At 41.1% G+C, this 144179-nt stretch overlaps 2 protein-coding genes across 5 annotated transcripts in view; one reads left to right on the top strand and one right to left on the bottom strand.

The window, feature by feature from the left end:
• Positions 1–936: 936 nt before the first annotated feature.
• col11a1a (collagen, type XI, alpha 1a) lies at positions 937–99327 on the bottom strand. Its single transcript, XM_030079751.1, has 67 exons — positions 99155–99327; positions 92691–92852; positions 91786–91999; positions 88415–88577; positions 75835–75960; positions 73329–73421; positions 72169–72267; positions 69685–69969; positions 68124–68189; positions 67958–67999; positions 67769–67831; positions 64059–64133; positions 63404–63487; positions 61813–61869; positions 60337–60390; positions 60170–60223; positions 59393–59446; positions 59179–59232; positions 57700–57753; positions 57131–57175; positions 56854–56907; positions 56717–56761; positions 55526–55579; positions 54425–54469; positions 53600–53653; positions 52486–52530; positions 51564–51617; positions 51356–51400; positions 49026–49079; positions 48790–48897; positions 48384–48437; positions 45928–45981; positions 44740–44784; positions 44575–44628; positions 43975–44019; positions 41778–41831; positions 41056–41109; positions 37263–37316; positions 36239–36346; positions 33666–33755; positions 31781–31834; positions 27178–27285; positions 26930–27037; positions 26300–26353; positions 25910–25963; positions 25578–25685; positions 21774–21827; positions 21606–21659; positions 21341–21394; positions 19805–19858; positions 17989–18096; positions 17527–17580; positions 17302–17355; positions 16182–16235; positions 12669–12722; positions 10609–10716; positions 10266–10319; positions 9776–9829; positions 8783–8890; positions 7545–7598; positions 7407–7442; positions 7235–7288; positions 5350–5596; positions 4737–4849; positions 4216–4284; positions 2299–2532; positions 937–1480 (listed from the first exon to the last, which is right to left on the bottom strand). Exons 1-67 carry the CDS (start codon positions 99267–99269, stop codon positions 1334–1336), a joined length of 5433 nt encoding a protein of 1810 aa, XP_029935611.1. The 5' UTR covers positions 99270–99327; the 3' UTR covers positions 937–1333.
• A 27171-nt stretch (positions 99328–126498) lies between these two features.
• Positions 126499–144179, top strand: part of rnpc3 (RNA-binding region (RNP1, RRM) containing 3) — an 18646-nt gene continuing 965 nt past the window's right edge. For 3 of the 4 annotated variants that reach the window (XM_030079492.1, XM_030079491.1, XM_030079490.1), the window contains exons 1-14: positions 126499–126590; positions 128216–128375; positions 128529–128576; positions 128677–128786; positions 129510–129599; positions 132065–132176; positions 132885–132953; positions 133169–133308; positions 133735–133860; positions 134243–134394; positions 139234–139419; positions 140307–140401; positions 140648–140706; positions 141466–141598. In XM_030079492.1, coding sequence (XP_029935352.1) covers positions 128220–128375; positions 128529–128576; positions 128677–128786; positions 129510–129599; positions 132065–132176; positions 132885–132953; positions 133169–133308; positions 133735–133860; positions 134243–134394; positions 139234–139419; positions 140307–140401; positions 140648–140706; positions 141466–141598 — 1476 coding nt within the window. In that variant the 5' untranslated portion in view covers positions 126499–126590; positions 128216–128219. The remainder of the gene's footprint in view (positions 126591–128215; positions 128376–128528; positions 128577–128676; positions 128787–129509; positions 129600–132064; positions 132177–132884; positions 132954–133168; positions 133309–133734; positions 133861–134242; positions 134395–139233; positions 139420–140306; positions 140402–140647; positions 140707–141465; positions 141599–144179) is intronic. The other variant, XM_030079493.1, reaches the window with a different exon arrangement.

Here is a 144179-nt window from a genome sequence, read left to right on the forward strand (position 1 = left end):
AGAGAGATGGAATTGCACCAGCCCAGTATATCAAAGTCTTAGACCAATAATATATCCTTGATTTGGAGCAATTGACATTTACAGGTGATCTACTCCATACACAAACCATTGAGACATTCAGTTAACTCTTGTTTAGAATCCAGTTTTAATATTTAAATGAACCATAAAAAGCACATTAAAACATTTTCTCATTTTAGTTACAAAAAAAAAAATGGGTCACCTAAAAGGGCTTCTCATTGCATTCACAGAAGGATTTGAACAGTGGATGTCTAACAGGTAACGTATTTCTCTCTTAAAAAATTCCCCACCCAAAATATATAAACTTAATTGCTTAACCAAGGTATATACAGGGCATAACATCCTCGCATCTTAATGGTTATCAAGAAAGTTTGAGGTATACAACCAAAAAAAACAAAACAAAAAAAAAAAACTGTCAGAAAACAAAACAAAAACAAAAAACAGAATTAAATAATAGAAGAATGAATGCCATGATTGTTTAATACTAGCACAGGATCACAACACTAGTGGGAGATGTTGCTGTATACGTGCTGGTGTGATAACTTCCAGTTGCTTCACCTACGGGTGCAAGGGCAAAACAGCAAATAACCTGGAGCTTTGGATTGTCAATATATACAAAGGGCATACAGTCTAATTTGGAAATAGGGAGTTGTTTGAATGCTCACTTTATTTGCTTCATGACAGGTACACAGTATTGACTGAAAAAATAAAAAACACACCAGAATTATAAATTTATTTGTTTTTTTCGATGTCTTTAACTTACACTGTATATTTGGAACCGACATTGAAATGCAAAGAGCCAGAAGCAAATTCTGATACACATGCAAGTTTTGAAAGTGGATTCAGAAATAACAGTATTGTACAAAATAATAATTACAGTTTTTATTACTATCAAAATACACCTTCTCTCTTAGCACCTCTTTATACGTTTTTGTGTTTTGAACAAGCACCATTGTAGTCGTTTTCATACAGCACCTGGAGAATCCAGAGAAGAGGAGTATGTCCCTCGCCCGTCCCCCTCTTGGTAACCTCCGATTCACCCTCCTCCTCTGCCACGCCTTCGAATGTCCTTCACCTTTGCTCCGTAACGTGGTTAAGTCATGTGGTTCTAGCCCTACAAGGGCAACAAGTATTTTCCTGGATTACACATACATACATGGCAAGACATGTTTGCTACACCATCTCTTATTCAAAACTTGCATGTGGCATAGAAAAGGGTGGGGGGGGGCTAGAAATGGGGTTTGGTGGTTCCCAAAATGTCTTGACTTGACTTTCTTTGCTGACCCCATCAAGTTCTTTTTTTTTTCATTTTTATTTAGCCAAGGAAGCAGACGGGCCCAACTTCGAACCCAAACTTCTGGTTGGGGTCCCCAAAGTCAGTCAACATGACATCGATGATCGGAACCTGATCGATTTTGGGAGTATTAATCTCCATCACAGTCTTTCCGTAGCCCTTCCTCGTCTGCAAACAGAGACACAAACACACAGACAGGGAGAGAGAAAACAAAAAGTTAATCCCAGAAAAATAAAAAGGAAAATGTGACCTGGTTGTGTCATTTCAGCCGCAATAACTTAGCGTTGTATATTTTAGCCTTCCAACTGACAAACACAAAACCTTCCTAATCTTTCACGCTGTAAGAAACATGATCAACGAGTCATCAGAGGTCAATTCATTTCCTGAGCAATGAGGGGAACTTGGGTGATGTGTGGATGTGGTTAGTGAGAAATTACACTGCCAACACCCAATCAGATTTCAGTGCTTCATAATTTCTGTACTGATGTGATTTTGGTTGATGAGCAGCAGTTCCACATGGCAAATGCAAAATAGTGAGAAATTGATCAAAGTCTTCCCAAAATCATATATATATATACAGTACAGGCCAAAAGTTTGGACACACCTTCTCATTCAATGCGTTTTCTTTATTTTTATGACTATTTACATTGTAGATTCTAAATGAAGGAATCAAAACTATGAATGAACTGTATATATACTGTACTATACTGTATATACTGTATATATACTGTACTGTATATATATATATATGACCACACACACACACACACACACACACACACACACATATGTAACTGGGAAGCTTGCTGTGTCCAGACTTTTCACTGGAACACATTTACATTGGGACTTTGAGATAGTGACATGGAACTTTCTAGCATCTGAGTACAATGGAACGCAGTAAAATGTACAGTCAGTGCACTCACACTGAACTAAAGCCATCTACTCCCTGCTCACTTTGGATAAGCAGTGTGGGACACAGCTCTTACCGCACAGCCGTCTGAGAGGGCCTTGATGTAGGGGTTGTTGTCATAGGACATCTCCTCATCGTTGGCGCCCAGGAAACGCAGCGCCTTGTCGTAGCTATCACTGTTGGCGTCATGCCACGCCACTGACTGGTGACAGCTGTAGGTGAAGTTTTGCCTGGCCGAGGCTGTCAGTAGTCTGAGGAAGGTCATCTGTACCATGTTTATTGAGTTGCCCTCTGAGTCAACATAGGACAGCTGTTCAGGAGGCAGACAGACAAAAGGTCAGAGGTCACAAGTAATTGCAGTTTTCACTTAAAAGTTGGAGAGGCATTCAGTTAGCCCTAGCTGATGTGAGTCAGCCGTGCCAGACTCTGACAAGGTGGCAGCTTTCAGGTGATGTTCCATGTGCTCTGGCCTGCATAGCTTGCACACAAAATTTCTAAAGGTTCATTTCTACACTTTTCTGTTCTGTGACATACTGTCTCAGTCTGATCCTTTTCACCAGTCTGATCCTTTCCCATTAGATGGCTAACTAACAAAGGCAGAAATCAACACTGTTCTGGTTAACTGCTCTGGCTCTCCTCAAAATATCATTCACAGTTTAGGCTTCAAGACAAAACTTAAAGAGTTTGCTGTGGGTTTAATATGTCACAATGACCAACATTTGGAAACTAATCTACCTTATCAGACCATTCATTTGTAGCATTAGTGGTTGGACCCAGATCCACACCACAACAGTCTATTTATTTACTCATTTCTTTCCTTGTCTTGTTGAATGCCTATATATCTCCTCCATGGCGATAGATTTCTGATGAGATTCTGAAGCCTTTATTTCATACTGTTGGGATGTTGAATTGGAAGCTGTTAGAAATACAATCAGCTGCTGGAACACCAATATGGCCGTTCAAGAACATGTTAACATCACCTGAAAACCCTTTATTTAATGTTGTAATTTTGCAAATTATTATATTATTATTATTATATATTGGCTCACAAAGTTAGGACTGGGAGGCTCCTTCATAGATTCACCAGTGTGTTGTCAAATGCAGCACATCTTTTTATTCTAACAGGACCGTCATCTTTTGAACATTATACTAAATACTGATTCGAGTCAAGGTTAATCATATCCATTGTTTTCAGTTTGCACTGTCACTCATTTGACAGAGCAGATAATTAGGCAGTTAGTCAGAGTTATGCTGCTTGTCATCACAGTGTAAGAGGAGAGCGAGTCGTGCAGTGCACTGTCCATTTGAACACATCTTCAGATACAGTGACAAAGACATCTGTCATTGGGCAAGTTCACCTGAGTCGCTTCCTTCCAAAGACTCTTAGCTGTGATCGATGAAATCTAGTGACTCGAGCAATGACTGTCTGTCCACATGGATTCAAACCAGCTAACACTCAGCTCTGAACCAAGAAATGCACTTTTGCCACAAGAAATACATGATGCCATGGACTTTCCTGTTAGCTATGTTTTCAATCCTATTGACTCAACAGGGCATCCGCTGTTCATTTCTGACTATAGGCAATCATACAGCTAGCTGAAGTTCACCTTGACAAGAGCTGCTGTTGAAACATATAAGGCTAGCTATTTGAATACTGACATTTAGAGATATTTTGCCTTTGGAACTTCTATTATGTTTTATTAAGTTTTTTTCTATATATGAAAAAGAGAAAAAAGTGAGTAATGCTTTGAAAATTGGTGAAATGAGGCAGTAGCTCCAAACGCCTTAGATTCTTTTTTTTTTTTTTTTTTCTTCCAGCACTGGATCTTATTCATGATAAAAGCTCCTCCCTTGTACTTGTGTATGAGCTACAGAAAGCATGCAGGAGAAACAAGATAAAGAAATTCTTTTAGTTTAGTACTATCTGAAGAAGTTTCTGTTTTGTGCAGAGACTTAGAGGACAGGGATAAAAGCAGAAAGAAAGAACACTTACTATTTTACCACGCTTAAATTCACTGAACCATGACCCAGGGACTTCTTTGGGCCATGAAGATATTCTGACCTATGGAGAATGAAACCAGGCAGAGCACATTAAAAGAGAACTTTATCATGGGCATCAGACAGTATATTTTGTTAGGAATCACAAAGAGGGTATAAAAAAGCTTGTTGTAAAAAGCTCTGCCCGAAGGATAACATCAAAGTTTATCATCTGGGAACATATTTAACTATGTTTTTGCTCTTTGAAATACCTCTTTTCTCTAACTGCATGGATTCAAATAATTTCGAAATCCCTCTCAGCGATGTTTGTGCTGTATGTACCAAGGTGAATGTCAAATCCATACAATCTTACCCCCAAACCAAATAAAATGGTTTCTTCTGACGACTTCAAAGAATTAGTGGTGTAATATTTGTTCATGTGTGAGGATTCAACATGATAGTTTAATATTTGATCTGAATCGATGATTAGAAATGAGTGGTGGTAAATTTTGTGGGTAGAAATCAGAAGTCACTCACTCCATTGGACTTCTTATCTGGGTAGATGCAGGTTTCACCCCCGGCAGTGAAGTTACAGTAGACTTTGAAGGAATCCCCGGAGCAGCCTTGGTTTGGATCAATCCAGTATTCGCCTGAGGAGAACCAAGCACACTCAAACATCCTGTTCTAGTGATTTCTGCAGTAAAAAGGCTTGAAACTCCATTTGAGAATCAAGCACGCTGAATTTCATAATCCTCCATGAAATTATGTTTAAACAGTTATGTACCATTCATTTTGAGGTCTTAATCACAACTGAGTCGGATCTTACTGTTATGTCTTAACATCTTACACCAAGCAACATTTCTCTGAACAAATTCAGCAAAAAATTGTTCCTCAACGGAGCAAAATGGCTAATAGTAATACCAATTTATACTGCAAAACAATGGTCCGTAACTGACTCTAGAATTTCATGAATATATCCCAAATGGGAACCAGACAGGGATGTCAGCTTTCCCCATTTCTCTTTGCTTCATTGAACAATTAGATGCTTCAATCAGACAGAGTAACTACACTGTGATATTTCATACAGCCACCATACATCACAAAAACACAAAATGACTTGCATGTCAAACACTTCATTTATTGAACTCACCATCAGGGAACTCTGGGTGGCAGAGCTGCAGGTCTTTGCACGTTCTGGCTGGGTTGTTTTGTGTGCCCATGGGGTATTTCATACGCTCAATGTCCTGTTTGAGGTTGTTGAGTGAACCAAAGATGTCCTCCATGCCCTCGCCATAGTCCATGATAGTGCCTGCTGCGTCCGACTGCATGCCACTGGAACGCTTGGTCTTCTTGGGAGACTGGATAGGCAGGGGCTGGATCACCTCACCTGGTGGGCCCTGTAGGGTGTCACAGGAAAATGGTTAGGTGGTAGAGTGGAAGACTTCACAACTTTAAACAGAGCATGCATTGACACCCAGTACATTTGGAGTGGTTTCTTCAAATTCTGTCATGTCCATTAGTGTTCTTCATTTGGTCATGTGAGAAAAATGTTGTTCAGATTGTAACCCAAAAAACAGCAGAGAGATGACATTAAAACATGTCTCAATCCTCTTCCAAGAGAACTATGATGTGCTTTTGTTAGGAGTGAAACACTGTGAACCACTGAGAGCAGTGGTTCACAGACTTTTTGGGCTCTAGTTTCCCGGCGCAGCGCAGGGTGGCGCAGTGAGACGAACCCCCCGCAGAGCTAGTTTCGAGCAGCGCAACCCGAGGCTTGCACAGTTTGGTAGTTTGGCAGACCGAGGTGCGCTGAGATGGGAGTGGTGCTGCAGCAGGGGGAGGTGTCGACAGATTCAGCTTGGCGCAGTGACAATTTCCTGCCAAAAGGCTTTGCCGAGGTGCGCTCAAAACTCGCCATCTGAAACCACGTCTACTTTCAGCGCAGGCAGAGCGCAGCCGGCGTAGTGGAAGTTTGGCTGACCGGCGGCAGGGCGCACACGTCACCACAACCTCACAATCAGCACAAACGGTGCCAATCTCCTTAGATCTGACATCAGTTGTCAGTTGTGACGGGACAGTCGATATGGAGATAAATTTATGTGGTAGAGTGTTTTCTGTCAGTATTTATTGCATTGTTAATGTGCCTGATATTCTGGAAACCTGCCTGTGAGGTTTTGGTGACGTGTGCGCCCTGCGCGCCGGTCAGCCAAACTTCCACTACACCAGCTCCTCTCCGCCTGAGGCAGTAGACCTCCATGTCAATTGTGTAAATGTTCATTACGCCTTCACGCAGCACGTTTTAAAGGCGAGGACAGGGGCTCATTTGATTGGTTTAAAGTGAATCGGCTGTGTCAAACCCACTCAACACCTTCTCTCCTCCCTTCCGCCAGTAGGAGGGGCGGCAGAGTACTTGCGCCACCACGCACAGCGTGCCAAACTTGCAAAATCCACTTGGCCACACCTAGTTGGCGAAGTGCAGCTGCGCTGCGCCCCCACCTCGCCCGGTCTGCGAAACTAGAGCCCTTTGTCTCATGGCCCCTTAAAAACAAACCAGTGCCTACTAGTGACCCCCTGTCACACGCTGCATATGCAGTAGTTAACAGTCCACCTAAAGAATGACCACCTGTTCAGGTTGTTTCATTGACTTAATTAATTAATGCTTTGGAAAATCGTAGCATAACAAAATGAACTGAGGACCAACCACAGTCTAGACTGATCCTCCTATTCAGCTGATTCTTTGTACATTCGTAACTGGAGGAGGGAAATTATGGCAAAGAGCTTGGACAAGTCCACCATGTTTAGCTAAAATCACTGAAATCTGATTTGTTCAGACATCCCCAAAATCTCTAACCTGGTAAGCTGGCTACCAAATCTCTGTTTGTTTGTTTAAACTTTTGTTTAAATGTCCTGGTTCACTTGCAACTGGGCAGAGTGAACCTGAACACACTAAATAGTACACAATAGAAAATTAAATGGTACACAAAGAGAGGTTGACCCTGTGGTTTGAGAATAGTAGTTACAAGTGAAGTACTCACAGGTGGACCAGGAGGACCAACCAAACCAGTGTCTCCTTTCTGACCAGCAGGACCCTGAGAGAAACATAGATGGAGGCATGTTATCCAAAATGCATTTAACATATAATTTACAGTTAAAAGACATTACTGCAATAGCAGCAATATTCTGGTGAAAGTCATCTGCCACACTTACACTTGAACCCTTTGCTCCCTTGGGACCTTGAGAACCCTGGATATGACAGGACAGAGGCAAAGCGATTTAGTGAAGCCATTCCATCTTCATTGCTGAAACTAAATCAATGTAAGTAAAGACAATCAGAGAAAGTCTTACGGGCAGACCAGGGGGACCTGGGGGACCAATAGGACCGGAAGCTCCTCTGATACCCTGTGAAAAGATGAGATGAGATGAAAGCAGAAGTCAGCTAGATATTAAAAGAGACATCAGAGACAGAAGTATCATTGTGAGATTTGAATAATGTCAGTCGAACAATGTGCAGAAAAAGCTTGAAAAAGATTTCAACCTGCAGGAATATTCAGTATGCAAGACACGGTGATGCTTTCTTTATGAGAGGAACAGATGCATAATGGTAGTGAGCTTTCAGATGGAATAATGGGGGGATTTTTTAAAAATTCATTGCGATATCAAACACAAGATGATAAAAAGCTGTAGCACATGATTCAACTGAATGAAAAAACCCTTCATTTTGGCCATGTAGCACAAGAGAAGCCTAGAAGCCAAAACACTGAACTTGTAGGGGAGGGGGGACATTTCTTTGAACCCAGCAATTCACAATCTCACAGCCCAATTTTGGTGCAAAATAGAACCCAACAAAATGAGGCCAATTTCCAGGCCCTAAAATAGAAATGGTAAACTGATTGAAGACATTTTTGAGACTTTGTGCTCTGACAAAAGAGGACATTACAATTTCATTAGGCTTAATCTGCAGATGGTTAATCTATCCCCGTTGCCTTAAATCACCGAGCTGGCCGGGCTGGAGGCCACAGCAGGACAAAACTCCATATTCACTCAATCCTGCAATGTTTATTTAAAAATGGATGAAGCCTTCATCGGGACAGAGTCACAACCTTCTTTGAGCACTACTTAATGCTTCATGTTTTTAGCTGTTAAGTGGAGGCTCAGTGGTTGAGAGAAATATTTTTATTCGAAGGCTTATCTAGGTTAAAAAAGACACCATTATCAGTGTTTTCCAGAGTGTGGGGTATACTTCCATCACAGCAGGCATTTATCAGATAAACTTTAAATTGACTTGGCTGGGAAAGTGACCAATTTGATTGAGCAAGCCTTTGCATCAAAAGCTGGAAACGCAGGTGTATTCGTCCACTAGAAATGGGGATATAGTGAGTGAGAAGACCACTGTTATGTATCACAGAATTTTTGCTGCATTCTGTGCTGCTACAGTAACATTATCTACTTGTCTTAGTCAGCAGGTGGTGGCGGCAGCAACACCCATGGCCAAAGTAGAAGGGCAAATGGGCTTAAAAAATGGCAAAGGGTGGAGGGCAAATGGCCTACAGACAAGCATGGGAATGGGATCATCAATCACTTACGCTGTCGCCCTTGCTACCAGGAGAACCCTGGGGTCCGGGCAAACCTCGGTCTCCCTTCTCTCCTTGCTCACCGGGGGGTCCAATCAGACCAATCAAACCTGGGTGACCCTTTAGGACAAAAACAAATGCACACGCGCACACACACACACACACACACACACACACACAAATGCACATAAAGAGCAAGAAAGTGTAAGAGCAATGTGTTTCTTTGTATACCCACAAACTTAAAAGCCTCTGCACACATACAATAAAGAAAAAAGGCACAACTGCTTTCTTCCACACCAACTGAAGTGCACAAAGGGAGCTATGAATGCTGAATTGACATTAAAATACCAAAAAAAGAAAAATGCAAGCATTATGATTGAAATGTCTTTGCTGCCATGTACAAAAGGACCTCTCTGGAAATGCAAAAGCAACTAAGGCCAATTCACAACACAAGGACAATGACTTTGAAATAGGCGAGCTCTAACTGGGCCCCATTGATTTGATAGCATTAAAAAAACGACCATGCCACACGCCGCCTCCTTTGTGTGTTTTAAGACTGTTCTCTCTCTCTCTCTCTTGCCAACTTGACGCTGTATGGCTGGCAATTTAGATAGAGTAGCGCGCCGTCTGGATGTCTTTTGCATTTTGATTTCACAAGCAAATTTGACAGTGGCGCCAATGAAAAGCATGAGATTAGATACATTAAAGTGAAGTTCAACAGCACATTCAGCTCTGTTCCAGGTTTTCCACTCAAATTATACCAGCCCTAGTTGGTAAACCTAATGCTCTCACCTAAATGGTAACATAGGCCTAACATTGCTTTGTAATTGTAATGTAGCGTTGCTTTTGATCAGTGGGATGAGGGATAAAGGGAGCCTCGGTTGTAGTCTGAGTCACAATCACAGCCATAAGCTTTTTCCAATTTTAAGCTATCTTTTGGCCTATTTGGGACCTGGGAAATCAAATCAGTCTAAGGTTGGCCACAGAAAATAGGGTTATGCTCACCTTTTCACCCTTAGACCCAGGGTCACCTTTCAATCCAGGGAGACCAGGAGGACCCTAAATATCAACAGGGGAGAGCAGAGGGTATAAATCAATTCATCGGAGAAAAGATAAAAAAGAAGGAGAAATAGGAGGAGAGCTAGAAAATTAAAAAGGAAAAACGAGCGAGACAGAAAACTTGAAAAGAAATGGGGAATGAGATAGAACGGGAAAGAAGCAAGATAGGGGCAGAGACAAGACAGCTAGGAAATAGAGAAAAGGAAAAAAAGAGGGAGGGCTGAAGACGTGCCAAAATGAAAAGGAAGGAGAGGAGAGGCAAGAGAAACCATCAAATGAAGAGAGAAAATGGGAAAGAGAAAGTGGTGGAGTGTGGGAGGGCTGAAAAGCATCAAAGTATCATAGATATAACAAGAGTGAGAGAGAGAGAGAGAGAGAGAGAGAGAGAGAGAGAGAGAGAGAGAGAGAGAGAGAGAGAGATAATATGCATACTAACCATAGGACCAGGTGGACCATCCTGTCCTGGGGATCCGGGAAGTCCTTGCTCACCCTGAGAAAAGTCATCCATTCATAGTAAGCATTATAGCCTGCTGTTTTTTTTCTACACTGATATTGATTTTCTGTGCTCAGCATGATGATTAATAGCCCAAACCGGGCAAAAAAGTGGGTTGGAATAAACAAGCAAAAATAAAGTACAATCCAAATGAGAGTATTGATTATTCCAAGAGCTCGTCATGCCATGGTGGTACTTGTAGCATACGTGTTTCTGTGTTTGTATGTGCATGCATGCTAATGTGAGAGCGATGGAGATCAATATCATTGTTTCATCTCAGACTTACCACAGGGCCAGGGATTCCTCGCAGACCCTCTGGCCCAGGCTTTCCTGCTGGTCCCTGGGGTCCAACCGGTCCAGTTTTACCTGGTGGTCCCTCAGCACCGGCCTCACCCTGCACAAGTGTCATGAAGACCAAACTCAGTTTGACTAATGCATGGGCTATGTACAAGATAAATAGCGGTTTTGTAAAGTAGGTTCTTTTTTTCAAAAAATGCAACACAAAAAATGCACAAAAAAGCAAAAGCAAATGGTAACATAGAGGTTTACAAGGGTATTTTTCATCATAGATACAGTATATCACACGTTTGTTATTGGACAGATATGCAAATTATGTAGTCAAATTCATGTGTTGTAATGCATTTGTATAAACAACTATTCTCTGTTACTTGCATAAATAGCCAGTCTTATTCAAGGACAGGTAACTGAGGGAAGGGAAAATGTACAAGAGATCGTGGGGGCGGTGGTGGGAAATACAGCATTCACAGATTTCACAATACCTGTGCTATGTAGGTTATAATGACAGTATAAAATAAAAATAAAGAAATAAAAAATCCTAATGTGCAGTCTGCAAGTCCACAGAGAACACATAGAACTATTTCTCCATGTTTTATTTTTTAGGTGTCAGGTTTTCCTCCCAGCCTGTGTATTAAAGTGTATTTTAAATCAGAATTCAACTATGGGCTACTTTCAGTTTTAAATTATGCTGAGACAGTATGCAGTGTGTAGACTGGGTAATTGGGAACAAGTAAACAAGAGTCAAAGCTATCAAACCAACCAAAATGAACCTGCTGCAGCTTGGAGGCTTCAAAATAGGCACGGGCGACACTACATCCTGCTACGTCTTCATTTGAAGCTCAGGAGAAAAAATTGTACAGACCAGAGGACTAGAGCCGAGTGCATCATGACTTCTCAGAGAAATACATCAATATGCAAGACATGGCCCTTGAAAATATGATTAAAAGTGTGAGCTGCAAGGTGTTTGCAGGTTACCAGCTTACTATATAACACTACTTTTATTAATTTAATGTGATGACAGTGTCCTGAAATGGGGAGAGGCATGCAGAAAAAAGAGCCTTCTCAGCCCTCAGAGGATGGAGGAAAACAATTTGCAGCAGATAGTTTGCCATTCTGTCATATCATATCCAAAGTAACAGGGGTCAAAATGTCAAAAAAAAAAAAAGTTGCAGTGTAATGGCTATTTCAAGCTACCTACAAGTAGTGCATTGCGTTACTGTGGTGTAGAGCAATTTATTATTCTGTTTATCTTACAGCTCACTACACTACGAAGCTGAAATAATACTCCTTATGGCAATTAAGTTTCAAAATCAATTGTGCATGGGATTAAAAGGCCAAAACTAAATTTGAATATTAAATCCAATGCCTTACGGGGTTTCAAACATTTTTACGAACATTGCATTAATTTTTAATGTGGTCTCTCATTAATGGTGTCCACTTTTCAATGCAAATAAAAATACTGGGAGTAGGCATTTAGTGACAGTAACTGTGATACTACAATGAAAGTTATTTGTTATTTTGTTCTACAAGGAAAGGCCATCTAATTGTGGAATTAGCATGACAATAATTATCATTTTGATTGGAGTAGCCAAGAAAAGTTGTAAATCTTATTGTAGGTAATCAGGTTTCTACATGCCAGTTGACGATATTTTATTCCAGGAATAAAATTTAGGCCCTGACGTAAGCAGGTGATAAAATGAAACAAGGAGGAGTTGTCAGGGGGTTCAGATTTTTCTCAGGGAGACCAATCTGGGCTCAGATTTACAATAAAGTTGGAGAAGTATGATCACGGCTTGTTGAATACCACAGGGCTAGACATAAATAGCACTGACTAAATCCTCTGGTGGCTCCTGAAATTAAGTCGCAGAACAACAGTAGAAGCCACGGCACTCAGTTTGCGTGCGTAAAGTTCCCTCTGCTGTACGGTGGAAATGACTCCTGTGTTTTGTGCTTTTAATTCAAGAGTGGAACGGGGTGAAACATGGTGAGGGGGGACTGCCGAGGGACTGGGATGGCCCAACTGTGCCAAAGATGAATTGATTTCGTTACCTTAGCGCCCTTCTCTCCTTGCCTGCCCTCTGCACCGGCGGCCCCTGGAGGTCCCTGGGGAGAATGACAGGACACAGCATTTAGCATTTCACTGACGCTGCCACACATACATTGGTACATTGATGTGCATGTGTGTGAATGTGCAAAGAAAAAACATAAAGGCATGGATGTTTGTGTGCATTTGCTGCAAGAGTGTGTCATGAATGTGCTTGCAACAATTCAGTTACAATTTGTAAAAGTGACAGGCATAATGTGGACAGCGGACAGACAGAAAAACACAACTAAATGTGCAGTCCTGGCCTCGCACAATGTTTCAGAGGCTATTGAGGAATACTGAGGAGGAGAGAATGCATAATTCATGTATAAATCCATTTACACATGTCTGAGTCTGCTTGTATTTGTATGTCTGATCCACAATCTAGCATCTCTAATACTGTATAAATGTTTTATTCTTAATCAAAGAACTATAACCATCACCAAAACGGAGTGGTTTGGCAAGCTGTCTTCGCATCTTCATGATATTACTGGACTTTACTAATGATTTTGAATGTTTGGGCCATTTACTGCAATTTCCCCACATTTTACATGGCAACAAACCATTTTATAAATCATGTGGGGGTACTGAAGATTTCACAACATATAATCAAACCCCCTCAATTTTTAGATATGAATTTTTGGCTGAAGAGCCCAACTTATAATGTTCTGCTTCTGCAGCTAACAAAGTCGTCAACATTCATAAACCACAGAACTGATAATTGGCTGTGGAAAGCAAATGTTTCCTTGGGGACTATCTTCCGGCACAGAGACCATTTCACTCCGTCCAGTTCAAGTCACAACAGATCACTTCTGCTGCTTTTAGGAAAATGAATGTGGAGTACTTTGTTACTTACTTATTATTTATTTGAAGTCTCTGAAAAGTTCATTTTCATGTCATAGAGGGATGAATGGAAACCAATGGCTGGACAAAAGGTGTACATTTTGTAGATATTGTGCTTAACATGCAAAATCACTGGTATGGTCTTTTTCTAGAAACTTTGGAATCTTAATTTATTTAGGTTCCAGTTTTACAAAGTAATACAATGGGCAGCAACTGTATAAAGGTCATGGATACAATCATCACTGTATCAACATCTATTCAATGTCAAAGTGTTTGCTGGGATGTCTTGACTGACAAACACTCTGCGAGTGCTGCTCTGCTCTGATAATCACCTGTCCTTGAACGTCCACTACCTCAACTGTGTCAAGATCTGTTTGACTGACTCAGACGTGCCTTAGCCTGGTCACCCATACATATAAACCTGCAGCCATGTAATGATACACACACAGAACACACACCGCCCTCTCCAATCACGCCAAAGGTTTGGCAGGTCATCTTTTCTCCCTGGTCAGAATCACAAGCTCAAAGCTGCTACTTTCAACTCCACCTCCAGTGCACCCCTTCAAAACCACTCCCCGTCGAAATTTGCTCTGATGTGGCCGACTGCAGTCTGAGTGCTATCGACTGAGAGCCCATAATGCGCACTTCTCCTCTTGTCTTTGAGCTTTCATCTTCTCCTGATGTGTACCTCTTACTGGCGGTGAAGAGGAAGGTTCTTGATGAGCAAAAAGAGCCATTTCTGCTGCAGGACAATATTACTGGAGTCAATGTGTAAGTATGATCCCCCTATCAAGGTTGCCAGAGCACCTTTCTTTTGGCTGTACGTCATTAGGGGTATTTGTTTTTGTTTGTTACTATTATTCCTTACTTGATAAAAATCATTGCCAGTTGCTGGGAAAAGGATAAAAGAGTATCCTGCAGCAAAATCAGAATATAATTAGAGCCAGATGAGATTTATAAGGTATTTTCAAGAATCAATGTTGAACAAACCTCTCATTAAGACATGAGCATTTAAGATTTAAATAAAGCATTAAATGCTAAATTGACTTGGTCAGAACCAGAGGGTTGTTTCATGTAGCTACAGTATAGACAAAATGCTGAGGGGGCAAAAACGCAGGGTAGATGCAAAACAACTCTAGCCATAGAATTAGGTATTCAGGGAAGCAGCCTGAGTTGCAGGGATCATCTTGGGTCCCATTTTTTGTAAGCGATTAAAGACCTGTGTGTGATAAAATAGCCTTTTTCCTCACCGTAATCCCTAGGCCATTTAAGTACTGCATATGCTGATACCATGCTAAATACTCAGAATGTAAATTTCATTGGGCATGTTAGGGAAGCAATCGGCCGTGATTTAAAAATGCATGACATGTTTTTCCCGTTGGACTGAGCCGTGCAATAATTCTTTGAAATGCAGCCAGTCACTTGAGACTGTGACTTTTCTTTGAAATACAGGAGAATAGCGGCTCATTTTCATGTGGACTCTGAGCTTGCCGTCATATTGGAAATATGTTAATGTTCCGCCTGGAACGTGCACATTCAAACATCAGCCCACAAGCTCTGACATCTCACTCAGATATCTCAATCCCATGGCCACATGAAGGAAATCTCTCATTTAAACAGCAAATACAGTGAGCGGGTCAAAAAAGATCATCATGGATCATCAACTTTTAATGTAGTAAAATCAACTTTATTTTACCTTACTTCAAACGTTGACTCAGAAACCTCAAAAGTTCTTTGTTAGCAAATGACAGCCTCTTAAATTCAGTAGACATCAATGGGTGCACTAATGAAAGCACCTTTAGGGGTGGAGGAAGAGTCAGGGTCCAGGTTGGGACTCCTGCCCTGAAAATAACAGCACCCTTCCCCTCTCTTTCCTCTCTTGCCCTCTAACAACTTTGCCATGTCCATTTTATGCCTTTGTTTTGCTGCAGCTGTCAGTCAAGCAGCCATGGATCAATAATGTGTCAGAATCGCTATATCTCTCTCACTCTCTTCCCACCGCCACAAGCAGGTAAATGAGTTTGGAGCCTGCAGCTTCTTTTTTCCCAGCTCCCCCTTTTTTTGGTAAGCTTTTTCAATTTCTTGCTGAGAAAAAAATAATAAATGATTTTCACATCCTGACGTTCATTCCTCAATAGGCTCTGAGGCAGCTTTTCTTCACATTTGCAGACAGCTCGATGCCTTGACCCCTTAAACCTCCCACTTTGTTTCCCCCACTCTACTTTTAATGAAAATGAATCTCTCTTGCCTCACTGCCAAGATTGAGTTGTTGAGTAGGAGTTGCTGTAGCGAGCTGTGATTCTGGCCTGTTGGCTAAGGAGCCAGAGCACTACACCAACAGATACACACTCCCTTCATCTGTGTTAAAACAGGGGTAACAGGTTTTTCATAGGTGTGTAGGCTATGGTTGTAACAATGGCAAAAACCTTGGAAATACCAACAAAGAGGCATATTGATTCAAATAGGCATGAGTGAAATAATGTGATGTTTTCTCATTTTTAGGAAAAATAAAAGTGATGAATATGAACTGAAAGCGACCCTGTGCCACTTGAATCAGTAACTCCTCTGCTCCATGTTTAATTATACATACAAAATAAATCAAAATTTAACATCAGCATTGGTGATTTTAGACTTACTCTCTTGCCAGGTGGTCCAGGTGGGCCAGCTTCTCCTGATGGGCCTGGTGGTCCCTGAAAACAAGTAAAGCAATAGGTAGATTTATTCATACACTGTCATATTTTCTATTAACAAATGTCTTATTGTTGATATTAATTCTGACAAGTATCATCACTGAGCATAATTAACATTCAGATAAAATTTAAAAAGAAGATAATCCTCAAAAGTTAGACAAGTCGGATGTAGCGGTGCCATGTGTGAAATAACATGTATGCTCCCTGAGACAGTTTCATCCAATTATCTCGGAGTTAATTGCGGGCAATCACACCCATTTTTCACCATTTGCATAGGCAAATATTTGGCAATACTGAACAGAGAAAGAAGGGAATGTTATTTGGAGTGCAAAGGAATTTACAGAGTTACTCATCTGTTTAGCTGATTGAGTGCATTAAAAAAAAAAAAAACTCAAATACGTATCACGGAATGAGATATATGCTTTTCTCCTTTGCGTCAAACTTCACTGAGTCATCACAGAAACTTCATTATGTTTTAATACAACTTCTAACCACACTTGTCTATAGAGAGAGACAGAGAGAGAGAGCCTCCGACCAAAGCAATCAGTGTACACAAACAAAAATAAACTCCTCAAATATATTACATTCACAAAATAAATAGAAGATTTTCTCTGTTTTTCTTTGGTGCCGATAGAAACTAATTTACATTCATATATGTTGATAAGCATTGTAATTCATAGCACTACACACAGGGCCGGCACAGCGTTGTTTGCCTTTTATTTCTAATCATACTTTATGAATTTGCAAAGCGGATAAGTCCATTCCCCCTACATCCCAGTGTATGAGGTAAATATCATGATTTAATATGTCGCAGTGTAAACTACTTACTAGACAGAAGCTTTTACTGCGGGCATAACATGAGGTGGGCAATAACACATAACCTTTGAAATTTCAGAGGTAGTTTGAAGAAGGGCTATTCATGCAGGTTCACAAACTCGCTGATTGGTCAAGTCAATTACTCCACAGCATGCACTTATAAAATAACTCCTATGCAAGTTGTGCACATAATGCGCTGTCGTGCTGCCCCTCTACTCAGTCCAAACACTGTGATTTGAACACAACTCACCGGCTGACCCGCTTCACCATCCTCTCCCTTCTCTCCTGGTCCTCCATCAGTGCCCTGTGTAGGAGAAATATATATGTTAAATTATGTATACACTTAAAAACATACCTATAATACTGTATAGCAGATGGAGCAACATGATTTGCTTTGCCAAGACAGTACAAATTGGATGTTTCTGCACATGCTGGCCTATTGGGTTGTTATGTTGCTCAGAAATCCCATACTTACGGCAACACCTGGCTCTCCTGGGGGGCCTGGGTCTCCAGGGAATCCGACAGGTCCCTTTTAGAGGGAAAAGAAAAATGCATCAGTGTAGTGAAAAAAAGCCCTGAAGAGCTGGTGTTGAGATATAATCTCCTTGGATACAGGTATTATGAATATGGTTAGTAATTTAGATGGTGATTTAGTCCTAGTGTGCTTGGTTGTAACCGTTGAAAGCAATTTGGTGGGCTTAATGATGATGTTACAAATCCATCAGCGCAGCACTCACTGCATTCCATTACCATATTGGCATAAAATATAATCTCCCTCAATAAAAAGCCTTTTTAGCTCTTAAATATGTTCTGGGATAAAATTGCCTGCCTCTGGGCTGGTCGGGGACATTTCTTTTTAAAGCGGTGCTTTTCAGCCTGTGTGACTGAGTGCCGGAAAACACTCTTTGCAGAATTTGGACGTATTTGGCAGACTTACAGGGTTGCCCTTGGGACCGTCGTCTCCAGGGGGTCCTTTGGCACCGGCGGGTCCAGCAGCTCCAGGGGGGCCAGCTTCTCCCTTCTCTCCTCTCTCGCCTTTAGGTCCCTGTGGAGGGAGGCTATTCAATACATCGGTACCACAGGGGGCAGTGTTTTTTTTTTTTCAAGAGTCAACACTGATGCGAATGGGGGCACACACACATACACTGCCGCGCGGTCAGAGTCTGCTGAGAGAAATTGCATCCAGAGTTGCTCTCTGTGTGTGTAATGGGGGACAACAACTCTTCACGATCAAAGTAGAAGATGGGAAATAAGACAAGCCTCGACAGTCCTGACACAAAGGGACGGCTTTATCTCGACGCTGTTATGTATAGCTGTTTCAAACATTAATATATCACTGTAAAATATGTGTTTGTGGTGTAAACAAATAAGTTGATGTTGGAGACAACTGGTAGCCTCCATCACATCAGCTGTGTTTTTAGCAGTAGAATTTCTCAAAATGGAGACCGGTTCTTTAAAGCCTCTTGCTTCCTGCTTTTCTGGCTTTACCGAGGAGGACAAACACGTTGCTGTCTCCAGTAGTTTACTCACATACTACATGATACACCTTTGAAAGTGTGACATTTAAGTGTTCATTTCAAAGGCCTGGGTTGAAAACAAGATGGAAACCAAACAAAAACCTCTGCTGACAAAAACTATGATGAAATATTGGGACATATGGGACAATTAAGGACGGATAAGACACATAGACATGTATCTATGTAATATGTCTTTGAAAGATATTACAGAGAAAAAAGTTGGTTTTGCCAACTAAAACTAAAAAAAAAAAAAAAAAATCAAATGACTAAAATGTGACTTAAAACTTATATGCATTTTGGTCAAAAGATGCTAACCAAAACAAAATAAAAAATGGTTGTCAAAATTAATACTGCATGGAACAAGCAGTGCTCCTCTGCCACTCCCACTGGAGACGGGCTGTCTTTTCAACCTCCAATAATGACAAACAGGGCAGCAGAGCTAATACAGCCATCAATGACGTGTGATGGGTGAAAGCTTTTTAAAAAATAATAGCTCATCAAATGATCATAAATCTCTGTCTGGTGGTGACACAAGCCAGAATATGGATATGGTAAATTAATATGCATTCAGTCAATATCAAAATCAGTAGCTGTGTCCATGTTTGAAGTTCAGAATAAGAGAAACTCATACTTTGATTGCTTGAAAAGAATGTAAATGCAAATCATTACAGAAGATAGAAGAGATCCTTGCCACTGCCACAGAGTAGCTACCAAAACCAGGGCCAATCACAGCTAAAAGCCTTGCTCAGACAAGTGGGTGGCCGGTGTTTTGAAGCTAACTGGCTTCACGGTGGCTGTAGTCATTTAGGACAGAAACAGCAGGCATATCCTACCGGTAATTATGTCTTAAGAGTCTGGGAAGAGACTCAATTTGGCAGGCCATGTGGACACGGGGTGCTAGGCAGGAGAGCCAGCTGAGACGGACTACCAGCCCCAACGTGAGGGACAATTAGATTCAATTTGATGAATACACAATGTCACTCTGCTGAAACAAATGTTCTTGTCAGAGGAAACTGTGCCTTGTACATTATATTTGCCTTAACTATTAGGCTACTTTCTCCCTAAGACTGGCCACACAGACACTTACATCACATAACATACTGTAAATTCATGCTGACAGGGCAACACATGTTTTTTGTTGAAAGGCGAGGGTCCACACACACACACACACACACACACACACACACACACACACACACACACACTCTTACACAGACAAGTAGAAGTTTTACTTACCCCAGTTCCAGGCTCTCCAGGTGGTCCTGGGTTTCCAGCCTCACCTTGCTCACCCTGTGAATAGAGAAATGTCAGTTTTGGTCAGATGAACCTTCATCATCAAATATGGAGTTTCTCATTTGAAAAAAGTGACACTTTAATAGAATTCAAAGTTTAGCCAAATGCATTTGATCCAAAAACCAGGCCTACATCCACACTGAAGGTGATGGAGCTTGTTTTGAATGCTGCGTGCAAAGGGAATTGTTTTTGTGAAGCCGGCTGTTGTTTTTGGTGCAATCACAACAGAAAAGTGGGTGTTGAGAGTCTGGTTCAGCAAGACGAACCAAGACAACTTCAACCAGGTTAATGTTTCAGATGAAGCTCAGGGTTATGTGTTTGAACCTGAACATACAGAGGATTTTCTGTAGCAAAGCAAGAGGCATGAGGGGAATAATTAGCAGCTGTTTTCCCCAGGCTCCAAACAATAAGTCTCTAGTCTCCACCGGATAAATTGGAGCTAACCTTTACACTAAACTAAGTCAATCAAATTGTCTCTGTTTGGGAATCACTAACCCATCTAACTAGCGTGTTAACTGAGCTGGCAGGTTAACTGTAGCAGCTGTTTCACTTTGCTCGGCAGACGTGGGGTGTGCTGTGACCAGATCACCTGGTGAGGCCAAAGTGCGCTGCCTGGTAAACTCCTTACAACAACCGTGAAGTGAAATTCTGGTTATCTAAATATTTCAAAATAATATTGTCTATGAACAGGGAATTCAGTTTCTCCTCAAAACTCTTAAAACAATGATTCCTTACACTTATTTTGAGTTTACTGTAACTATAGACATGATAAAATGTGCTTAAGGGTTATAGAGACAAAAGGAATATTTTTGTGCAGGTAAGCTGAGTCTTTGGCTGACTAAATTATAACACTGGATTATGCTTATTTTAAAAACACTGAATGGTGAATTTCAGGTAATTATTTTTCTTTTCCAAATGGATAATTAACACTTGTGAAATTATTTTTAGAAATACATTTTTTAATTAATCCATTTCGCTTATATGTCACTAAATTTAACGGTTCAACAAGAACAAATAAAAATAATGGCTTATAACAACAAAAGTCCTACAGATGATATACTCAGCAAGTTGCTAAAACTCTACTCTGTGGAGACATTATGGTCTATCATTGTAATTGACTGATGTTATTACCAAAGGTATAAAGAGCTACTGTATTCTGAGCTCTCCCTCATAGCGTTGCTAGCTGTCTCTGTTTCATATTCCAGAGTCATTTCAGCAGCCGGGGTACAGCATTAAGTATTTATAGGGCAGCCGTCTGCCAAATGGCAGTAAAATGGCCGAATCTTGTTGGAAGCGTTGTAAAATAGACATTAATAGTGTCAAAGCACTAACTCAGACAAAACGTCTGGGCGTATGAAATGAATGCACTCCTGGTGATAACAGAGAGAGGGGGAATGGGGGTCAGCCGGTTGTATTTTATCCTCACAGCCAACAACGCTCCAGCTACATCACCCTGAAGTGCCACATTTGGACTCTTACCTTCTCACCCACAGATCCAATGCCACCCACACCACCTGGAGGACCTTGAGGACCCTGTAGCAGAAAATACAGAAGAGGTGAGTCATTTCTGTGATCCTATTCAGGGTAGGTAAGTTGAAGGAGGTGAGCTGAAGACGTTGAGGATGCATTTAGCATTATTTCAGTCTTAAATGGGCTATGAGATTTAATGGGGATTTAACCTATGGGATTTCATCTATACAAGGTAAGTTCTATTTTTAAATCAAAATCAACAGACAGTACTTACATCAGCTCCACTCGGACCCTGAGGACCTCTGGGACCAGGGGGACCAGGAGGGCCCTGTGAAAAAAAGAAAACAGAAAATGACAGTCAGTAATGAAACGAAGATCCTGTGCTCTTTACATTTATTAAACTATTAAAAGACAGCTATGAAAAGGTAAGTATGTCTCATACCATGGGGCCAACGTCACCGTTCTCTCCCTTCTCGCCTGGAGGTCCAGGAAGACCCTAAATGTGAGACAAAGTTGTAAACAATCACATTATTGCTGAAGAATAAAACTGTGTTACAAGCTCAAGGTGCTGTTGCATGAAAAAGCAGTGGTGTTCTTCATTGATTTAAACACGATTTAACTGTTTCTGCTGTAAACTGCAACAGCTGTACCTACTTGAGCCCTAATTGGACAGCGAACACGCTTGCTGACTGTTGAATACATTGTGGCAGTGCAATAAAATATTAAATATATCTGTGCTTCAGAACATGCACAAACTATTCACCGCAGTAAGTGCTGTGTAGTAGTAGAGTGAACTGTTTAATGAAAAAAAGCCTCAAATGCCTCAAAGGGCAGAGCACATTATTTTATGTGCCACAGACCTTCACAAAAACCAGGAAAAAGGAAAAGTGAGTCTTGTGCGGTCGGATAGAAGAGAGTGGTGGCACAGTCACTAGCAGTTCTTGACAAATGACAGAAAGAGTGACATGAATCATTTGAAGAAAATATTCCGGAAGATTTTTTGAAACTTGTCACTGAAGTTGCACAGAGTGACTCAACTCAGTATTGCACAACAGACTTGAATGTTTATTTCTGTTACTATCATTGTTTTGTATTCATCAATAGCTTTTGTTTGCTTTGATTACAGTACATTGACAAGTGGTGAGGACAGCAAATTAAGAATTTCTCGGTATGAGTAACTTGTTTCCCCGTGCATACTGAAATCAAGCCTTTGAGTCTTTGAAAATGAAAGTCTTGAGGAGGTGAGAGAAGCAGTAGGGCAGCTGCACTAACACCCTGACCGGCCCCTTCCAGCTAAACTGCCTAAAGCAGACCAGTAAGAGCAGTCAAGATGTTGGCGTGATATCAGACATCTCCACACCATGGACTGCCTCCAAGGCCACGCTCTAATCCTATCAAAGCTAGTGCAAATCCATTTGGATGAGTTTCCTACATGCTCCTTTGACCTCTTACAGCTCACTCTGACTGCTAGCCCACCTTTTCCCTGTGATTTCCTTGTAACATTGTTGATTATTGCATACAGTATAAGCTAAGTCATCCTCTAAATGCCTAAGATCAGTACTCGAGTTGAAGGGGGATGAGGATGTATGACATCCCCCCTGAAATAAAAAAGGTCAAAATCACCCCCCCTGTAAAACTGCCATCCTCACTTTTCATCAAGTGAAAAAAATTGACCATCCCCCCTGATTTTTTTTTACAACTCGACTACTGCCTAAGATGTAAATGCATTGTTGATTAAACAGTGAGTGACTGTTGCAGACTCAAGTGAGGCTTGAGATTACTTTGTTTTGCAGTCCAGTCCTCAGCTCCAGGTTGATAGAGAGCTATTGCTTGCAGGTTAAAAAGACAACAACAATGGTGCTGCTGGCATGCAATTACTAATCGCAGAGACAAAAACAATCTATCTCCATAAAAAAGGGAAGCAAACTCTCTACATTTTTTTCGTGTTACAGCACAAGAGCAAAAGAGAAAAGCAATGTGTTTTGTTGTTGCCCATTCTCTTGTGATGTCTTACTGGAATGGCAAAAAAGTATAGTGAAGTTTACTTTCCTTTTGTAGTCAGTAAGTTGTTCATCTTTGCTTAAATGTGCAGACATAGATCCCAGCTTATCCCATGAATGTTAAATGAGCAGCGCGGTCAGGACCTCATATGCACGTTTGATCCCTGACATTTCTACCGTTAATTGCCATGGTTAAATTGCTGTACCCGGCTTTGCCTAGTGTGTGTGTGTATTCTTGACTCAAAGGCAGTTTGTTATCAGGGTAAGGTGTAGGATGGCGAGGGTGGAGATCAAAGAATTCATTCCTCTTGCTATTTACTTGTGCTCACACCAACCTATCTTCCTCAAATATCCACTCACCCCATGGGGGAAGCAGACCCTTTGCAGACTGGCTGTGTGTGTGTGTGTGTGTGTGTGTGTGTGTGTGTTTGTATGCGTGTGTGCACGAGGAGCTGTGTCTATTTCAAGTGTATATGCTAGTGATTGTGCTCCTGCTCCTGTCTCTGAGCATTTCTGCATGTGCTTAAATGTGTATGCAGTTGCATGCTGATTCCTACCCATGCTGAGAAATCTCATCAGTGCAGAAGTCTCCTCTGGTCTGAGATCGTTAGCTGCACCACTAATTATGCAGCATGGCAACTGTGCTTGATGAGAAACTGACTGTTGGAACAGGTCAGTCCACGCAATTAATGGAATCGCAATAGGAAGTGAATTACTCCCAATTAAAAGTCCATTGAACACAATAATGCAGAGATTGGATAATACCTTGGAACAATGAGCAGTTCTATTTGTAATTTCATCAAGACAACAACCCCAATCTCTTAACGCTTAAAGCTTGAGGTCTTGATTACTACTAAAAAAGTTAATTACTAGGAAAAGTCCATATGTCTCTGACATAGCATGTATTTTTTTAAACATTAAATGTGGCTCTGTCACCATATCCAACCGTCTCTTCAACGCTTTATTACAAGCCAACATATCTTAAAATCTGTTGGCCATATTTCTATGAAATATGAAGAGCACATTAATGCCCCCTAGAGGATGGACCCTTTCAGTTGTGGTGATTTCAGGGCCCTCTCTCTGGTGCCACAATCAGGCAAAAAATTTGTCATGTACACAATATCTCAATATCTATTGGGCAGATTACCATGAAATTTGGTGAGAACATTCATGATCCTAAGATGATGAACCTTGCCAAGTTTGGTGACCTTGTGATATTTTCTTTAGCACCACCCAGGTCAAACTATAAAAACCCATTCTCAGCTATTTGCATTCCCTGACTGAGTGGGAATGCAAGGGCCCACACTTCCCAACTCTCATCACACTCTCATCTCACGTCCTCCATCTACCTAACATCAAACTGATAAGTAAGTCATACTGGTGTTGCCCCTATGTAGTTTTCTCAGTGGCACAATGTCAAACGATGTATCAGTTTCAAATTGTCTTCACCCTGTCGATGTAGTCTGGAGATCACTTTAAAGTCAGGCCTAAATGGAAAACTCAGATGGAATGCCTATATTGGACCTACGTAGGCATTTTTTTTTCCAGTGTTCACCCACTTTATGGTCTTATATCTACAACCTATGTCGGACCAACATATGTGTGTGATTTGGGCTTGTTGGTGTGTCAAACCTTATCTTATATTTTTTTATATGCTGGCCTGTACAGTGTCTTTGAATTGGCATAGCAACTGCTCACTTGAACACATAGTTCAGAGAGACATCAAAATTTGCATATGAGACAGTAACAATCAGGTTCATTCGACAGCATTCTGTACTCCAGCAACACTCTTTGTTCTGTGCTCATGAAGTCTTCTGTGAGGGGAAAGCCGGAGTGGACATTGACCACTGACATTCTAATGAGGAAAAGTCTCCGCTGGCCTTCCTTATGGTGGTGGCGAGTGGAATAAGGCTGGCGGCGGTGAATGGACGTCAATGGGGTGCAGAGATGGGTTGCAATACAATACACATCGCAGACCCAATTAAAATTTAGGAGACCAAATGAATGCATGGGTAACTGTATGAATGTGAGTGTGTGTTTTTAGCTTTGGTTGCACTCTAGCACAGTGCGGAATGAATGTTAGTGCAATGTATATGGAGATTAGGAACAAGAATATTGCATACATTTGCAAGATGTCCACAGTTGTATATTGTAATTGTTTACACACACCACAGTGTTCTCCATACAGGACAGAGGGAGTATAAATGCATATGAAAGGAGTTTGTGTACGTGTGCTTGGCACTTACCTGCAGACCGATAGGGCCTGGGGGTCCAGGGAAGCCTCTGGCGCCTTCATCTCCCTTCTGCCCAAACATACCCTGCTGACCCCTGGGACCAGGTTCTCCATCGCCTCCCTGAGGACCAACACACACTCAAATTTTCACAGTGATTTCCTGTTTAGGTTTAATATCTTCACAGAAGGCCAACACATGCTGTACATTCATTGTTATTACACATATCTGCAGCATTATTGGCAAATACGGCAATAATTTCCTTGCTGTGCTATAAACAAAATCGAAATGCTTATTGTCCATTGGAGCAGTTTCACACCTCTATTGGATGTGATAGTTGTACTTACAGCGGGACCTGGGGCACCTATGGGACCCTGAAGACCAGCTGGACCAGGAGGACCCTGAACACAAACAAGAAATAGTTATCTTAAAATAGTCATGTGCAAAGAACTATAAAACCCTGAATACACTCTTTTTGTTACTGTGAAAGCTGTATTTTAGTTTTTGTCAAAACTATTGTTTTGTGTGTTTTTTGTGAGGAATGTGTACTGGGATGTGAGTGTGGTGCATGGAGGAATCTCCCTTAAGAAAATATAAATAGCTCTTGTGAATCAGCAGTTGCTGTATCACCACCCACTGTCTGAGGTTCACTGAAATATGGTGAATTATGGACCGTATTGTTGCTGTAAGTGCGGGTGTGGGATGGAAGTGGATGTGCCACGTTTCCCATAACGCACCTGTTCTCCCTTGTCGGCTTTGCTTCCCTTCTGACCAGGCTCTCCAACCTCTCCCTGGGAAACACACAAACAGACGACCATCTTGTTAGAGTGCACTCGTCTTTGCCAAAGATCAATGGAAAACCACTGAAAACCCTGAATTTATCCATCTGGTCAAGGTACAAATCACTTCAATATTTGCATTAAGAAGCTCTGCAACCAAGATGCCTCCTCTCACAATGTTGATATGTTTATCTGTAGATGCACAAGATGTTATTCTTTTCCTTTTAAAAACCCACTAGCTCATTATATAGAAAACCTTGGTGGCGACATATGTTTGGCAGCTCAATAGATTGACTGGCTGGTAACCTTAAGGGGCATAATGATTGCAGGAGATGAAACGAGCAACAGTATTTCACTTTTACATCTCCTCTAATTGCATTTGCTGGCACTTTTGCTTATGAAGATGGATATGCAGCAGTGAAGAAAAGAGAGAGACACATTTTCATTGCAGATGGTCCGAGTGTGATCATGGAGATGAAGATTGATCAGCAATCTGTTTTAGTCCCAAAACGTATCCCACTTTCTGGAGCTGGAAAAGGAGTTGCAACTGGGCCAAGACAGAGAAGGTAGAAGTGGGGAGGGGCTGACCTTGTCACCATCCTCTCCAGGTGGACCCTGGGGTCCGGCGGGACCAGGCAGACCAACAGGACCCTGGACGCCATCACGACCAGCTGGACCCTGAGGGCCTTTCTCACCCTAGAAACACAAATGAATGTGTTAATTATATTTGTAAAATGGCAGAACTGAAGACATTAAGGTGAAGTATTTTGTGAAAATTCCAACATAAATTTTGCAGGGAGGTGTGATGTTGAGCATACAATGAAAAAAATACTTACAGGTGCTCCCTTCTCTCCAGCAGGCCCTGGGGGGCCCTGAGGGCCAGTTCTACCAGAAAGACCGATTGGACCAGCTGGACCAGCAGGACCTCTCTCACCAGGGGAGCCCTATGTTTTGTGTTTTTGTATGTAAAAGAAAAAATATGGGAGAGATAATAGGCCACAATTTAATCATTCTGGTCAGAGAGACACATTTCACAGTTCTGTCAGCTCGCCCACAAAAAAGAGCATGCTGTATGCTTAACAATGAACATTGTTATTAAGATATTTACAAAGCAACAAACCCAAGAGAGTTCTGCTGTTAATGGATGAACACAAACACACACACACACACACACACACACACACACAAAAGCAGGCACAACAGACACAAAACCCTTTTTTTAAAAGTAAGAAAAAACAGCAGGCGTAGCACACAGTTACAGGTGACATTTAAGTCCTATCAAAGCACTGCTGCTCGTTGAGAACAGCAAGTATTATCTTCTGCAGCTGGGTTGAACATTAGAGGAGGCAGGAGCCTGAGGTCCTCATGGCTATCTAGACTCTGATTGGCTCCCATGGAGCTCAACAGATATTTGTGAAGGAAGCAAGGAAGGAAGGAAGGAAGGAAAGGACGGAAGGGAGGAAGGTGAACACCAAGAACTCATAGACTACTAAATCATTCACACTAGCCCATTAAATGCTGACTGACACTCAGTGTTTGTTACTGTATCCCTGCTGCACCAGGCCAAGCTGCTGAGTACTTGTGTGCCTTAGACGCTCCCAGTAAACAGTCTGATGTTTGAGTGCTGAAGCGACATCTGTAGCCATGCATAGCTGCTACCAAGACCTAAACATCTAGCTATTATCAGTTACAGTTTCCAAATTTATTTTAATGTTTGTCCCAGTATCTATTTTTATAATGCTGATATTAGACTTGTATTCAAAATCAAATAACAGTCATATCGGTCAAATCATAAATCAGTCTGTGAAACATACAATGAAACATGTCTTTCTTTAATTTGTTAACTGTTCAACTGTATTTTTTGTAAACTATTTCTTCAAAAGGCTAAAAGCCATATTGGTACAAAATACCAAACACTGGGGACTAGTCTGAAAATATCAGGATCTGTGCTGGCCCTCAAAAGGCGATAATGGCTGAACTCTAATATGAATTTTTGTCATTATGGGTTTAACACTGAACTTGAATGATATGTAAACGTCAAGAGGTTGGACTTGGCCGTCTCCTGCATCATTCATCAGACGTTTGCTATGTAGTATGTGATTTTACTATGTGTTCTCTGTTTCTTTTATTTATTTATTATTATTCATAAAGGACAGTCATCATCCCACAGCTACAATGACATATTTGCAGGTATAAGACAACCTCAGATTCAATCTTTCTGTTCCACCATGACAATATGACAGACATTAAAAGACTTCTTAATGTTGGGCTCACAGTGCTTAGATTCAGCCCTGCAATATATTATGGCATGTTATTGCAAAAGGATGCATGCAGGTTATTGAGACACATGACTCACATGAATCTCTGTAGTAATACTTAGTATCAGTTTGGTGGGCAAAATCTGCAGCTGAAGTGAAGTGAACATTTTCATAAATTTACCAAGGTTGTGATTACTACGATGGCACCATGCTACCACTGCCTTTTTCTCAGCGACGGATGAACTGACAGTAATTAAATGATCATGTTAGCATTTACATATTTAACAGCAAGGCTCATTATCCCATACAGCACATATTAGATCTGTCAGAGCAGCTGAGTGAGATCTCTGCAGATCAATGCTGCATTTGAAGAGAAAAAGAAGCGGCACAAAATACAATAATGCAACGTTTGCAGTAAGCTGTTCATAACTAGTCAAATACTTGCCCAAAACAACTGCAATCAAGAACATTACATGGTAATTGTAAATTCAGGGCATATGTCACATTTGCATACACTTTCTTGCATTCAAAAGACAACAGAAATGGCCATGATGCAACATGTTTTTCTGGAACATTTTTAAAGCCAATGTGTGTCCCTACTCTGAGTCAAAGGACGTGTATCAGCTGTGGCTGGGGCGACTAGACAGTGTGACTCACCATATGGATGCCTTTTACTGGCTGTGTGTGTGTGTGTGTGTGTGTGTGTGTGTGTATGCCAGGAAGCAATGGAGCACACAATCTTGATACCCAGCTACGGTAGCGCATGATCACTTCAATGACAAATTGGTCTGTGCAGCAGGATGAGGTGAAATCAGGCCATGCTTTCACTCATTCATTCATTCATTCAAAAACATTAAACCAGATGGAATGAGCTGCACCAGACATAATGACTAGAATACACATGCAATGAAATGTTTCAGTGTTTCAGAAATGTTTTAGCGATTGCAAGGTCTGGCTGTCACTGCACCTACAGAGTGACGAGCTGCAACTCAGTTCTTATCAAGTGTGAAAAATACATTGGGATCCAAAAGTCTGAGTCCTCTACCAGCACCTGTTTGTTTTCATAATGCACAAGTTAACACAAAAACTTGTTTGTTACTCAGTAGATGCTGCTTGTTCAGCAATTAATTATTTATACCTGATACAAATTAAAACTTTCAAATCTTTGCAAAATGTTTTTTCTCAAACTGAAATATATCTGAGTGTAAAGATTTTCTCTCATTGTCGTCAACTGCTAACACCAGACATCGACTAATATTGTTCTCTGTGAGTTATTTACCGTACTGGTGGTAACTTAACTTTGAAAAAGACTTCCACTAAGAAATAATTTCCCATACTTCATAACAAAAAGAGCTTGGTAAGCAGTTCAGGGCCAAATTGTTCCCATCAGTACTGAAAAATTACCTTTGCACCAAACTGCAATATAAGGCATGCTAGACAGATTTTCACAAAACATGTAATCTTCATTCAAAGGAAGACCAAATAGACCTAAAGTGACAATACCTTCAGAAAATCATGATATCAAAGTAAGAGAGAACAGCATCTGGGTCAGACTAGGTCAAAACCTTGTCTGCAACTACATTTAAAAAGCATCTATTTGACCTCGGCTCCATGAACAGTGGCTGTGCTGGACAGCAGTTTTCAGACCCTTATTATTCATACAGTTAAATAGCATTTTTTTTTTTTTTTTTTTAATGAAATAAGCTGCTTTCCACTCATGGTACGGCTCAAACTTGACTTCTACTTAATTCACCTTATTTTGATGTTTACTCACAAACTATTTTAATCAGCTCACCTTGTTTTTCTCTTCACTTCTCTATCCTACCTACACACAAACACATACACACACACCCCTCACAGAACACTGTTCACACTGATTCATTTTGAAAGAACAATGGCCAATGAGGAAACACCAACACTTGGCCGACCAATGGTGTAACATCACCACTCTCTTAACTACACACTGATGAAAGAGAAGTAGCACTCTTTTCTGCAGAGCCATGCCGTTCCTTTTCATCCATTTGGGAAATGGTCTACAAATGGCACAACAATGACCCTAAACATGCACTGAAGCCACACCAGGCCTATTTCAAGTCCAAGGCAGAGCAAGGAGTGCTGACACGCAAGGCTGTACCTCCACATTCGCCAGACCTCAACCCCGCTAAACATCTTTAGGAGCATTTGAAAGGCCTAGCACAAGGCATTCCCTGGGCTGCTCTAAAAGAGGGCACTGGAATAAAGTGGACTGCCAAATTATGCAAAAATGTGTAGAACTGATGCTACATTGAGCCAGGGCAAGCCATTATTAAGGCAAATGGTGGACAAACCAAACAGAGAAATTTTGACTTTCGGTAAACACTTTTTCTGATTTATTATTACTGAAAATGGTGTACTCCTCTTTTACAAATATCATTTGATGAAAAAATTGTATTTATTTTTTTGCTCTTGTTAGTGGACTTTTGGACCCAAACGTATGAGTTAACCAGATAAGGGCTGGTTGGTGCTTGTACCCTCTGACTAGAGGGTTGCTGGTTCTAATGCCTGGTGTGTTTGAGAAAATCCAGTCTCTCCCCACAATAAATAACAAATTGCACAATGGCAAACATTAGGAGACTGTAGTTGTTCTGGGCAGCTCTCACTAGCCGACAGTAGGAGACTGTGGTTGCATTAGGCAGCTCCCAGTGTGAATGTGTGGACCTGCATGAATGTTGCAGTATACTGCTGAAAAAGAGCATGGTGCTCATCAAATCTCCCCTCGGGGGAGTGAAAAAAAAAAAAATCCAACTCTCTCTCTCAACTTTGAGACAGTCGGCTGAATCAGACAGAAGCCACCCGTGGGTGATGTCAATAGAAAAGCACGAATGAAGTTGGTTCCAACAGTTAGCGGAGATAAATTGAGGCGATTCCACACTATTTCACATCCAAAGGATTGAAACTGCCCTCTAGTGCTTGGCATCTTAACTGCAGTAAAAACACACTGTACAAACTCACAACACAAAGAATGAACAAACAAACTAAAACCCTGTGACACAAAATCTGGCACAAATCAAGTATAGAGTGACATAAAACAAGACAGGGTAACGTAAAGAAAGGAAGGCAAGAATAAAAATCAGGCCGAAAGTAGAAACATTCATGTTTCTTCTTCTGAAATGAACCCAAAGGTAACTGGATCTGTACTTACAACAGGGCCAGGTGGACCTTGAGGACCCTCTCCTCCTTTCAGACCTGCTGGACCCTGAAGAAAAAGGGGGAAAAAAGACATGAGGGCTTTTGGAAAATGTATTAAGTTCAATCAAAATCAAAACATGATATTTTCAACCTGGCAGCTTGATCGATAAGGATTATGTTGTGGAAAAGGAAGTGGCTGGGTGTCATTTTCACTTGAAGTGCAGAGAGCTTTTTTTTTTTTCATCTGAGCTATCAAGGCGCTAACATTGCCAGCATTAGAGGTTCTATTCCCTAAAGCAAGACAATAAAGCAGCAGTTTCATATCTACTGAGGCTACGCATATTAAAACATATTACCATGTATTCATCCACACACCGAATAGTGGAATATTATTTTCAACCTGATCATTGAGCTTTCTTAACGTCTGAACTTGTGACCTGTGAAATGACACTGTAGCCCGTACAATACATCTGCCGCTCTGCATTCAGACGTCTTCATCTGAGGCCGTTCCAGTCACGACTGTCTTCCCTTCCCTCATTGGTTTCCAGCCTCAGCCATACATCACTGAGAATGTGCTGTGAGTGCATTAACGCGGCAGAACGCCGTTTCCAGAAATATCATTGCTATTGACATTTTCTACCTGTTGGAGTGCTGGCATGAATCCGCGGCCATCAATATGGTACGTGAGAAAAAATAAATGCAACCTCTCCCTCAGCCTTCAGTAACTGACGTCACATCTTGCAAAAAAAAAAAAAAAAAAAAAAAAAAAAAGAAGAAGAAGAAGAAGGTATGGCTTTTGGGGGAAGGCAGCACAGAGCTTGTTGATTTTGTCGAGCTGAGTTCAGGACAGGTATTTATCGGCTCATATATTCCCCTTCATTTTCCCTCTCATCAAATGCACAATAAAATAAAAGAACTGAAATAAATAACTTGGTGTGTGTGTGTGCATGTGTGTTTGGGTGTGTGTGTGTGTGCTGCTTATGCCATTTTCCACTACATATCTCTTGGTGCAAAAGGTCGTTGCACACGCATGGGTGCACCAGTCTTATTTGAGAGTGTATGCATGTGTAAGTAGCTGCTCTTCCTCTATACCTTCTATACCCCTGTGTGCATATGCAGGTTTGTGCATGTATGGCATGATGCATGCATGTGTGTGCCCCCTGCATGTTTATCAGCCCACAAGCCTGTGTGTGTATATGCATGTGGGTGCTTGTGTGTGTTTGCAGCTCCCTTGTGGGCTGCTGTAGCACACATGGCAGTCTGGGTAATGAGTCTCTGCTGGCTCTGGCTGCGCGCTGGAGTAAATTACAGCGGCAGAAAACAATCATTGGTGCTGCTGGCCTGCAGAGAGCCGGATTGACCTTGGAGATACAGGCGGCACAACAGCTCCTCTCTCTCATTCATTCCCAGCCACCACTCTAATTGCCAACATTTCCCACTTAATAATTCATTGAGTAAATAATGCATACAGAGACCAACAAATAGCTTTTCTCCCTTCCAAAAAATGCAAGACCTGTAAAAAAAACAAAAAAAAAAAACAAAAAACAATCCAAGTCCTTCAGATGAACCAGGGTGAGATTTTACAAATGGATCCCCAACCCACAATTCCCTACTTCTGTAATAGAGGACCATGATGCATTGCGACGTTAAAACAGTGGTGTCAGCGGCGGCGGAGCGATGCCGAGGCACACCCGCTCATTTGTAAGATGTCGCTTTGGATTTCCTCTGCATGGGATTGATTGCTGGGAGTGAATTCCAGGGCTGGTGTCTCTAATGAAGTGAATAGCATTGAAACGGCGCTGGTTCATTTGTTAGGCGGCAAAGTTCTGTCTCCTTCTACTGGCAAATGCGTGGAAGGGGAACTGCTGATGAATAGGTGCAGGTGAGGCGGCTCTTACCGTGGCGCCAGGTAAACCTCTCTCTCCAGGGAAGCCTCGAAGACCAGGAGGACCATCCTTACCAGGAGATCCTTGGGGTCCAGGGTCTCCCTATGAACACAATCAGTATAATTCATGTTATGTAGTTTAAATACAGTCGCATAATAATTCATCATTTGTTTTCAATGCCACTTATCCTACTTAAGGTCCCTGCTTGCTGGAGCCTATCCCAGTGCTCATAAGGTGTAGGGCAGGGAAACACCCTATAATAACAGTAATGTTTATTTACATACATTTTATTCTGACAAAGCATTGTGATTAAGGTGTTACTACAATAATGCAGCCTTGTTTTAAACAACGTTTTTGTCTTAGTAATAGTGAACTCAATTTTGAAATTATTTGCAAACCAAACCAAAAGCTTGCATCTTTAGCATATGCTTAATGTTTAATGCTATTATATTACAATACCGGTATATTACTTATGTGTAAATGTAGCACTAATCAAAAAGCAGAAGTTGCAATGTGGTTTTCAGTGAGACATGAGACATGAAATATTTGAGAAATATACAAAAAGAGAACTACAATGAGTTAAATACAAAATGAATACATGAAAAAAAATGACATAGAAGGAAAGAGGAAAGATATGAGGTTTAAAATGGATGAGATCAGATTTCTTTTGTGACTTTTCAAATAGTCATCATCTTTCAGTACTATTTTAGACGTGTGCATTTATTTATTTATTTATTTTAGTTTAGCCTGGTTTAGTTTAGTAATTTTATATTCATTATTATTTTACTTTTGGAGTTAAACCTTAAAACAGATGAATTAAAAATACATAGACAGTACATAAATGTCTGATGATCCGTCTCTCAGACCTGCACTCCCCTAAATCCGTATGATTCAAACTTCAAGAAATGTGTCGATCCCATTTAGACACACTGAACACCCACCTGCTCTGCTGAAATGTGTAAATGCATGTGTCCAGCACCCACATAACGAAAACAAATCACTAACAGCACTGTGAGTGCTTTCTATTCCTAAAAATAAACAAAAAAGATGCAAGGTGTAAAGCAAATAACAGCAAATGTATACTAATGTTGTTTTTTTGCATCCCACCAGAAACATGCTCATTTTGCAGCTGACATATTCTTAATGGGCCATTAGCTGCAATTATTTTGAATCATGTATATTTTCTGTGGATTCATTAGTGCTGTCAACACACAGTCAATACAGAGGCTTCAACTAAAATGCAAACCAGGTTGGTATTGCTTTCAAATAATCAGCCTCATCATGAAACTCAAAGATTTCAGCTCTTCTAAACTCAAACTAATTAGGGGCCAGGATTTGTGATGGAGGAGTCATAATGATAACAAGAGCTGCTTGCAGGGCGCTTCCAAAGGTCAAAACATAAACAACTGGTTTTGGTATTCCACACCCAAAACATTTTGGTGTGTTTAATTCAGCATGTTGGTTTGATATAGAAAAATTATCTGTGTTATTTATCATATTGGGGTAGGAAAGATGTGAAAAGCTCATGTGTCTGCAACTATCTGCATGTACCCCCCCCACCCCAGGCCATTGTTATAGCTCTAAAAGTTCCCTTGTACCCTATCTACATGAAAGAAAAAGTACCAATTATTCTAGGGTAGCTTCAATTACTTGCTTGTTCATTTTGTGCCCCGCATTTCCAAAGCAAGGGCATTTTACTTCAGAAAAAGTTGCTTCAGGCTTCTCTCTCTTTTCTTTTGTATTGGCAGGCTGACTTTATCTGCAAACAGGGAGGCACAGAGGAGTGGGCTCGAGAGGTATAAGAGGATTTAGGCTCTGCTGCCAAGACCTCCATGAAGTGTCCCTGGCATACTGATGCAGAGGCCTGAGCAGAATGGGGAGGGAGGTGGGACTGTGAGTGGCGGAGGGCTTGGAGTTAGCCGACGGACTTGATTAAACTGTCTGCTTCGGGAAGACAAGGAGAAAATGAAAGTAGGAGACATGCAGCGTGAGCGGAGGGTGCAGTGAGGGGGGCTGCTGAGTGGTCCAGGGAGTTGGGGTGGGTTGGAAAAAGCCCATACTTCTACAAAATGGCTGCTGTCTCTTCTTAATGGGCACTTGAGTGCCAACCAGGGAGGGCCAGTGAGGGAATTCAGCCACACACTCTCCACATCTCAGCTACTGTAGCTTCATGAGTTGCTTGCCAACGTCGTGCATAGTGCACAGAAACAGGGCGAGACTTTGGGTTTTTGTGGTTGTAGGGGGAACTTTAGGGTGAATTTGATGCTGAGGATTACTGTATTTCTCAGTTGAATTTAATCTGAGACTTGCATCGCTTGCAGAAACAAAACTTGTGGTGACTACAGCAAATCAAACTGCATGCATTTCCAAATGCAAAGGTTAACACCTCAGCTCAATACTATACTGCTGTTTATCCTTCTATCCACCTCACTGCCTCCCTCTTTTTAGTTTACTGCTAATAAAATAGTATTTCTTTCTTTCCAATATTTCCTCCTTCAACTGAGCATTACCTGTGGACAACCTTGTCTCGAATCCATTTAAGTGCTGAATATCGCAAACTGACAATACATGTTCTCTCTACTCACTTTGGCTCCTTCTTTGCCAGCAGCACCAGGAAGACCCTGCTCTCCAGGTGGGCCTGGGGGTCCAGGGTGTCCTCTCTCACCCACAGGACCGGTCTCTCCAGTTGGTCCCTACAACATCATAACAGGATAATTAGATGCAGTCCAATATAACAAAGACAGCCTATGGCTAATGAACGCAAACAGTTGGTCAAATCCTTTCTCCTTCTTTACAATTCTTTACAGTTTTTTTGTTTTTTTTTTTAGTAATTTTACGATAATTTTCTTGTAGTTTTTCTTTATTTCCCATGTTTTTTTTGGAATAAGTTTCTGGTCTTTTTTTTTTTTTTTTTTTAAGAAATCAGTTATTCAGGATTCAAAGGGTTAATAATTCACCTTAATAATATGGAGGCCGTAAGCATACACTGTCATTTCGTATGCCACAGATTAGATTCTCTGACATTTTGGGTGAAATCCAAAATATGTTGATAGGATACACACAAGATAGCCACAATTTTCAATTCTCAGCTTTGATCAGCTCAACTCAATTTTGATCCTTTGGTTACTTTTAATACTTTTTTAATGCTAGTTATCAGGGAAAACTGACCATTCAAATTATTTGTATCAATTTTGGACTACACAACAAATGGCAGAAGCATCAACTTTGAAGGCCTTCAAAATTAAACTAGACTTCTCCATTTTCTCTTTACCCAGAGAGTAAGTGAATCCCACAGTGAGGCTTTTGTGTTCTTAAGTTTGTGAGATATTTGTAAATGCTTTGTTCCCTTTTCACTCTTCAGCAATAAGTTTACACCACAATGTCAGGCTCGGGGCAACACTCATTTGCCATGTACATCATTTCATTGATTAGCAATTAATAAAACAAGGTTTAATTGACCTCAAGATGGCATCCCTTGGTAGATAATTTCACACTTGGTAACTCTGAATCAAATAAAGTTTACGAGACAAGATGGGGTCGAGGTGATGTTTAACTGTATTCATTTTGTCTTTTGGCTGCAACAATTCTTTAATAATCCATTTGTCTTACTTGAGGTCCGACAACACCTCCCGGGCCAGGTGGACCAGTCTTTCCTTGGAATCCCTAAAAGAAGAAGACACAGCCTTATTGATATCATTTATAATAATAAAGCAAACATCTTGAACTATCAAAACTAAAGAAAACAAACCATTATGGCTCATCCGTATCTTGATGCGGGGATTTTTTTTCAACTGATATGCGACAATAGGTTTAGGGTTATATATATATTTTAAGTACAAGCAAGTTCTGATTATCCATTCATGCAGTAGTTACAGTTTGTGGATTTCAATGAAATCCAACTCATTTATTTTTTTTACTGGCACTGCCACATGCTTTACTATACAGTATGCATACTAAGTGCAGTATGTTTTCTGTGCGGGCCATTGCAAACTGAATTTCCCTCAGGACAAATCGCAAATATTGATTATTTCCAAAGGGCTACACTTCAGTGAAAGCTTTTTTATCGTCTTAGGTATCTTGGTGTCATTTTAATTCCATTTGACGCCTATATCACTCCCCCTGCCGATAAACGCTACATCATAGAGTAATTTATCAACTTGCCCTTACCTACCACCTCACAACCAAGTGCTAACAAGGAGTATCACATGACCACGGGGTCAAAGGTTGATTGCTGCAATAACAAGATTAGCAAACCTCACAAGCAACAAAGGGATACAAAGCAGACTGAGCACATACGCTGAAGACATCATTCAATACATGTGGGGCAATGACAAGGACAAGAAGCATTAAACTCTTAAAGGATTATACCTGGGAGTGGGGTTGCATGGGATATTCAAATGCTTTGCCCTCAGAGTGAATTAATTACGTAGATGAAGCAGTCCAAAACAAGCAAGGTGAAAGTCTAATCTTAATTGTGGTTCTCACAAGACAAATTGCTTAATACTGCTGAATGAAAGAAAGTCTTTGGGACAATGGGACCAATCACCTTAAAGGAACAACACCATACTTCATGCAAGATATACTGTAAGAGATTCTGCCCATTTTTAAGAACACTGTTGCCTTAATGAGAGCATTTTGCATTGGCCACAACTTCATTTTAGTGCTGTTTAGAACTACTAAATAACTTTACCATGCAATTCTCTTTTTTTGGACCAAAGCCATCTGAGTATCATGGAGAAATCATCCTGTGAGAGTTAGCATTTCTCTAAAGCAGAATATTCAGTGGGATATCTGCTCAAATTGTTGTAGTGAACTTCATGCACACTGCCAGTTCACGTTCACAGTGAGAAGTTGATTTGCATTGCATGGGCACACTTGAGCTGATTCAGTCGGTGAAGCCTGGTTCAGCAACAGAACAGGTGAAGGCAAAAAGACAAAAGTCCAATGTCTATCCAGTCCTGCTACACAAATCCAATGCATTTCTGTATTCCAGAATCTTTGTCCAAGGACTGTATGCCCTTCAAATTTTAGCTTGACCTAATATTGAGATGTCACATATTAAATGAGGATAAAAGGAGCCTAAAATCCACCACCTTTGCATCAGAGCTCCTGAATGTGTTCTCAGTCATCTATGCATATAGTGTTTTAAGATAGCATGAGGTGAGTCAGTGCAGTGCAGCTCTGTTAATACCAGTGACTGATCGACGTAGCACATACAGATGTCAAACACCAAGGGCAAGCAGCACACTCTGCGCCTTGACCTGTCCACTGATTTTCACTTGATCTTCAAATCCCCAGACTGAATCCATGACTTTCCGCAGGACATTTTCCGACCACCACGTTCTGTTATAAAACTGATCCTGAATGACTTATGACTCAAGGCCTATTGATCACGTTGCGTTGTGATTTATGGTGATGTATTATTCAACGGAGAGCCCCGGGCAGCACTGTTACAGCATCAGCCCTGAGTCAGAGACACAGAGTCAAATCTTTATTTGCACCTCCCCAAGTGCAACTTGTGCTGCTGGAGCTGAGCACCTATGAAGGTGTTTACTGCTCTGATCAATTCTCATATTGAATGCTTGTGGAGGTTGTTCATCAGCACATAATCCTGCTGCTATAAACACCTTGATGAAGACTATCCTTTTCATCTGAATAGCAGCAAAGAGAGGGAATGTGTGTGTGTGTGTGTGTGTGCATGAATGGTGTGTTGTGCTACCTACAGGAGTGAGACAGGCAGAAAGAGAAGCTTTAACGACAGAGGTGATGATCTGTCAGGCTTTTAGTAGAATTTATTGCCCTGTAGCCTTGTCAAACCAAGGTGCACTGATGCATACAAAACAGAAAGAAATCGAAGTTGAGAGCTGGGGATTGCAACTGGATATGTTCAAGTCATAGTTTACTTTTTCCGTTTTATTTTTATGATGTTTTTGATGACTTTATGATAAAACTTACAGCCTATGGGATGGTGCACCCTCATCAATGCATCGTTGGTACTGATTTAGTATGGCCATTTTTTATTAAGTTGATTGCACTGAGAAAACATTTCGCAAATCAGTGTTACATGGTGCTGCAACAGTTTTTGTGTTAGCTGGTTTAGCCATATCTCAGTTTTTAAGACTCATTAATTTTCATACAAACAGCGATAAACAAGGGCACCCTTTTTGCAATTGGACAATATGAGCTCCGCTCCCCTCCAGTGGATCTATGCAAGCCTGCCAAAGCAACGAGACAGAAGCTCGATCAGAAAAGGCCGGTTCCCAGCTCCCTGGTTCCCATCTGTATGAGATGGGATACTGAGCCATCTGGATTTACTGAAACAGAATGTAGCGTGTGGAGTGTCTGCATGTGTGTATGTGTATGTGTGTATGTATGTGTGTTTGTGTGTGTGTGTGTGTGTGAATGAGACTGGAGGGACAGACAGTCTCAGACAATGTCCACGAGGGCTTTGTCTCTTGTGCTCTGCTATACTAGAGATGTCTGCCTCTTTGGCATCGCAGTGAGACATTGTATCACTGACTGTAATCCCCTACGTACAAGAGCTAAGAAGATAACAATGGAGCGAATTCAGCTGAACAACTGTAAAATCACATCTGTCTTGTCATCAAAAGTCAAATTTGATGAAAGAGGGTGGAAATTTCTAGTTTGCAATTTTTACCTGTAGGTGGCAGCAAATAGTCATACCACCAACTTTTTATTTTGCCCTCTTAGCTCACTCTATCACACCGTATAGATATTGGACAGTTTGTCCAATAAATGACAACAACTTTATTTTATTGTATTCTTATATCAAAATCAAATTACCTTTACTTCTCAGCAAACAGAAAATTGTCAAAACATTTTTTTTAACAATCTTGCCCCTCTGGGAGAACAGGAAACTGATATCCTAACTGATATTTCACTGGTTTACAGTTTTGATTAATCCTTCCCACCCCAGTGTTCTTTTTCAACAGGAAATGCATCACATTAAGGAAGCAAGGCGCTCTCTTAACGCTGTTTCAATGTGAATTTCACATTAGAAAAAAAAATCTTGTGGGATTGAAGTGAGATTTTGCAAAAACAAGCTGAGTGTCCTTTATAATATGTTTCATAGGGTGCTGCAAGTTCACACTTATTTGTTTTGATTTTTATGGCATCCGAGTCCTTTTTCTAGTATGTGTAGCACATTGTAAGTGTCTGGGCGGAAAGACTGAGGTGTCAAACTTCTGGGTTTACTGTTGCTGTGAAAGCATGCTGACTTGAAGAGTCAAATCCATCCAGGTGTGTAAAATGAGGCCATATGAGGCTTCACCTTCACCATGGGGTCTTATGTTTCCACACCTGGCAGGAAGTTACTGGCTAAGCCGACTGACCAACGATGGCCAGGTGACTGACAGCTCAAAAAGAAAGCTGTGGGACTCACCGTCTCTCCACGCTGGCCAGGGTGTCCAGGCAGCCCGTCCTTTCCAGGTGGTCCCTGACAAAGAGAAACGAAAATACAATCAGTGACTTGGTACGCTGAGTCATCAGATATTCACATCTAAAATGAATAATAACACTTTAAAAGCTCTATTACTGGATGTAGAAGTAACATTTCTGCAAAGAGATGCTATTTTATTCTTGCAAAGTGAATTGCAAATGCTCTGCAGGCACAATGTACAAACACAATTTCCCCCACTAGCCAAGTTAATACATCGTCAATCTTCCAATGAGAATGAACTTAGAGTACTGGAACACTAACAAAAAAATAACAGGTTGTATTTTTATTCAACGAAGCAACATCACCAGCTGAGAGGGCTGAGAACCAGCTATGAATCAAATGCAAATCAATAGGTGGAAATTACCACTTGTCTCCTGGCTAGACTGGGGACTGAGAAAATGGGTTCTGCTTCAATAACAGTTAGACTAATGATCCCCACACAGAATTAGCAATATTGCTATGTATAACTGTGCACTCCATGAACTCTCAGAATTGAATCAATTGTGAGTCATAATGTTTGCAAAGTAGGGTTATTTGCTATTGAGACAGAATGAAGTGGGAGTAAACCAGGAGTGTAAAACTGAACCTCATTCTCTGTCTGCAAACCTTATCACTTTACTGTAGACATCTTAACATGAAACTGTGCAGAAAAGAGAAATACTTACAGGGGGGCCCTTTGGTCCTGGGAAACCAACTGGGCCCTGAGGTCCTTGAGGTCCCTGGGATAAACAGACAGATAAGACGATCAGATTAACAACAAAAGCAGGAAGACGAGAGCCACAAAGTGCCTTATAATGTAATGCAAAACAAAGCTAAGACTGTTCTCTCAGACAGCATGCAGTGTTGACACAGGCACGGAAAAAGCTACTTCAAACCCTCAGCAGCTTCAGAAAGTAGATGAAACGCAAGCTACTGACTATAAGAAATTATCTGAAATTGACGTAGTTGGGCAAATGATCCTTCAACATGGTCACGAACCCTTGGGTGGCTATGAGGAAAAAATATACCTGTCAGAAATAGTGAGTGAAATTGTGTGAGAGAAAGAGCGGGGGAGAGCATATAACAATTGATTTGACCTAGCTTCTGCCCAGCTAGCTCTGCATAGCTCTCACATCAACATCAAGTCATTATACTAGGAGTACTGAAGTGTCCAGTGGACCTGATGTATTAAATCAGACACTTATGGTCCTCTCCTTGCTATCATCTGCCCACAGACAAGTCGTGAGCTTCGAATTATGACGCTCTATCTGACTCGGAACTGAGCTATCTAACGGTTCTAATCTTTATCCTAGAAAGAACATATTAGTTTGGAGTCACAAGCCAGCCTTCTGACTCAAAATCTACCTTTTAGCCACACTGTGTCAAAAGTCACATAATCGAGCCTGAAAACATAGTTTTAGTGATACACAAGCTCACAAATGGGAAAATTTAATTTCTATAATTCTTCTGTTCATGTGTAATAATGTAGAATAAGTGATTTTAGGTTTAATCATGGCTAATCACTGGTTTACCAACTAAATAATTACAGATGCAATGTGTTATCTAGCACTAGTTTACCAAATCTATCATTAGATGGCCCTGAATAATCACTATGTTTTCCAAGCAGGTTGTCTCTAATGTGATGTTTCTTTCTCTGTAGTATGTGGATTCAGTATCAACCAACTCTTCTCTGCTAGTTAACATCCCTGTTAATGTACCAAAACTGATGTGACACACTGAGTTAGCCAGTTGGATGCTGAATGAATAATCCATCACAAACAGTGTGTACTTCCAAAGATGGTCTTAACCAAAATGGGTATCATTCACTGTATGTTAAATCAATATTTTTATCACAGGCTGAGAGCAGCAGAAAGCAGTGAGGCAGACTAACAGATGAGAGTAGCAGCCACATCAGTAACAGGGGAAGACAAAGGGAGAAACAAACGGTAAAGGTTGTGATCAAGGGAAAGAAAAAGGATCATCCTGATGGAATTCTGTGACATGCAAACAACAGTGGGGAAGAAGTACCACAAAAATATCTGCAAAAATTAAATTATTTTACAAAAACACACCATGCAGCTCAGTATACCACTAAAGCGATGTGTTGTAAATTGATTTTAATACTTGAATGTTCCATATGTTGCGCTCTGAATGCAGTATTTAAACTGAAATTTCTTCATTAACTGAATTTTCTTGTTCAGAGACTGACCTTGTGGTGTACCCTAATAAACATAAAATGCTACATGGATTCAGTCAGATGCAGTCTAGTGTTAAACTGATGTGATGATTCATTTTCCCCATTAAATCATCAGTAAATCACCCATTTTCCATTGAAACTGGGGTTAGTTGTAAGCATCCATATATCTAAAAAAAAATCAAATTTCTAATTACCATAGTACTTTGCATCCAAAGTACCATGGGGCAGGCAAAGACAGATTTCACTACATTACACTTTTGCCAACTGAGACATTAAACTTTGATGCTCAAAATCTCTGCACTCAGCCCATAGGCTGTTCCATGTAGGCTTAAAGATAACTAAGTGTCCAAACATCAACATGTAATTTAGAGTATTAGTGGAGGGCTCAGAAAAGGGATGCACTGAAACCCATGAATAATATATAAATGTATACTTCTGTGGACGTAAAATATAACATTAGAATGAATTCAAGGTAAGGGCTTGAAACTCTACAATAAATATGGAAACTAACTAAGGACATCATATCCATCATGTTGGAGATGGATGATGTAGATTGGCCAATATCCAGCGTTTAACAAAAGCCTGATATCAGCCAAGTGACATATGAATATGAATAGCCCTACTTTGATCTCGCTGCATCCATGTTTATTAAAGCCATGTCAGAAACGATGCATTGTGGAACTTACCCTCTCACCAGGCGGGCCTGGAGGACCGTCGTTGCCCGCCGTACCCTGCAAAACACAGCGAGCAGAAACCATCAGCACAAATCCATATCTGTTATACAAAGGAGGGCTTTAATGTGCAGTAATGTAGTTTAGTAGTGATGTGAAATAAGCATGACAAAATGACTGGAAATCTCTCTCCCTCACTCACTGTGTCTCTCTCTCTGTCTGCATACACACATATTGCTCTTTTCTACTTCACTGTGCTCCACTGATGTTATTTTACACAGCTTCACAAATGCTGCTAGCCATTTTTTTTCCCTTCATTATTTTCTCTCACACATTTGTAGGTGAAGGTGCTACTGTACATGCAGTACATTGCCTCCAATTACACAGTTGCTACTTAGAGCTCATGTTAACAGCCAAATCGCATTCTGACCAGGTAAGCTAACATTAGGTTGGTACTACATAATTAGAATAATCAAACTGTAATAAATTTGTTGTGTTACTTTAATGCTGCAATGACACAATTTACCTCAAAGTTTGATAAAGTACAACTAGCCAGTAAAGGGCATATAAAAATCAATGTGAGAGTTGTTGTGTTGGGGTGCATGATTGATGTACCTTGGGGCCCGGTTTTCCTGTTGGACCTCTGGCCCCTCGAGCACCACGAGGACCCTGGAGAGAAAAAAACAGCTCATTATTCAAGCAAAAAGTTTGTATCTGCATCACAAGTCAGAACAACAGTGATAAAAAAATGAATAAATAATTAATGGAATGAGTGCGTACCGTTGGACCTCTTTGCCCCCTTGGACCGGGTTTGCCCGCAACGCCCTGTTAAATAGCCAAAGGCAAAATGATTTAGGTATGCACACATTCAGTTACAGCACAGCTCGTCATGACATTTTTAAATATCTCATGCAAAAGATTTTCTTTCTAAGCTATTAAAACCCAGGAGAAGCCTGCCTAGCTGAGGGTTGTGCATTATTTTTCTATGGCATTTTTCAAAGATCCCTGCTCTACACTAGTTATCTGGACGCCTTTATTTCAAGATCAACATTCATGAAAACAGTAGTGCTGGAAAAATAACATTCCCCTGATATTACAGTGTTTTGCTTATATCAACTGGCCTTTAAAACATAGTTTCATAACATCAACACACTATCTTTGCGGTGGGGATGGTGGGGTGGCGGGACAGGTCATATTTGAGTGACAAAAACAAAGACAGTTACGTCTTCATAAGGGTCTATTCTGTCAGTGCCTACGCAATATTTTGCTAACTAATATCTCATCAATTGACTGCGTCTGCTGCCACAGCCTGCCAAGCACTGCAGAGAATAAGTCACAATAGCTGCAAAAAGGCTAGCAGGCTAAAAGGAAGCCGTGGCCAAAATGAGATTTTGCTCTATGAAAAGAGGAGCTCACAGTCTCAATTGTTCATATTTTGGCGAGTGGCCCTGGCAAACGTGAAATAACATTCTTTAAAGCGTCCATTAAATGATTTTGATGCACTCCACAAAAGTAATAAGGGAAGTTCGTTTTCTCCACATTATCCACTAAAAATCATTTAAATGGATACTTTGTGTGTCACGACTTATTTATAGCAATGGTGAATCAAGGTACAACTGGGATCATTTTGGGGGTAGTGCTAAACTGCTGCCGGAGGTGGCTTCATTGGTAACTACTGTAGTTATTTTTTTTGCTTTTCTCAAAAGTCTGTGTGCATCTTATTCTTCTCAAGGCTAGAAATGGGGAGAGGGGCTCATCGAAGGCACCGTTGTTTCAGCATCTTTTGTTCCCTCCCCAACATTGATTTTGCTGCATTTTTTTTTTTTTTTTTGTGCCAAGTCATCATACAGATGCCTTTATAATGAGAATCAATTTTCCTTTGTGCTGGGTTATGATGGCACTGTGATTTTCATGCACAAACAGGCACTGTGTGAGTGTATGTGTATGCATGTGTGTGTATTTTCTTACCCTGGCTCCTTTCTCACCATTGGCTCCAGGGAATCCAGGGAAACCGCTTGAGCCCTGTTGATAGGAAAGAGAGATATTGTGGAGGGAAATAGAGGGGAGAGAAGAGACAGAGGGCAGGTGGGTCAGGGCATGCATGGTAATGACAGCACATTTGGGAGATACTGGATTTGTTTGCACTATTGCTAGATGTCAACTTCTATTAGTGTCGCAGGGTAACCACCACGGCCCTGATGTAACATTCAATGACTTTTCCATGACTTGTCACATCAGATCGCTGCCATGACAAAAAACATTTTATACTGTCCCGGCTGAGTAATGACAAAAACCATTTGAAGCCATTTGTAAAATACATTCTGTTGTATTCATGCAGAGGCCTAAATGTGAAATTCCTCACATTCACTGGCTTCCCCTCAGAATTACTCAAATTCTCTTCCTCTCCCTATCTGGAGTTCACCTCTCAAAAGACATATATTCCATGAATTTCAGGACCAGTCCTGGAAAACCCCACAGTCATCATCAAGGTGGATGACAACTCTGAGTCTAATGATCTGTACTTTACTAAAATAGCAAGAGATATTAACATATGCACACACACACACATACACAGACGAATACAAGCATGTACACACATAAACAGATGCATGATTTTTTTTTTTTTTTTTTTTTTTTTTTTTTAAAGGCTTAGCATAGGACTCGGGGGCAATGGAGCAAAAAATCAGATGCCTCCTTAAAAAACACATCGGCTCCTGTAAACAAGAAGGGGACACTGGTTCCTTTCAGGTTTGGTAACGGATTGCGTGAAATGGAGGATAGAAAAACAGCTTACCGATTTTGTAGCACCTCACTGCACGTTGCATTGGGAGCATTCAAAAAGAGGGGGAATCGATTACAAATTTTTACCTCCTCTGAAGCATTAGATCCCTCAGCTCTTGATGCACTGTACACCCTAATATCACAATCCTATCTGCCTAATGTCTATTTCTTTATTTATTCTGGGCCAAGTACTGATACTTCTCCAGCTTGTATGTTAAGCTGTGGTTAAGCTTGTATGTCTCTTTCAAAGAGAATTTGGTCCTTTCTACCTATAGAAACTTCTACTGTGACTTTGGTGACTTTGAAATGATTTCAAATCCAAAGACAACTTGCATTGGCATCATACACTCTTTATGGAAACATATATGAGCCTGAATACTCTTCTATACAGTGCTCTTGATGAAGCACCAACCTGCCCCAACAGAAAATGGCATACTGTAGGTCTGACTCCCACAGACTGAGAAACATCTGCTTTTCTTCAATCAGGCTCTGTTTACCAAAATCCAAGTTGGCAGCGTTTCCCAACATCAACCAATACTCACTTAGATGGAAGCCCTCAAAAATGGATTCCACATAATTATCTGACATATGGCTGATGTTTTCATTGACAGTAGATGTAATGATGTGAAGGATAAGTAAGTACAAGGGACATTATATTTAAGGATATTTGATGCTGGCCCTGCCTGTAATAAATAGGAGTGCATGCCATCAGATTCTAAATGAATAAACAGAATGAAAGACAGGGACTATTGCCATCTTGGAACACCTTGGAATGGAAAATCAATAAAGAAAACTCATCTGTACTTAAAGGTGCTATGTGCAGCCTTTTTGCATCAATAAATAATTTCCAAACTAATTTAGAGACATTAGTATAATTACCATACACAGTCGTGACAGCCACAGAAAACTGGCAGCCTCTGTTGGCCTCTACACTGCACTGTACACCATGAGCTACCAGGTCGGATTAGGCAGGAAACCTACTGGATAGCTTTATTGAACAAAACAGGAAGAAGTCGCTTTTCTGCAAGTGCAAATGGAGCTAAAGCTTTCAGATTTTCTGGCAGATGCAGACGGTGGAAGGAGAGAAAAAGCCGATGGACAAATCATCTCTGACATGTTTATCCTCTTCAGCAAAGCCAAAGAAACTGGCAAGTGGAGGGGGGCAGCAAGCATGACTGTAATCTAATTTGTTGATGGTAATTATACCAAGGTATTGCAATTAGTTTGACAATGATATATAGATGTTTCAAAGCTACTAGTCATTTAATTCTGAGATGTTTCTCTTTTAATTAATGTTTTAATCGATGCAGGGGATAAAACATGCATTGTTCCAATGTGTTGGCACTAAAGCCCTTCTCAGGAACGCAGGTACCAAACCATTTTCTTGTTTGATTGTCATGGTTTACTTGTTCTGTGCACAAAAACTAGCTGAGTGCACTGTTGTTTTTTCACTCTGAATATTTCCACCTCCACTTCATTTCCACTCAAATTCACAGTCATGATATCATCAAGCTGTCACATGTTAACCATGTGCATTTGTTGTCATGCCAGTGTAGTGGGAACACTGATAACTTCAGATGTCACAGTGGAACAGTGCAGTGTGACTCAACAGTGAAAACCTCCTCATTATAAGCATGATGTACCTTTGGTCCTTGTCTGCCTGGATAGCCTGGCAATCCTGGGACACCCAGTTTACCCTGAAAGACATTGTCAATACATACGTCAGTCCACACAACTTACATGAAACCAGCAGCTAGATTGAACATAATGGCTTGATGCTGGGTAAATGATAAAATCTAAATATGTTAAGTAACTGATCGATAGTACAGGAGTTGTCCATGGGACTTGATTTGATTCTAATCCAACATGTAGTATTATGAGTTTTCATGAAAGGTTTTAATAAACCACAGTCTAAATGCTGATGCAGAGGCTTTTGCTCTGGTCTTAATTCAGAATACTGGCAAAGAAATCACCACTGCAGGCACTTCAATAAAAGATCAATCCTCAAAAACCTTACTAATTAAACCAGACCGCAAACCAGGGGCATACCTTCTCTCCAGCGGGACCCATGGGGCCTGCCTCACCAGTGGGGCCAGCACGGCCTTTAGGACCCTCAGGACCATCCTCTCCACGAGACCCCAGCATGCCAAGCTCACCCTATAACAAACACAGACACACACAAGAAGAGAAGTAAGATTATAGCCACTGTTTCTGAACACAAACTCAGTATTAGAGGCAGTAATTTGTTTGTGCCAGGTGTTGTGTTTTTCAGTCAAGCTCCTCACCCGGTCTCCTTTGGTTCCCATATCTCCCTTGAAACCTGGGAAACCGTCCTCACCCTGAAATGAGACAAACATAGGTTATTCTATATGCACTTTAATTACTTGGCTGTCTCAGTGCATGAGTATTCAGGTTGTTTGAAGGGTCTTTGAAATGGACTGTTTTCTATATTATATGAGGGAACTTTTGAGTCTTCTGACATTTTTTATTTATTGCGCATCTGTTTAAGATTCAGTCTGCTCTTCCCCTTTCACAACCACAGATCCCTCTGAGGATCACATGTTTGATGCTGCTCTCTGCTGGCCAGATAGTGGAATAGCATATACAAAGCGCTCCCTATTCAGTTTTGGAGTATATTAAGGGCGACGCCATACTGGGGCATTATCGGGGCCAGTTCTAGCCCTATAGGATATGTCCTGAGAGTGGTGTAACATGAGGTGCTGACAGAGTCGAGCCAATCTTATTTCTGATTTACATCGAACTGGTTTGAAATTTATTGGCTTGGCTCAGATCCTGCAAATGACAAGACCAGTCTTCTACAACAACACCAACATGTAGGGAATAGAGGGTCAAAGTCAGATTTTATTCCTTAAAGATAATAAAAACACACAAGTAAACACTGGTTAAAAATGCTGTGGTCCAAATTTAAAAGCTCATATAAATGTCTGCGGCTCCCAGGAGAAGCAGGCCAGAAGGCCAGAAAGCCGTCTTCCTGGGAGCTGTCTTCTCCCGAGACCGGATCGCATGCAGTGAGTGCTGATGGGCTCCTCTTTCCTGCATTAAAGGAAGGTGACCGAACTGTAACTGAAGTGTGTGAGTGGGCTGCTAATGAACATGCTGAACTGGACATTGAAACATCTTTTATAGGACCTGTAAAATTTGGCGTGTTGTAACACTGTTTTTAACTAGTGATTGCCTTTGGGTTGTTTATTTTTTATATTAGGGAATAAAACTGGATTTTGACCCCCTATTCCTGCCTTGTTGGTGTTGTTGTGGCTTGAGGCTAGAATCTGCTTCCTCAATTTTGTGAAATTTGGTTAGGACCAGCTATCGCCATAAAATAAGAGTGTGGTGTGCTGAGCTCGTAAACTTGACTACTGTGCACGCTTCACTGAACAGAAGCATGAGAACCAGTGATGATCATCTTTATGTGTTGGGTCTTCAAGTCATGTGGTGCCTTCAAGGTCTTAGCCAATATACAAATATGCTAAAAGAAAATATACCAAATTCAACATCTCTACAGTAACGAGGGTGTAGATTCCATACAAGAAAATGCACATTTTTTAAATTTTAATTTAACCAAACTGTTCAACAGGAGCAAGTTCAATTGGATGCTGAAGGACAAGAATTCACTTTATCCACCCCTCTCTGTCTGTTTAGCCTCTTTTTCCTCTTTCTACTCTATCACCTGTCCATGTCTTTCACCCTACCTGATGCATAATGCAGTGCCTGAGCATGTCTGATGCCAGTAACCAGCAGCACAAAGACCACATACACGCACACATGCACATACACACACACACAAGCATGCACGCACCTGAAGTAAAGCACATCCTTTATTCATAACAAACCCTGTCTCCTCCAGGTTTTGGCTTTTGAATCTCTTGATATAAATTATTCAATAAAAAATTGATATGAATGCCTGTCACTATAGTGAAAACATCCCTCGGCCTGATAACGGATTTTATATAGGATCATAACTCCATCAATCTTAAATAAATGCCATGCATATTAAAAGGCAGGTTTAGTTCAAATTCTGTGTGGCCATGCACACAGCAGTGTACTTCAAAAGTGCTTGAGATGGATTGCGGTGCTCTTTGAAAGCAAAAGCCTCGAGCGTGACGGCTTTACATTCAACAAACCGATTGAGGGCCACTCCAAGTGAGTCCTGATTTCGACCGAAGATCGCTATCGACTGACCCCTGCATGGTACTTTCTGCGCTGAGGTAACTGTCCACTCAAATTGCAGAGTCAAAACAAAGTCAGGCAGCTAGAGACAGAGTAACTGTGATGTGAATACCTTGCAAGCTGTTCCCAAATCTAACTTTTCTGTGCTCACAGTCTAAATCCCCTGCTGCAGACCAACGTGCCGACATGCGGCGTTAAGTTTCATCGCTTTTTTAAAATATATTCTTCATGCCATGCATATTGATTAAATTCATAAATTATTTTCTGACTAAAATGATGGATGATTTGGGTCAACTAAAGTAAAAAATGTGTATGTATAGTATATACTCGTGTTCTTTTTTATACTTGCTCTGCTTTTAATTTTAAACTTGTTCTTGGACTTTTTAGATAGATAAGGTAAAATGCAAATATTTAGGGTTTTTTTTACCTTCTCTCCCTTCGAACCCTTGAGACCACGGACACCATCGGCACCCTGTTAGACAGGAGGCAAGATAGTTAGCACTATGAATAGAATAGAATAGAATAGAATAGAATAGAATAGAATAGAACAGAACAGAGTAGAATAGCTCAGGTAATCAGTTGCTTGACAGACTATCTCCATGTCTGATGCCATCAGTGTCGGTCATAGTGCATACCTTGACACCACGAGGTCCAGGATAGCCAATAGGGCCTTGTGGACCCGGCTGACCCTGGAGGAAGAAAACAGTACATGGTTACTCCACTGTGAGTGGTACAACATGGCTGGAAGAGACAACGAGGCATGGGTGGCCAGAAATGGAAACGTAGTATCTTCAAATGTCTCCTCTAAATGCACATGTGCAAGGATGTAAATTATGACTTATATCTACTCTTGGTTCTGTAATCAAACTATTTTTTTCATACTTGTTTTTCAGTATGAGATGTGAAGGAAAGCTTAAGTTTAAGCCACACAGCCAGCCCAGTATTAACAGTGTTAACCTGGTTGTTGTCTTGCTAGTTTGCTAGCCTTGTTAACTACCTGAATAGATGGTAGCAATAGACCTTTTTCACAACAGCCAATTTGACATGAAAGAGCTTGTATACCACAGGTGTTATTAATGACATTAATTAAGTGCTGTTCCGTTTAACTGTGCTGGAGCCCTTCCATTGAGGCAGCATGAACAGCAAGCAGGACTCTAGCTCTTAATTAGTGATATTATAACACCTGTGATTACCCTGCTATTTAATGACAAAATGGCTGCTATGAAAAAGGTCTAAAAAGTGTAGCAGAGAATTACATTAGCATGTAATATGATATCACTTCACGAACTGGACTGGACTGGATTATATGAGAGAGATTGTACGTAACAATGCCTGTAAGTAACTCGTTAACTTTAATATCTTGGTGCATTTCGGTTGACCAGTTTTTCTTTTACTGAAAAAGACAGCAATTTTATTGCTACCCAGGTTAAAACTCACTAGCACTGCTTCTACGTGAGTGGAATTTGCTAGTGATGTTTCAATCCTGGCGTAATGTATACACATGCAAATTTCTTAATCAAATGACTCAACCAATCAATCATTCCCACAGACACTTACTAGGGCTCCTTTCTCTCCAGGCGGACCCTCCTTACCAGGATGACCCTGTAAAGAAAGAAGTCATGGGCATATTTCTCAGTATGCAAGAAATGTTGTGCAGTCTACCATGTCTTTACATATTCATATGGATACTGACAAAACAAAACTGAGAGAATATGATGTTTTGTTTTAGTTTTTATCAGTAAAAAAAAGGAAGACTCAGTAGCAGATGGTATGAGCAAGGGGGCTTTAACAATCCTGAAGTCACTTCAGGTCCACACAGACAGCCTGATATATATAGGTATATAAATATATTTATATATATTTGGAAACCTTCTTTGCTGGCAACACCTGGCACTTCCAATTTGAGGTGTGAGGTTGAGGTAGAGGGCTGTAAATCACCAGGCTTTTGGGCCTCGGGGCAGCTAAGGGCTGCCTGCCTCTTGAACCCATATTCCTCTCACTGCGAGGGCAGGGAGGGAGGGACAACACAAGAGACTACAGGTCTGGAATAGCAAAACTCAAGTGTGCATTATCGTATTCCTGTTGATGAAAAACATGCCTTGATGTTCCTCGAGGGATTTCTGAAGTTACACCTCTGCAGTGTTTCACAAGCCTTTTGGAGTGTGTTATACAGAGGAATGTGGTGGAGGGTGAACCGAACCAACCTATCCCCTCCAACATTTTAATTGCAAAATATAGTTTAGCCACCTTTTCTAGGCTGACATAAATATTAATGATTCCAAACGGATGCTATTCATTGTAATAAGTAGTGTAAATATGATGTAAGCAATAAGAGGAGTTGATATTTTAAGGAAAGGAATGGATAAATGTGTGCTTTTCTTCTTCTTTTTTTCATCAGGACAATTTATATATCATACTACTGGTTTTACACTTGTATAGCTGTTGATACATGCATGAGTTATATTTGTATATTTTTTGTGATAAAGCCAAACACTGGAGAGAAACATCCTCACAAGCCAGAGAACAAGAAGAAGAACAAACTCGTCTCTGAGGTTTGTGAGGTGATTTTGTGGATGTTATAGGTAAACACTAATATTTCTGTGTATGCGCGTGCAGGGATGGGAATGATCACTAATACAGTTTATGTGTAAAGGGGTCAATGAGTACGCACAGGAGGCCCATCAGCTCCAGGTAAGCCAGCCAACCCCGGCCTGCCCTGAGGTCCCTGAACACAGAGAGACAGAGACAAACAAACACAAGGTAAGAGGTAAGAGGTCAACAGCTTCCACAACACAACACAGTCAAATGACTTCCTCAGACATTTCTGAGTCTACCTGGAACTGATTTACATAAGAACAATTTTAACAAACAAACAAACAAAAAAAAAAAGCCAAGTCTTCAACAGCAGCTCATTTCTGACTTAACCGTACTAATGGAAAATATAAAACTATAAATAGACACCAGGAAATTAATTGCTTCAGGGCATAGAGTCCATCTGTGTTTTGTAGAGTAGATAGGATGCAGACTGTACTGCTAACCCTTCTCTATATTAATCTAAGAGCAGACACACAGTCAAAGACACTGCATGTTGAAAAAATACAACCTCTAATAACTGGAGTCAAGACTTTTTCATACTTTTGGGGGCTTTAAATTTAGAACAAACTTTTTCAGACTTTTGGCACCCACCGGTAGCCTATCAAATGTGAAAATGCGGAAATTATTCAAGACCTTCGCATATTGGGGTTTTGTCAAGTGATAACATTAACGTCTACCGAAAAGCTGCGTGATATTGAGAGTTTTGTCATTTGAGTCCTGTTTCAGTCCTTCTAGTCATTCTAGTCCTGTTCAGCTGATCAATAATCCCTTCCAAATGATCATGCTGTACATACTGAGTTTTTCTACTAGAACATGCTTTCCCCTGTATTCTCATTAGTCTTCTATTATTCAAAAGATTTTAAATTTTGCAGAAAAGCAGAGAGAAAGGAGGGAAACTTACTTTTTCACCAGGAGGTCCGATGGGGCCTTGAGGACCAGGAAGACCCTATGAGACAAAGACATATAGACAGAAATAAGGGTCTGTTCCCATGGCAACCACAAGCGTGCAAGTAGGCACACACACACACACACACACACACACACACACACACACACACACACACACACACAAAAACACGCAAACTAGCTGGAGAGACTAGGGAGTTTGTTGGACTTGTAAATAGCTGAGTTGGTGAAGGAATGTCAAGCTTGTGTGTGTGAGTGAGTGTGTGTGTGTGTGTGTGTGTGTGTGTGTGTGAGTCTGTGCATCCAGGTCCATATATTGGAGGGCACAGGAGCATCCAGCATGCCTGAGTGTGCACACTTAAAATTTTGTGCATGATTTCATTCATGTGTGTTTATGAGGTTGTGTGTGCATGTGCATGTGTGTGTGTGTGTGTGTGTGTGTGTGTGTGGCAGGGTAATTCAAGGCACTGAAGCTTACTCCTACAGGTGTGGCAGCCTTGCAGGAATTCCACCAACATGAATGAGATGCTTTCAGAGCGATCCCTCAACCCTTAAACAACCCCTCCCCAAGAAAAACCCATGAAAATTTTTTTTAAGAAAAACGTGTGTTTTTGTATGTGCATGTGTGTGTGTGTGTATGTGCATGTGCTCCTTAGAGAGAGGTGGAAGAAACAGAGGGAGCAGCAGAATCAAAATGCAAAAGATCATCTGCCCTGACACTTCTTCATCCTCTGATTTTGATGCAGCGATCTGAACTTTGAGAAAATGCGAGTGTCCATTGCTGTCTTTTACACTGACAAAGATAAACAATATCACACACTGCAGTGACAGTGCATGACAATGATGCTGTTTAACTGTGTGTTCATTTCATCTGGCATATCTCTGTCTCATGCGATATAAATCAGCGAATCTCGAAGCAAATACTCAGTGTGTGTGGAGTTTACACTGCTGGTGGATAATATTTGCAGGGATGACGTGCAAGACAAACATGCCTGTGGCCGCTTGATGGCATTTTCAAATCATGGAAAAAGCAAAGCGCTACACTCCACACTGTCTTGTCATGGGTGGTGAGACAGTGTGCATTTGATTCACCTACCTGCGCTCCAGGGATACCCTGCTGCCCGGGTGGGCCTGGCTCTCCTTGTGGCCCCTGAGAAATGAAAAAGATCGAGGCTGTTCAGCAAAACAACAAAACTAGCCCGAAGCAAGCCTCAGCTCTGTCCCTTTATTTAAACAGCCCATTGGAAATGATTAAGTGGGAGCCATCCAGCCTTCTACTGAGCACCATTAATTACATTGACATTAGATTGTGAATCTAGTTTTATTGTCAACCAGCCACAGTGACAGGTGGATTCAGAATTTCATTTCTAGAAAACAAATTACCAACTGAATTGAATTAGTCACCAGCTAAAGGTGAAAAAAGAGCTGACAATCTTTGTGGATCACCCACAGACAAAATTAAAGACAAAATCCACCCTCATATACCCTGCTAGATATCAATTTGTTATGTTCACTGATTTCCAGGAGTTTGTTTTGTTTTGCTTTTATGTACCCACCCACAAGTGTTTTTCCAGTTAACAAAATGCATATCTTGTGGCTGCATTACAGTCTGGTCTGGTCTGTTTTCAGTGGAGAAACTAGTCTCTCGACCTCTTATGATCCTCTAGATTGCAAGTGCCTATCTTGAAATCTCGAAAAAGAACTACTCTAGGCAGATGGTAAATATGTAAAAAGCACAGCTCTAGCAATCCAAATAATCTCTGCAATAGATTGGTGCGAAAAGGTAAGTCTAAAAAGACGTTCTAGAAAGACGTTCTTGCGTCCTCGAAAGACATCCTTTGATTCTTACAGAGAGACACTGAAACCTGCTGTTCTGCTGTCCAACTCCAATATTGCCGCGCTGGAAATATCTCAATGTGACATCATGTTATCTACATTTGGCTAATTATTTACAGGAATAAGAAATAAACAATAATTTTATACCCTATTTGTCATCATAGTTCACTTTGCCTCTGCTATCCTTACAAACTTTAAAGGCAGGGGCTCAGTTTAAGGTTTAATATTCTCACTCCTCTTCAAATAAAACTCTCAGACTACTCTCTATCTCATGCTCTCTGAGGTGAAGGGCTAACCTTTGACCTCACAGCTGTGCATCCTTAAGGTCGTTTTTACAGCCCAACTCAAACAGTGCAATGCCATCTACAGTTCAGACAGCCCTCAAAGGGAGGGCAAAACCCGCTGAGCTGATGGGACAGCATTTCAGAGGGAGAGGGGACTGTGTCCATACCATGTTTCCTTTGGGACCTGAAGGCCCGTCGACGCCAGCAACACCCTGCAGAGAGCCAAACAGTAAGATTAGACTCTTCATAGCTTTTGTCATTTTCAGGAAGTGATGTCAGAGAAAGAGAAGGCACAGATACATACAGGCTGTCCAGGGGGGCCTGGAGGACCACGAGGACCCAGAAGACCTCTAGGACCCTATGAGCAAAGAGAGGGAATAAGTCAAAATAAAGTTTTGTTTTAAACTCATTCTGCTGATGTTTAGTAGGGCAATCCTGCCCCCTAGTGGATAGATTTGCGGGTTCAAGGAAAGACTATCAAATGTCAAATGAGATTTCAAATGCAAAACTGTCGGGCATGCTTTAAGATGATTGTGTTGACGCCTGGTGATGAATTACAACCAATAGCGAACAAGTCTTACACTCTCTCCAGCCAATCCCCTGGGCCCAATCTCTCCATCTTCGCCCTATGAGGAGAAAAGATAAAAGTCAGTGTCAGTTCATTGAAGTCTAGCAGCATTCAACCCATGATGTCGCCCACTTCTAATATGGTGGACATGATGAATTACTTACTGCAGAATTGATCACTACTACACTGGTTGTCTATTGGAAGATCTTAATCTGAACTGATTCTAATGAGACATTTTCATTAGATTCCACACAACTTCAATCCAGAGATATCTACATTGGTTTCAGCGCTCAAAGTCCAATATTAGTGAAGCCCCACACACAAGCTGAGTAAGAGCACATTCTTACATGCAGCCGTGGCCTGGGGGTGTAGTTCGTTTTAGGGGAAGGGAAGGTTACAGAACTTCAGTTCATAGCCTCCACCTGCACACAGGCATAGCTCCCACTGCCTTGGGGTGAGTGGCTGACTGCAGCTGATATAACTCAGACAGCGGTGTGGTTCACTTCAGCCGACTATGTCAGCTTTCTGCAGTTTTCTTTAGGTTTTGGATGAAGGATGGAAGTCAAGGAGGAAGGCACTTACTCTCTGTCCGTCCTCTCCAGGGGCACCTGGGGGTCCGATCGGTCCTAGCTCTCCCTGAAATAGATAGATTGATGAATTCATTCAGATTCACGTACTGCAGATTTCTCATTTTATGACCCGGCTTTAAACATGGAGCTAGCCAGACCTTTAAATTGAAATTGTCGGTTTTGCATGTTTTTATAACCCTTTTATAACCCTTGCCATATTCTTATTTATGTCCTAATTTTCTTTCCTGTATCCTGGTACTATTTGCTGTGGTAACAAACAAATATAAAGTTTCATCTTATCTTACACTCACCCAAGTCACCAAAAGTTTTACAGAGGCTGAAGTGAATTAGATTGAAGTGAGAGTGATAGGTATTACTATACAGTCCTACCATAGAGCATTGTACTGCAAACTAACACACAGACCTGCCAAGGAACAACTATTTTAATGTTGTTGTTTTTTTCTCTTCATCTCATTTATAGTTCCCAGACTGTTCTCTAGACTGTGACCCATGCAGGGAGACAAGGAATACACTTGGCAAATAAAACACAGAAACACTGAGGTTACCTTGCTTCAAGGCAACACTGTCACTGAATCTGTCCATGTTTTCTGCTTAATGCAGGAACACTGCATAAAGCAGAAATAACCTCTTATCCACTTACTCCCCACATTGCTATCAAATTTGTCCACAAGATTACAGTTATTCATTCATCAAGTTGAAAAGTAAGGAGGTTAATAGACAGTGTGATTTCACATAGGTGCTGAAATTCTAAACCTCTCGGCCTGTAGCCAAATGTTTCATTAAAAACTTTATTTAGCTAAAAACATGCCCAGCCCTTGGCTGAATCCAGCTAGACTAATCTCTGATGACAGAGGGATTTTAGTTTATGCCAGTTTTGCGTCTTATCACATCAGTGTATTGTAATCTTAGAAACTTCCAACTAGAGTCGTTGCTCAACCCAACAATAATCTGTTGTTCATGAAGACTTCTTTGGATTCTAATTAATGATTACTTTCTTTGTGCAAATATCACAGAGACTCAAAGTCACAAAATGGCTTTAGAAAAACAAAAAATGCATGACATTTTCAGACAACATGATTTTGACTAATTAAAAGTACAAAATAGTTACTACTGTCAAAGCATACCTAGAAAACAGGTCACAGCAACACCACACTGTAGCTTGCTTTATATCGATAAAAATGGAAAATCTCCTTTGAAAAACGAAAATGTTGATAAATGCAACAAAAGCATTTTTTAATGGATGATCACTAAACCTATCTTTCACCCAAATCATCTTGAAATACACCCCAAAAATAGTTTTATTCATGCTTCTTTTTTTTCGTCTTTGAAGGAAAATGACCCTTAGTGCTGTCCTATTTCCATGTTTTTTTGTTTGTTTTTTTTCATCCTTTGACAGTATATGTGCAAATGAATGCACTCTAAATCCTAATGTGATGACCAACTCTGTATGAGGAGGGATAGTGATACTCACCCTATGTCCCTTTTCACCAGGCAGGCCAGGTAGTCCATCAAAACCTCGGTCACCCTGCAGAGAAACACAGCTGCTGATGTCACTGGATGCTGACACACATTACCCAACACCAAAGTCATCATGGGCTGCAGTGTGAAAACCAAATCATCCCAACTCTGATGTCACTACATCTAAGGTGCAGTTGGTGATGTGAACATGGGAAATGACACTGTACCTTGGAGCCTGGCTCTCCTGGCATCCCGCGGGCCCCATCAGCTCCGGCACGACCCTGACCATCGAGAATAGAAAAACAGAATTGGAAATTAGTGGGGACTTGGAGCAAAATTGCCCTTGAGAGCCCACAAAAGTCCTGTGAATTTAAAAATTACAGTACTGTTTTCAATTTCAGTCTCCATAATTTAGTGTCTTTTCTACTCTCCTCAGGTGCTATGTTTGTTCTGATGAAGGTTTAAGACAGGTAAAGAGGGCAAGGTGCAATCACAGGTTCAGTCCCATCATGCATCAGTAAATGACTGACAACCTCAGACAAGCATTTCTCTTATTACATTCTGTGCTACTGAAAATCACATTTTTGTCCACAAATCAAGGCTGCATTCCTAATTTGCCTGCTACTGGTTTATATTTATTAGTATCCAATCGGGTTAAGACGTTTGGCCTGGTGGAGTGACTGAACCGTGACACTAATTGTGCCCCACATCTGCAGCCAGTTTTCCCGTTTTGGCATTTTCAGACAGATTAACTGCTTGGCCATTGATCCGGGGATCGGAGGCCGCGCAGGCCTTTAAGCACGTATCAAGCGACTGTTTGTTGGATTGGAAATAAGCCTTCCAGCTTTTGTGTGGTCAGCCCACACACACAAATGAGTGCACGGGCTTGATCACACAGCAACAAACACGCAACAGGCAAACACGAATGTACACTGAGGCATGTGAGCACACACAAACACACCTACAGAGCAGTATGAGTACACCAGGTTACTGAGTTCACTCACCCTCTTGCCGGGTTTTCCAATTTGTCCTGAAGGCCCTTGGACACCCCGGGGACCCTGTGCAGACATAAGAGGACCATTAGGTGATCATCAGTGCTGGGACTAATCAAGGCCCTGGTGTACAAAAGCCTGCAAGGGCCATTTTTATGCATTGATCCGTTTTTTCTCACCTGAGGGCCGGGGTCTCCACTTTCACCTTTCAGTCCAGTAGAACCAGGAAGACCCTAAAGAGAAGAAGCACAAAGCAAACAAAGATGCATTTAATTCAAATGGTTGGACATGTAGTTTCATAGAACTATAGCTAAAAAAGCTAAAAGTCTAAAGTAAACAGCAGATGGCGATGTTTAGCTAAGTAGATGCATTAGTTATCTCTTATACTCTTTAAGTACAGTACATTCCTTTATGCTATAAGGGTACTCAAGTGAAGATTATGTAAGGCTTTCTGATCATTTAGGTTCTTGCAAATGACTTTTTCAAAGGTGATTTGTATTGCCGATAATATATTTTATGATTTTCTATTATGTTTCTGTGCAATATGTATACACAACACGGTCGATTTAGATGCTGCTATCTTTAGCATCATTAGGTGTCAGCTATCAGCATATGATAGTAGGTTTATGAAAAAACTTTGGTTGCACAATATCAACATGTGAGGTTTAAATTAAAAGACAGAGGCACTTTAACATAACTGGATGCCTTTCAGCATATACTTAAGTCTAAAAATGCTGCAGCTAAATTGTGGGTCTAGGTGGAGATTTAGGCATAGATTCTGTCTACAGACGACTATGCATTCAAAGCTGGTAATTTGACAATTACAGACAGACATTTTAGAATCATAAAATAACTCAACTGTCTGAAAAGCCAGGCTATCGACATGTGCTCACTTAAAAAGGGAAACCATTTTGGAAAGGAACAAGTAAGAGTCAAATTTCTTATCAGGTTGGCTGTTTTTGGTATCTGCTCTGTCACATTATTTCAGATCATTATCCTGGTCTTTAGCCAGCAAAGGGCAGATTTTACAGAGCGTAATTCTTCCATGTCTTTTGCAGGGCCTTTTTCCTGCAGATAAATAGTGGATCGTGTATCAACAAGCCCAGGAGGAAGGGGGAGGGGGCTGACAAGAGAATGACTGTGAAATTTGCTTGGCAGCTGGAAGCACCTAGATAGTAACAGAGAAACAGTGTGGTCACCACGCCACCAAGGGGTGAGGGAGCAATATTTTAGCGGGTAAAATGGCTTTTGGACTTTGTCTCTTAGACAAAATCCACTGCAAGATATTCAAGATATTCAACACACAGTGGATTTTTTTTTTTTTCTTTGTAAAGTAGAATGGAAGTTTACTTTAACGCCAGGGAAAACAGCCTTTGGAGTGACATCTCTGACAGCAACTGTCACTTTCCACATCATTCATATTGTTCTTCTTTGTGTATGACAATTTCAATGAAAAATGCAGCGGATATGCATGCACACAGGCAGATGGGGAAGCAGCAGTCAAATGTAGTATTAACCACAATGACAGCAAAGGCTTAAATCCATCCCTCTGTTTACTCACTCAGGTTGGGGGTTATCATGTGCTTTCATGGTGGGGGAGGGTTTGTGCGGATATTTGGGGGAAAAAAAACAAAAACAAAAACAGCAAGACTTACCACAGGTCCCGATCTTCCTGTCAAACCCATTGGCCCTGGAGGTCCCCTCATGGCAAGCTATAGGGCACACGCACACACACACACACACACACACACACACACACAAAAAGGAAGGTAAACTTCTACTCCATGAAATAAGTTCAGTCCAAAACTCTGTGCATCCATTATAGCAATGCATTTCTTGAAAAAGACAAGTCAAGATCTAGTTTGTAAAAGTGCCAAAGACATAGTTTGCACACTATCTCTTAAAATGTGTGTTATTTCTGTGGTATCCAACATTTTCAAAGAACACCTGTTGCTTCTTTGAAATTATGGATATCTCATTTCAGCTCACTTTGCCACTTTCTCTGACGTGGTTAGCAGCTACTAATGCACATATCCAAATCTGTCTTATTTAGCTGTATATTGACTATATATTGATAAGATGTATGCTTTTACATACGACATCTAAACACTTTCTTACAAATGTGATGCCTTCCTCTGTTGACCTGGTAATGTGAATATGATGTACATTTTCTGCACATATGGATTTTCTTTGTATTGTCATGTCCTTCTGATTTGTACAGACTTGATTTGTATTGTCCATATTCTGCAGTCATTTAGTGTTTGCATTGGAATATTAGTTACTTTGCACACAGTGTCCATCAGAATGCTGTGATTCATACTTTTCCATCATAGATTTATCTTAATATATAATGGTGAAAAGTTGCTTGCATTATGTTTAATATATTCTACTTTATTCTCTATTCTATTCTCTCTTATATTGTTTTGCTGTATCCATTCCCTACCCTCTGCTGCAATAATTTTACTTTAAATGGACCCCAAAAGATTAATGAGTCCTGTTTATAGACTAAGAAAATTTGAGGTGTTGAACAGTTTTCTACTTCATCATTAAATTCAATACTTTCAAAAATTTGTTCTTGGAAATACAACTTAGTTTAAGTTTTCAAATTCAACAAAAAAGGGGTGTTGTGCATGGATTAAGGTGCATCAGCTTGTTTTTCTACTTAATTTGAAGTAGAATAAAGAGACACGACGTTGAAATCAAGAACTCATTAAGGACTGTACTGTGTGTCCCAGGGACATGTAGGATAAAAGGTTTTGTGTTTCACAGTGCTGCTCACTTACCCTTTTTGTATCGTGTTTTGTTTGTGGGCTTAGCAAGAGTGGGGTGTCATGCTGAAGCTAACAGTGCTGCTACAAATCAAGGCCAAACCAATTTTTTTCCCTCTGCAACACACCCCTCTCCCACAGACACACACACACACACATTTTCTACACCTGCTAGTCTAGCCCACCCGCAGGTCGTGTGCCCCCTGTAGTATTTTTAACAGTCTCTCCCCTCCGTCCATCTGTTCAAAGTGGCTTTTTTATGTTGCTCTCCAGCCCGCTCGGCATGTTTTCTTTTAGCTTTGCAAGGCCAAAGAAAAGCTCAGAGTGCGTGCACACACACACACACACACACACACACTCCGTCACACCCCTCCTTTCCCCCTACAGCTGTGTGTGTAAAGTGGGGGGGCGACGGGGTGGGCGGTTATCAGAGCCATTTGGCTTGTTGCTGGCTGGCTTCATGTCCTGCTCTACTTACTCTGGCTTGGGAGAGGATGGCCTGGGCTTGGGCTTCCTGGGCCGACACAACGGGACCCTTCTCACCATCCCCACCAAAGCGGAACTGTTGTACACACACACACACACACACACACACACACACACACATGCGGACACAGAAATTTAATAAAAGGTGCACATTCTGTTTGTCCACACCTATCACATATCCTGTTCTGTTAAATAGCAAACAAGTTATAGGCAAATTGCGGCTTATTTTTGACTTATAGCAGTGAGCAATGATTCTCAATGTGGGATCCCCCAGGGATCCTCACAAGGGTCCCAGAAGTTTCCCAGCAAAAGTGCAGAAAAGTTCAGGTTCACTATACTTTAATTCACAAGAAACTATCCCAATGAGGCAATGCATAAGAGTGACTTCTGCTTAAAGGTTTTACTCTCATCATCTAAATCTCCCAACCTATGATGTAGACAGATATGCAATTCAATATTCAAGTAAAAAAAAAAAAAAAATCTAATCCTTGTACATGCAGTTCCCTGGGGGGGAAAAAAAATTCAAATCAAATAGTTGTCTGTGGAATGAAAATCTTTAGTCAAAAGGATTTGATAAAATCACATATTAGGAGGATGAATCACTAACACAGCAGATAAATCCTTAAAACAACATTCTGGGCACTCACCGGCAGCATCAGCATGGTACCAGGGGGCCCTGGCAAACCATCAGCACCAGGCAAACCAGCACGACCAGGGGGACCCTGGGATAGTCGAGAAAGAACCACACATTAATAAACTGGAGATCAACGGTATCATATGACAGAAAAAGAAAATTAAATAGGAAAAGGGGAGGAAGCATTTGTACTTCCTCTGGTTGCATCATCAATCAAAGAAAAAGGGGTGATTTTTTTCTAGACAACTGTGTGAACCAATAAAGCTAAATAAATCAATCACCCACTTACACTAAAGCCTTGCCTTTCCTGACGGCTTTCCTATGCCCCTTCACACACCCTTGCTCTACTTTCTAAGGCGTAACAACATTTACATCTGAGTTGAATTATAAGAATTTATGATAGGCTATAGAGAGTTTATCATTGGCGTGCAAATGACTCAGTCATACTGCTGGAGGGGATTGCCCCTGCCCTGCCTGGGGGCTGCCGGAGGCTCTGTTCACGTAATGGCATCTAAAAGGCATAGCAATGTTGCTAAGGAAACCTGCTGTAAATACATTACACATGCAAAAGCAAGGTTTCTATCAGTACCAGGCATGCTATGCAATGTTATTGGGTGGTGGATTAAAATGACTCTAGATAACTTCAAATTAGACAAATTAATTTATGAATTAAAATTAGAAAGCCAGCTGTATATAATACTCTTTTGAAATTTTATTTTGTACATTCCCTTTAATGTAAACAGAATGAAAATATAAATGTATTAATATTATGTCATTAGAACAACCATGTAGTGGAATATGAGGTTTGCTTATTTTAGCACTTAAATCATTTGAATCTTTTGTGTGGAGACCTCTCATATAGAGCATACAGACCTGCTTTATGTGTCTGATGTTCTATTAAAATCAGTGGTGCATTTGGACAGGATATATTATTAAAGAATTAAGATGCACAGTGGGTTATATGAAAATAGTGAAGTTGAAAGGTAAATACTGTTTAAAAATCCATAACAAAAGTGTGCAAAATGTGAGTATGAAATGTTGAACAATTTTTTGCCAGTGTGTAAATTCAGCCCAAATAAAGAACTCTCAAACTAGTACAATGTATTATTAGAATACATATTCATATGAATTTGACATTTGACAAAAACTATTTATTTTTGACAGATTGACTGTATTTGGACAATATTTGAAAGTATTGAGAGCATTTTGTGTAATAGTCAGGGAGAATATCCTTTGATATTTCATCACATAAAATTCTTAAAAAAAAAAAAAAAAAGAGCAGATACTTTTTTGGGCAAATTTATGTGAGAATTTGCAGGAAAAAACTCCAGACAGAATGCTGCTGTCTTACTTGGATCCTTTTCTCATTGTTTAGTAACAAATATGTTGTTGTTGCTCTTTTGCCTAACACTACAGATTCATAGTTATATATTAATTGAATGCACAGGTCTCCCCATTTTTAGAGGAATGGGGTCCTTGGTTAAATTTGCCTGCTGTGCACACCGCTACAGCTATACTGTATCTCACTGTGTATATTAGTGCTTAGCAATGGTGTACTGCTCTGAAGCCTCACTACACGTAACATGACAGCAAAGTCGATGGAAATACAAATACACACACACACACACACACACACACACACACACACACACAGAACATAGTGGAGGTGGGCTGTTGGTTTAATTAGTATGCACCCCACGCCCTCCTCCAGCAGACACAGACAAGTCCTGTCTGTCTGTAAGCCATGCCACTGTCCTCAGTCCAAAACCAACATCCTCTTCCCTGAATACTAGCATGTGTGTGTGTGTTTGTGTTTGTGTGTGTGTGCGTGCATGTGCGTCACAGTGAAAGAGACAGAGAAAGACTCTAATGAGCTATGGTCTAAACCCAGCACAAAAATCATTCATTGTCTTTTTAATTGTGCAAGAGTTAAGCCATGATGACTTATTTGTTCATCTCACTCCTCCATCATTGCGTCTCCTCCCTCTCATCCCTAGCTTGGATGTGTTACACGTAAACTGTTGATACCAAGTTTCATAAACCCAGAGCAAGGAAGTTTCTTCAAAGATTCAAACCAGAATGATGCAAATAATCTGTAGATGCTATGAAGAACTTGAACAAGTAGGGACTACTTTTCCAATTTCCACAGCATGTGAAGGTGGTGATGAGTGACCGTGCAGCTGAAAATCACTGCACAGTGGATGAATACACGATTGCTTATCTGAAATTACTTATTGAATCTTGAGGCTATAAAAATGGCTGTAAAAGACTGTCCAAGAAAATGGTAAAAACCTTTTGCATGGTGTACTCTAAAGTGTTAAGCCTGATGTCCACTGCACAGATCATTAGAGGACAGCATCCTGGATGTGTGGTGTACATACATGTACATTACTTGGACTTGAATGCACTTTGCCTGTTTACCTCGCAGTAGCTGTGTTCTGACTTGATCCCCAGCCAGTGTCAAACCTATATAGTCCTCGGGCAGGCGGGTCATGGAAGAAATCAATCTGCACATCCCAGAATTTCACAAGTTGGCCTACATACAGGTAAAACTACAGCTGCTGTTTTATATACTGCATATTTATATACTGTATACTGTCCATTTATTGTGGCTGATTTATGGTAATGGGATTTGTTTTTATATTCAAAGAATTGACCAAACAAACATACTAACAGGCTACTAGTCCACATTCAGTCACTGATTTAATTAAAAAATGTTGCAATCAAGGACGGACTGGGATAAAATATGAAAATGGACCCTGCCCAGACTGGCTATCACACTACAATCAAACAGATAAGGACATTTACAAATTAATGGGTATCCATCTATTCACAGATTTCAACTGGGAAAATGTTATTTTAGCTAAATTAATAAAGACAATGAATGTCTGATATAAGCTGATTAAGGATTATAGGCCTATCAAGGATTTTGATGCCTATGTTCTCATCACTTGGCAAGTATATTAGCAAAAAACAATCTCACATTCTTCCAAAATCTTGTTTTATTTATTTAAAAGTCTGTAAATACCTTGATTATGTAGTCCTAGTTACGGAATAATCCTCCAACAAAATGTGTGACATTCCCTGCTGTGAAATGACACAGTCGACTTAAAGTCATCATTATGAGATGCTATGTCACTTTTCAGTGCAGGTGTGTGTGTGTGTGTGTGTGTGTCTAACTGGCTTAATGCATCTCTGATACACACATGTTGTACCTGACCCATAGCACAACACATTAAGAAGACTACCCACGCAAATAAGGAATACTTTGCTGTTATGCAAGTTTAATTCACGAGCAAATTCCAAAATTAGAGCATGTCAGTCATATTAAATCATTGTTTCACCCTCCCTGCTATTACACTGCCATGTACAGGGTCAAATTTCTGTTTGCCCACAGTCCACAGCTATGTACAGCAACAAAAATCTTCCAATATGGGTCTCTGGGATAAATTCTATCTACTGGAGGTCTTTTCCCTGATGGGTGTCTATTTAGGGGTCCCAGACATGAAAATAGTGAGATCCCTGCTCTACACAACAAATATTTGCAATGATTATTTGCACTCTTTTATGGTGACACACATTTGTTAGGAGAGGGAAACCCTCCTTCCCTGCCCCCTCATTTTCAAACAACTCTTTGCATTTTGAATGCACACACGTACCCACACAATGCACACTTTTTTATGCACACACAGAGAAAGCTGCAGGTGATGCAAGGCAACTCACCCTGTCTCCAGGATCTCCAGCAGGGCCTGGGGGTCCTTGTAGTCCTGAGGGACCTGGAAGACCCTAAAGGAGACAAAGCGAGGTCAACAAGCCAGCTCACACACTGCTGAAGACAGTGGTCCACAGCATGTTTAGGTGGAAAATATTGAGAGTTCTCAGCTCTTTTCTACTTTTTTATAATAAACTCACAGCTGGGCCAGCGGGGCCTGGGGGTCCTTCGATCAGCATGCCCTTGAAAAGAACAAGCATTAGTTCAAATGAGCAAAAAAACTGACACAGGATTACTTCAAGACTCTTGGCATGTACTATTTGTGGCATCATTTCGGTAGGTCAGCGTTGGGTTTTGGGGCCTTACAGGTTCAATCACAGCCGGCTCGCCCTTTTCTCCTTTCTGGCCAAAGGCTCCTCCGGCACCGGCAACCTGGAGTTACAAAGTGAGCACTGAGGTGAGACTCTTCACACAGCAGCTATAGACCACAGATGGATGAACAGCAACGATGAGCGATGATGCATGAGGAGGCAGTACAGAGAGTGAAAAGAATATGCACTGCATAAGAAAAGGATGTTTGTGAGCGCTTCAATCACCACAAATGAAATATCAGTGGATATCATCTTCTCTGTTACAGCGATTTTTTTCTCAGAGGCAGAGGGTGAGGACAGAATAAGGTGAGGTGAGATAAAGGTATGGAACAAAACAGGCAAAATGTTAGTGGTGATGAGTGAAAATTGAACTCCACACTGTGTGCTTGAAATGGAGCAGTGCTGTCATTGCCTTCCCCTTGTGCAGTGTGTTTTACAACACAATGTGACACCAATAGGCCGCTGCTGACATGCAAAAACTCCCAGAGTGTCGGCATTCACAAACTGCAGACATCACCCCATAATCCCATCATCTTAGTGACTTCTGGAGTCGTCCTCTTTTCCGTCCTTTGACCACCAATGATGAAGTGAATAAATGGAAGTAAATGGCTGAGCAAAATCTTTTCTTCTCCAGTTGTGATCAGTGAGAGGGAACTGGTTGAACGGCAGTGTTTGTCTGCTGTGTGTTTATGTGTACGTGTGAGTGATGGTGGGTGGGGGAGGGGTCAGGAGGAAGGTTTAGGGTTATGTTTGTGTATTGTGCACTGGGCAAGACCAATGAAACCTAACCTTTGCATGATGAACACAATCCAAAAATGAACATTCAAACGACATGCTGTTAGACAGTATTCAACAGTGTTTCAAACAATGGAGGCCCAAATGGCTACAGATGAGGCCAAAGTGGAAAGAGGTAACTTGAAACAATATTTTGATTTAGATTTATTCAGCTACAAGTAAGTCTGGCTGTGGCAGCTGGTTGGTGAAGGCAGGTTTCCAACATTTGAACTGCGCCCTACAACGCAGCCCAAGCGTGACGAATATGCAATATCTTCACTGGATCTGCATGTGTATGTGTGTGTGTGTGTGTGTGTGTGTGTGCACTGTGCAGACAGCTGGCTCTGTGGTATGGGCTAATTACTGTGTCCCAGGGTATATAGGGAGTAATATGTCACCGAGAGGTTGCTTAGTAAAATGGTGGAGGAGGGCGTAGAGCAGGGAGGTTCAGCCCAGACTGCTGTGCTGTGTGTGGCTCTGAGTGTGTGTGTGTGTGTGTGTGTGTGTGTGGGAGGGGGGGTTGTCTCCATACCACAGCTATCAATCATTACATCACCAATCACCCACAAGTGACACGGCAGCAAGACAGCAAGACATTTACACAGTGGTGAGAGTCGGCTCCACACACAACATGACAATGACACATTCCCCATGCCAAGTGGTCGACTAGTGAGGCATGCACTGGGAGAGAGAGAGAGAGAGTCCATAATACACACAACAGGCCCAGTTCATGCACACACACACACACCCCTCGGCTGACCGGGTGGGAGTGCGGTACTTACGGTGCTCTCTGAGACGTCGGTTTCGGCAGCAACCCCAGGCCCCACCTCATCATCATAGGTCGCCGTGGGGTTGGGCAGGGCCGTGCCATACTCATCATATGCCCCATAATCATACACCCGCCTGTCAACCTCGCCCAAGTCATACTCCTTTAGGTCATACTCCTTAAAGTCATACGCCTCTGCTCCTGTGGCCACGTTGTCTACCGTTTCTGGGACAACGGTGGGCTCCTGACCAATGGGAGTGGCCTCGGTGACAGAGCCACCGACAACTTCCTCCTCCACAGCCTTTTAGGTGTTACACAAGCAGGGGAGGGTAATGGTGAGCAACCGGGGAAATAGGCATATTAGTTAAGCAAATACAGCAAAGGAAATATAGTTTCTGATGTTATCAAAGCTTTGAAGATTGCAAATTAAATCAGCATGATTTATAGCATAAAACATCTATAGTATGGCAGTGGTAACACTTTATTTATCCAATAAATAAATAAATAAATAAATAAAAATACAAATTAAAATAACTATTAAACATATTTTGGATGTAGAATATTACTTTTTTGCTGTTATTATTTAGGAGATATCAATATTACTGGCAAATTAGCAAAAACTAGCTAATAAATAAATAAATAAATACAACTACATAAATAAATAAACAAATAAAAGAACTATGCCATTGATTATGTATTGCTTATAGCTGACTATCTGCATGAATAATCTTAAAGGTGGACTGACACTGCCCTAAATAATTCCATAACATTTTTCTGTTAGAGGTACTGTGTGTTCTGGTGATCCACAGATTTGAGAAACACAGTGCCATCTCTACTGTATACCTTATAGCACTGCCTACACTTTACCTCAGCTCAGTGAGAAAAATAGTAACCAGACACAGGACTAAATAAAGTGTTACCGTTATGATTGAATGAAATCATCAACTCTGACAGTTAAATGGTAATCAACCATCCACATCTAAGACAGACTTGATGGTATCTCAGCCTTTTCTTCTTAACATACAGCTGTACATGATGTACTGATATGCAGAACAGAAAGACAGAGATGAAGCGTGTCTGAAATTAGGAATGTCAGATCAATCAGCAAAATGTAGCCATGTGCAGATTTACAAAGTGTATCGAGGTATGATTCAATCATAATTTGTTGGCCAATTAATACATTTTGAGAGGTTTTCTTGCTTCATCAACCAGCTCTGAGTTTACAACATGAGTTTACCATGACACACTCTGTATTTGGCACAGGTGCTACCAGCGAAAATTGTCATTTCCAGAAATGGATTGAGCTTTAGAGTGCCACCAAATGGCTGTAAATATGCAATATAAGTGGCAGAACTCCATCATGTTAAATGATATATTTGTGTTTGCCTGTGTAATAACATCCACTTTGGCAAACATGTGGCAAGTAATGCAAGTTCATAGCTGCACACAGTAGGCTGTGAGGAGATTTTGGCCTCATTGATCATAGTTCTTTCAAAGGTTATTAGAAGAACTAGTGATTGAAACCAGGCTAATGATTCTCAGTGATTGACCATGTGGCATATCTTGCCAACTGAACAAACTGCAACATCAGTTAGTGTCAACTGCAATGGCTGAAAGAGGCTTTGCCTTCATTGAAGTTGTACAAAGTCAGTCATGGGTGAGGCTGCAAGCCTTATACAATATATAGCCTGTATAAGTAATAAAAGTAAATGCATAATTATTCCTTGAGATGAGCCAAACGTGACATTGACAATTAAAGGCTTGTGATCCTATCTGTCTTGTTAGGTGACATCGCTGAACATACAGTACTGTCTCTGAATCTTAGGAAATATATTTTTGGCCCCTGCTAATTGCATATATGCTTCTGCATTGAAAGCTTATGTGGTTCCCATTAGAGGACAGTCTACAAGTGAAGCCCAAACCCCGCCTGTTTTTCAGAGGAAAAAACTCCCCTTTCTAATCATAACGTTGCATTACGAACATAAGCATGAGATATGTCCGTTTCTCATGTTGGTCATGACTAATTTTGTCCCAGACGACCCAAATTGTTACACACATCAAACATATGACTGCCTCAGCTGACAGAACATACATTACACTAAGTTGTTCATGCATTTTAAAGGAACTACATTAACTTGGAGTTTCCTGGTTGACAGTGCAAATAAAGCTGCAGCCTTCACCCAAATTGAATGAAATGAAACAGTTACATGACCTACTCGGTATCCACCAAAGGTTTTCTAAGCATGCCATGGAGCATGCCCTGAAAACAAAAATTATACAAAGCAGCAAGTGGACTGTTGCATTCTGATGTTTATAATATTGTCTGTCCATCAGTTTTGCCACCAACCATAATGTCAAAAGACACAACCATTGGTTTGAATGGTTGTGTCTTTGCCGGTTCCTACCAGGTACTTCCTTGGGTTATGTCGTTGTGGTTAACAAACCCCAAAACACCTAACAGCCGTCTTTAAAAGTAGATGTAAATGAAGATAAAAATTACCTCATTGGGTCCGCCTGTGGCAATGGGAGACTGAGTTTGAGTACCATCGACAGTTCCGTAGTCACTGTCAGTATAGTACTCTCCTTCTACATTGTTTAGCTGAGTCATGTTGAAAAAAGGAAAGAAGAATAAAAGGGAGGGTTAACATAGAGGCACACAACAGAGGTTATTCGCTTGGGGGGGTCCTCTCAAGCTGACTACAGTCTCCACTACTTCTACAGAGAAGGGGTTAAGTAGCTCTCACTCGGCCATCATAGATTTTTCCTCAACACGGGAAGATCTTGATGGGATTTGATCTTTACTTGTATGTTTACCCTAGCATTGCCTCTGGGTCGTGCTGGTGCTGTGGCCTGGTAGCCAGGCATCTGTCGCTTCTTCTTAGCGGCAAACTTTTTAGCTGGTGATTTTTTGGCAGCCAAGAACTTTAAGGGCTTGGCCTTAGTTTTACTGAGGGACTTTCTGGTCCTCTTCTTTTTCAGGGAGACACTACGTTTCTTTCTCTGGAAGAGGTTGTGGTAACAAACAACACCAAGACAAACATGGAACATTTAAAAGTGGAAGTGACAAAAAAGAAGGAGACTTTTGGGGATATATAGGTCAATCCGGGACAGATGCACAAACAAAACAAAGAGAGGATGTGCCTTTCAGCAACTCTTTAGAACTACTGTGTAGCCTAATAGCCAAGGTGATTAAACTGCTTTTGCTCTTGTTCCCAAACGGTAAAATACATTGCTGCTGTGATCTAATAATATAAGCAATAGTTTTAAAGACATGCTGGAATGCAACCAAACGCTTGAAGCAGATGACACTCATCTGAGGGGAGGCAGCAGCCTCATAGCAGACACAAGGTAGAATGACGGTGAGGACATTTACATGCACACTAATAGGTTTAGCGTGACTTGAATAAGGCAACACTCCTCTACTGAAACTGTTGTGTAAATGCCTTCATGTGATTATCCTAACTGGAATAAGCATAAACACACTTGAGCTCAGTCTATTCTATTTCTTAGGGTTTTGAATGCCACATTGGTGTGCAGGTAAACATCCTCACGAGACACAAAGACGGCACACAAGACAAACCAAAGGCGGGATACTGACAAAAACAGACATCACATAGTAAATAAGTCTTTTTTCTATCATTTTCCTTTTTTCCCATTTACCTGAGGCTCAGAAAACTCATCAGTTGGAACGGTGTCTGTGGCTCCCTCAGAGTAATCATAGAACTGAGAGTAATCTAAATCATCAGTAGTGTACTGAAGAGGATGAGAGAGACAGAGAGAGAATGAGGATTCAGCATTAGTATTAGCATTAACATCCAGCACACAGAGCACTCCTTTTTGACTGCAAGAAGATGATACATAAATATCATCCAGTTCATGCTACATGTTTACCTCAGTAAAGTTACAATAATAAAAACTGCAGAGACCATTTAGCCTCAACTGACAAATGTGTATGTGATTCAACAATAGTTAAACTAAATAGTTATTCATCATCGGCCTTAAAAAAATATGTGCTTATGCCACACCTTTGTCAGTTGAGTGTAAAGAGTCTTCATTATTAGTGGAGCTTTATTTATTGCAGCTTTAAAGCTTAATTACTTTATTTCATTACTTATAGCAGACAGTATTAGAGTTAAATATTGTGGTAAAAATATGATAAGATTTATTTCTTTGTGCTGAAACTTTATTATGTTGTAGTCATGAGCAACAGAAAATGGTTAAAGAATGAAGTGTTGCTCATAAGACCTACAAGAGCATTTGGAGAATACTGCCAGTGCAATATTCTTATTGTTATAACAGCATCATATAAAAAAAGCACATAATGTAACACATGTAATAATGCATTACAATTCTGGTCTGGTGGTCGTGATAATGTGAGAATTGTGCATAAAACATGATGATGATGATAATGATGATGATGATGCACTTATGAGACCTTACAAACTGCTTTATATAAACAAACCAAATCTTACTAAATTAGTTAATTATCTTTAATTAGAACACAACAACAACAAGTTATGAAACTCGCTGTCACAATAACATGTGTGCTTGGGCCTACAGACATGTAAACAGGTGGGGTGTTTAAAAGCTCATAAAATGGGGGTGAACATCAGGAAAACCTCAGAGACAAAAAATACCAGCTGCATTTGGAGGGATAGCATCACAGCACTTTCTTAAAACTAGCATGTAAATTATATCCCTCTGGGCTTCTAAAGTCAGCCAGATTAAAGGGGTTTGATTTACTGAAAGTTTGCTTTCTTATAGTTCTGATTACTCTTTCCCTTTGTTTCATCATATAAGAGCAAAGTGTGACTGCTCGTTATAAAGGCAGCTTCCCAGTGAAAATTTCATATAATTTGCTCACAGAAAAGGGAGAAAAATCCAGACTTGGGCTATAAAAGTTTAGCACTTCATGCTGGAACTTGCAAAGTCTGACCCTGCAAATGGGCTTTACGGATGAATAATGATGAGGTGTAGAATTCGGGTGTTTTTGTATTTCCAATTCTCAAATTAATCAGAGATTTCAGAAAAATTGGAAAATTTCACCCTCCTACAAATAATTATTCTAATAATTTCAAGGTAAATACTAAGCTGGGCTTATCTGATGGCCTTTTGCTAAATTAAGAGTTATTATTAGAAACATTGTGGTCAATGTGTGAGCAGTTCAAATGATTGAGTGTATGTACTGCAAAAAGATACACTGAAACCTAGACTACTGGCCATTATTATTCTTATTCTCCTCATAAGCATCACCATCATAGGCCAAGGTTAATAAGCTCCTCTACTGCATCTTTAAGTATGAAAAAGACAGAGAAAGATGTGGTAAGAGAGAGGAAGAAGAGCCCTATAATCTGTTTTATGGCTAAATTACTAGTTTTCACTTTATATTGGAATTAGTGCCACCTGAACACCCATGAACCACTTCAATCAGTACCTGAAGCTGTCCTGCTTTTGTTACTTTGATGGCATGCACTTTGGAGAAATTCAATACTTCCAGCAGCTGGGAAAAGTTGTCCTCACATGAAAACTCTAAAATGCTGCTATTTGTGAAGGTCATAGTCATAGTTGCTATTGTTTAGAGGAAACGCCTCGGCTATGCTTTAAGCTATTCTGAATAACACTTAAAATCAATAACACTTGACCATTTAGCTTATTGAAATACTCAATGCATTAGAGAATTTGCAACTATGCTATCTCCTTTTAAACTTGCTTTTTAATCTGAATAATACATGAAGACATCTGAAGAGAAATGTTTCCTACTTGCATGTCTGCAGACCTCCTTTTTCATTTTATTTTACATTTTTACAGCATTATTATGCCTGTGAGATCATCATGAACACCTCCAGTGTGTATTGCTCTCTAGAGAGCTGCTGAGGCATGTACAGGCTGTGCTCCATTCCCAAAGCATAAGCCTTGCGGCTTGGCCACACACTGTAGTGGAGCTGTAAAACGGATTAATGGAACAAGCCAAAAGCTTCACCAAAGTGGACACAGATACAAAGACACCGAGGGAGTTTCCCTCAAAAGCCAAAAAATTACTCAGCAAAAATCAGTATGCATCAATGGTCCAGAAAAGGAAAGGCGCTCCTCCTACAAAATCAGTCAGGACCCTCAAACGGTGCCCTGTGGATCTCCCGGAGCCCCCCACCCTTGTTAGTTGACTGACCTCTTGCTCTGGCTCCTGGGCCTGCAGAGTCTGGCCATGGGGAGTGTCACAGTCTGGGCTGTAGTGCTCACAGTAGTCATACGCTGCTTTGGGATCAGCCACAATCAGAAGTTGCTGGATGTCACCCTGCAAACATGATAAAAACAAACTAAAATCAATTCCCTGTGACCATTTAGGGACACATTTACATACACATATTTTAATTAGTATGAGAAATAATATGTTATATGTCATTAGTGTTTATGAGAGGAAAGTGAATCAATTGTTGAAACAGCAGGAGAAACGGCATCACAGAGGCTAGGATGTTTCATCTAACCGGTAAATGTTGTGAAGAGTAGCATAAATGCAAAATCTAAAATTACAGTTAACATCATCCATCCATTTATGGAGCTTGCCTGCCGGTGTAAATTCCCCCCTTGTATGATTAGACAGCTTGACACACACCCCACAGAGCCAATATCCACAGGGTGCAAGGAGGAAATGGAGTTCAGGCGCTGGGAAAATTATTGTTATCAGCCTTGGGGTTTACGTCAGGAAATCAAACGAGCATGTATCATCAAGACAAAAGTAACACCTGGCATCCATGTGTGCAGCAATAAAAGACTATAGCAAGAAAAACAAAAATATGCAATGGTGACAGGCAGAGCGTGATGCTCAGTTGTTATGCAGAATACCAAAGTATGACAAAATTTCTGTAAATTTCTGGATAACCTTCTAGTAATTTTTTTTGCAACTTTCTACTTGTTTCTTGGTAATCTTTGGCTATTTTTTATTTATTGCTAATTTACCCATCACCCTTTTCCCCATGTGTTTGAAAGGATTTGAATGAATGAATTTGCTCTGGTTTCAAAGGGTTAAATGCTTGTAGAAGACGCCTGTTAAAAAAAAAAAAAAAAAAAAAAAAAAAAAAAAAGATTATTTACTGGATGAACTCTAATTGCAGGTGGAATAAAGTATATGGGACAGAGGTGACAGGCTGCAGAAATGAGGGGGACATGCTCCCTCCTTTCCAGTATTTACTCTAGTATTTATTAATGGGGCTACTGCCCATGTTTGAACTGCCAGTCAGCAGCAGGTGGAGAGTAACTACTAATATGAATCAGATTCAGCTGTTCTGTGGTACGCAAATGTTCACAGAAAATCATTATGCTCTGAAATCAAAGCCATTCTTCGTTAGCTCCTTAATCTGGAAACTACAGCCGCAAGGCCACATGTTCAGTGATGGTGTCTGGTAGGATGAGCCTCAAAGGGGAAATGCAATCAAGCGGTTAACCCGAGTCATCTCTGAAAACGCTTTTTAAGGAAAAACAACAGGGAAAAGTGTTGGCAGTATGAGCCAGCAATAAACAACCAACAATAAGCGACAGCCTTGCCTGATGACCATCAGAATAGTAAGCATAATAGCACATGGGCAAGACCAAAACCTAAAACATCGCAAGCGTGGTTTGGCGAAGTTGCTCAAACCACTGTGTTCTCTAGCTACGGCTGCGACGGAACACCACAATGCCTGACACGGTTCCAGCATCGTCTCGCCTTGTTGTCAACCTCAGAGCCAAAGCACACACAGCTCACAGTGAGACAGTGAACATCTTGGCTCGAGTATCCGGGTTTATCTTTGCACTTTGTAAATGCTTGACGTAACTGAATGGAGCCTATAGACACCTTGCAAAGACAGCTGAGGGAGTTCTCAAAAGCCAGATAAATGTGCATTTCATTGGTTAGGGTGTTTGGCAGGTTTGCACACAGAGGGATGCCTGAGCCCAGAGGTAAAATCCTGGTGCACTCACGTCTGGAGGGACACTGTATGTTGAAGAGCAGTGCAGGCGACTGGCAGTGGAACATGAGAGGACAGGTTACAACTTGTTAGGAGAATGTATGTGTGTGAGTGTGTGTGTGTGTGTGTGTGTGTGTGAGAGAGAGAGAGAGAGAGAGAGAGAGAGAGAAGGAAAGAGAGAGAGAGCGTGGCCTCCCTGTGTCAAAACAGTAGATCTATGGATCCTTGACATGTACTGCAGTATAAACATCCATGCGCTACAACAAGCCTTAGCGCAAAACACACTGAACACTTTTTCACTCACTCTCTCTGTGTAACTATCCATCAGCATCCCATTGCACAATTTCAGGCTGACAGACAGCATACCTGGAGACTCTGGGTAGAATAACTCTCTCAAGAGGAATTTTTTTTTCTCTGACTAATTGAATACATTTCAATCAGAGGAGCTTAAACTCAATCAGTTGTCAGTGTAGTCACATATAGCACCAAGCTAAAACACCATAATAACTAAAAAAATATATATATCAGGCAAGCACACACAACCACATTAAAAGACAACAATGACTTTTTGACAGTTTGCCCAATTTGTCTCCTTACCCAATATGTGACAAGAGGATTGGCACCAAAATCGCACAATAAGCTAGTTGTGCTCAAATGTGAAATCTGTAGGCCCTTTGGGCAAGCCCACCAAGTATTTGGCATTGGAAGGCTGAAAAACGCAGCCAAACAGCCCCAGACAGCAAACTCAGACAGCATTTTAATTACAAGAAAGTATAAAAATAGACACCTCTGTGTTTTAATCTTTGGCAAAGTGTCCATGGTGTAAGTGGAACACCCTGGTGAAATAATACCCCATAGCCTGTGTTTCAGCCATTCAAATAATCTGCCATACACCTCGAAGGTAGACAATGAAAAGATAAAACTGACCTGCCAACTGGGCATGGGACAACAGTGAACGAGGGTGCCAAGTCTGGAGGGGTGTCAGTACAGGCGTGTGTTTGTGTGTATCTGCATGTGTGTGTGTTTGGGGGGAAGTTGGGGGAAAGAGATCAAGCCTGGCCCTGAGTTAAGTTGACATGTATTACCTCATGTGTCACCCTAAGACCAACAGTGAATGCTTGAACCCTGCCTAGAGTCGGCTCTAATTAGTCCCTGTCTGAGAGCCACCCGTCTGCACACAAATAGGCTGTGGAGACACGGTGTTCAATCCCCAGAGTGGGACCAGCACAAAGAGGGAACTTCTGACTCTACCCTTATTCATAGGAGGACGTGAGCGATGTCCCCAGACACAAACACTCAACAGTAAAAAGGCATGGACAGACAAAGAGAAAATATTACAATTACAAATGGGAGTCCACACACTCCTGTGGGTTTTAAGATTAAAAGGACTTTAATTAGAAAAAGTAAACCTGTGTGCATCACACTATCCCTTTATCAGGGTGTTGATCACAACCTGCCATGAGAGAATACAAGATATGCAGTCATAATATTCCCTTTCCTCCTTTCCTGTACATTTCCAGTTATGTTCCTGTTTTCCAACAACTTCTGTGGCTGTTCAGGGAAGGAAAGAAAGAAACACCACAAGGGATTCAGAGGCAGACAGGCAGAGACTTAAGGGGAGCAGCTGGGATGGTAAAAGATGTTTTGCGTTTCGGGAACACCTGGGGAGAGTTACGCCGTGTTTCTAGGCCGGTCTTCCACTGAGGACTGCTGAGATAAAAGCCTCTGGCAACCTGGAGCAAAGCCAGAGCTACAAAATATGCCCCTCCTGGCCACAGCGGAGCACAGTGCTGCACAGATTCAGGCCTGTGAGGCTGTATGTGTTAATGATCATGGTGTCAAAGGTCAACGAGAAGAGAGAGAGACTGAAAGAGAGAAGGGTTGGGGCACGATCATCAGCTGAGAATCGTGAATCCCTCTAGTAATCCATTTACTACCTGCTATACCCACAATCAATTGCATTGAGATGCATTCTTGATAACAGTTTACTTCAACTGGAGTTCATGAAGCATTTTATTAAACAGAATGTTATTTTTCCATTTTTGTCTGATGATTATTTTGTGAGAAAAGTTCAACTATTCTTTTCATTTAGCATCTAAATGACATATTATTAGCACATCAGACCTTACAGTAAGTAGGGATGATATTTGGAGATGCCAAGCTTTGACTGGAGAGTTCTTTGTCCCATCCAAGAACTGGTGTGGCTTTGGGCCATGTGTTTGAAACGATTAGAGGTGTTATTGTGTTATTAACTCTGGTCAATGTGGACCGATGAAAAAATTGGCAAAGAGGTGACTTTGCAGTCTTACAAATGCTGTTGCTACTGTGGGTTTGTACGGCATGACAATGTACTTGAAGTCAAATGTTACTGCATTATAAATACTTTCAACCAGCAACAACGGCTTAAAATAGTCTCAGAGATGCTATTCATAGGCTGTTCATAGTTGCGATGACACATGCCAAAGATAGAAAAATACAATCATAAACAAAATTGAAAGAGTGGCCCAATAATCAACCAAGATGGATTTGTCACACATTGTGTAATGGTACATGTAAAAATCAAGGAAATAAACTGAGGAAAGTAATTAATTTCTTTGGTTAAGAGCTCATACTGCATTGTAGAATCGTTGCAAGTCTTACAACAGTTAGTTTGGCTAGTATGTTTTCTCCAACATGGGTCACCGTTAACTAAAGCTGAATTCTGTCATTATTCTAAAAGCACCAAGTTCCACTTTGACCCTGTCCTGGCCACAAGGCTCCATGGGATATAAATAGACATGGACAGGGTCAGAGGTTAAAACAGTGTACAGCATTTGCCACAGAGTTTCTCCAATAAAGACAACCTCCATGCATTTTGGAGGAGGGGGTTTTAGCTGTGCTGTGATGAAGCCAACAACACATTGTGTAGCTCTCTTTTGCCCTGCTCCGTCTCTCTAGCCATTGAAATCCAATTACATGTTGTAATTACAGAGCGAGTGCAGGGCAGCCATGGTCAAATCAGAACAGAGGAGTCGTCACCATGGGTCCTTTGACATACCTCTGCCCAGGGCAACATACCTTTAGTTCAACCAGTATACTCGGCTATAATTAGACAGCAGCCATACATCAATTAGCCATCCCTTCCTCAAAGTCCATTCAGTATAGCGCAGCTGAAAAAGGAAGGGCTGTTTAGAAACACCATCAAAAGGGAAAAGGAGCTAGCACACCGGCCAGGGAGGGTATCAAGTTTCAAAAACATGAAGATGGGATAGTAAAAAACAGTCTTTTAATTTTCAAATAATTACATCGATGATGGCTGTACAGCTGTCTATGGCAGTCTCCAGTCAGTGAACACATTATACAGTGGAAGTGGCACCAAATTATTCTACTCTAGTAGAAGTTGGCCTGCTTTTAAAGTTGCCGAGTACTAAAGTTTTACTAAATAAGTAAAATTACTGCTGTAATAACCTAGTTGAGTAGAAGTAAACAAGTGTATGTACTCAGACAATGTAATGTAACGAGAGGGTTAACAGTTTAGCATGCATGCTTTAACATTATAGCGATAAGAAAATTACATTTATGTCATAATTCCTACTACAATGGAAAAAAAAAAAAAACTGTCTCTATTATGTATATGTATGTATGTCGCATTGTGGTGTTTCCTTTGTTACTAGCAAACCAACAGGCTGGCATACTTGGCCAAATAGCTAACGTTACACAATACCCAGACTAACACAGGAGCAAAACAGTTTGGCTAACGTGAACTAAGCTAACATCCAGACGTTGTTCAATATTCAGACGGTTTCTGATGCCATACTTGACTCAAATCACAGTGTAATGAAGCGAAATACTCAGTCAAAACAATAAAAAAGTAAAAGTAAAATCACTGACTTCAAAAAATGCTTGCTTCCAACTTTTCTGAAGCCATGTTAGCCTACTCATTTAAACTGTACAGACAGTTATCCATTAGAAAAAAGCTTTGTGCAGCTTGAAACCACTCAGAACAGTATCATGGCTGAAATGTTTGCTTAATTTTTTTCTTCTCTTTTCATCGTTAGTTCCATGTCAAATTTAAAACAAACGTTTGGTTTTTACTATTTCATCTCATGAATGTAGTTTTTGACATTGTAACAGGCCGGTGTGCACGTTAAAGTAATCGCCGGCATCTTTCATCAACAAAGGCGCAGTATCAAACGTTTTCTATTCTATTAAAATGAATTAGCGAGGCTTACTTCTCTCCCAGTCTTCCTTTCGCTGTCTTTATTCATGAGTCTTGGCAGGAGGCAAGAGACAATATTGCATTTCTTTGGACGTAAGAAGAGCTACATCAAATAAACCCAAAACACTGAGACATCTGATTCAAAGGGCTAGCTCAGACTTGGAAGAATCCCATTCCGGTTCGTGAACTGGGAAGAGTCTCATTTAAAAAGCATTTGTGCCAGTGTTTGCTTAAGATATGACATGCGCTGCTTCTGTTATGTATACAGCGGGTTCAAACTAGACTCTTCTTCATTATTTCAGCGCATAGATAACTAGATAGAGGCAGTTAATATTATTTTCCTGTGTTATTTTCAGCCTTTATTGACTTATGAAGCCTCAGGAATGCATCAGCACCATCTAGTCCCTCTGCTGAGACAAAATGAGCACTGAAGAATGTTTGCTTACCAGGAATAGGGGGCATAGGGAGGTATGTGTGTGTGTGTGTATGTGTGTGTGTGTGTGTTGCCTCGGACAGGTAATGTCAGCCAGGGATGAATAGACAGTCTCATGGCTTTGGCTCGGCAGGGGGGCCTCGAGGTGGGGAGGCTGGAGAGGGTGAGGAGGAGGAGTGGGGGGGTATGCAGGAGGGGAGGAGAATGGGAAATGAGGAAGGTCTGACGGGGCAATGAAAGGCCCTCATTCATCCAAACCAGATCCCTCTGCAGCTCCCCGCTCGCCTCCAACCTGGGGCAGGTATCGCATGAATAGGCGTTTATGAAAAATGCAGGTCAACTTGTGAAAATAAATGTCCGAGTTTGAATAAGGGAGCGAATGGTGGCTGTGTTTTGCTACTCTATTCTCTGATGCCAGTTGCGCCTCCCCCTGCAAATCAGCATCGCTCCTACCAAAGTGCATTATGGAAGGAACGAAAGGGAGGGAAAGGGAAGTGAGAACTTTGAAACAAATTTAGTGACAGTTTAGCTAGTGCCACTTATATTCTTTGTTGTTTTTTTGTTTTTTTTTTTTAATTTTGTTTGTTTTTTGTGCTATCCTCTGGGCTCATATCGTGTACTGTACATTTGATTTTTTTTTTTTTTTTGATTTCTCAAATCAAATCAAGTTCACTATGGCTAGAAGAGTAAGGTTAGCAGTCAAACATAAAAGTGGCAGTAAGAAAAGACGAGAAAAGATCCGGAGGAGAAGGCGTCAAAGCTCCCTAAATTAGATTCCCCTGTTCCACGGATGACCGCCCTCCCAGCAGCAATGCAGCAGTTCGACAGGTGTCAGCATCGCCGCCCTCAGTGGTATCAACAGCCATGCAGCAGGTAGAGTTGAGAAAGCAAGCTAGATATACTGTTATTCCTAAGCAATCATAACAATAGAGTGTTTGCTATACACTTAAAAACAAGTTATACATACATTATGGTCGGCTCACTACTAGACTACAAGTTGGGTAAATTATGGACACTACCAGGTGGATAGCAAGCCTCTAAATTATTATGATAAACTAGCGAACAGCCTAGCACATGTTAGGTAGGGAATGATTGACAGTTCATTTTTCCTCCAACAATTACTGCATGATTAAGAACGCAACCTTGAATAAATTACTTCATTACTGTACTTGAAATACTAGTGCAAATGATTTACACCACAAGCCGACACAATACATACACAGTGTGCAGTGGAGGATTTTGAATTGCAGAAATGGCAAATACCTTCCAGCTTTAGTTATATAAACATTCCACTTAGAGTTTTTTGATGTGCTGACCTGGTGATTTCCTTGATCTGTTTACGTTACTGTGTGCCAGAGCTCTGTCCATGGTTCTGATATCTGTCTCTTTGACCTCTCTTCTTCCCCAATACAATACTGCAAGTAACACATTCAACTGTAAAATCCAACATATTGTTGGTAAAATACACATATATGCCTAATCACGTGTCTGTGCTTCATAAGTAACGTGCACTAGGGCCCGTCATAATAGCGTGCACAGGGGCCCGTCGTGACTACCTTATGTCACTGAATGGACCCTGAAGATCTCGGAGGAGAGCAGGAACAGAGAACAGACATGAGGCCTGTTCCAAAAACCACACAGAGAAGACCCTGTTAGCTGGCTTATGGCTCCTATTTTCAGCCCCTTCCACTGGCCAACCTCTGACTGGACATACTATGTTTCATACAACTGCTGGCTTCAGTGCCCTTTCATAAATCTAAACGAAACTGACAGGAGATATAAAAGCAAATCTCCTCATAAAACTTTTGCAGTCACCATAAAAATAGTCCCTTTATCTTGGTTGAGTGATACGACACAATAAACTCAGTGATTTATGATGTTACATTCTCAAATATCAATCAAATTTGTACTTACAGATATATAAATTATTACAGGAAATTTAGGAAAATTTCAGTTCATCACCTATTTGACATAAAATCTTTAACACCAAGATTCGTAGTCTACCATGTAGTACCAAACTGAGGTAAGTTATGTGACACCACAACGAGATACTTAAAAGAGAAAAGGAGCATAAATTAATGCATTGATCAAATTTAAATTAAGTGCATGTGATATTTGTTTTTAATTTTTGGATTTGGATTTTAACTTTTGGATTCACCACTCTTTATTTATCCTTATTTCACGGTGAAGATCTCATTGCATGATTGCGCAGCTCTCATTACGTCAGCTGCATAACAAAATAGTCCAAATGACCTGAAGCATAAAATGGAAGTGAAAACATTCAACATGAACAACTCATAAAGTGAAGGAAAAAAATAAAAATACACGGCACACACATGCAGACACAAAACCTTCTTCTTAGATATGCCTCCTACTCTGGGTCACCGTGGTGATGACGCAACACACTGGAAAATGGCTTTGAAACAACAGCAGCAGCAGTAACAGCAATCAGTCAAAGCATGGCACCAGAATAATGACTAGTCATTCCTGCTGCCCATAAACAAACCAGCACTTTTTCACAAGCAAACACAGCCCCCCTAAAGCCCTACGGTGACCTTTACTTCTCACCCGGGAAGACCATGTGTTTCAATATCACATGACAATTCAGCCATTGTTAGTCATTATTTACATCCGCCTGACCTCATGCCGGCACCCACCTCTGGATGAACTTTGTCTCAAAGAGCAAACACGCACAGTGAGAAGGCACTAAGTTAACCAAAATGTCCAAAGCTGGGAGCATTTTTCATCCCACGCCATATTAAAATCCTCCCTTTTGAAAATGAGAAATGTACAGGACAGTCAAATACGTCTTGCACATGTCCACCCACATAAAGGTTGAAAATTGTGCTTTCTAACAAGTTTTATTTAGCATTTAGAACTTTCTCAGCTTAGGAACATGGATAATCTTTTTGTTCATTATCCCCATGGAGGACTTTTTTTTTTTTTTTGCACTTTTTCTTTCTACTCTCTACTGAGCACTCATTTGTCCTGAGTTGACACTGTGAGGACAGATGCTCTGCAGCCTGAGTTCCCATCAACACAACATTAGCCACAGGAGAAGGGTGTGGATGTACACAAGTCAATGAAAATTATTGTAAATGCTACATAAAACTTGCTAGAAACCACCGTTTGCAAACATTTCTTGGGCGAACAATTATAAGATGAAGGACATTTATAATGGCTTTTGAAGCTGAAAACAAGTGCCCTGTTCGACTGTTGAACGCTAGCAAGAGGCTTAAGCTGTGTGGTCAGCTCCTCCTCTCTAAAGCTAGCAGTGAGATTGTGATAAATATCAGCATTTTAATGCAACTAGGGTTGAAAAATACCTATCCTTTAAAGTGGTAGTCTGCTTTGTAAAATTTTGTCCCAATCATTGGACCTAACAGCTCATTGTGAGAATACCAAAAAGACATTTCTATGAAAATGTTGCAGATTATAGAGACTAGAAACCACATCTTAAAGTGCAAAGTATCCATCAAATTACCACATGAGTGCAAAGCTGTCTAACAGCAAATATGGAAACCTTAAATGTACCTAACCCAACGCAACAATCACACTGCAATTATGAAAGTGAAAAGGCACTCTGTATCGCTCACGCTGGCTGCTATGTCATAAGCAGCCTGTCACCTCTTAGTTGAGCTGTCTCTCTAGATCATTTTGATCACTTTGATTGGTTAGGTTGCACTGAAATGACATTGATGAGCGTCGCATTTCAGCTTCAAGTTGAATCAAGTTCAGCTGAAGCGATGCAGACCCGACACTCTGCCCTCAGCTCCGCTGAGGAATGCTGCTGTTGTCAACTGTGCTGCGGACGCCACAGAAAACAGTGATAAGTATGCCAATGCTGTTGCCTCTTGCTATAGCTGCTACCTAACCCCTTCTACCAGCACATAAATGCAACATAACAGTTTTGGCTAAAACGAGATAACCATCTAATGACAGAAGTCCCAAATCTGGGCCACCAACATAATATAATCAACTGATCTTCCTCTCCACCACATTTCATTCAGAATCCAAAGCTGATCCAAAACATAACCTGCTTCTTACTTCATTGGTGGAGGCTATCATAAAAATAAAGTGGTTTTGGCAAAGAATAAGCAAATACGCAAGTCCATAAAGCAAGCAATGCTTCAAAACAGCCTGATGCATACCTTCCCAGCCTAGCCCAGCATTAACTCATATTGCTTAGTCACATTAAAAATGCTTTAGCCCTAAGGAGTTGAGGCACATACAGCACTGTGTATTCTCTTCCTCAGTGTACACCAGATGTTTACTGTGGGAGGCTAATGGGTAATTGTATCCAGTTTTCTTCTTGTCAAACAGGGCTTTTTTCTGCCAAGATTACTAGCTTTCATTGAGTAATGGGAGCAAATGTGATGCATGTATTAAAAAAGATAAATCCTTGGCACCTCCAACCGTAAAGTTTGACTCAGGCTAACCTACGCTGTCAGCAGACCAATTGTAAAGGCAGGAATGTTTCATCTCTAAGATCAGGGTTTATGTAATGACATGACAGCACATAAAAATGGAATAACTTCACCACACTAAACAACATGTTTGCACCATTCAACACATGGCAAACCTCTGTCTGACTTGAGTATTAAAAGCTGAACACACAGTTGGGGCTGATTTGAGCAGAGACCAGTCCCCTTTAATGTTGCAATCCAGGAAACCACCATAAATATTTCTGCTGATTCAAGTGAGTAATTACAAAGGGGGTCACTGAGTGTCTTACTGTTAGTTATTATTGATTATACATTAATGAATATACTTTTATCCAGAGAGCATTTAAATTCATTCATAGCACAGTCAAGTCAATATAAACTTTTGGCTTGAAAATACCAGCAAGGAAACATTGTATGAAGGCCCAAGGTGTGTTTCTGTGAACCTCTAACCTATGAAGTTGCAATCTAACAGTAGGCTCTTGACCAAGAAAAGGGGCTCCCGTGGCTCTAAGTGTCCCTAATTACAAGGTAAAGAGAAACTGCAACAAAGAATCTGGGAAGACCAAGGCATTTACCATAAGCCCATGTGTGCTTTGCAGAAAAGATCCAACGAGCAAACATTTGACAGATCTCGACCTGCAGGAGTTGGAAATCCAACCCCTTCACTTTGCATCCTCTGATGTGAATCTTTCTCTGAACCTTTGCAAATTTGCCAGCGAGCTATAGGTTATCGTGACAACATGATTTGCCTGGCGATCACTACACAGTTTTAACAAACAGAATGGAGCAACTCTTGAATGCACTCGGTGTGAGCAAGATGTAAAGCCAGAAGCAAGGGAAGTTAAAAACTCAACTCCTTCATGTCCAGCAAGGAACAGACAAGTTTCATCACTAAGCTCCACTGAAGCTCCAGCAAGCTACTCAGATGTAAGGTCTCAGAAAAAATGTCATGAAGTCAAATAGCCAAGACATCCAGGCCTGACCTACAGGATGGCCCTGAGTTCTGGTATGTTTTAGAAACATCAAGGGGGCTAGAGTCACAAACAGTTGGGTATGGAAGTGAAACCATAACCTTCTCACGCAAAGAATTTAGCGCCACTTTTCCCAAACAGAGAAAGCTGGAGGTAATTACCATAATGTGGAATGTAAGAAGGTAAATAGCACATGAGCGCTCTTTAGCAGTGGATGGGTAAATGCAGTGTAGCTTGGAGAGAGTAATTTATGTTCAAATTGTGTGAACATTGTGTAAAGGTTCAATATCATGAAATTGCACCTCTTGTTTTTTTGTAAAGCTGTTATGGCCAAAAATATGCCATTTCACTAAAAGATAATACTTTCACCAGCATATCAAGCAATTATAAATGTCTGTGTATTTGTGAATATCACTCGGCTTGTAATTTTAATTGCTAAATGAAAATGAGTCAAATTCCACTTTAAGAATTTTAAATGTGTATTAGCCTCTGCATGATTTGAACAAAATCTATGGAAAAGGAGTAGCTGTATGATAATCAAAATTCCAGATGTAAAGGAAGATAAAGCTGTGAATCCCAAAGCATTTGTAGAGAGGTTGATAGCTGCAACATTTCTGATGAACATCTCAAATAGGAATATCCCAACACAGCCAACATGATGCTCGCACCCACAGATGTGAAGTGGAGCTGTTCATCCATTCTTCCACCGTGAAAAGACAAAGTCGCTAGCTACAAGTTAGCTTCAGGGTCCAACTTTACCTGGAAATACTCCTCATCCAGGACCCTGGTGCCGAACACGGTGATGCCATTGGTGCTGACGAAGGCTTGGTCACTCCTGAGGAGAGGCTTGGTGATCTTCTTCTTACAGTCCAAAATGATGGTGACCGTCTTCTTCTCCACACTGATTGCAATGCGGTGCCACCTGAACAAAGACACATCAAGGAGGAATAAGTGGTAAATTGGTGGTTTGCCAAAAAAAAAAAAAAAAAGCAAAATAGATTTGATTACATGCATAATCACATACATATGTGAAACTCCATTGTGGCCCACATGATGAACTACTGGTCTGATTTTGGCAAAAATTTACCAGATGAAGCATTTTCAAACTACTCAGTAGCAGTTAAAAAATGCACTGATTGGCCTGATGGATGCACTGCATTAAAAGTTGAAATTAATAAAACTGAAAGGAATTAACTGCCGCACCACCGGTCCTAGTTTGATAAAAACTAATCGCCGAGCAGGTTGTTGTAAATATTTATATACTAAAGATGCTCCTTTGCCCCTTCCATCACTGCCCATTGTGAGTGCATGATGATTACTATAATCAGCACATAATATGATAAAAATTGTGCAAAAATAGAGGGGGGAATATGTTATGAGCCAAATGGATAAGTGATTTCATGATGCTTGCATTGCATTGTCTAGTGTTTGACTGATTATATAAAAGTTTACCGGCGGCTCTAATGTGATGTTAATCTGCTTGTACTGCATCACAACATCACTCTAGTAAAATTTCCTGTTATAGGCCTACTGTGCCGTTCATTATATGAATGAATACTCCCAAAATCAAGAGGGTTTGAGTTACGTATCAAATGTTTTGATTGACATTACCCATAGATGCAAAGGGTTAACCGGGGTCACACGTGAGTCTGACACCTCCCTTGCCTCTGGACCATTTGCCACTGCACTAAAAGGCTATTGCATACCAGGCAGCAGTGGACCACATTCTTGCCCCCACACTTTGGCCCTGTTTAACACGGGATTACACTCATTAAACTCCAAACTTAATCCTCCTTCTGGGTTACTCGGCATGACAGACATGGTGAACATTGTGGAAAGTGTGTGTCAGGATCCAGGAAGGCCTGGCTTGCCAGAGCAGGAGACACACAGTCAAAACATTGTTCTGAGGTGGAAGATGAGACCTGGCACTGCTGCTGATCAAGATGGCAATGTGAGCAAAGGTGCTCCAGAATCCTTTATCACAGCTATATCGGGGTAGATATGAGCAATCAGTTTGGTAAGTCTTGTTAAGCGCAGGAAGGAAAGGCCTTCGTGACGTGACAAAATTCCAGGGCAGGATGTGGGGCTTAATGGCAAATAAAATGTGCAACACTCTCTGGAGAACAACAGAAACGATAACTGATCTCCTTATATGGCAAGGGAGCAAATTCAGGCTTCAGTAGATCCAAACAGGTTCTCATTAATTACAATGTAAAAATAAATGAAAACCTAAATGCAAACAACTTGTGCAACACACAGTTAATAGTTTACACTGTGCCACAGCTCAGTAGAAATCCTCTCAATCTCCTACCATTTGAAAAAAAGTGGGTAATACTCTTTCTCATCAATATTATCATTGTGCCTCTCTATTCAAGCTTGGCATATGCTTCTTTGTAACAATGAATACATCCACAGGGAGGTGAGGTAGCACTAGTCAGTGAGGATTTAGCCCAGGCCTGGGGTTGGAATGTATCCAGCCCCTGAAGTGCTAAAACTCCTTTACAGAGAACATTAGGCAGTGGGTCACAAAACTACACACTGGACAAAAATGCCCCACAGGACTGACACAAAGTTGGCTGGAAGCGCTACTCTTTCTCCAACCTGCACATCCAGCAACGCTGCTGCCTGCATCGGTTTAAGTGGAGTCTTTTGAAGGATTTTGATAGTTCCCTTCCATCACAATAGCTGTGGATGCAGCTGATCTTATTTTAAGTCCTTTTGGCTCACAACATATCTTGTGACTGGGTTATGACTTCCCTCACGAGCACAGAAAAACAAACTTCACAGAACAGCAAGTTAGATGTGTAAAAAAATTAATAACTTCCATAGGCATCATAACATCCTTTACTAAAAAAAAAAGCTGTGTTTTCCCAGAGGCCTATCTGTTTGTTTATTTCGTCAGTGCCCCTGCCCACAGGCTCATGTCAGCTAAGCTCCGGCTCTGAGTGAGAATTCTTGGATTTCTGAACCTGGGAGCGGATAATCAGGCCTCCACTAAAAGGCTAAAAGACTCTCTCTGTCGACTCTGATTGGATGAGGTAATCCGGGGGGGTAATCAGGAAGTTTAGGACTGCCCCTTTCCCCTCCATCCTCCCCCCTTCTCTAAAATAACAGAGGCAGTGAGTTCATGGATGAGGTCAGGTTGCCCATAGCAGTCCCCGCTGTGCCCCAATAATCCAGTGTCTTTCTGTCTCTGACCTGTCTCTATGCCCACAAACCCCCGATGGGATGGATAATCCTGTGACGAGCACCTGTGGTGCAGCGACGGGAATATCTGGGTTGTTTTCTTGCTCTTGTCAAGGAGAACAAGCCAATGGAAATCGGGAAGTGCCTGCCTGAATGTGTTTCAGCTGACAAGTGTATTTTAAGTTGATTCAAAAAGATTTATATCAAATGCAGTGACCCAGTGACCATATTAGATAAGATTTGACCAAAATGATTTTTTAAAGATGACAGCCAATATTTTGTACTGATAATAAGTGAAAACATTTTGTTTTGCAGACGATATCAACTTTAAGAACTGGCACGACAGCACATACTGAAAAACCTGGAAAAAATAGAGGACTTCAGCTGCTAGGAGTTGTGGACAGCATGCTGGGAGCTCCAAGTGCCATTATAACACTTAAGCATATGCTAAGCTGAGATAGAATAGGCAACTAGGATTAACTTTGATGTAAGAAAATGAGAACTTGTAGAAGCTCTAAAGCTAAACTGTAAATAATCTAAAATGATATGGATCTTAGGCAGTTTGACATCTGAGACTGATGCAATTACACAAAGTATGATATAAAGAAATACCACATGTTTTGAACAAGCAGGGACCAATTTCCCTGTTTTCACAGGATGTGAAGGTGGATGATGATAAGAAGCTGTGTGTAGCTAAAAATAACTGCACAGCAGATGAATATATGGCTGTTTGCACACCAGAAATTATTTAAAACATAAGGCTAGGCCAGGCCACATTGGAGATATGAAGCTAATGATATTTCTTTTTTTAAATTTTAAATTTTTTTAAATTTAAAGTTTTCTGGGGGCCAGTCTTCTTAATTTGGATGATGCTAGTGGCCTGGTATGATTCAACACTGTTTATTAAAGTTATTGGTTGGATTAGTATTTAAGATCTGACTTACTTTCCATCAGCCAGGTTGAGAGAGCGGAACAGGGGGTAGTCCTCTGGGGCTGGCTTGCCAGTCTGGTCTTCATACAGGAAGACAGGGGAGCGGCCCAGCTCCACACCCAGCTGCTGGACTCCCTGCTCGTTGTAAAGGGACAGCAGGAAGGACTGGAGGCCTGCTTTAGGGCGCACCGTGGTCAGGATGGAGAAATCCTCAGGGAAAACACCTCCTGTCGGGGATGGCATTATAGGCAGATAGGTTAGAGTCAGCAAGAGAAGACACTTACCAGATCATCAACATTATTAAAATCACTGCGGTGCAAGAGGTGCATAGATACTTATTTGATAGCTTTGGTTCCATCAGTTACACCCACCAAACCCATCATCACAGTACTGGTTGCATTGTTTGATTGACAAGTGATTTCTGGGGGTTTTAGGGATTATCACTTTCCCCAGTTACTAGTTATATTAATATGAGAAGATTTAACTCACTAAAAATTGCATCATTTGGAATGTGACCAATACGTACATTTTAACCTTGTTTGTAACACCATATTTGGCTTAATTTAGGGCTCATGAAAACCACTTAATTAGTTGGACAGATTCGATAAAAGAGGCTCACTTCAATTAATTTCTGTGCCATATCAAAGTACAGCACTGGGCTGTTGAGAGACGCTCCTACCAGGTGGAGACTGAAAAATTGCTTTTGGTCAGCCAAACATTGTCTCTCAAAGCATTCACTGGCAGCACAATGCAAAGACACAGTCAGAGAGGGAATCCGCTGTGAATTTGTCTGAATCTGTTCTCAGACAGGAATCTGTCTGAGAACATGGCAACTACAATAGCTGACACTTTAAACACCAGTTCATATAAAGGGAGTCAGCTTGTGAGAGGTTAGAGAAGCCGAGAGGTTTATCTCACCTGGGAATAACTGCTTGGTGGGGGCACTGATCTCGGCCTTGGCCACTCTGTAGGCTGTGTCCGGCTGCGATGCTCTTCGGTTTGTGCAAAATCCTGATGTTTTCTTCACTCCTTCGGGTGAATTGTGAAATTCTAATACTTTTAACACATCCACCGGATCTGCTGTTAAGGGAAGCAGATAGAACATCAGTTAGGTTATGGTATTTTTTTTTCCTCAGCAAATTGTGATTAATCTCTGTGATGAACAGCAAGTATTATCAAGCAATAAGCCAATGTATGATTATGACCTTAATAGACGAGCCCAGGTGTCAGACACCATATTTCCAATGACCAGAATTCTCAATGGCTACAATGAACACCAAATGCTTGTATGCTTTAAAAAAAAATTGCCACTGTTGCAGTTTGTGGATGAGAGTAACTCATCTCCGTTCATCCACAATGTTTCAGAAAGCTCTGAAATACACGCACAGACATATCAGTGATCCAAAGATGAGAAGGTGCTATGATAATTTTGGGAATCCTGGGTCTGTTCGGGAATACTTCATCATTTTGGGCAACATAGACTGAGACAAGATGCTCAATACTGTTTTCACTTCTGTACGTCCAGTGGTTCAGCTGCCAGGGGTAGCATTTTGTGTTATCTTAGCATAAAAACTTGAAGTCTGTGGGAGTCGTTAGCCTAGCTCCAACAAAGGCGAAAGACAGCAACTGTCAGCAGCTCCAAAGCTGTGTTACACAGTGTATCATGCGTAATGAAGTTCACATCTGGGTAAGCTGAAAAAATGCTATTTTGCAATTTTACCCAAAACGTTGGAGCATTCCTTTAATACAGAACAGAAACAGCACCATTACATGATGGGTATTATTTTTTCCTAGCCATGTACATAAAAATACCATGTGCTGTGTAAGTGTAGTGAGGACTTTGTTTTAAATGACCAATAACACATGACTGCATTGATTCCATGTTTCTTTGTTTCATTGATTTCAATTACTAACATCTTAATGCAATTATTATAGAACAATCACAGTATACCAAAGATAAATTTATTAGTCAAAGGAGGTCAATGTATCAACTTTAAACATACAGCTATTACACCCCTTCCAGCACCTTACCAAATAACTTGCCTCTCAGTCAATGATAAATCTCTACAGTTAAACCACAGTTAAACTACAAAATGCTGCCGGCCCATGGCTCTGCAGCCTCATCTGACAGGAAATATTTCCGCTGAAGCCAAAGAGCATAATGAACAATGTGCCTACAGCCAACAGGTCTTATAACACTTGGATAGGTTTACGCCGATAAGAGTCACCAGAGCCTCTCTGAGTTTCCCATTCTCTCCAATCTGATGCACTTTACATAAAGGAGCCTGTTTGGCCACATGCAGCCAATAGAGACCCATGGGAAAGCATTAAAATCATGCTCCTTAATCAAAACACCCTCTCAATATAAAGCTTTCCCCCAGTGGCCAAGCCTAAAGTGCTATATTATAAGAGCTCAAACTCACATAATCAAGTACTATGAGAAGACCACATATGGTAAGCCTCCAACAGGGGCTCACTTCACTCCACAAAGTACAGCAATACCTCGCTAAAACAGGCAATACAATGGTAGATTGTTAAGGGTAATAACTCTAATCTGTTTTTGTAGGGTAAATAAGCAAGCCAGGATGTCTGAAGGCATCAGCGAGCCTTTTCTGACAGCTCTAAAGCCACTGTTTTGGTTGGCATGTACGGGTCAAACCATTCTGAACGTTTCTTTAGCTACTTTATACAAGCGGATCTTTAAAAAAAGTCTGATTTCCCTCTCAACACAGTTTGGCTGACATTCCAGCTGTGGCGAGGAAAAGCAAATTATAACAGCCTGTTTCATTCTGTTCAGTGGAGCATGCGGCAGGGGGACCTAGCCCCTGTTTCAACATGAAGCTGTCCTTACGGAATATGAAGGACGCCGCGAGCACAACGCGTACCAGAGGGCTCTCTGCAACACCGTCAGCTAGGCGACGCAGAACGTACTGCTCACTGGACACGCAGTTTAGGCCAGCTCCGCACGGAGATTGATGTTTTTGAAAACACAACTTTTTTTATTTGTTTTAAAAAAATCAATGCTCACAGCAGCATTTTCGAAAATATCTCTTGACATGAGAATGTAAAAGCACATACGCATATGTTTTCACGATATTAGCTTGTGCAAAGAAGCTGAGGAGTGACTGGAGTGGTATGTTGATATCCCAGAGTTAGAATTAGATGTCGACCAAAAATTGCATTTTGGTCGACTGAAAGTATCGCTTTCATATGGACAGATGGTCGAAATGGAGAGAAAAGGTCGCATCTACAAAAAAACGTCTCCAAGTGGCTGTGGCCTCAGACCAAGAAGGCAGATATGAATTTGCTATTGTACCTTTCGATTACAATGTATATCAAGCAACAAAATAGGATGAATGAATAACTTGAGGTCACTTTGTCACAGCTGCACAGATCTAAGGACTTTTTTTTTGCAAAGATGCTAGCAAAATCCCACCAAAATATTTCTGGCTTATTTTCATGCCCATGATGATCAAAAACAGCGCTTGGCCAACATCTGGTCCTGTCATCTTCCACGCACCTGGCAAGGACCAGATGTGCCTCATCCTGAAAGGAGAGATGGTTCACAAGGTTTAATAGTCTTCTTCATCTAAGCCTAAATCCTGAGTGAACAAAAGGAATCTGCAGAGCTCCACCAGCAACACATTTCACGGGTTAAAAAAGGCCATGACTGCTTTGTCAGTGAGTGAGCATCCGGCCTGTCAATCCACCTAGTTCCTATTTCAAAAGAGGAGATGTCAGCATTTTGACAAAAGTGTGCTAAAGTCAAGCGAAAGGTCCTGAAAGGAAAACCCTAACAGTGTTTCTTGGTAAGGATGCTGACATGGGGTGACCACTTGGCCTTCTTTGTCGTTTTTGAAGATGAACCAGCTACTTTCTTTGGAGAGTGAACTGAGGACCTCTTTGTGAGTTCCTGCAGAGTCGCTCCCAGTTCAAACTCATATGCTCCAGATGTGGCGATTTGGCCGGGCTGCGACCCTTGCACGGAGGTGCCGAGAAAACGTCAATACTGGCCAATCCATTAAGGTGGCCAAATGAGTGTGCGCAGGTTTTAAGAGTGCATCTGATGAGCTGGTGTGAGTTTGCCCTTGGGGCTGTGCAAACAGACCACATAGCTCTCATCAGAGCTGAGGTGGCACAGAGGGACGGACCTTCCTAATAGGCTGGAGGAGGGGGGGAATTAGGCCTACCCTTACTATCAGACAAGACCTCCTCTGTTGCTCATTTACTAGATCCACCCAACAGAGTATGCAAATTGAGGAGGCGTGTGGGGTGGATTATGGCTGAGGCATTCACATAAAACACAGATCGACTGATTTGATATGATCCCTGTCATGTTCACAGGTGTATATCGAGGCACAGTTAAAGACAAGAGGTAACGTGTTCCAAGAGATAATGCCAGCTCCAAAACACCATTCTGAAGACAGAGGCCAAAAAAGTCTGCCTCGGCTCGTCCCTCATTACATACTGTGCAAGACCCGAGCATATCAGTGTCGTGAGTCCTCCTCCTGCTGTGTCACTTTCAGACCCTAAATCTCCACAGAAAGGTGAAATTGGCTGGTAAAAGGAGGAGGACCTTTTCACCTGCAGCTCCCTGAGACTCTAATAATATCTTCAGCCAGCATGTGCCCCCCCTCACTCTCCCTCTCTCTCTCTTTCCTTTGACTTCCACCACACTGCCGGCTCAAACAAGACGGCTTTATGCTGGTGTCATACCGAGGAAACTTCACTGAGACCTACCCCGTTTTTCAAAGCATTTTTCCTCGTCTACTCTTCCCTCCTTGCTCTCCTCTCATTAACTTCTTTTATGCCTCACAGCACGTCATCACATAGCATCTTATTATTCTGTTAACTATTAAAAGCAAAATCCTAAAATTTGGAGAGGGCTCATGTAACTGCAAGCTGTGGTGATTGCAGGTGAAAAGAGATATCTCTCAAGTTGTGGCTTTGTTGGGATGAAGCAAAGCATGTGTCCAAATGATCGCACAGTGATTCTAAATGTGTGACATCTTCAACAAGACGAAAGTCCAGCGAGGAGCTGATTAGCCCATGTTCCACCTTGAGTGCATTAGGGAGAGGATTCTGAAAATGCTAGCTTTGTCTGCTGGAATGCACATCTGAGCCTGCGCCCCGGGGGCTGAGAAAACGTGTCTGTACACTGCTAGATGGAGAGGTTACCCTGCAGAAACAGCCTAAACCACCATAAACAGACACAAGAGACTCTGACTGTGAGCCCAGTGCACTCAAACACTGCAGGAGGATGCTTTGAATTATAAAAACAGACTGGAGTTGATGAGTTCAGAAAGGTGCAATTTTAAACCTAAAGTAGAACTTCAGTCCATAATGTCCTGAACTAATACTTGTTGGCTAAAAATGACTGAAAAGCGGAAAATGAATAGGTTTAAGTTAATAAAAAGTGACTCGGTGACAGGAACTGGCATGTCACCACTGTCACGAAAACCTCAGAAATCCAGTTCTGGTCATTTGTATTCATTAACTTCAGTTAAAGGTCCTTCATTGGTCCTTTAGCTGAAGCTAAAACATGGAAATGCTCTTCTGTGGTTTGTGAAACCCTCACCACCCCTGGTCTTAAGAATCCCTTTCAAAACCAACTGAATGAGCCAAAAGATCCATGCTGGTCAACCTCAAAACAAGACTGTTTTTCTTCATTCATAAAAAGCGGACATCACTGAGTAATGTTTTCACCAAATGACAATGCTGTTGTTAGGTTGAATTTGAGAATAGAAAAAGAAGAAATGTGTCTTCTTAATCTGTACTTCCTATATGTATACATACATCTATATGCAATATAATACATCCTATGTATCAGTGAATGCTTGAAATAAAACATCATTATCCTTGTAGAATTGCCTTGTGGTCCCAGGTGGAAGGCCTGTGTGATCCTGAACCCTACGACTTATGGCCATTATGGCATCAGGCTGGGCTCATACGCAGGCCTGCTCTTTGAAGGCTGTTAAATCATAGGGAAGCGCAACAAGGACCATCATCAAATAAGTGCTCAGTACTTAGAGGAGGAAACATTCCCACCGGCGCAGACAACGCGGCCTTGTGCTGCAGCCGACCAAACATCTAAGTGCAAAGTTGACAGGAAGAGCTGTATGGATACCGGTGGGCTTGCACCAGCCAGGTTTTGGGCTTCGGTGTGGACCAGGGCAGTGTGGAGAAAGGGTGATCCTGTTTGGCAGGGGATGTGTGTGACCGCTCAGCCCCCCTCAGCTCAGAGCCGCAGGGGCTTTGCGCTCTTCCTTCCAGAGCGCACTGACATGTCCAAGATCCACTGACGCCCTCAGGGAACATTTACATGATTTTCTTTCTCTATCCTTTTCTTTTTTTCTTTTCATGGCAGTTCACGATGTAATATAACAATGTCATTAAATGAAGGCTAATGTATATCACATATTTATAATCACTACAGCCGAAAACTAACCAGCCCACCCTCTCAGAGCTGGTAAAACTGCTGTGCGATTTTTTAATGACCAATAAACCACCGCATCATGCTCAAACTATCCTCCATTACATATATGTGATCAATCTCCTTTCACTCATTTGTCAATGCACGACGAATGCTTTTTGCAATGATGTAACTGCAAATTCAAAGCATTCCACGTAACATACAACTTAAAAAAAAAAAGTCCCTCATTCTGACTTTAAAATATCTAATAACCTATTATCTTGACACACGAAGGAACTTCTCTGTCAGAAAAAAACTCAACACTTATTTAGTGTAACTGTCCCAGCTATGCATTCTGTGTCCAATGCCCGACAAATGTCCAGTGTCCGGCTGGAGAAATCCACCCTGCTAACCGTGTCCATATCCACCTAGTGGACCACAGATCAAACAAAGAGCTTATTTTCCATCTTAAGTGAATTCTACAAAGCGGGGGACATGCTGTTTTCCTGAACACACACCAGCGTTTAATGATGGATCTAATTAGACGAGGTGTTTCATCCTCACAGTCAATTCATGCGTAAAAGCGCCCCGCGGTAATGTTAGTGTTGTGAACAACAAAATGTGCGCACCTCATTGAGGAGTCGCACCAAGCTGCTCTTTGAACTGTCTTTTTTAACCCTACGTGGTCCACTTCACTGGTGGTAATGGGGACTGTAGGGCACGATTGTGTCGCACCGTTTAATATGGTGGCTTCCACAAACTGGTGCACTTTGGGCACGAAGATCCCTAACTACTTTGGTTGTGCTGTGAAAAAAATACATGAATGTTACCATGCCCCCCTGTGTCCAGGTAAGCCTGTCAATCCCAATATCTCCATCATCAGTTACCAAGTTTCCCAGCCGGCTGGTGCTCCGTCCCCTTTCAGTCCCGATAAACTTCATTAGAAACATTTGGCCCCTAATATTCTTACCTGCTCTGACATTGGTAGCCTGTAGAACCAGGGTTAAAGTGATGAATGCAGTTACAGTGGAATCCATAAGCCACCTTTTCGTTTTCCACCTTGTGGACCACCTTTGCATCTCCATGGTCGGCGCCCAAGTGAACAAAACTTTTGGGCGACTTCAAGTAAATTTTAATGACGTCCCTTCCACAATCCCAAATGTGATGGAAACTGTACTACAACAAAGCCATAAGTGATCAGTTTCAGCCTCTTCTCTCAGCCACAACCAGGCCCCCGATCTTCCTTTCCAGTGCCCAGCCTTCAGAGTGAAGGTAGTCGGGCTTTAATCAAAACGCACAGAGTGCAGTCGGTACACTTGGTGCGTCCACGGACAGGAGGGCTGGGCAAGCTCCACAGACCAGACCCACGATTACAGGAAAATGACAAGGGAACCAGCCCCCGATTAGCAAATCACGGGGCTGGAAATTCTCCTCAGGGTCCACCCATCAGCTTTGTAAAGCTCCCCCAAGTCTCTTCTGAGTGCGTTTAAAAAAAAGAGGGGAAAAAACGGTGGCAAAGTTGTTGCCGTTTTCGGAATGAAAGGAATGGCACAGTTTCATGCAGGAGGGGTATTCCTGCAACTGTGACAATGTCCTCGAACTACCTACCCAGGCAAAACACCTGACATGGCAATAATGGGCATAGTTTAGGTAGATGTAATCCAAAATCACTTACTATTGAATTGTTTATCTTTCTACACTGAATGAAGGCATATTAAAGTGGGGAGAGTGATATCTCTGATTAGCATAAGCATTCAAACGCATTCTCTAATTAGAGAATTCTAGTAACTGTATTTGTTTGTTTGTTTGTTTGTTTTGTTAATTAAACTATTCCTAAGTATTTGTTGTCCCTCAGGAAGTGGAACCCAATTTAACAATCAGTCCTATATGCAACCTGATCCTAATGTATTATTGGCCTGCGTACACCTAAAAAGAGGTCTAATCTCCCTGTTTATATCATTAATATTAATATATTTCTTGACAACTAATTTCAGTCAGGAGATTTGAGAGTGAGAGTGGGAATTTGGGGATTGTGGAAGCAGCCCCTCTCACCTACATTTCCCACTGGGAGGAATGGGCTGCTGCCTCTGAGACCCGCTCTCATGACATCATCAGGGGAAGGGCACTTGTTGTTTATACACCCACCCCTCCCTCATTTGGAGCCCCCTTTGATGCTTCACTACCACCACTAGTCAGAAGAATTAAAGCAGAACTAAAGCCTGTAACGGTGAAATGAAACTTCAGTGACAGATCTGGGAACATTCTTTGTCTCAGTATATGTTGACATAAACTCTGAAATGTAAGTTCAGACAAAGTGTACGTTAATTTTCAGCACTTCTGCATTACTGGACAGTAGAGAGAGATTGGAAGAAATGAATAAGGGAGGAGCCTGAAAAATACATCCAAACATACTAAGGCAGATTTGAACCTGTGGGTGTGATGGATGCACATCTACATGGTGTGCTTTGACGATAGAACAATATATGATCCTGATGTAAAGCTTTCTTGAGCTAGAATAGTGCTCCCAGTAGAATGCAGATCTCTGCCAGGTGTGTCTTGGGGCATGTGGGTGTTCAGCAGCAACTGCAGGGCAGGCGGTGTGTCCAGTGATGTGCATGAGTAACGGAATGAAAGGGGGGGCAATGTGTAGAGTACCTTATCAAGGTGTAACTAGAACAGACAGGCAATACAGAGACAAATCTTCAGACACAAAAAAATATATAAATAAATGAAGAAGCAGTTGTTGGTCACTTGCACCCATACCAGCTGGTAAAGAGCAGTGAGGAGTTAACACTCAACTGGGCTATAAAACAGGTTTTTCAAAGATTTTGAACCACCACAACCACAAGAGGTCCTTGATCATGCAGTCATAACTGTGCACAAAAACTATTAAGCTGATAGGCCCAGTAGAATGCATGATTTGTTGCAGACAGATAAATGCACACACAGACATATAACTAAATGCATGACCCCTCCAGGCTGCCGCCCAGTGGAGATAAATATAGGTTACGTCGTCCACTTCTGATGCAGCGAAGGTAACTCCCTGACCCCGACTACATAAAACAATCCCCAAAACCTGCGTGACCTTCTTAGCCGTGAACCTTTCTGTATGGAGTCTGCATGTTCTGCCTGTGTTTGCACGGGTTTCCTCCAGGACACCATATCATGTCACTTTTAACTACATAACCGCTCTATTTCTTAAAACAGTGGCATCACTTTTTACCCTTTTCAACCAGGCAAAAAGTTGACTGAAAAAGGATAATCGGGGAGGGAGAGCTCCACATGTATTGGCCTTTTAGAAGCAAGGGTGAGCCCAGAGGACAGTCTGCTCCCTGTAGCTCTCGTCAGTGAAGACATGGATCCCAATCTGGCTCTATCTGTCAGCCAGCATGTCTCTCCAGCCAGCCAGCCTCAGCCCTCTCCAAGCCAAGTGGTGTCAGATACTCCTTCTGGGTACTTGGTGGCACAAAGCAGAATCATTTCTCTTTTAGGAAGGCTTTATGCCATGTCTTGGCCTTTCATGGTTCAGAGAACAAGGGTCCTCAGACCATATGACTTATGCTTCAGTCATATGTTTCACCCTTATCACCAATATCCCTACTTACAGCAGTACAATCCAATACCATATCAGCAACAAAAATAAGGTTTTTTGTTTTGGTAGCGGTAGTAGTAATAAAAATAGAAATACAAGTAGATAGCAGTACTTTTAGAAATAGTCCAATTCATAGTAGTTGTAGTACTGATGCAACTAGTAGTAATAGTGAATAAGTGAAGACAGAAGTAAAAAATGGAATATTTAAAACTGCAAATTTCTACAGCTTAGAAAAGAGGGCGACACAGACTTTTTGTTTAACTATGGAAGTCCTGAGTTCTTTTTTGTTTAACTATGTATCTTGTAGGCAGTCTCACGACACTGGTTGTATGACATTGTGTAAAAACAGTGTTGATATGCTCCTGCTCAAGTGATATGATGTCCTGATGTTTATTTGATCTGGATACCAACACGTATGATGTAACATCATAATCACATCTGTACTGGCTTATTAGTGTTTTGTTTTTTTTTAGAAATAATACTAGTGGTTTTAGTAGTAGTACTGACGGCTGTAGTAGAAGTAGTATTAATAGTAATAGTATTAAGTATTAGTAATAGCAGCGGTAGTTTTAGTAGTGTCAGTGGCTGTTGCCATGGCCAAAGCAGCATCAGTGGCAGTGGCAGTGGCAGTGGCAGTGGCAGTAGTAGTAGCAGTAGTGGTAATAGTTATGGCAGTATTTGTAGTAAATGTGGAAAGTGTCAAACATCTCCTGTGTTGCATGTTGTGCAGGATGTTATGAGTTTTATACCTCACTGTCAGTTTCCACACCTTGCTCTGTGACTCAAAATTACACTCTGTAGGAGTGCTGTCATTCTTTCCCGGGGGCACAAAATCTTGATGTGATGCCAGGCTGTAGAGCATGTTGGTAGAAATATGCTGGATAAATTATATGTTGGGTGACCTGAACAAGGGCTAGTTTTATGGATTAAAAGCCTCCAGTAAACAATTCTTAAAGTATAGTGGAGATAGTGGAGTATTTCCTGACGCTGAAAAACAATAATAACCGCATGGCTGAAATACAACTCCGAGTGGACAGCAAGATGAGCTTTGTGATTTTTAGCTGAGTTTGAAAAAAGGGAATATTATTTTCACTTTGTACATTTCAACATCATAGTTTCATAACAACAAATTCAGCAGGTGCATCCTGATTTCCTATAAGATTTAAATATTCAATTAAGAATTTTCAAAAGTCACTGTGTAGAAAGGTAATCTGGAAGTTTAAAGAATGCCCCCATAATTACTGCCAAAGAATGCAAGTAATGATTATCAGCTATGACTATACTGACAAGCAGCCTTTGTCTGAAATTGTTACTGTCCCCACTAATGAGATGGCCCTAAAACCAATTTATAAACAAGGCCAACCAATAAATGCTGCCAAACAAATGATGAGCAATCTTCCTGGCATTACAGTCTAAATAGTTACCAGCATTTACCACTGAGAGAGTCCGCAGAGCAACTTGTGAATGACCCTCTGCCAAAATGAGCTCATTCAAATCCCATAACAACACGGAAGTAGTTATGCATCAAGTTGTGAACTGAGTTAATGGTTTGTCATTGAGACACGCCTGTTAAGCCATCTCTAATACTGCACACATGTAATATGCTAGGTAGCCTTAAGCCTTGAATTCCTTCAAAAGCAGGTTAAATTTGGTTGCATGTTAGTGCAATACATACAACAACAGTGCATTTTGCAATATAGCAATGACCTCATCACAACATGCTTTGCAGATACACTGTATGTGGTGTGAGCACAGCAAGGACTGTATGAAGCTTTCTTTATGAATGAAAAGTGAGAAAAAGCAGCTTGTGCTGAGGAATGTGAGGTCGAACTCAAACAGATTAGCAAGGGTTTAAGGCCTGGATGTTTTGACAATTACCCATGCCCCCTTGTCAACCAGCAAGTGGTGGAATGGGTTCCATATGTACCATGTTGTCTTCGCCACAATATACCTTGGCTGTGCTGCTCTTAGGGGTGCTTATAATCGCCTATATGGTCTGACTTAATAACATATACTACCTCATATAAATGAATTGACCTATATTTATCTAGGTTAGTCCCTCTGACATCAAACATCCTATTCACTAGGTGCTGTATTTGAGTGTGTGAAACCTTTGTCAATTCATGTGAAAAAATAATCTAATGAACATTTTTTTTTTTTTTTTATTGCACCAAATTCCACTTTAAATCAGCATGGTAATGATGTATGATTCATCTCATGGAACAGTGGACAAAGGCCTACCTGGTCAGCCACAATTCCCTTTTCTACTGCTGCAGCATGATTGCTGTGACATAGGTGTAGTTAGGTCCATTCAGTAATGTTAGGTATCACAGTAACTCTGATAAGGTATTTTTCTTTCTCTTTCCAAATGTAGGTCACTGTGACACAGTAAACCGTCTGCCGTTTTGCTGCAGTCTCTGCCTCAAAAGACTCTAAGCTGTAGCGTGAAACTGAGGGTCAAAAAAGTTGACGGATCGACTCCCAACAAGCTTTAGAATCCAGGTCAGCTTTTAATCAATGACAATGGCAAATAAAAATGTACAGGGTCTTTGATATCTGTCGATGCCTCGTGTTTAGCCCATGATTTATTCAATGGTGCACATAATTGGTCAAGAGGCACACCATACTTTAGTGGTTCTCAACCTTTTTACTGTGAAGGACCCTCAAATTGATACACATCAGGCCACAGAGTTGTATTTGGTAGGATGTAGTCTCAGGGATCTCCATGTGATAAGATTTAGTTATTCCACAGCTGTCTTTACTATTGATTGGCAGATTAACATTGAAGAGTGTGAAACCTTAGAACTGAACAGTCATTCTTATACATTCTCTCATTGTGCTAACTTCTACTCAGTGAAATAATAGTGAAATTAATATATTATGGAACCCCTGGAACCCCCTCAAGGACATATGGTGGTCCCCAGACCCTAGGTTGAGAGCCACTACCACACTTGATATCTTCATTGTATGAATGAACTATGGGGTTTTCATAGTCTTGAAAATTTGTTTTGTGTTTGACAAATAAATGTGATGAAGGTCTGAGGAAGCAATACACCCTAAAGTTGTCACCTTACTTCCACTTAAAGGAACAGTTCACCACAAGAAAAAAATGTGTTCATCATGTACTTAACCCAAATATGAAATAAATCAATATCGATAAAAATGCCACTGAAATTCAGGGGGTGCCCTTGTGGCTTACCATGTAGAGCACTAACCATGTAATCATGTAAAATTATTGCTCTACAGGCTACTGCCACTTTGCTACATGCCGTCCCCTCTCTCTTCCCTGTCTTTCCTGTCTCTCTCCACTGTGGCTGCCTAATAAAACAAAAATGCCCCCCAAAAATAACCTAAAAAACCCCCAAAACTGAAATTCATAGGATCACCAAACACTTGACGATTTAGCCTCTACAGTTTCATTCAACCCCTGTGGGTCACTATTGAGATGAGCACCCAGAAAAGCATGAAATCAAATTTCTTTACACAGCATGTGCAATATAATCTGAGTGTTTTGTAACCCAAAAGTTGCACCGAAGGTCTAAAAGTCCAGCAATTACCTCATTATCGCAACTTGCCACATTCTAGAGCAAGGCGGCAACCATTCTAGAGCAATTGGCAACTTATGCAGTTAAATCTATTGCCTATATTGTTAATTGGCACTGATTTTAAAGCAGCTTGAACCTGTCGGCAATAAACCTTATCTGCCACCCCATGCATAGCAACTGGGTACCACACAGACTGTTTTTTCTAATGTAGCAGAGCGGCTTTACTACACATTTACAAGAACTGATTGACACTACCTGCAGTACTCAGCCGGTGTGACTATGTTTGTCTCCCACAGTAAAACTGAATGAAGACCATGGATTGTTTCCTTCACTTTATTCATCCATCAAACAGCATATCTCACACACCTCTAGTCAGATACTGATGACATTTGGGGAGATTATGCATGTCACTACAGCATTGTCACACTTTTAGAAAAGGAAAAACATGTCCTTCACAAATGATGCAGGCAATCCTGGGACCAGTCAATAATATCAGGAATCCTCCCCCCACATTTGGTCAAAATCAGCCTGTGACTGATAAAGCAGGTACAGGCATTCAAACGTTGAATTTTTGGACTTTTAAATATAGCGTCAGTTTAATCATTAAATGCCAAATCACAGGGGAGAAAAAAAATTACCTTTAAATAAAGCACACCATAGCACCCCATTAGGCCAATCAGTGTAAGTTTTATATGTTAAAACACCATAACAAGATGCCTCATTGCTCTAGCTGTTGAAATGATGAGGTACCACAGCAAGTTAGGTTACATTAGACACATGATTCTCTCCCTTTGCTTCTATGTGATCTTGCTTAATTGCTTAAAAAGATCCAGTGTGATTGAAATGTCACAATAAATGTAAGATGATTATTGCAAGAAGCAGTGTGCAGGAGTTCATTCTTATTCTTCTGGTTTGAAAAATACCAAATCTTTTAATGAAAGAGTGGACTAGCAGACTTCAATACATATCCATTGTAAAACAAGGGCGAATAAAATGAATGAGCTATATTTAAAATGTATAGGTTTCAGCAACCTGCAGACTGAAAAATCTATAATAAATAACATACATTGTGCAAAGTAATCATATAGTAACCTCTGCTTTCGATTTGCACACTAAACCCTCAGACACTCAGATTAGATCATATGGAAGCAGATCATTGGGCAAAAAGTACAGAGAGTGCAGTACAGAAAGTACAGAAAGAGTAGAATGAGAACTGTTACTATTGTATCTTCGCTTAGCTGGACATTTCTGATTGCACAGACAAAATAACTGCAAGAATAGAGAGAAATGAAACATAGATACCAAATTAGTAATCTGCCAAGGGAAAGACAAAAATGCACACTTTTTGTTAAAGATACTAAGGCAGCTGGAAATGGCTTTTTAGAGATTATTTTAGCCATTTGGACCATATTCAGTGAGAAAATAGTTGAAGTAAGGCAAACATGGAGCCCAAGTTGGCTCCCTTTGGTTAAAGTGGCATTTGAACAAAAACACACAAGCCATTTTTGCTATAAAAAAAACCAACAACATATAACTAAATTCAAACTTCAATCATCTTTTAAACGTATGCTGCCAGGCGCAATGTGCTTTGCTATACATATTGGTGAAAAAAAGAAAGAGAAAAACTTGTTAAAATGAGAATAGCTCTTTTATTTGCAGTGAGTTTTACTCGACATGGTATCGTAAGAGAAGCACTTTTCACAGGCACACTCGAGCCAGCCACCAGCCACTGTCTGTCACTGTTTACACATAGCGCAGAGCAAGTATAGTATAAAGAGCCCTTTCTCTAGCCTGAGTCCAGCCCTCTGTCTAATACAAGCAAGAAAAAGTCCCTTCACTTCACTAACATTATTCTTGGCTACCACAGCATGCAGAATTTCATAGGAATAAATATATAGGCTAATATTTCAGTTGGTAGGTTTTCCATAAACATCGATGAGACTTTAGACATCATGATTTTCAAGACTTATATTAGTAACCTGGTTTTAAGTCATTTGAAATAAGTTGTGGTGAGTCAGGATTCTTGTTTCTTTGAACATTTCTGTGACTGTCTATTTTTTGCTGCTTCAGTGACTCTTCCTTGTCACAGAGTGCACTCCGCCAGTAACAACCATGTATTTTCAGTGTGGTCTACCAAAAAGGCACACCAGAATTAACATTTGGCTAAAATGCTACCTCCATTTTGAGACAGTGCATCCAGGCCCATGATTACATGAGATCAGTATCAGTGGAGGGCTTGTTCCTCTCTTTCTTTAGATGAACATACACAATTATGGCAAACACAGGCCTATGGATCAGATATAGACAGCGCAGAGAGTCAGATTTTAAGTAACTCCCATCCCATGTAGGACTCGTAATTTATAGCAGTCCTGTCTTTCACACACTTCCATCTGTGTCGTGCACACATACCAGTCATATATAGTGTCATGCCCTATGATCATGTACTGGTGAGCACAGCATGTGCTGCTTTTGTTTTAGACAGTTTTTTTGTTGTTTGGTGAAAAAAAAATGTCCCTTAGGTTTCCACACTTTCCGGTGAATTCTTCTGTAGGCCTTTTTGATTGCAAGTTTTCTCTCCCCAGGAATGTATAGTTACATGTTTCTGTAATCACTTTACGACAAAACCTCCGACTAGAGTGTGGATCAGGCCGCATATTTTTGTCCGAACCCGACCCAAGATGGGAGCATAGTAACTGTGCCCAACCTGAACCCAACAGGTTGGGTTCCAACCCTCTTGTTTGTGTGTCCAAACCCGACCCCAGCCCGAGGTTTTGCTTGTCCTCTATCACTACGTTACATTAATTGCCAGGAATGGCCTGCTTATTGCCTTCAGTGTCGTTTTGTACACTCCAGCACTGTACATTTTTCATTAAAATAATGCAAAAGTGACCGAACCCAACCCAAACCCCAACATAAGTTTCTGCTTGGTCAGGTATCCACACTCTACCCCCGACCCATATGACTACGTACATTGTTAGTTTCAAGCCTCTAATACAACCAACAGGTTTCCTAAATTAGCTGGCAGGCTAGCTAGCGAGCTAGCCACTAAAAATACTTGATTATGTATAGAAAACGCTTATTGTTAAGGTTAGAGAAAGTTTTGTCATAATGGTTAAAGTTAGGAGAAGGTTTAGGTTAAGGTTACAGAATGTTCACTAACCTTCACTAAAATTAGCTGGCAAAACGGTAAGGTATCTACCATTAGCTACCTAAAACTGAACACTGGTCTTGCTAGGACTTAATCTCAGGTCAGCTGAGTGAAAGTCATGTTGACTGACCCATCCACAATCCCACCAACGTCCTTGCAAGGACTTCATCACTCCCTTAATACTGCAACACAGTGTCATTATTTGCAAGACCAGTAGAGGGTGCTTAACTTTAAAACGTAACTACAGGTCATAATAAACTGCTGTACAAGCAACCTGGAGCATAGTCTCTCACTTTAAGAAGGGCCAGTAATGGCAAACTTGCTCTGCTAAAGCTCCTCTCAAACGGGTCCAGTGTAGATGAGATGGTTCTAACACCAGATGTCACTTTAATAGGAGCGAGGTCGCGTTTTGACTGGAGGTCCTGCTTCACTTCTCTGACGAGGCTGTTACATTAGACATTCTTTCTAGTTGGACACAGTGTGCCGGCAGATCTTCTCCGCAACCCACTGCAGGCATAGTACACAACTTGGATGGCTTCGTGGCCACTGCTGCCATTTAAGTATAAGTTACACATCACTGTGTTGAACCACTGTTTTGTATGCTGAGGTCAGAAAATTACAAAAAACAAGTTCAAACTCAAAAGAAAGCCTTTTTCACACCACACATAGGCCTTGGTTTACACCTCCATTAGCCCTGGGGTGACAGTCATTTCACTTTTTTAATGTAGAATGTGGGATATCCCCGGTCTTAGCCTCAGGTTTAGGGGCAAGGTTATCCTAGATTTTATGAGGATATCCCCTGGGTTAAGGTCTGCAGTGTTTATTGAGGTGAGAATCAAGTTTACAATAAAAGCAATGTAATAGTTTTGAAGAAAGATAATGTTTGTTGTCCAATCACAACTGTGCTACTGGTGTTCTGAAGACATTAACCCAGGGTTTGACTTCCAAGTGTGAATCCTTCACACGTGGATAACTGTAAGGCCTGGGTTAATAAGTACAAGTGTGAATAAAGGCTAACCTCAGTCCTGGGCCAGGGCCGCTGGTTAAATCCAAAAACACCATTTTGGCCTTCCAGCCATGCTACAATGCACTAGCTTTTCAGACTGTTTTCCAAATGCCTGCACTCTCTAAAACTTCCATACTGAAATTCACAAAAACACATTAAGTCCCCTAATGGCACATGTGCACACCTTTGCAGCTTCCACTCTACAATATGAAATGTGGAAACACACTTTGTGGACTGTTTTTGAAAACCTAAATTTTCATGGGGGAAATTGCCGGCCTAGTGTGGACATGGCCTTGGGTCAGCCGAGGGCAAAAGAATGCAGGTGTGAAGACAGCAAGTCGAAGTCAAAGACAGCAAAACTCTCAGTATTTATCATGTGGACAAATCTAAGATTCCTTGCGCTTCTGGATTCAAATCAGGACAACTTCTCTTAGGCTTCATTCACACTGAGGGCTTTCATGCACAGCTCTGATTTACTGTTCACATCTACATTTTTTTGGACTGTTCATATTCTAGGATGTAACCAACATCCAACCGGATGCAAGAACATTAATGCTTAAAAGACACGTGTATGCAGATTTTTCAAACACTTTTCAGATATGATTTGTGGCTTTGAGGTCTCTCCAAATACCAGTACAGTCATCTATATCTTTATGGCTTTCATTCCATCGTTATTGTCACGGCAATGCTCAATTCTGAGCATGAAATTAGAATTTTTTTTCCAGTATCCATGTGGTCCAAAATATAATTTTTGCTGTTCACACTGATAATATAAAACATAAGATCTGTGTTACATGTGAGGAGAAAAAAAAATCAGAGATGAGTCAGTCTCTGCTGCAGTGTGAATGTCTGCTTAAAGGCTGAATCCATGCAAGAACTGGAGTCCAAGCTGGCCTGGTCTACAGGTGTCCATTAATGGGAAACAGGCTGACTCTGCGCTATTGGACAGAAAGGAAGCAGCAATCCTACTGCCAGACACGCGACAAGACCTTTATATGTCTGAGAAAGACAGGAATGTCTCTGTCTGAGCACACTGTAGCTGAGGGACATCAACTGTGATGGCTTGAGTTGATAAAAACCCTATCTCAGGACTGCTAGGGGGTTTCTCACTGACATGAGCTGTTGATGCTGTTTTCTGTACAGATTTGCAGACAGGTTACAATCACATCATTAACACCAGACTTGCCCAGTTTACCAATGTGACTTGTATTAGACACAGTGTCCCAATAACAGCACTGTGCATCTCAGAGATAACTGGTTTTGTTTAAATCTTGACTGCATGTGAAATAATCTTTGAGATCTTGGTCTTTCATGACTCAGGTTATATTTTGGGTCGGTACCTTTTGCTTTTATGTGTAGTTGGCCTTTCAGCCTCTTAAAATAAAAGTTCTCCACTTGAAGTGCCTATAAACTTCAGATGGCCGAGGGTGGGAATTCCTTACATGGTCATTTTCACTAATAACATCAAGCTGAGTTCTTGCCAAGTTGATGGGCCTCACGAAATTGTAGTGGAATAGAGCACGTTGACCCCATGCGATTACTTTATGGACAGTTTGAGTGCTACTCCAATTTCCCTCTGTTAGCGGAGCTATTTATAGAGCACGGGTGTGCCTTTGGTCTATCAAAGAAGAGCTCAAGGTAGAGCTGTAAGTTCACACCACCTGGTCGGGGCGGATCTCCAATAAGCCCTCAGGGCGAAAATGTGCAGTTGGGAGAGTTGCATGACCTTTGGTATGTGAGGATCTGCGTGCTAAAAGCCAGATTGGAGACGTGTACTGCTTTGAATATACTGTATCATATGCATGTACCTAGAAATTCAGATGGCCTGATGAAAGTTAGTGCATGGTGTGTTTAGTGTCTTTGAATTGACACAGTTGGACAGACAAGACGAAAATGTGCCATAAAATGAGGCTGCGGGCTGGTCTGTGGAGGTCAGGGGAAAATGATCTCAGGTGGCCAGATGGTGGGCTGTTGACCGCAGGAGGGGTGAGGCAAGTAGGGAATCACCCAGGCAGAGTGCAGAGATAGAGGGACCACTGTGGAGTGAAGGTGGGTGGCCTCAGCAGGCCCTTCATCTGTGTGCCTATGTGTGTTTGTACGTGCGAGTGTGGGTGTTGGTGGACTAGCGCACTCGTAAAAGTAACAAACCTCCTGATAGGTCAGTGACGGATCCATTCATCAAGACTCCTGCAGAGGCAGATTTATGATTGAACCAGACACCAGGCTTTGCTTTCACACCCCCAGCACAGAATAGCTGAAGACCTCAATAAACTCTGACGTCAGCCATCTGAGAAGACACAGCAGTGAACTCTGCTGTCATGAACGGCCAATTGATTCATCAGGAATTGGACAATTGAAAAAGCTCCCAGTAAATAAATTTAGTCACTGCTACCCCATGTTCATTCATAATGCTTACTTGTAACTATTTGGAGCCATGCTTATTTGCAACTGGATCCTCTTGCATGGAAATCAAAAAGCCAACACTTTAACTTGATAGTGATCAGGTAATTCCACACAGAAAGATTTTATTGTGAATTTCTATTCAGTGTTTAATATCTTATTAAAGGACCATACCAGTGATTTTGCATGTTTAGTGTAATATCTACAAAATATATGAACTTCACATTTCTGCTAATATTTTCCCAAAGCTAAGTGTTGCATTTTAGAAGTCTGATATAACTTTTCTACTTTTTATCCAGCTGTTGGTTTCCATTGATTCCACAACGATATGAAAATGAACTTCAAACATTCTTCACACCAGTATTCCACTACCATAATAAAGTCGTCTACATTAGTTTTCATTAAAGCAGAAGCACTGTTGTCTTTTGATGACTTGAAATTAGGCAGAGTGAAATGTTCCCTCCGCCAGGGAAAATAGCCCCCAGGGAAACGTTTGCTTTACACAACCAATTATCAGTTCTGTTGTTTATGAATGGCGACAATATTGTCAGCTGCAGAACATCATACGGGTCTATTTCATAATGTAAGCATTTCTTTTATCACACAATAATTGACTAAACCTGACATTCATTTCTGAGAGGTTCTAGATATAGTATGCAGATTCAAATGTGTACCTTTTTCATAACAGTTATGTTATAATAACTTGCATTTTGTTTTAAAGCCATTATAATGCATTTCACAGTGTGCTTCAAAACCGTGTGCAGTCAATACAAATGTGAGCAGTATACTCTATGGTGCTGTAGTCTGTAAATACAGAACATGTATACTTTCCTCAGTGGCCAAAGTCTTCTTTCTCACATTTCCTGGTTAGCTCTGTGGGCAAGTCAAGCCTCATTCACAGAGCTCCTTTTCATATGTCTGTGTTCCTCCCTCCCACTCGCAGCTGAGAGAAGCCTCTCCTGTCCTGTACCAGCATGCAGTGTGTGTGCCTATAGGGGCGGCACTGAAATACCACTGCCTCTGAATGGAAGCCCATAAGACAGAGTTCATAGACAGGCTGGGTTACACACTGTCGGTGGTGTCTGACAGTATTCATAATCCAAAATGATAGGGTGTGTGTACTGCAGTAGACACTTGATGTGGTGGAATCTCGATGCATTGCTTGTCGAAGTATATCTCAGTGATGAGCATACGGCGTTATGAATCCTTCTTCCCATCTGATCAAAAAACCCTTTTTCTCTTACATGACCCCCTCACAGTTGTGTTTTCCGTTGCAGGCTATTTGAATGTTAACCTTCCAATGCTAAGTCATGCTCAGGCCTACTGCTCAGCTCCCTCTGACTTTAATGTTTAAAACCCTGTCCAAACTGTGAAAGGAAGGGCAAATAAAACACAAGTTTATACAGCAGGATTTCTTGTCTTCCTCTCCAAAATTGGCCAACAATAGAAGGATGGGGGGGTCTAAGCTACACGTCTATAACTGTACAGATGCAAAGCAGGGCAATGCTGTTAAACTGCATGCGTGCCTAACATACCTTCCCTTAGGACTCCTGAAATCTTATGACATGAGCAAGGACGGGTTCGGTGTTTTTCAACCCAGGCCGTATTTAAATGTTGATACCCACCGTTCATAGCACAATCTCAAGGCTAGCTTTAGCAATGAGAGACATACCACTCTGCTGCAGCGTCCTGCTAGCCTTCAACACAGTGCAACACTCGTTTTGATCCTCAAAAAGCATTACAAATGTCCGTTTGAAAGCAAGAAACTCAACATTCAACATTCAAATACATCTTGCAACTGACCATCCAAAAACTGTTTGCAAACAGTGCCTTCTATCAAAGTTTCACCTGGCATTTGCTAAGTCACCTATTGGTGCGTTCACTTGAATTTGAATATGGGAATATCCGTCTTGTAAATTTTCTGTGAGCTGTTCACAATGTCAGGAATGTGAGGAAAAATGGATGCTATTTTCTAATGTGCTTGCGTATTCAAAGCTTGAAGAGCTTTTTAGGTGTGCTTGTTGTCAACTCCCAAAGGCGCTGGTGAGACATAATGCCAGGCTCAGACTACAAGATTTTAGCTCTGATTTTCCAGTCCCACACAATCTTTTGAGATTGGAAACAAACCATTGCTCATGCACTTGTTAAAAAGCTGCTCAGAGACATGTTCTGACACAGCCATCCAAGGTGCCCCAAAATTTTCATTCACACTTGAAATTACCGGCACAAAATTTGAGAAGCTCTAGTAAAAGTGACAAGCCCCTAGAACAACACTGAGCATTAACCAATGAGTGTGAGTGTGAGCTCTTGCTTTCATAAATATTACTGAAGATGATTATTACACCAAAAGATAAAACAATGTTAAACATGTTAAACATGTAAACATCTCATGAAGTAAAAATTGCTTGTTAATAAAATAGGTCTTACCGCAACGTATAAGCGCATTTTATTATGTTTTCGCAAGCAGCACTACTTGGTACTTAATCCTGTAACAGTTTACTACAGGCACAGCCTCAGTGCTGTGAGAAAGAAAAAAAAAGTCATGAGAATCAAAGCAAACATTTTAGTCCAACATTAAGTGCACATTTGGCCGTATACAGGATTGGTTCGGTGGGGTCCAATGTCAAAAATCAATTTCAAAGCAAAAATTGAGAGCATATAAAGTTCTGAACTATGTACTGTATTTTACATGTCTGCATACATGTGATATTTGAGGGGCTGATGCTCGTGGGATTGTGCAGTGTTTTATTCTATGATGCAGGACACAAAATGACCAGAATAGATACCAAAATTAAAATGAGTCAGCAATGCGAGACAAATTGTTTCATCAATGAAGCATCCTGAAAGACCTTACTGAGAGACTGTCTGTGGAGCTTAATGATGTCTTTGCCTGCCAGACTGTGCAAAATTATACAAGAACACATAAACTAACCTAGTGCCGCTGAGTTGCAATCATGGTCTTAGAACTCACCAACTTGTTTCCGCATTATCGCCTACATTGGCATGCTGTAAGGAATTTTAATTCTAAATCGCTGGTTGGAATATCAGGGTTGGTGTTGGTAAGCAAACTCATGAGCTCACTGTCAGGGGACAGTTTCAAGTGAAATGGGATATTCCATTTGGAGCAATATGCAGTTGCCTGGTGGACTTTAAGGAGTTTTGGTAAAACACGTAGAGGTTGCAGCATAGCTTAAAACGAGTCATGTGGGAATCACCTTCAATGCTGGGCTACCTGTTTCTGCTCTGTGCAGGCCTGCTGTGCCATGTCAGGGGCTCCGCGAAGCCATTCAGCACCAGCCCCCGGGCTAACTTCCACTACAGACCCCCAGTGATTGAGCTCGCTGCAGAAAAGTGTGTAGACAGGAAAAATGGGTGTGAGAAGAGAGGAAGGGAGTTGGTCTTTTCAAAGCAGGTCTTTCCTCCTTTTTGTAACTGGATAAGAACACATTTGTGGACTGTCTTTTACTTTATGTTCGTACAAACCTCTAACAAAATAAGATGCATTTAAGCTGTTTAATGTCCCACCGTTATTACCATGATATATCCAACGTAACCAGTTATACCAATGGAGCGTTGTCTCCTAAAAATGATCTTCTCATGCAACTGTAAGTGTAACTTTGGAATTACTTAGTCTGAAGTCTGTGCTAGAAGGCACATGCAGTGTTGGATGAGTCAAACAATCGACTTTCACTCCAGCAAGCCAAGTTTGAGTGTAGTGCAAAGTGGTGATCATATGTTGCAAACATTACGTTACATTACTGTAACCAAGTGTTTTATTATGCCTACACCTAACCTTTCCCTAACCTTAACCAAGTACTTTTGGTGGCTAAAGTAACAAAATTGGTTAAAAGGCCACCCGACATGATATACAATATATGTTGATTGGAAACGTGTTCATCATATGTCAGAATTAAAATCAAGCAGTGACAGAGTAGTTTTCCCTTTAAGGTAATTAAAAATGAAGTTTAGTTTCTGTAACAACCTACATGTCTTCACATAACACATGCGTGGTATGAATATGAACGCCATATCTAAAACTGCTGAGGGCCAATAGTAGTGAAGACCCTTTAGACTCAACTGGCAAAAAACTTGGAATAAGCATTCCATTTGATGGTTGAGTCTGCATGGTTTTCATCATTGGATTGACTGATCAGTTATGTACTTAGTCCACATTTATGTCAGCTGATTCTACAGGGTCCTCATTTCAATCGACCCAATTTTGCCAAGTGCATCTTCAAAGCATTAATGAGCCAAAATAGTTTCAAGAAAATCAGTTTTTCTTCATTACTTTAAAAATATATGCAGCAAAGTGCTCCAAAATTATCTACTCTACTGGTGGAAGCATGTACCATACATGCCATTTACCAGGCACCACGGTGGCAAGACAGAAAAATGCAATACAGTACACTGTGCACAAACTGATTATTTGACAGTATTGTTGAAGAAGCCAACAGCCCTGAGTACTCCCTGAAACAGCAAGGTCTCCTGTCATGACTGTATTACAGACCATGTCATCACATCCTCACTGTAAACCAAGAAAATAGTGTTGCCTTTGTATTTCATCACCAGGAAAAGGAAGCTGGTGGCAGTCTCGCTTTTCCAGAATCATCAAAGACTCACAGTCATGGCTGCTTTCAGTCAGAGAGAATCCATGATTACCTTCAAGAAACTTATATCAGTTGGGGCTTGTTTAAAATAATATTTATTGTCAAGGCTTTATGGTTGTGTGACTCTAATTTCAGATGAGCGTCACTTTGACTGGTTATCCTTGAAATCCTCCTTTTTGGTACGATGTGCTCCTTGCTGTGTTTCTGCACTTCCCAGAGATCACCTGTCAGTGAAGAGTGTGTATAATACTTTGGTGTCTTTTTCCTGGGATTTTCTGTTGAGGTTGTGTGTGGCGCTCTTTTGTTTGTCTGTTCTGTACCACCCAGTTCTTCTTCTTTCTTAAAACTAACTGATGTTGCTGCTGCTGGAAATTGCAAGGTTTTTTTCTCCAGAAACCAGCTACCTGACACTAGGGGTTTCAAACAGCAAATGCAAAAGCTTTCACGAACTGCCTATGAATCACTATTGCGTTAAATCAGGGGGTGATAGAGAGTTGCAAAATGGACGTTAATTTACCTGAAAATTGTGTCTTGGATTATGACTTTGATTCAGCAGGCTGTCTCCTTTGTAAATTTCAGCATGCTACGGGAAGACGCAGTGACAAAGGCATATTGAAGGAAGAAGTTTAGAAACGTCCTGCATTTGAAACTGGAAAGCCAACATTTGCCATTATTAGGCCTGGTTTTGCATACTCGGTGCAACATCTGCTATCAGGTTCCACCATCTTTTAAGGATTCATAGTCAGATTATGTCTGGTCGGAGAGGAAATTAATACCAACGTGCACTATATTACACTCATTCAGTCTTTCATTCATGTGCTTTTTACACTCTAAACTCTTTAGTGTTTTCTTAACCTTTTCGAAATAGAAAAGAATCTTCACTTAAGTTGTCATGAGAAATGATCACACATCAAGAAAAGAGGTTCAGAGACTTTGAGCCATATAGACATTGATACAATGAACCGATGCATGATCCAGATTAGAGGTTTTGAGCGTGGCTGTGAAACGCTCTCTGGAACCACTTAGCGCTGTGAATGGTCTCCGTATGTGGAGGCCTTTGTTACTGATGCCATTGCTCTCTCGCCGGGTAAAACATTTGGCCTGCACAGATGATGTAAGAGGGACGTGGCGCCTTGTTTTCATTATTTACTTTATCACAAATAGAGAAGCCTTTCATTTTCTGATAAACGATCAAGGCAGCAGGGGGGCACCTACCCCGGTGGCTCACCTGTATCAAGGTTAGGTCCTTACCACATCGACCCGGGTTTGAATCAAGCACTTGCTGCATGTCATCCCCTCTCTCTCCCCTGCCTTTCTTGTCTCTCTCTACTGTCACGTCAGAAAAGCCCCCAAAACTCTTACCAAGGCAGTGTATGTACCATCACAGGTCCAATATAGGAGACATTCTTCCTAGGGATGGGAATGACTGCATGAAGCCATAGTTTATATCACGCTGAGCAGCTGGTTTTTGTTCTTGTCAGTTCTTAAGCAGATAAGGAAGTTTACTTCAGAGGGGGCCATTTGGTGGTAATGTCGCGGTTCACCAAGTTTAGAACTTCTTGCGGTCCTGTTGACGACGTGCAGGTTTCTCTTGCACCCAGAAACCAAACAACAGCTACAGGGACGTCATTAAAAAACAAACTGCTACATGGATCGAGCAACTGCTGTGAAGACATTAGTACAACCAACAGCAATAGGGATACAAGGCTAAAATGTCCCCAGAGCATCATTTCTCTCCAGGATAGCCCTCACAGGGAGAAGTACAAGACCCCTGTTGTAGTCCAGCTGTGTAGTTCCATTCGTCATGTGGTCCAGTCAAGCTTAGGGAGGTGCCCGTGCATTAGAGAGATAATTTGCAGTTAGGAAAGGGCAATTCGGGCTGAACCGGTGGATTGGGGCGAGGTGGAGAAATGAAACATCAAACGGCGCGGCAATGGAGAACACAGGGTATGAGACTCCTCTGCAAAATTGTGATTAAGGGATCTTTGAGCTGAAATAGAACAGCTGTTTCTAAGCATATGCATTATGGTTTCTGTGAAGAGAGGAGAGTGCTTACTTGCTAACTTTGTAAAGGAGGACTTGGGCTCAGTTGAAAGCCATTGCAGTTTCAAGGATGGGTGTGTTTGGTTCTCATTTTCGCTGGAAAGGAAGCAGAACGTGCAGTGGATACCAGCTGACAGCGTATCCACCAGGCACGTAGAACAGCTAAACCCTTGTCCTGTGTGGAAATTCCGTCTTCCGTCAAATGATTGCCACAAATAATTTACAACCGGTTAAAGAATTTTAAGGGGCTCTCGAAGTTCATACAGCAGAATGTATATATTTCCGCAGGTGAAAAAAAGACAGAGCACCTCCTAGCCCTCAGGATACAGAACAGCTAATGGAGCGTTGGAAAAAAAAAAATGGGAGCCTTAAAGCCATGACACATCAGCAGTTCTCCATACTGTTGCATTCAGCTCAAATTTACGTGCAACAAAGTTATTAAAATATACAATTTGTCTGTGTATTTACAATGGAGATTGACCCTTTTTGCGACTATTAGCACTTTTAAGTAACTCAGGTGAGTGGTATCAGCTAAATGCTTAAAGGATCACATTGTACCTGTGATTTTAGACGTTTGGTCAATTTATGACATTTTACCCACATTTTAGATTGCAATAAACCATTTTGCAAATCATGATTTCACAACATATAATCAAAATCCCTCAATTTTCAAATTAGAATTTTTGGTTGAAATGCGCCTATAATGTTCTGCTTCTTTGGCTTGCAGAGTCCTCAACATTCATAAACCATGAAACTGTGTAAAACAAATGTTTCACCGGGGATTCTTTTCTGACAGAGAGAGTTGCAAAATTTCATGTCATCAAAACAAAGCAGTGCTGCTGCTTTTAGGAAAACTAATGTGGTTGACTTTGTTATGATGATGGAATACTGGTGTGAAGAAAGTCTGAAGTCTCTGAAAGTTCATTTTCATGAACATAAACCAATGCCTGGATAAAAGGGAGGAAATATTTCTGCTCTGTTAGGGGTATCAGTTAAATACCTGACAGGTAAAATGCAAAATAAGAACAGGGTTCCTCGTTTAATCAGGCTGTATTATTTGATTTCAAAGTGTAAATGTCAGTGAAAGACAAAGGACATGACCTCTCAAATTCCTAAAACAAATCTGTTCCCACATACCTGACTATGTGAGTGTTATATTCCTGGATATGTGAGAGAATGAGTCCCATAGTGACAATGATTGGTTAGTGCTAGTATGAAACCACAGACCATAAATGTCACATGCCAGCCCACTGTGGTCTCCTCAAACCTCAGAATAGACTGAGGACACACTGTATAATGGTGTCTAAGCATGGCTTAGCAAAAGTGGGAAAGTAAATGTTTGAGCTGTCATATTTACAGCTACATGTGATCTGAATTACATGGGAATTTGGGATCATGTGGAATACTAATTTGCTGAGTGGTAGTTTTCAGTTTCACCTGAGGCAGAGAGCTGCACAGCTGTGCGGTGACGCTCTGTCCGACAGCTTCATTCTCCTTGCCTGAATTTGCTTCTGGACCCTGACACATTACTTGTCCTGTAACTTTGAACTTTGGGTCATCACTCTGCACATCCTTAGATCGTATCGGTCCGCGGTCACAGCGCCTCTGTGTTCAGGTCTGCAGGCAACATTCCTCACATTCTGCCTCCACGCTGGATTCTTGACCTCCCGTCACCCTTGGCGGGGTCTCCTTCCAGAGTGGGTGACACCATGTTTGATCCCGTTCCACGTCCTACCTACCTCCACCCAGTCCTCTCCTACGTGGCCCGGAGGGGAGTGAATAAATAAACACATCAAATGGACTAAGTCTGTCCATAGGGAGAGCAGGTTACAATAACACAGGCCCCCTCATCATCATTACTCATAGGGACCAGTAAGATGCAAAAGAGCTGAGGCACTGGCCATCCATAACATGTTTAGAGGAAGTCTTTTTTCCTTTTCCAACAATGGGAAAGCTTCTTAAAGACCTTTAAAGCTTCCTAATGCACAGAACTTTTCTCACTCTGGACTGTCTGGAAAAGACAGTTTTGAAAAGCTTTTTGGTCCAAAACTATAGATGCAAATGCCTCTGCTATTGTGTAATATGATTTAGTAAATATACAGGTGAAAGCTGAAATGATTTCCATAGGTGTTCAGGAAATCAAGATCTTATACTCTCTGATATCATCTCTCTCTTTTTTTTTTTTTTTATTGTTGTATTTTTATTCTATTTTATTTTTACTTTATTTTATTTTATTTTATTGTAAAGCACTTTGTGATTTTTATCTGTGAAAGGTAGAGCACCTTTCACAGATAAATAAACATTACTTACTTACTTACTACTTAGAACAGTTTCTGAAGCTGTTTTGTTGGCAATCTTTACCATGCTGTGGAAATGTTGTCCATGTTTGGATTTACATTGGACCTCCACACAGGGTTTGACTTCAGTGACCTGCTGCCTGTTGCCATCCGTCAACCACTTGCTGAGAAGCATTCATTAAACAGAGACAGCAAAAATAATTCATATCATTTATGAGTTTGCTCGGATGCCGATCAGCTGTGGAGACTCTTGAGAATTAGAGGTTAGATCTCTGCCTGAGATCCACCCTGTGCCATGATTATCTACCTCAGTCCTATCTGTCCAGCTTTAAGTATATGTGAGTATCAACCCGACACCTCCCTGTGTTAAGGATTGTTTAGGTTTGAGGACAAAGCAGAGATTATCTTGTATTCCACTGATTCGCTCAACCAAGGTTTCTTCGGTGACTTCATTTAGCAAAGAACAATGCAGAGAAGGCTGCAAATGCATAAAATCACCATTGTGCCTGTCTGTTCCCATACAAAATGGAAACAAAGTCAGATAATGTTAGTGAAATTATAACTACAATGATCATGAAATCATCATTGCAAATTAATAAATGCAATCCCATTTTTTTTATTATTACTCTATCACCATCATGGGACATGTGCTGGCCACACTTGAATCTTGAACACTCAAAAGGCTTCACATAGACAGAATTGTCATCATCTCTGAGATTAATTAAATCCTTGAAAACACGGATGCAATCCTCTAATCGACTTGTGTATACAACATGTCATTATATCCTGTCTGTGTTATGCAAACAGCTTGTATTTGATATGTTAGGGAAATGTGGGACATGGATCCAGTGAGTTTTAATTAATCATGAATGTGCTACAGTTCTACACTGTCTCAGGGAGAGAGAGGAAATGACTGGGGTTTATTGTAGCAGTATAAAACTAATGTTGTTTAGTAGCCTCAGTATAGCTTGTTTACCCCTGTGGCCAGTCATGCTTTAAATTTATGCACAGTAGGGTGCCGTTTTAAAACCAACCACAAAATAGTTATGAATGTTAGTTACTGAAGGATTTCAGGGTGTAACGCTGGCAGCCATATTGGAGATCCTCAGCTCTTGAGCAACATCTGTGAGCAGCTAGTTGGGCTTCATCTTGACCTGCTGGCTCCACTTTTGGGGAGGATCCTCAAATTTGTGGAAGCCGCTGTTCACAGCATCTTACTTGTGCAAACATGTAAATAGCCTGGTCAAACAATTAGCTTGGCTTGAATGCTTCTGTCAGCATGAGGGCCAGTGCAGAGGGATCTCTGGTTCTGAGAGGGAGAAATGTGCAGGCTTGAAACCCAAGTCACCGCGCGCTGGCATTCCACACCAACACGAGAGATGGGCTTTGTCAAACACACACACACACACAGTCAAGAGACAGAAAAGGGAGCAGGCAGGGAAACAGCTGCCTGCTCCTAATACTAGCAATGTAAAAACTAGCTGGAGTCCCAAACACTGCACATGACATGTTTAATATTTCTAGCTTGGATTTCAACTGAGATTTTTAGCATCCCATGATCTGAATGCTGTTTCAGGGGCTTTTTCCACATTGCAACAATGAAATTCTGGGGGGGGGATTCAATACTTATATTATTACTTATTATTATCAGGTATTACTTACAAGTGGCCTTTTTCTGGCATAAAAATATTCAAATTCAAAGATTATTGTCACAAAACAACTATTGCCAGCTGCAAGCCAAAATTGTTTCTCTTTGCCTTCAGAAACCAATTTCACTTGAGCCCTAACACACACACACACACACACATGCACGCACACACACAAAAATCAATTATCCCTATGGCCCAACTCCAATTTGCTAGACAAATGATTTGAGGCTTGTCTTTGACACATCTGTACAATAGAAGTGTGATATGCTCAGGACCTTGGTTAGTGCTTGACTGCATTTTCCATGCAGGCTGCAGGGTATACACACACTATCCCACCACTGAGGCCCCGCTGCCCCGTTCAGTGCCCCAGTCATGAAAGGGTCCATTTAAAACCTAGGAGGCCGTAAATGACCTGAGTTTACTGTCTAAGGTGGTGTTAGCCTTCCCTCTCTGCCTAGTCAGGGAACATATAGGCCACGCACAGTTTATCAGGGCTACAGGACCCTGTTGACGGAGCTGAGGCTTCTCTGAGGAGGTTTTCTAAACCTCCGCAGGACTGAGGTAGCTCCAGATCAACACTCCTGTATCTGCTGCTCCTTTTGGTCCTTATGGGTCCAATATTCAGTTCACATTGTTTTGTTTTCAGACTTATTGCGGCTCAGGATAAGAAAAATGTTTGTCGTGATTCTTGACACCTGTTGCTTTCTAACATGATTGTCTGATTCCCAGTGTTTGTATGACGTGCATCTTTGCACACTGCAGTAGGGCATAGCTGTACTTGCTCTTCAGGGTGGAGATTCCTACCCTGAATGTGATGTAAGGTCAAAATGGCTGCTCTGGTAATAAGAACTGTGGTCTTGCAATCAAGCCAATATAATACTAATTCACCCAGGAAGAGCAGGTCTTCCAGGAGTTAGAGTTTAGGTTGTAATTTCAGACAGTAATAGTTATGTGGGCTCAAAATCTCCCAGCAAGACAAGAGTTTGAAGTGATTTCAAACAGACTCGGGGTGAGCTGAGGCCAAGATTTGTGTTTCAGAAATGAGCCATTACAGTTTCACTGTGAACTGAATCAAAGCAGTGATGAAGACACGTTTTTCAGTGTGATGGAAACTTTAAAGTTATCCTTTATGTTCGATTCTGCTTGATTATCAAAGTAAAGCTGAATTTTGCTATGGGATAGAGTGTCGGGTCATGTAGTTACCTGGACATTTTGAGTCCACTTAGTGCTGAAATCTCCTCATTAGTTGCTCTGTGCTCCTTTGGGCTGCCAATCCACAATACTGTATTTTCTTTCTCTCCATTTACATCCATAGCAAAACAGCTTCCAAAATGACAATTTGAGCACATGAACAAATACAAACAAAGCAGACTATGCCAATATGAAAAACAAGTCCTGCTACCCTTTCTTGGTGTAATTATTTGTGAAAGTACTATTGGGTTATTTCTTCCTTGTGCGAGGTTACTATGCAAATGTTTCGTGCAGACGCTACCTACCGGATCTACTTTCCCATTCCAGTAGGAAAACAACAAGAAAACAGATGTTTAATTTCATCAAAAATGGTTACCCAGACTTGTTATTTTTTTTTATATTGGCATAATCTGTTTTGTTCACATTTGTTTATGCATCAAACATGTTATTTTGGGACCGGTTTGGGACAAGACACAAATATAGTATTGTGGATTAGCAGCCCAGGGGAGCACAGATCAACTAATGAGGATATTTCACCTCCATAAGGACTCATATCACACCCAGGGAACTACACAACCCAGTACTCTGCAAAAATTCTGTTTTGCTTTAAAGCAATAACACACTGCAGTCTATTTTGCAGCTCTCTGTCTGATTTCCATACACAGTAGTGATCACCACACTTGGTGTCTGCTAATTCTTTCACCACTTCACCAACTCTTTCTGCCACCATGGCAGAAAAGACAACACTTACAGAAAGTCAAAGAAAAGCAGTGCATCTGGGATGTACTGGAGTTGAACTACAAATAAGACAAGAGGCTCACAATGTGGCAGGTCGCCACTTCAATGAAGCACATTATTTTGTCTTGCTTGTACACGAACCTCTCTCCAGTGAACCTAAACCAGTTTGGTTTTGTAATTACTTGTCCAGAGGTGACTGTAGGCTTTTGTAAAGTCCATTAGAAAGTCTGAAAAAAGATACTGACTCCCGGCCTGATCAATCCGTGTAAGCCGCTCTGGGTGAGAGCATCGGCTAAATAGCTAAATTGCAAACATCAATGTTCATCACACTGGCTGATTTGCACCTTATAATGTCTTGCTGACAAGATCAGAAGCCTTTCCTTTATTTATATATTTCTTTCTTGGCCTGTATCACTGGCTCAGCATGTCAACAGAGGCAGTAGCAGCCCCTTGTCAGTCTCACCACCTTTTCACTTCTCACTCTGGTTCTTCTTCTCCTGCCCTCCACAGCCCAACCCCTTTCCCTTTTTCCTCATTTGTAAAGTTAGACTGATACATGGGCTTCATGTTGCCCTTATATTAAAAATCAGATCTGTTCGGGTGAGTCATCCACCTCTGATATGATGGATATGATGCAGTTTGACCGATCATAAATGTATTGTGCTGTTACACCTGTTGTCTATGGCAAGATCATAACCTGAACTGACTCTAATGAGACAGTTTGATCAGATGCATGAATATTGTTGTTGTTCTTTCTAGTAGTAGTTTCCCATGACGTTAAATAGGTTGCTGGGTCGCAAACCCTACAAGAATTTCATTAGTGTGGGTTTCAGTGGAGAGTTTTAGTGTCCCATGATGGTCTCGATCAGCATCTCTCTCCTCTCCTCTCCTCTCCCTCACTCTGATGCCCTGTGATGGGAGGAGGATCGAGTGTCCACCGGTCCTCCTATCACCTGTGAAATTTCAGAGCCAGGCCATGCTGAAAGGGGGCTATTGTGTCCCCCCGATGAGGAATGCCCCTGCATCGCTTCTCAAAGAAAAGGCTTCATTTGCCCAGGAATTTGGAGGCATCTCGAGAAGTAGGGGAGGGTAGGGGGATTTTCTTGGGGGTGGGGGTGGGAATGCTGAGGACCTTCATCAGGCTGGACAGGAACAGGACACTCCTCCTTCCCCTCAATGGCACTTAATTCCTGTGATACTGATAGATTTGCATCCATTCAATGTAAACTTTTCTCAGCACTTCTGAAGGCTAAACCTTCACTGCTGGCACACTGTGTACCCTCTGTTTCCAGGGAGTGATACAGGCTACGCCACAATCTAAGACACTTCCAACGCCTGTAACATCTATATATGTATCTAGAGAGTAAGGGTGTGTGTATGTGTGTATGTGTGAGAGAGAGAGAGAGCGAGAGAGAGCAGGAGAGAGAGGGGGGAGTGCAGTCTGATTAGAGACAGCTCTATGCACAGTATGTAACATCATGAAGAAACACATAAATTCTATAATCTCTTATACTAAATATGTGTAAACACATATATTACAAGAATGGGATTTATGGGATTTTTTTAGAATGGTCACTTGACATTGTTATTTTTTCTGCGATTAAAACTTTAGAAGGTAAATTTTGACTGATCAGTGTTGCACTGGTAAAACAAATAAACAACAAACAAACAAACAAATAAACAAAAATCATAAATTATAAATTCAATTTTACCTAGGTATGAACAACTGCATATTCTGCCTTATGCAGGGATGTTGTGTACGTGTACGACCTCTGAATCCGTGGCAGCTGTTGTTTTGTGTGCTGAGGTTGACATCTACTGGTGAAAAAGAAAAACTACAACTTCGGCGCTCTAAATAAAGGGTCATGTAATGCTGCATTCGTGTACTATGGGAAAAACGATGGAAAATTTCAATTTGACGTCTTCAAGTCATGATTGATGTTTTATCATTAACTTTGGCTAAGCATAATTCTCTTCAGCTTATTGCACAGCTATCTTCATAAACCTATCAACCTAACTAGTGATACATTAGAGTTCACGTTTGAAAGTAAACCAGTGTTTTTAGGAGGTTGTGGGTGTGTAACAATTTCCATCGGGAAGTGAACGCAGCATGAACAACCAATCATCGATTGTTTAGGGCGGAAGTTACATCCGTGGGTCTGTGGCGGCTAATTACTAGTTAGCAACCAGGTATGTTATCAAATTACCATTTTAATTCTTTATCTTTTGAGGACAGTTGTTTCATTTTCTGTCTTTGTCATTAATGTTAAATCAGAAAGATACAAATGACTGCCAGCAACGAGAAAAGACAACGAGGTAGAGGGAATTGGCAACTGGCTTCGTGCAGCATTAGCCTTGAGCTAAAGATAACGCTGCTAAGTCAGTATATCATTTTTGTGTTTAACGCTAACTTGTTTATCAGCAGTTACATACCTGGTAGTACACTACTAAAGACGTTTTACGAACCAATAGGAACCATTTACCACTTCGGCCAGATTGACTGCAGTTAACAGCTGTACGTTTTTCCTAAAAATCTGTCTGTTAGTTCCACAATCTGTTATACAAACACTCATGCCTGGTCCAAATACACCGTGAGTAAAGGTAGAGGACAAAGTAAGCACTACAGAGAGTATTAGTGTAGACTCTAACAGATTAATATTGATACAAATGGGTTTCTTTGGGGATAAATGATGTTTTTCTACCACCTATGCGATGCTCAGGGCGACATTAAACTGCTTCTAAAAATATGGAGCACAGTACAAGAGAGAGAAATATAATAGGACTAAAATATCTGAGCACTGTTGTTAACCAGCTGATGTATTGTTACGAAGGATTTAGTTACAGATATTCAACATGACCTATGACTGCAAGGGTATTTGGAAGTGAACATTATTCATATTGCTAATGATATATTTAATACTAATTCTATGTAATGTTATATACAATCAAAAAATTGGAACTTTTTTTTTTTTTTTTTTAACAATTACGATTAATGCACTTGTAAGATTAATGCATATATTTATACATGATGCACATCTTTTTCTATTCATTATAATTGAATTCTTCTTTTGAGAATTTTAGCAACTGCAACTGATCCAGTTACCCCAGGGGGATCACAAAAGTATTTCTGATTCTGGTTCTAACATTTAGGCGTAGAAATTTAATGTGAAATGTAGCAGTGTTAAATTTAAGTATTAAACTTAAATATTTTGGAGGAGTTTGACTCAAGCATTAGATTTAAGATTGTACAAGGATACAAGGAAGTTTATTGGTCATTATACAACAGGTTGTATAATGAAATTAAAATGTGGTTGTAGAAACTTGCATCAGTCAAAACTGGAGGTCAGTGTTTATGAACATAAGTATAAAGAGTGATTTTAATGTGCTGTATTTTATGAGTTTCATCGAGACTTGTTTTTCAAAAGAGACCTTAAAAACATTTATAAAATATTACAAAGAAAATACTGAATACTGTAGAAACCAGTATTCATGCTTCCACCCCCTTTAAAGTTCATTGTGCATCCATAAATTCATAACCTCTATTAATTGTGCTGCCTATGTATCAGTCAAGTCATTCAGTTTGGGATCAAATTTAAAAGTGGTGTGTCGACTGGTGGAAGATATAGTCTAAGCCACTAGTGAGACACAGCATTTCCATATATGGTGGAACTACAGTTAGGGGTTTTGTGATGTGGATTTTAAACAATTTCATCAGAGCTTCAGAAAATGGTTAGCAATGCATAAAACTAGTGGTGTGGAATCAAACCTAGAAAACTTGGCTGGGTGATTCACACGTTTCCTTTGTTCTCCTACAGTGAAATGGACAAGAATGAAGAGGTGCTGGTCCGTACCAAAACCAGCAGGACGCTGCTTATTCGCCACTTACCTGCTGAGCTGAACCAGGACGAGAAGGAAGACCTCCTGAATTATTTTGGAGCTGAGTCGGTCAGGGTCCTCTCAAACACAGGTCCTCTGGTACGTTGCCTGGCTGACTCTTTGTGAGCCCTAATATCCAGACATTTCCAGACTTGACAAGTAGCCGCTTGAAGTGTCAGGCATAGGGAAAGGTTTGAATACACCTTGTTATTGATACAGCATCATTCAAGGCAGATTTCTATATCTCTACAGAAACATGCAGCGTTTGCAACTTTCAGCAGCGAGAAGCAGGCAGCAAAGGTGAGTAATTGCAGAAAGCCACAAATATGTAGATTTACACATAATGTCTACTGATGTGGACCTAATCTGTATTATGCTGTCTGTCTCACATTTCTTTCAGGCCCTCAGCAGGCTCCATCAGCTACAGATTCTCAATCATACACTTGTTGCAGAGTTTGCAAAAGGCAAAGACCATGTCACAGTGTTGAAGGACCCTCCAGTGTCAGTCAGGTAACATTCCTAACACATACACAATTGTCATGGGAAATGAACTGTGACACTCTTGTTCTGCACTGGCTGTAACTCGCAGACTGGTACCACCGCAGCAGTTTCACTTTCACCAACGTAGATGTGTCTGTGTCATTTTGGAATTATTTGTATTAATATGAATCCGTGTAAGTAACAATGAACAAGGTATGAACTGAATCTGAAACCCACACAGTGATGGAGGGAGAGAGAGCTAATCAACATTATGGATTGAACATCAGAAACATTAATCTAATGATAATACCTTTATGAAAGTGAAAATGACCAAAATTATCCCATACAATACTGAAAATTACAAGATTACTGTAAAATTAGTTTAGAAAAAAAACAGAAAAAAACCACATAAACCTATGAACCACATCACCCCCCCCCCCCCCCCCCCCCAAAAAAAAAAAAAATAAGAACATAAATAAATAAAATAAAACTGAAAGAAATAAAATTAATTTTGTTCAGACTGTTGCACAAAACCTTTCAAAATAAATAAAGCCCGGCCACAGGCTCCGGGGTTTCAAAGAGTTTATGAGTAAGTCTCTTGGATCTAGTAGTTACAGTGTTGAGGTCTTCTCCTGTTACTGTTGAGTTTCTGTGAATCACTGTTTTATGAAAAAAAAAAAAAAAAAAAACTATACATGAAGGGATTGCTGTCAGTTGCTTTTTTGAAGAAATAACAATTTCTTTCTTCTGTAGTGCTAATGATGATAAAGAAGAGGAGAAGAAACAGGAGAAGAAACAGCCGAGTATTCCACTCATAGAGACTGGCGTTGCACCTACCCTCGGGTACGTGGGGATACATGTTCATAGATGGGTTTTTGTTGTGATATTTGTCAATCTTAATGTGGGCAACCTTGTGTTTGTAACCCGCTTGGTTTTCTAAATTGCAGAGCTGGCCGTTGCAAGGCAGTAGACTCAGCTTCTTGGCTCATAAACATGTTGTTGTCCAATGATAAAACCAGTGTAAATTTTCCCTATCACCTTCAATGTAGTGATGAACCCACCCATGAATGTGTTGTCACAGGTAGAAGCAACTGCTGTCTGTTTGCTGAAGTTTTGCATCACTTCCTGGAAGTCATAAGCTCCCATTTAGGTTTTCACAATGCATTAAAAAATCGATTCATGTAATCTCTCTTAATATTGCTTTACTGTACAGCTAATTACTGTGTTTATAAATGGGATTACCTTCTTTTTTCCATTACTGTGCGCTGTTACCGGCTCCTGATTGGTTGCCTGATATGCTGTTGTACATGAGGCTGTAGCCTCTAAAAGTTTTAGTTTTCTGCTGTCCGGATGGTTAACTAGCTGAACATTATTTAAAACTTAACATTATTCCCCTGTGGCAACACACAGCAGGTATGAGGCCATCAACAACAAAAAATGAAGACTAAAACAAAAAATGTGTGTGTGAGCAAGTGCTAAATGAATGAAATCCTTGCTGAGCTTGCTGATGGCTGTAGGAAATATCTGATACAGGATAGGAGGTAACATTTGATAAACCCTGTGACAGGACCTGCTCTCCAACACTCAGCCCTGTAACATTTAGTTTAGTTGGCTGGTGAATGTTTCTGCCTGTCTGATCTTGTAGATTTATGTCAGCATAGCCTGCTGTCCTCTCTGCTAGTCACCACTCATGGCTTAGTACATCGTTCCCTTGACATCTGAATCAGGCTTAGGCACAACATGTTATCGGCAGCATTTGACTGAAAACATTGTTATCAGCTCTCAGAAAGCCATATTGGTTGAATGAATTCCCTGGATTACAGTGCAAGGAATGCTTACATCATATCCTTTGATTTGGTAGTACCTCATGGTCCTCGGGGTGTGTGAGCGAGGTCATAACGAACCCGAGTCGTCCCCGTCACAATCAAATATGCATGTGCGGCATGCTCTCCAAGCCTGGTTCAAGTGCTGTCAGTTTGGGTGCATAGTGGCCTCCAGCGTGGCTGCTGCTACCTGCCTGCCTCCCTGCCGCCTGAAGGCTAGCTGACAGTGTAAGGCTGGACGGGAATCTGAGAGCTGCAGTCAGGAGCTGTCAACGGCCTCGTGTCCAATTAGATAGCCAGGCTGCCACGACAGCGCATGACAGGCCGTCTGTCCTGCCAGTTGGTGGCACCAGGTGGTCTTTGATACCCCTCGCTCCAACGCTGACAATCTGTGCTTGCTCCAGCTACAGAAATCCAGTCTCCCTGCCTTCATATTGAAGAGCATATTCTAATATTAGTTCCAACAAGGTGTTTTGTTGAGGGAACGTATTGTTTAGACAGACCAATAAATTCAGCCAATACTCGCCTTATACTAAAACCTGGGTATCAGTTAGCTGATGTCACACCTGATATGATGGATACAGTGCAGTTTGTTTGATTAACTCTATATTGTATGGTGGATCAAGATTGCATCGGCTATCTATGGGAAGCCCTCAGTCTAAATTGATTGTAATGTTGGATTTTGATTGGATTGTGTACAAGTAATCTTTTTTCCCCCTTCTTTTTCTTGGTATTGTTGGCATCAGTCAAGAGTTTTAATGTCCCATGATCTAAATGCTGTTTTCCACCCTGACTCAAAGTACAATTCTTGAGGAAACACTGAATACTTGCAATGTTTGGACATTAAATGGTCAAATTTGAAGATGCTATCTATTTGAGCTAAATATTGGCTATTGGCAGTTCCAACTCAAAATGATACTGGTATCATTATTGGCTTTCAAAAACTGATACCGGTTGACCGTTACTTAATTAAATTGATTAGATCTGTAGCTGATTGACTTCTGACTCATAACGTACATTATTCCTCCCAGTCCCAGTAGGATTGCCAGGTAACACAAGTTTCTTTGTCATCCAGCCAAGCGGCAGGTGACATTGCATCCACTGCACACACCCCTCCAGTCGAGCCTTATTAGACTTGGGTTGAATTAGATTTGTCCTCTCATGCTGTGCTGAGACTTAGCCGATGAAAGTTATTATTATATGAGGACAAGCCTTGGTGCTGACATGGCATGCTGGTCCCTATGCCCCTTAATGGCTGAAATTTAGATTTTGGTTGCAGGGTGTTCATTGTTTGAAGAATAAGCTACCTTTGCTAAAGCTCACTAGCCTGCTCACATATTCATGTGTCCCCATTATTATGACATTTTGTGAGTTGTTTTTATGTATTGCAGCAGGTATTGTTCTTAAGGTAGAGAGTTGAAACTGCAGATTTTCCTTTCACCAATAGTTCTCTTTCTCTCGCCCCCACACCCTTCTCTTTTCCAGGCTGAAATTTCAGTCAAATCCCATTTTGAAATATTTATACCCGCCGCCTTCAAATGGAATTCTGACAAATATAACACATGCCCTCCTGAGTGTGCCAAAGTTTTATGTTCAAGTGAGTACACCTGCATCTTCGGTATTAATTTGTTTCTTATCCACTGCCTGGAAATAATGCATATGCAGATGTTGGTCATCTCTGTGTCTTCTGTCAATGCTACTCATGTTTTGTTATTCATGTTCCTGATTTCATACTTCACTATTTTTAACCCAGTGTGGAAGGTGGGAATTTACACAAAATATGCAAATATGACAGCATTTCTAGGCTTCAAATTGAAATTGTAAAATGGAAATCCAATTCCAGAAAAAGTGTCCCAGTGGTTTTTGAACTGCATCCAACCTCTTAAAGATCAAACAGCAAACATTTGCCTTGTAAATTTCAATTTGGGAAGCAAGTATTAATAATAAACCATAAGTGGGAGGCATGAGTTATAGGTTTAACATTTCCCTGGGAGGCTGCCTGCTTGGATCATCACTGCTGCTACTTCCAGCTTTGGTGTCTTGGTGGCACTAGTGTGTTGCTTAGGCACTGCCCACATACTCAGCTACACCAGCAGCATCTCACTTCAGCTTCAGCCTTACCTTGATCCTTGTATTTTAAATGAAAATGTGAAAGCTTTTCAAGCTGGTTTACATGTGAAGCTCAAGTTCCACACTGTCTTTTTGAGAGCAGCAGTATATTTATGTTACCACTTTCCACAAAACTTTTGGTGTAATTACATGTACAGATGTAAGTAAGCTATGAATTACATCTCCTATTACACAGGTTCTTCATCTGATGAACAAGATGAATTTACCATGCCCCTTTGGCCCAGTCACAGCTAGACCCCCCATGGTAAGCTCATGTGTACACAATACATTGAGCCATACAAATCAATTTTGTCACTTGAAATCCCTGCATGCCACTGACTCACAGTTTTTGGTGAAAAAGTTTTGTCTACTCCATCGCTTGCCTGGCAACTTAGGGAACAAAATGCTCATAAAATGCACCAGTTCAAGTCACAACCACAGGTGATTTTGGGTTAAGCCAGGTTGTTTTATCTGCTGTAGTTTGAGCTTCCTCCCGTGCCTCCCATTCCCATGCCCCCTCCACTACCTCCCAACTACCCACCTCTACCTGAAGAGGAGATGGAGCTGTCTAGTGAGGAGGAGTCAGAGTATGAGAGCGAAGATGACGAAAACAAGGAAAGGTGAGTCGTAAATAACCGCTGACATTTCAGAGGACTCATGTCTGTGTGAAATTTTTCTTGGGGCAAAAAGGATTGGATTTTCATGTTTTTGGTCATCATGTTGCAGCTGTTGGTAGAGCTGATGTGTTCACGTATCATTCAGCAGTATTAACTTGTCTCAAAGCAAAAGTGGTTTAAGGGGCATCAAGTGGGAGTTTTGAAAGCCAGAAATCTCAGCAAAAGACCAAGTAATCATTGACTCATTGTTATTGATCAACAGTATCAACTCCCAGTGGATGCATTATAGCAGTTTTCTGCTATGGAGCAGTAAAAATGTTACTCAGCGTCTATTTTGCACGCAAAGATAAATGCACAGTCAGTATTCAGGTGGCGCTCGGGTGTCAGGGTAGAATTTTTCCCTCAGTTCTTATGCTTGCTTTCTTCCAGAATTGTTCGTCTGATGGGCCTGGTCAACCAAGCATGCAAGAGACCCCTGAGAACAAAAACAACTTCCAAGAGAAAGAAGCCCAAGATCAAGGATCTACTCTACGCTCCCAAACCAGACTCTCAGAGGTACACCAAGGCACTCATGCACGTCCCAGTCCTCACGCATAGCTTCTCTTGAAGACACTGTTCATAAACACTCTAAAAAGGGGGGGGCAAAAACCTCTAGACAATATGCCTTCCTCATAAAGATAGCCCTGTGTGACCTGGAAACTGTTGTTTCTGCAGCACACATCTCCTCCCTTAATGACAGACCACAAACTCAGTTTCAAACCTATAAATACACACACACCCCAGTGTCTCTTGGCCGCATGTTGCAGTCTGGGAAATATCTCTGGTTGACCAGAAAACAAAATATCCCAACCCTTAACCCACTCAGGAACCAAGTTTATTGTGGGCAGTTTCAGAGGCTGGTGGTAAGGGAAGTGCTGATTGTCTCTGCTTTCCCCAGCACTCCAATGTTGCAGCCCTCTGACGTCTTCGAGCAGCCTCAACCTGCGGGACCAAGGAAAATTGAATTCCACATTTCGGTCCCCGAGGTGGCAGCCATATTGGAAGGAGCTGGAACAAGTCAAGGGATGGAGTCTGCTAATGAAGGCAGAGGTAAGGGCTTCATTTGCCCAGTTTCACCTTAAGGTCAAATTATGTGTGTGTTATATATGTGTTTAAGTGTCACCATAGCTACAGTGATATGCACATTCATAGTTGTGTTTCTTTGGAGAGTCTGTGCACTAACTGAGCCAATCAATGGAACACCAGACATCAAGACTTTATTAATTCTGCACAAATGAAGTACACATAAAGTATAAGAGGCCACTCACACTGGCAAGTTTGATCCGCGCCCAAGCACGATTGCCCCTAAAATCCGGATTCTTTGACCAGTGTGATCGCTCCGTATCGTGCTTGAATACAGTACACTTCCCCCGCTCTGGCACGGTTGGAGGGGGTGTGCTTCAGCGCGGTACGGGCGCATACACGAGCACATGCACGGTCACGCACGCAGTGCGGACGTAAATCATGCAACGCTCCTCCTGCCTCTGCAAAATTGTTTAATGTGCACAGCGCGATTACCGGCGAATGGCCGCGTTGCGCAATCAATAATCAACCATGTTGTCTGTGTCATTGTCCGTTGTGCTGCTACAACCGCATATAAACAAAAGTCGGTTTATAATGAAAGTACAGCAGTCTGTGTGCGGAGATCCGGCAGACCTGGTGCTGGCTGGCACCGCGTCGGCACCGGCCGGCACTGGCCGCGGCACCGCGCGGTGTGCGGCCACCCGGTCACCCGGTCTGCTGGATCTGACAGGTGCCGCTCCGGCTGTCAGTTGGACCTTTCTGAAGAAGGAGGAAGTTACCTCCGAAACTGTCAAGGTAAATAAACATCCCATGTCTGATTAAAAGGACCAAAAACGTTTTTTAATTAAAAGGAAGACATGATGTATTTGAACTACATTGATTTATAATGATGTCGGGCCATGCCTGTTGTTGTCGTATTTCAACGTGATGACATGCACACCGGGGGCAATCGTGCTTGGGCGCGTTTGGGAAAAAGGTAATGTGAGTGCAGACCAGCCGGGGACTGGGGAGGGGGGGATTTTGGCTTTAGCACGATACGGGCTCAAACTTGCCAATGTGAGTGGGCCCTAAAGAGTCCAGTGTAAGATGTCCATGTATCTCAAGGAAATTGAATCAGGTCAACTGGACCTGGTTATGGGGTGCACCGGTGGCTCACCGGTTAAGAGCACATACCATTTACCAGGGCTTAGTCGTGATCGCAGTGACCGGGGTTCAAATCTGACCTCAGGTCCTTTCCTGCACGTCATCCCCTCTCTCTCACCTGCCTTTCCTGTCTATCTCTACTGTGACTGTCAAATAAAGCAGCAGTGCCAAAAAAATAATCTTTAAAAAAAAACTGGACTTAGTTATATGTCCATGTAAAAGCCCCAAAAACTTATAGCTCAGATATGGTGGCATTTTGATGCAGAAGTATAAATTTACCTTTTAGATAGTTATATCTTTGGTTAGGTGATCTCAGCATTCATAACTATGAGAAAAACAAAGTTTTTCTTCAGTGTAGTTGATAGCATTTTGACAAAGCTAAAACAGAAGTGAGTGTGAAATCACCTGTTCTGTCACTTGGGGTTTTTATCCTAAGGGCCTTGCAGTGTTTGTCATAAGTTGATAAGAAATAATCAGGCCTTTCTAAAGACATGTCTTCATTGAACTGTGGCCATGGGATTCAGTGTGGCATTACAAGTAGTAAAATTACAATACAGCAGTAGACTCAGTAAGCTGATTAACACTTTCAAATTAGAAGATCTAGGAGAGTTCGAGTTGGTTTTCCCCCTAAATGTCTAAACGACGTTTCATCGGGGTAGTAAGTTTCTAAACCAAGAGAGAGGAGAAATCCTGCATCCCCAATGAAAAGAATGTCAGTGGGTAGCAAACAAGCATTATAATGCATCGTATGAGCTCTTGTAGTCTATTTAAATTAGGAGGACGCATTGTTACTGAATTTGGAAATATTTTGTCAACAGTATGAGTAAGTGCGCTACATATGGCTGTATGCTTCCACTGGGATAACACTGAGTCCTGCCATAGCTTTTTGGCCTAAGTTTCTCCTTCTCTGTCAATCAAGTCTTTTTCATACAGTCGGAATAAAGAGTAGGAAAACTTAACTTGACTGGACTGCCTGTTCTGCTTTTGGGTGAAAATAGCCTAAGTAAAAGGAAGAGGGATGCTTTGATTATCACTCTTGTGCATCATGGTAATTATCATAATGAAACAGGATGTGATTTCACACTTTCAATACTCCCACTGACATCAGTCAAAGCACTTACTGTGGCTGAAGTCAAAAACAGTGTTAGCCAACAGTGTATCAAAGAAGGAGCTTGCACCATAAAGGCTCTACCATTATCTGTATGAGGAAATGTCATCGGGGGCACAGTGCGTGTTACCTGTCAGCTGTGCAGTTCCCTGCATGCCTTATCTGCCTTCTCTCTAGCTACCTGTTTCTACAACTTCACTCCCCAGCAAGCCCCTGAGAAGTAAAATAGATCTCAAAGTCAAACATAAAAGATTTCCTAAAGGCATGGGAAAGATAAACTATGACAGGTGGCTTTTTGGATTAGTCTTGTTTTGGGAAGTGGGGGTGTGGGATCCGATAAACAAGCTATTTAAATGAAAAGGGGAGGTAGGGGTAGAGATAAGGAGGAGGATAATTTTGAAAGGAGTGATCTAGTTCTGTGCTGCGAGTATATCAGAAAAGCTCCCCAACGCTTCTTGCTCCACTGCGCACACACATACACCATATGTGGATGACAAGGTTTTTTTCCCCCTGGATTTGTACAGGCTCACTGCTCTTAGTAATTCCATCTACTGTGTGTGTTTGTGTGTGTGTGTGTGTGTGTGTGTGTGTGTGTGTGTGTGCGCGTGCATGCGCATGTGTGCATGAATGCATGCACTCCTCAAAAGTCCGCCACTGAGTTATTTCCCGACTGCCTTTCAAACTCATGTTTGTAAAACGGGAATAGATTTTGAATTGATTTCATTTCTTTGCTTGAAATGGATTGAATGTGCCAATAGTCCACACTTTGCAGTTTGTCCTTTATCCTCTCCATCAATTACTATGAGGTCTGGTTATGTATAAATAATTGCATATTATTCCCGCAAACAGTTAGTGTCCAGGATGTAATTGGTGTAAACCCATAAACCTGACCAGTTTTTAAAAAGCACCCCTCAGAGCATTTTAAAACATCAGTACGGCATAGTCATGATGCTGTGTTATACAGACGGGTGACAGATTTAAGGAAAAAGCAACATGAAGTGTCTTAGTCAGGTGTTGGGCCACCATGAGCCACCACAGTAGCTTCAGTGCTCCTTAGCATACATTCTCCAAGTCTCTGGGACTGTACTGGAGGGATGGAGCTCAATTCAAACAAGTTATTCCCTCATTTGGTGTTTTGGTGATGGTGATACAGAGTCCAAAATCTCCCATAGGGGTTAAGCTGGATTGAGATGTGTTCACTGAAGGTGGTCATTTACATCATTTTCATCCTCATCAAACCATTCAGTGAGCCTGTGTGCTCTGTGGATGAGGGCGTCGTCATCCTGGAGTCTACTCCCATCAGAATAGAAATGTTTCATCACAGAATAAAGGTGATCCCTCAGAATAACAATGTATTGATTTGCAGTGAGCCTTCCCTCTAAGGGGACAAGTGGAAAATGCCCACCACAGCATAACTGAGCCAGATGACCCCCTCATTGTAGAGGTCCAGCTGTCAGGCCTGTAGTGTTCTCTTGGTGGACGAGTAAATTTGTCCAGAACATGGTGAAGGATGACCCATCTGACCACATCACTTTTTCCCACATCTATTTATTTGTGTATTTAAAAGGGACAGCGTACATTCATGGACAGTTCAATATTGGATTCAAATGTAAATGCACCGGAATTAGCTAGATTAGCTAGTTTCCATCCGCAGTCCCTTGGCAGGTCAAGGCAGAAGACAAGACTAGACCAGTGCCACTCAACTCTCAAATGTGCATTTGTCTTTGTAAAAAGGGATTTATACACCTCAGCCCAACTATAATCTCCCTGTCTGTGTATGGTGTCTTTTGAAGCAATGGAGCTCCATAAACTAAGAGAATATATGCCAAGGAGCATTGAAGCTGTTGTGGTGGCCCAACACCTCACTAACACACATAATGCAGGTTTTTCCTTTACTGTGTTAGAGGATATCACTTCCTGTCTCCCCCAGTTGGTGTCTTTCTCTTGGCTGGGAAGGATAAACAGGTTGGAGATTACTTTTTCCTTTGGCTTTTGACTCTGCCGCTGCCAGAAAATCTGAAAGCCTTGTTTCTCTTTTTTCTGGAAAAACAATGTCCTGTTCCCCTTTTGTGCTATGTAGCGATCAAGTAGATATTCCTCCAAATCTCATCCGGTGGCACACAATGTTAAATGCAGTGCAGACGCAGCCTCTCAACACTGTTGTTGTTTTCGTTTTCCCCCACAATTTAAGATCAAGGAAGGGGCTATGGATTGGGCTCCATCTGCCCATCACATTTGATTTCTGAGCCTCTGCTGTGTATTTTGGATGAAACTTGGGGAGATGATGGATATTGACACTGGGGTCTAGCACTTTGAATATAAATCTGATTGGCACACCAACAGGACATCAGGGCGCTAAGCTTCATTTTTAATGAAGGACACTGCTGGGTCAAATTTGATGAATCTTTGAGGAATGTTGTGTTTGGCCCCCACAGCGCCACCAACAGCCCAAAAAGCTTCAGAAACCATGCAGACAAAAAACAACAAAAACAAATTATACCCAGGGTGACTTGTATCAATTGTGGTGGATGTCGTGATTACTGTTAACTTGTTTATTGATGTTATAATACTACATGCAGCACTTGTATCTTTGTAACATCCTGTGTCCTCACCAGAAGTGAATGAGGAGGAGCCTGCTGCCGGTAGCAGTCAGGAAGGGACCGAAGCTGATGGCTTTGGGAAGCTCTATCCCAGCGTCCAAGCCTCCCAACAGGAAGATGAGAACAAAGAAGAGGAGGAGAATCTCCCCTCCGACATCATCTCCAGGAAGGAGCTGGAGAAAGGACGGCTGTCTAGAGATGGTAAACCTCACATACAGGGTGCAGGCCCTCCGCTGCTCATGTAAATCCTGGAATATCATAGATGTTTGAGAGCTGTATTATAGACAGGCAAAGTCAGCAATTTAGATAAACTCTCAGGAGAAAATCAGGGAATCAGACTCAGTCTCAGAATATACCAGAATGTATTCTTAGATTTACTTTTCTCATGTATTGCACTGTGTGGTCAGTTTCAGTCAGTCAGAAAGTCTGAAACTGAAAAGTCAGAATTTTCAGTTCATGGAATTGCCAAAAGTAGGGGCGTTGATCCCAATTTGAGATCAGACTTCAAGTCTCAGCTCTTCTCCAGCCTGTCTTCACTTGTTCTGCTTGCTAACATTTTGTCACAAACGTGCAGTGTCTGATATTGGAAGAAGAAACTTCTTTAATAGTGTTTTCAGAACCGAATATTTGAAGCAATCGAAATATAATTTTAGCTTGCTTTATCCATGGCAATTCAATGTATTTCACAGAGAGGAATCTGTATCATCCACCACAAAGAATCGATGATGAGGAAGAGTGTAGGAGTTTGCCATTTGTACAACGTACGACTGAAACAAATGATTTCTGGCACATTGTCTCCATGCAGATACAATATATGTCAACTGAGATGGTATATGTTAAAGTCACAGTTAAAAAGAACTATTGCTAGGTTTTGAGATCAAACATTTAATCGTCACTTTCATGTAGCAGTGCATCCCTTAGTTCTGCACTCCTTTCTGGTTTAAATAAAACAGACTGAACGGCTGGCATTGAGTTGAAATGACTTTGAATTTGCCTTCATGTCAGTATAGGCAGCCCTGTGATCCTTTGTACCTGTTTTTGAAATGCACCTTGCGTCTGATTTTTTTTCGTTCTCTCTTTTAAAACAGAGATAAAAAGGATGTCTGTGTTTAAAAATTATGAACCAGGCGAGCCAACCTGCAGACTGTACGTGAAGAATATCGCTAAGCAAGTGGAGGAGAAAGTAGGTGCATTTATAACAGCTGACCATCCTGAAATCTGTTTGTTTGTGGTTATTGTATAGTGCCTCTTCTTGAGTGTTATTTTGTTTGCTTCATTATGAATAGTCAAAATTCATCATTTTTAAATAACAGCTAAATTTTTCCCTGTCTAGTCCTATCACTATACACATCACTAGAATTACTGCTATAATGTATAAGTAATATTTTTATGCATCTATTAACTTTTCCCCCTGTTATTTATGTTGCAGGACCTGAAGTACATCTATGGGAGATACATTGACCGTTTGTCAGAAGCTGAGAAAAACATGTATGTTGTCCCGGCCATTGTGCGAATGAGTATTGAACAGTAGCAGACATTCTCTGTAACAGTTCTACCACACATTTATGCAACATTTTTAGTGGAGTTTAAAATAAAAGTGCCTCGGCAATTGAATCTTCAAATTAAGTTTGCATTCAGGACGTGTAAAGTCACATTGCACTAATGGTTTTATGGAGTTTAGCTATTTGCTGTTGACGTTTGCATTATTCAAAGTTTAAATTTCAAACTGTTAACAGATTACCTGTGTAATTGTTCATACCCCTAATTCTGACTTTATGTAAAGGTTTTTTATGTTTTTTATATATAGCTTTGTATATAGTATATATTTACTTTATCATATTGTACAGATCACAAGGGACACTCAAGTTGTATATTTTTGCATTTGTGGCCATACTCTGAGCATCAGTGTAACTGCTGTTTTAAAGCCTTTGCAGTCTTTTAGTGACGTGAATTACCTTATAAGCAATGCATCAGATGGAAATTTACAATCTGACTTCCTTACAAAACAATTATGATTTACAAGATTTTATTGTGTGGGCCACCATCTGACCCTAGTTTGCACATTGTAATTCAAGTCAAACTCTAATGCAGTTGAATACACTGATTAGTTCCTTTTATGTGTCTATAATAATTTGCTAAAGATGTTTTCCTCACCATGTACTGAATGGCTACATCATGTTGTTGACTCAACCGAGGTGTAAGTCACTGGTGATAATGATGTGTTCCCTGCCTTTCTTTCTCCCTCAGGTTTGACATTGTGTTAATGAAGGAGGGGCGGATGAAGGGCCAGGCCTTTGTAGGGCTCCCCAGTGAGCAGAGTGCAGAGAAAGCCCTGCGGGAAACCAACGGCTACGTTCTCTATGACAAACCCCTCGTTGTTGTATCCTTTTATCCCCTCCCAAGAAGAACCAAGGACAAGGATTCTTGTTTTATGAAGCCTGGTGGAAATCCAGGTTAGCGGTTATGCGGTAGGAGTTTGTGGAGGCAGGTTTATGGCTTCACATATAATGATAGCACTTGATTTTGTACCAATACAGCATCGGTAATTGTCTGTTTACTTAAAAAGCTGGGAAGCATTTCATTGCAAAATAATCTTGTTGGTTCACCGTAAGGAGAAAAGCCCAGTCTAAAAGGCTTATAACTGAGCGCTCTGCTTAGCACCTTAGAATCAAAGACCAAGAATTTCTTTCTAGACTTTATGTCATGTCAAATGTCTGAAGTATGATTCCAAAACAAAATGAGCTGAGCATGGAGGATGAAAGTGACTCAAGTCCCTGAACAGGTTATGGAATGTGAAAAAGTGATTTCCAGGGCTGCAAATGTTGACACACCCCAGTTTTAATGAAGTATTTGGCTAACTATCTGTATTTATATAGCCATATGTCCACCTTTGATTACAAGCCACAAGTTCACACCCTCTGTCTTGGGGGTTGTTGAAAGGCATTGTGAGAAACAAAGTAATTCTTCTAATGCAAGATGAGGTAGATGAGCCAAGCTTAGGGGAAGTGGCCAAAAAAAAAAATTAGATGTTGGAACAAAGGGATGAATAGGAGCAGGTGTGTGATTATTGTCATCAAGCGTACACCCCTAATCATAGATATTATATTCGGTTAGACCCACAGCACCTTGAGAGAGATCAGCAGTCATTTCTGGTGCGCCTGACCTGCTCTCAACAGTGACCGTTACACATCAGCTCTTGAACTTGTCTTTAAAGATTTTTTTTTGGTCACAGTCACAGTAGAGAGAGACAGGAAAGGCAGGGGACAGAGAGGGGACGACATGCAGCAAATGGCCTGAGGTCAGACTCGAACGTAGGACGCTGTGATCAGGACTCAGCCTTAACAAGTGGTACACACTCTGATCTGGTGAGCTACTGGGATGCCCGAACTCTTGAACTTGTCTAATGGAAAAAAGGCTGTTTATTTGTGGTCTTGTAACCGTGATGGCAGCATAGTAGCGTTTCCATGTTCAGATGATGAACAGAGAATTCGGTAGTGAGCTTTGCTTTTAGATCTTGTACTGTGTGTGGTTGTCTTCCAGGTAAAGAGTGATGTGAGGTAGGGGTAGACTTTGTCATATTGTTTTGTAGAAAACCAGTGTCTCTTTCTGAAAGTAGTTCACAAAGTGTCTCCAACTGGTTTCTGTAATGAGCAGTGATGAGTTCAGACCCAAGTGCAACCAAGAAAGCAGCAAAGTGTGATTTCAAGAAACTGCAGAGAACGTGGCATGAATACAAAGTGAGCATAATCAATAACTGACATGTAGGTGCTCTTTTGCACTAGAAGATAAAGCATGATGTATGTTTGTATGGAAATCCATAGAGAGGTGGAGAGATGCTAGTAGAGCAAAAGGGCTTAAATTGTTTATCAAATTTTTTTAGATTTATTCCTCTCTAACAAAGAATTTAGATGTTAAACTGCCTTGCATCTTCTTGTCAGGGGTGTGAATTGATTTTAACATTTTTAATCCTCTGAGAACCAAAGATTCCTACTAAAACAGCTTTGGAAATTCTAACAACATCTACTGAACATCGAAATGCTTGAATGCATTGTGCCTTGCTTCAACACTGCATTTCTAAATCATAGATTTGTTTAAAGGCAAACGTTGTGAGCGGAATCAAGACAACTGCCACGCATTTCTTTTATACATGAATCTTGTAATCTCGTAATGTTCCTGCCAGGGTGTTCTTGAAACGGTTGTGATTGTAACCCACGTGGTAAGGTGGGCTCAGATTGGCCATTAGGTTTGATTCTAGTCTGAGCATCAAGAAGTTGTGCGAGGTTCATCTCAGCACAGATGTCTATTTAAGTAGTCAGAGGCAAAGGACAGCCGGTCCCAATTTAGATTCCCTATAATGATTTTTTCAGTGCTAGCCAGAGACTGCAGTATGACCACTAGTGCCGGTGAATTCTCTTTAGATGCTTGGGGGGAGGAGGTGGGGTCGCTGCTGCAAAGATTGGTGAGCTGAAGCGCTGAGAGCAAGACGTGGTTGTAGGTCAAAATGCTCAAGTTTAGTAACTGACAGCACTGCTGTGACTGAACCTGAATTTTACACATCATGCCACTCCCCCTCTCAGTAACCTAACATTTTATCTCACTACGCGAATGTCAGTAGCTGTGACTGATTTATTGAGCTAACTCTCAGAGAGGATGAGGACTTACCGGTCAGCAGGAGAGACCCAAACTTATAAGGTCCGCTTTGGCCACCAGACGCCTGGCATTTATAAGCAAACAGTTGAGACCTTTTCGCAAATGAAATTCACATGACATGGGGTTTGTGACAAGAGAAAGTGGGGCTTTGTGACTGGAAACTACACTAAGCAACTTTTTGGCAGTTGATATATAACGTCATTGGGGGACATATATACTGATATATACTATGGCAACTGCAGATCGGCCTGTGGTGGTACCTCAGCCTGGGGATCGATTCTTTTTGAAGGGAGACAACTTATGTAGGTTTA

Source organism: Myripristis murdjan, chromosome 20 (assembly GCF_902150065.1).
Source record: "Myripristis murdjan chromosome 20, fMyrMur1.1, whole genome shotgun sequence".
In the NCBI taxonomy this organism is placed as follows: Eukaryota; Metazoa; Chordata; class Actinopteri; order Holocentriformes; family Holocentridae; genus Myripristis; species Myripristis murdjan.

What these genes read in the sequence shown, in the direction of transcription:
- col11a1a (XM_030079751.1), bottom strand. Translation starts at nt 99,269, where the DNA reads ATGGAGATGCAAAGGTGGTCCACAAGGTGGAAAACGAAAAGGTGGCTT. An exon ending in CAGGCAGACAAGGACCAAAG is followed by an intron (nt 45,982 to 48,383) that starts GTACATCATGCT and finishes TCCTATCAACAG; the next exon opens with GGCTCAAGCGGTTTCCCTGG. An exon ending in CTGGAGAGCCTGGAACTGGG is followed by an intron (nt 18,097 to 19,804) that starts GTAAGTAAAACT and finishes CTCCCTCCACAG; the next exon opens with GGACCTAAAGGCGAGAGAGG.